The sequence below is a fragment of the Excalfactoria chinensis genome, chromosome 4 (genome assembly GCF_039878825.1).
Source record: "Excalfactoria chinensis isolate bCotChi1 chromosome 4, bCotChi1.hap2, whole genome shotgun sequence".
In the NCBI taxonomy this organism is placed as follows: domain Eukaryota; kingdom Metazoa; phylum Chordata; class Aves; order Galliformes; family Phasianidae; genus Excalfactoria; species Excalfactoria chinensis.
In genome coordinates this window covers 55,989,265-56,133,443 of record NC_092828.1, presented here as the reverse complement: position 1 = coordinate 56,133,443, position 144,179 = coordinate 55,989,265, and the positions used below count along the sequence as shown (strand labels likewise).

General features: G+C 36.1%; 1 protein-coding gene across 1 annotated transcript; it reads right to left on the bottom strand.

The window, feature by feature from the left end:
* Positions 1-29,953: 29,953 nt before the first annotated feature.
* Positions 29,954-140,652, bottom strand: IQCM (IQ motif containing M). Its single transcript, XM_072335807.1, has 13 exons — positions 140,631-140,652; positions 138,920-138,966; positions 132,248-132,310; positions 122,134-122,434; positions 116,448-116,541; positions 112,730-112,800; positions 100,504-100,595; positions 92,853-92,920; positions 87,156-87,339; positions 85,680-85,824; positions 82,587-82,721; positions 49,688-49,846; positions 29,954-30,060 (listed from the first exon to the last, which is right to left on the bottom strand). Exons 1-13 carry the CDS (start codon positions 140,650-140,652, stop codon positions 29,954-29,956), a joined length of 1,488 nt encoding a protein of 495 aa, XP_072191908.1.
* Between the last annotated feature and the right edge of the window lie 3,527 nt (positions 140,653-144,179).

Genomic DNA, 144,179 nt, shown 5'->3' with positions numbered 1-144,179 from the left:
TTGCATGTCAGATGCCATTTTGTTGAACTACCTCTCTGCTCCACCTCTCACATGGCAACAAAATGTAATGGAATGTTGATGGGAAGTTTCATACTCTACTCTCATACTGCCAGCATCTTCCTATGATATCACAGAATCAAAGAATCATAGAATGGCCTGGGTTGAAAAGGACAACGATAATCCAGTTTCAGCCACCCTGCTATGTGCACAGTCGCCAATCACCAGACCAGGCTGCCCAGAGCCACATCCAGCCTGACCTTGAATGCCTCTAGGGATGGGGCATCCACAACCTCTTTGGGTAACCTGTTCCAGTGCATCAGCACCCTCTTTGTGAAAAACTTCCTCCTAATCTCTAACCTAAACCTCCCATGTCTCAGTTTAAGACCATTCCTTGTTGTCCAATCACTATCCACCCTCATGGACTGACATAATAAAATAGGAGGCATTACTTTCAGAGCAGACACCATATCTTTATATTAGCTACATCCTCTAATGCCATCTTTTTCAGCACAGGTTGTACATCTATTTTGGAGGAACTGAGGTGAGGAGAACCTACAGTAAATTCTCCCCAGCCCATTATTTCACAGAAGCTGATCTAACCAAGATTTTTTTTTTTTTTTTTTTTTTTTTTTTTTTTTTTTTTTTCATCGCTACCACAGGTTTTTTATAAGGATTTCAGGTTACTCAAAAGGGGGCTACTATCACTTTCCTTTTTGAGACCAGAAGAGGAGTCTATTTTGCAGCCCAAAAAAGTATTTTTTGGGGGGAGGGGAAGGGAGTGGCTTCAGCTCTCACTCTCACAGCAGGACTTAGAAAAATACATCTTAAAGGCATATATTTTTTCTGCCTTACTTCTTTCATTTCCCTGACTGAGTAACCATTAGTAACCACTGAATCTCCAGGATACTGACCTCAGGTACATAACAGGACAAAATCTTGATTAAATGTGACTCATTTAGTGGGACTGCAGCCAAGAAAAGAGTTACCAGCAGTCCTTGTTATCACACCTTCTGTATCGGAGGCACATTTTTCCTTTAATATGCAAAGAAAATATTTATCTCATAGAAAATATATTCTAATTTTGAAGATAACTTTTTCAGATTGTCAAACAAGTAAAAGCAGAGGAGGACAAACCGAGGCTCACTAGGAAAATAGCCAACTGTAAGACAACACAGTTTGTTTTTCTTTTTTTCATTTAGCATGTATTAAATAAACATTATTATACATCAGTAAACTGAAGGGCAAGCAGGGATTTTTCAGCTTGCATATTTTTCCTTATCTTCTTTTTTTCATAAATGTGTATGTATGTATGTTTTTTTCTGTTAACAAAGGACAACAAATGTTCCATATACAACTGAAAATATACACCTCCAGAATATGCACTAGGGAAGCATAATGAATACACTAGTTCTGTTTCAGTTCAAGAAGAGTACGTGTGTGTAAAATTATTCTTATATATAAATTTCTCTAGAATCAGTCCACACTACTTTAGTTAAAAATCTTAAAATCAGAAAAGAAAAAGCTACTCAACCATAAACACTGGAGATATTTTATGAATCCAGAATTTTGTGTACTCAAAAGCACAAGATGGGATTTTGTTTTGTTTGTTTGTTTGGTTAGGTTATTTGTAGTATTTTCCTTTATTCTTTACTGTGTTCTCTAATGTTAGCCTTATTTCTGTCTATGTATTTTGGTGGAAGTATGTCAGCATGTGTCCAATGGAACCTGATGGAGAAAAAATATCAGACCTCTTGTTCATGAAAATCAAGTAATTATTGAAAAAGAAAAGGAAAAAAAAAAAAAAGAAGAATCAGAAAAACATTAATGAAAATGTTGGCTGATAAAAAGAAGGATAACATATTTGTAACTACTTTGTTTGCAATGAAACATCTACTGTTAATTTTACATATGAAATAACATATAGTGTGTATGTAATCCGTTCTGAACAATTAAAGCAAACTCAAAGATTACAAATTAAGTTCCATAAATCTCTTCATATAAAGCCTATATATAAAAGAACTATTATTCCACTCCAACAGATGGCAAAACTGAGTAATCAAGATAAAAATCTGAAACAAGGAAGGGACATGGGTATATTCCAAGAGCAACTGCAAATCAGGGTCCTGAACACACTTACTCAGCTGCTATCAAATGCTGTAAATCCCTAACCTGGATTTCTGGCTTAAATGTGGTCAAGGTTCCTCAAGCATCCTCTTTGAGCACGCTGCTGTTGCCACAGTTCTTTCCTCTGGTACAAGCCCCAGCAGAGACTCACAGTTAAACCTTTCTGCCTCCATGTTCTCTGAAAATTTTTCTGTGGTGGAAAAGAGCGTCCATGGTGGACCTACTACCAAAACAGTCAAAATTGCATGGCTTTTCTGCCTTTCTCTGACACACTGACCATTGATGCGTAGAGAGTTCACAGAAGGAGCTATGGATGTATTTCTCTCCATGGCCTGAAAAAGCCAGAACCCCAACATTATCTCCCTGCAAGAGCACCACAACTAATCTTAGGGAAGCTCATTTTGGTGGGACACTGCAACAAAGCCAGTCTGCTCAGTAGTGTGTATTTTAAGATTTGTTAAATTAAAGAAGAAGGAAGTGAGGAGCACAGTAGTGTCCAGCTTCCTTTGACTCCATGAAACATTCGTGTGTGGCCTACCATACTCAAACTGCTGGTTTGAACGATTTCCTGGGGAAGCAATGCATGCCTGCTGGCTGATGGCTCTTTGTCGATCCACTTCAGTCCTGGACTACAGGGCTATTACACATGAAGAGATGCTGTCTCTGATCGTATACTGTCTGTAATCTTCACATAAACACAAGAGTTTCCCTTCAGCTCTTGAGTGCATGCTGCCTGATTTCAGGTTTCAGGATATGAAATTGAATGGATGGAAAGTATCTCCACGAAGTACAGAATAAACCACTTATTTCCCCCCCCCAAAACATCGGTATTTTGGACTCTTTCTTCATATACCCTATTAGCATGCTCTAGGCAGGAACTTAGGTTTTCCTTGTCAGGGCCACATACTGCAGCCTTGTGTTCAGAGTCATATCACTTTTAGTTCAAATTGGTTGTACAAATCACAACATCTAACTCAATGTGTGTGTCATTCAGCTTTGTACTAGAGCACTGTACTAGTACTTTGTACTAATACTTTGTACTAGTACTGTACTAGAGTTTCTTTACTTGATGTGTAGATAATGCCCTTTATCTGTTTATATTCTATTTATATTTTTGTGGCTTATCCTAAGATCTTTTAATAGAATTTCTGGGAACAGTGGTTTATGTTTCACTGTGCAGCTTTGTAATAATAGCTGTCATATTTACTCCCAGGTCAACAGTCTTCATATTTTGGCAGAGTATTTGCTGCTGCTATGTGGAGTTCATGTAGGCTAGAGGCAGATTTGTCATCTTTGCTTGCACCAGTTGCACTCTAGGGACCTCTGCAATCAATTAAAAAATGGTGCAACTCACTACCTTTTGGGATCTGCCTTTCTTTTTATGGCTATCACTCTTTTAAGTGGTGGCTGTACAAAGTATGTAGGTTGCAGTGTTGTTCTTGGTGTGTTCCAAGCATAAGCTTTTCATCCCTCTGTACATTTAAGCAGCTGCTGATGCTTTTTGTTTGTAATATTTTTGTGTACTGAACGAGGCCTGCATCCACAAAAAAACCTGTAGATTTCACTCTGTAGGATATCCTGAGTGACTTCCTCCTGCACTAACATTCATAACCAGCACCTTCTAGCAGCTTTGTTCAGCTTCATTCTTTGTTTTCCAGTAGATCCTCTGAACTTTCCTTGCAGCTCCCATTAGAACCCAGTCCCTTGAAACTGCAAGACTCTGCTCACTCTGAGCCAATCTCACACATATGCTTCGTTTTCACATGGAATTAAGGGTTCCTCACATTTCTCTACTACCACTTCACAGTCAGCCTCCACTCTGCCTAACAAAAAGCTATTAACTGCAACAAGTTTTTTGTAACCAGCCACTACCAAAAATAAGGCTACCTTCTGAAGGTCTTACTTTCTATTGGCACTGTTTGCTTACAAACACAGAGCAAAGTGCCTGCTGAAATTCCTCCTGTTGTCTTCCACATTTCCATAGAGCTTTGGCTCAGGCAGAGATTTAAGTTCTCCATTCCTCCACTCAGGCTATTTTTGTTCTTGGTACCATGTGGTGCTCTGAAACCACTTGGAGACAAGGTGTTTAACAGAGCTCTACTCCATTAAGTGTCTCTATTGCAGCTGCCTCTGTATTACAGCAAATGAATCTTTTAAAGATATAACTGCTCACCTTTAACTGATTGCATACTATATTTGCATAGGTTTGTTCATTTTCTGATGGAGAGGTTTTTCAGAACAATCTTGTTTCAGGCTGCATTTGAGTGCAACTGTTCACCAAGACAATTTATTATTTTTGCTGTATGATTTAACATACTGCGGCATCTGTCCCATAGCTACTGCTTCTAAACTTGTAAATTTGTTTTTTTTGGGGGGTAAAAATATGAAAAAGAATAATCAGATTTGATAAGACAGTTTGCAACACCAGCATACTTCTTTGCAGACAAGCTCCTGTGAATATTACTAGAAAATGCAATTAAAGATGTTGGAACTGTAGCTGAAACAAATCAAAGTTATTCAAATGAATGGTTACAATCTACTCTTTTTGAAACATGTTTTTTGCAGCACACATTAGCTTGCAGCTCGTATGCTGCTATGGGCAAACTGGAATTAAAAATATGGACATTTTCAACTACTAAGATGAAAGAGCAATCCCAATGGACTATGAATCACACATACTTCAGGAACTATAAGAACAAATAGAAGGAGGTATCCTTAACTGGCATAATTGCTACAACTCCGTTGAATTTCCACAGTTTATTCAGAAAGTAGTGACCAAGGCAAGAGAAAATTACCAGCTATTTGAAAAGTCAAGGCAGTAACCAGTGTAATGTGAAATCAGTGATTCTACAAATCTGCCTGTAGTGATAAACACAGTTTTAATGCAACTTTACAACTCCTTCCAGCAGCTGAGCTACGCTACATGACTCACATGACCTGTTTACTAAGAACTAAATCTTCAGGTTATGAAATGCTGAGCAATTTGATGGGATGCATTCTTTTAAAAGTGATTGATGTAATTATATGTGTGTATAGCCAGTACACAAGTGAACATTACATTGCATCCTACCCAACAGTGGCTCTGAAACTGAATATATGTATGAAAATCACAGAAGTTGTCTGGAGGTTTTCTTAGCAGGTAAAGACTATGGTTGCTCGAACAGTAGCAAACAATTTTCCACACATGCATACTGCTAAGTAGGACTCTAACTTTGATGAGACAGCTACAGATGTACTTGAAAAGGTTTTGTGGGAATAGATAGAAAGGGAACTTTGCATGCACATATATTTACAAAGAGCAAAAGTTTGTTCTGCAAGCAGTTATAAATGTAGTCTGTGCCTCATAATTACTTAATAGGGTTCCTTTTTCATACATCTCCTCTTGCAATATTCCTTAATTCCCACTTTTTATAAACTAATTTATTATTACTAATTCGTGTTCTTGTTACATATACTGAGCCCAGCCCAGTTTCCCTGAACAGCAGAAGTCATATGCCGAAAAGAACCCTCACAATACATGTTACCCATGCTTGAAGGCACAAAATGTAAGGAATATGAGGGACTAAATTGACTTGAAGGGGAAAGTAAAAACTGCATACTGAAAATAAATATTGCATTTACCTTGGTCTGGGAACAAGCTGGAGGGAAGTGAATATCACAACAGATGTAAAAATCTGGAAAACTGGATGATAGTGCAGCCTACTACATCCTGAGCTGGAAATGGAGCTCTCAGTTTTGTCCTGAAAGTAAGCATATTTGACTGTTTACATTGATCAAACTGGAGAATTGACCTATAAAATGGAGAATTGGACCTACAAAATCTTTGGAGATTATTGTTTTTTTAGTAAGATGTATTTTCAGTGGAAAGGCCATTGATAAGTTAAATTCAGCCACCATGTGGTCTGAGAGGTATCAAAGAGCCTCCTCCCCCATATATGCTGATCTGCTGCTGTGGTGGACAAGATCACCTCCTCTCAAGGGGTCAAACTTAGAATTTTTCCTACAAATCAGCTTTTTTGGATGGTCAGAAGTCTTTCAAAGTCTCCTTCCTCACAGGTTTTATATGTGATTGATTTGGGATGAAACTTAGTGAATTTTTAATTCAGTTTTTGAGAAATTAAAAAATGATTAGGAAAATCAACATCCTCTATCACTACTAAATTACATGGTCACCTTTGGTCAAAGCTAATGTTCTTGTTTTGGTATCAGGTAGGCTGAAACTCGTTGAAAGAAATTGTGAATATAAATCAAATTAAAATTCTACACCAAAGACCTTCATTTTTCATGAAATAGAGATTAAAAAAACTCTGGGCAAATAGTGTCTGTCTATCAGCTTAAAGATGTCATCCAGAGTAAAAGATACATCCATTTGTCCCCCTGTAAGAATCTTATAAAGAATGATGATTTTATAACCAAAGGCACATTGCCCTAAACAGAAATGGGTCAGCTGCTCTGCTGCAAATTGGAGAGCTCCAACAGAGATCTCAGAATTTCCCCTGATAAATGTTAAAGCCAGCTCAAAAGAGTCTCTACCAAAGAGTTGGGAGATGTGCACATTGAGGGCTGGAAAATACAGAATAATTAGAAGTCATTTCCAAATACTGAGACCCAAGGTCACCTGTGTGTTAGTCTTCAATACCACAGCAAATGGCTTTGGGTTGTCTTAATGCTGGTACATTTAGTCCACTTGGCTTTCTGAACATACTGCTGTGGTGGTTGAGCAGAATACTAGACTTGTTAGAAAAAAATAAATAAAATTAAATGGATTCACCTCAAGTAACTAATTTTTCAAGGGTTACTGTAAATCCATTAGGATTATACTGATAATCGCTTGCAGGTGATGCAAATGGAAAATAAAGGCAGGCAGTTATAGAAAAGACTTGCATTAAAAGGACTGAGAATAAACATTGCATCAGACATCTTAGATGTGTTCTGGAAAAATCATGCAGAACAGTAGATTAATGACTTAAAATGAGCTTAATTAATTATTAGGCAGTAGGCTTCAGGAAAGCTCCTATCTCTGAATGGAATATAAATCATAAGAAAACTAGATGCAGGGTCAGCATCATACTGAGAAAGAAAACTAGAATTCATTTCTACACAGACAAAAATTGAAAAGGCATTGCTCAATATCACCATTTCCTTCACAGGAGAAAGCAACATAGAGTTAAAGGTGCACAAAAAAATGAAGCTTAGCAATAAAAATGGCAGTAACTTAAGGCTGAAATATTTGCAAAATCTCCTTAGCAGACTATGGTCTCTGTTTCCACAGCTCACATAACAACAGAGATGGAAACAAGCACGAATAGAAGAAATGAAAGCTGAGACAAGAATCAAGAAACAAGTTCTTCTTGGCTGATGCTAAGGCCAGACTATTGGGTCAGACAGCTTGCACTGAAACTGTCACTTTGTCATCGATCCTCAGCAGTGCCAGGCTTTGCTGCTAATTGTGTCTATGAGGACATACCTTGCATGGCTGGTTAAGCTGCATACTGTCAGGTGGTGTCTTTAGACTCCGCGGGTCACCTGTCTACCATGCAACTGGTGAGTCTGTCAGTGGTTTCAAAGTAATTTTTTTCAGGAAAAAAGTGTCAATAAACTAAAAGTGACTCTATTCAAAGCCTGTGAATCCAACCCAAGACTATCCATCTTGAGAAATAGCTACACACAACTATGAACAACTCAGGGAAGCAGAATTTCTTCTTTAAACAGTTTGACCAACACAGGAGAAATTAACTGTGAATGCACCATTAATATCCATCTTTCACCACTGACTTCCCATTCTTGAGCAAGATAACAGAGATAAATCCTTAATTTCATAGTAAGGTAAAACTAGGATGATGTGTATTCCCTTTCATTTCTCAAAGGCTTTGTCTGTGCTTAAAGTATTGGAGAGCATATGTGTGGGTATGTCTCCATGCTATTTTCTAGGCAGAAGTGAACTCCAGCTGCCTATGCTTCCCTTTGGACAGATGTGAGACAGCTCCAAAACAGAAGCCATGTTGCTGTGGTTGGTGCAGAGCCCAGGCTATTATACTCCAAAGCACATTTATTCCCAGTCTAACTGCAGCTATGTGCTTTCTTCTTTAGAGCAGGCTCGCATCATGTCGCTTGCAGGACAGACAGAAAGAAATCATGATTTCCTGTGAAAAAACAGTATTGGCTGTCTTCACAAAAATCAGAAAAAAATACATCCTTATAAAGACTAAAATCTTACTACAGACAGTCAACAGGGAAAGAAAGTCCTATCACTAATGTAGGTTATTCTGTTTCGTGTTTAAGTTTGCCTCCTGGCAGCATTACAGCATGCAAGCCTGGCTTCAGGGGACTTACCCTCAGGGATGGCTGTAGGCAAGCAAGATCAGCACAGCTGCAATAGGCCCCATGCTCAGTAGGACCCTGGGTTACACACCCTTTCATGTGAGCCCAAGATTTGGAGGGCTCTGAATTTAGCAAACACTGCAAGCCCAGCCCTGACACACATCCCCTTGTTAATTATGGTAAGCGCTCCTCACATGACGTACATGCACCGACAGATACCTATTATATCTGTTCAAATGTACTCTAAAAGGCAAATCATATTTATGTCTGTCTGCATGTCCCAGCTTAGGCAGAACAAAGTAAATAAATAATACATAGCATTCAGGGTTAGTGCACAGCTGCTGGGACTTCCCAGGTCTTGTCTGCTGGCTCTTCCTACAGAGCCAGCCAACCCAGCTGATTGTAGCGCGTGTACTGTGGACATGTTTTATGAATGATGTTTTGTTTGCTTCTCCATCATCAAACCTTGGCAGACTACAATTACCTGCCAGACACAAAGTCCTCTGACTACTGTGAAAGGCTCCAGGAAATAATGTTCAGTGCAATTCAAAGGCTTTCCACATTGGCCTCTTCTGCCCTTTCTTTAGGAGGCTGTTTACCTACCTATCTACCTACCACCCACCTACCTTTGTCTCTCTTTCCAGTGCAATCTTTCTTCACAATCAATCTCTGACAGTGGAAATAATGCCATGAAGCACATTTGTGTGTTCACACATATCAGTGTAATAATTTCAGTTTTGATGCTTGGCTTTTGGCCTTCATGAAACAAAATGCCAAAAGGGTGGCAGCTAAAGAGGCAAGGACCTAGATAGATATAATGGTCAGAATAACCGTTCTTGTCTCATGGGATGACTGAGACCATGCCTGCTTAAAAATGCAAATTTAAACATAGTGCAAAGTCCTTATTGCACACAGCAAGAAACCACAAAACATGGAGGAAACTGAGAGAGGTGCTGCTTCATTGCAGCACAAAGCATCCCATAGATTATTGGGGCACATAGGGTATGAGGCCGACAAGCTGTAAGCTGCACTCACTATCAGCACTGGGAATAATTTCCTGTTCAAAGTACTCCACAACCAACTTTAAGTACTCCATAACCAGACGTGTTTCTGCTTGCATGTAAAATAGAACTATTGTGGGGAGAATTGTGTTTGTCTGCATGCAAAACACAGCTAATAGAAGGTGGGGGTCATATTTCCCATTCACAAAGGAAAATAAAATGTTTTTTCATCAAAATCAAAATGCTCTGCAAGAATATTTTCCAGTGAACTATAACCTCTCTCATGTACAGAGCAGAATTTTTGCCAAAAGAAGGGAGTAAAGGACACCTATAGGAGATTCTCCATCCAGAGAAGCAAAAAATGACAGCACAGCCCATCCGGCCTGGGCTCCCTGAGACTGGGAAGATTCCCCAAGTACATACCTGCTAGACATGAACTGCCTTCTTCCTGAAAAATTTATGTTGGACTGAGAAAAGACAAAGAAGACAAAGCTTAAGTTTTGCAGGAAGGAAAAACTGTTTCCAAGCCAGCTCAAGTCCAGGCTAGCGCAATTCCAGCTCCCAGGAGTAAGTTCATCCATTTGCAGGGGCTGCTTGACCATAGCTCTAACTCTGGACAGATATTTGAAAGCAACAATATCGCACTGAGTTTTGTTACTTGCTCTTTCCCGCGAAATATTCAGGGATCCAGAGGAAAGATGAGACCTTCCATGACTAACCTAATCCTACCTTTGGCTTTATCTGTGCGTGTTGCCTCAATACAATAATTTTCCCTCCCTAATTGACTCAATAGGAGTATATATGTTTCCAGTGGTGGGGAAAGGTCTTGTCTCTGGCTATAAAGCCTGATCACAGAAACCACTGGGGGCTTGTCCTGAATATAAAAATGAAGACCCCAGACTTCAATTATGATTAACTCCAAACATAAGTTATTATTAACTCCAGCTTTTGGTTAAGGAGCATAAATAAATGTATCTTTGTATTCCTTTCATGATGCTGCCTGGTATGTAAAAGCAAAATAATTGCCATAAATAAATTTCTATTGGTTTAGTTCTACAGTATGGTAGTTTTGCCAACTGGATAGCTTAAATCTTGATCTTCATATAAGATATATTATGTCAAGCTTGCCATCTGCAAAGTTACAGTAAAATATTTTTAGTATAATAATGAGGGCAGGCTGGAGATCCTGGTCTAATCCATTTAGTCTCCAGTCTAATTCAGAGAATCAAAAAATGGTCATACACATCTTTGTGATTCCCTGATCTTTGCTCATTACACAGCAGGCTGGACCCAATTTTCGACTTAAAGGAATTTCAATACTTTTACTGTAGAGCTGACTGCTAAGAGACCATTCTGGCACCTCAGGAGGGAGTGTAGTAGAACAGCAACTCAGATACTGTCTCTTTTTTGTAGGTGCACACAAGGAATCCTGAAAGAGAAGGTTTAAAGCTGCTTCAAGGTTATTTTGGGGTCTTAAAGAGGGTTTAAAGCACCTGTCTTGCATGTAATTCCTGCTCTTAATATGCATGCTGCTGTTGTCTTTTTTCTGTGTGTGTGGTGATTTCCAAAGGACTAATAGTGATGAGATGTGTTTCTAGACAGCCCTTGGTTTTGTAGCTTCTATAGTCTGGAAACATCTTGACAAATACGGTCTTATCTCAGCCAGCCAGGCAGCCCCTGACCCTGCATCAGCAGAGCTGAGGTGCAGCAGCCACCATACATCCTGCGAATGCCACCAGCTGCCATGAGCCAACTTCATTCTTCACACAGCAGCACAGTAGAGATGGAATGTACAACCCAGGCCATAGACAGCCCCATGCTAGTTCTACTACCCACTGCAGGCAGGTGATATCCAGAAACAGTTACTATGCTTTAAGCACATGAATTGCTATTCCTGCTGGAGCTGGGGACTGAGGTATGCAAGGATGCTTTGAAAAAGATGAAGGAGTTGCTCATACTCAGCTTGATGAAGAACAACTTTCTCACTTCAAGTGGACAGCTAATTCCTGAATATGGGATAAGTGACTGAAAGCAGTCAAAAAAGATCCAACTAAGGGATCTTAGTTTTTCTGACTACCAAAAGCAATGCACAGTAGTCACTTTCTGAAATACAGTGACATTTGAAACAAAGCACAACAGAGTGATTGCACTGCGATTATCATTGACTGTGAGACTCAGTTGCCACACCAAGTATGTCCCTGGATGCAGTGCTACCGCTTTCCCTAAGTTTGAAATCCCTCTTTAAATGCAGGAGGGGAGCAGCAGGGGTCCTTCTATTTGCTTAGCAGGTGAGGGTGGGTGGTTCTTAAAAAAAAGGAAAAAAGGAAAAAAGGAAAAAGCCTCAAGTTAACAGTTCTCAGTAATTCAATGTTAGAGCGTGGGACAGTGTTTCATGCTGAGTGCCAGCAGCCCTCGCAGGCAAGGCAGGGAGGCCAGGCCCAGATCAATGCAGAGGGTGGGAAAAGATCAGGCCAGGCTGGGCAGATGATTGGCCAGTACTGCTTCTTCCCTTTGCTTTGCTTGGGCTTTCACTTAGACATCTCTAATATACTAACCAACCATGCACAAAAACCTCTTATCCAAGGTTAATTTAGTCCTTTCAGACGAAGTTAGTTGGCTTGTATACAGCTACAGGCGAGATTTCCCCTCTGACTGTGAACATTCGCTCTGCTGAGAGGAGTTAGGCTAAATCATGCAAGCGCTGACAGCCCTCCAACATTTTTCCATAGTCTCCTTAAGTGCCCCAAAAGTCATTTAACTTCTCCACAGTTCACTTAGGAGGGAGGAATCACAGCTTGTCTGCATGCGGGTCAAGGATCAGGGAGCTCTCTGACTATCACAGGATGGGTGCCCACAGATGACACCAAATGGCTATGCTAGAGCTGAAGGGTCACACCATAGCAAGCCTCACAAACAGCCCAAGCTTGATTCATGCAGACCTCTGTATCACTCATCTCCAGTGCTTGGTTTTGAGAGCTCTTCTCCCCTGGTCTATGCCTGGGGGACAAGAATTCATGTAAAGCCTGCTTTGGAAAAAGCTACTGCTCCACAGCAAGCTGCCCATAGGAGAGAGTACAACAGTACAATCAGGATGTGACATGCACAGTCCCCAAACCAAAAATCCTTATGTGTGATACATCCTCTCAGATATCTTAGGCAGCAGAGGATGTTTATCTGAGTTTCAAAGAAGCTGTTAATTCACTAGATCTTGTTAATTTTTGATGCACATCAAACTCTGTCCCTACACAGGAGTGCCTAGATTCCTTACGAGTTAAATCATTGAAACAGTGGCCACCCTTAACTGCCCTGGTTGTCCCTCACAACATTGACTTGTACTTGCAGGTGCTGCTTTTCAGCGCTTTGGTTGATACTGGTTTGGAGTCGCCTTTCCCTCCTAAGTACAGTGTGCAGTGTGTGTGGCTGTTCTCACCAATAATATCAGTGACCCTGATCTGCTCAGGCTTCAAAATATTTCCAGTCATTCTTGGCAGCTGCAATCATGTCTGAATTACTTCAAAGTGTGTTAACTTCCTTGCTTAACTTAAAGCAAACACTATGTAACCCCTTTGGAAATTGTAGGGAAATGTATGGAATGCTACAAAAACAGTGAATAGCACTATAATTAAGGAGAAAAGGCAACAATGTAAGGTTAACTATCATGGGTGAGAATGAAGATAATCTCAGTTTTCACAATCTATATCAAAACACCAATAATCTTCCCATCTTCATTCTCTGAACTAGAGTTACTTTCCAGGTTCCTTAGGGATTAGAGGAACTACCACAGCCAGGAAATTCTTCAGGACTTTACAGTAAATATCCCTGCCTATCTTCTAATCTCATATAACACACATAATGTGATGAAAAAGAACAAGCAAAATCCTGTCCATGAAACCTCAGTATAGTTGTGGACTTCTGGACACCATGGACCAGGCACAAGAAGTATTTGAGAGGGATGAAGCAGTAACGTAGGAAATCTCATTCTTCAGAGCAGCAATTTCTGTTGCCCACTGTTCTTACTGTAGTATCATAGAAGTTGTACTGAAACCAAATCTTTAGAGCTCTCATTTCAAATCACTGACCATAAGCTACCTCTTGTCAAAAGTGGTTCAGAGTTTTGCACACTCTTGATGCAACAAAACTCAGCTTTGCTAGCACACCCTAGAGGTCTTAGGCCACCCTAAGGATGTGATATCTACCAATGAGTAGAGTTATTCATGAGTGAGACACGGCCAAAGCAGGGGAAGTATTTGCCAATTTCCCTATATCCTGCGGGGCATTATCTTGAAAGTCATTTTTCTGCTGTGAAAACACCACAGATCACACTTCAGGCAGGAGAGTTAATCAGGCCGTGGTACTACATGGAAGTCACCGTGCTGGAAGCAGACTACCAACATGACTCAAAGATAATAATGAATTATTTTGACTACTATATTAAAGTAGTTGGCTAGGTACAGATCGGTTGAAATGCCAGAGAACAAGCACTCAGGCTGGTCACAAATGACACCCCACACTCTAGGCCTTCACACTCTGCCATCAGGATCACTTGTGCCAGATGGATGCAGAAGGCCAACACCCAGCTGTATTTTCTACTTGAAATTATCTTATACAGCTGCAAAAGGGAAACTACAGGTCAAGCTAAGCAAAGGCATTTCCTTTCCTTTTTGAGACCAGTGATGACTACGCAGTCAGAACATACACATTTAAAATTCTCTGTTAAATAGTCTTTTGCTCATCCAGCCAGAAGCCTCTCAATCTGACATCATAAGGCATGGCTGCAGGGCACGTTTTCCTGTCATAATGGGAAGATTAGAGATGAAAGAGGGCAATACAGAGAAAAATTTGATGTAATGAGGATGAATTTGCTCTGTAAGCTGAGTGATTAGGAGAGATATCTACAAGTGAGACATAGAGACTAGATTTTTTTTTTTTTTTTTGACCAACTGAGCAAATGAGATACAAAAAGTAGGAGACAGGCAGCGACAAAGCGAGACACACAAGCTTTACAAGAAAGAAGGCCCAGCTTTCCAACTCTTTGCTCACCTGGCACAGTGAAGAGCTGGCATCACCACCGATCTAAGCTCTGTTTGTGCTTCCACCCCTTCTACACAAATACTTGAAATAGAGCAGAAGAAAACGAGACCGAGCACTAACCTTTCAGACACTGATCAAACTTCATATTCCACAGCCTTGCCGCTGTGCCCTTTTGACTATGCCCTAGGGAATGCCTCTCCCTGTTCACTCTTCTGTTGTCATTTGAGTAGCCCTGCTGGACTCAGCTGGTTCATTTAAGTAAATCTTCCTTGCTAGAAAACACATTGCACCTTATTGTTATTCTTGAGATGCTCACATAAACATCGTGTCACTTCTACAATTACACACCTAAGTAGTTAAGAAGCCTAATTGAGCAGATTGTTTACTGCTATTCTTTTTATAAATCTTTTTATTTCAGTAGTTTTCTTTTTAGTAAGATGATAATATGTGATCATACTCTAATACAGTACAAGATGCATATTAGGAGAAGCAGATTATTGACTGTTGTTTTAATAAATATTTTTATTGAGTTGATTTCTATTAAAACAATCTCTTCTACCAGCTGAGAAAAAAAAAGAAAAAAAATGTTTCTAAAATGACTTGTCAGCTTCAACAGACATGATAATAGCCATCACATTCACAGCAGTGCCTTCAAGCAATTGCAAATGAAGATGATGTTTTACAAAACAGTACATATTACGAAACATGAAATTGCATCATGTTTAAGGTATTCTGCATACAGTATATGTTAGTGAAGTGAAAGGGCACATCTGTGCTGTACTTACTCAGATGACTGGGTGACTGTTTTATTCACTGGATGATGGCAATTTATTCATTGATTTCTGGACCCCAGATTTCCTAGAAGATATCAGATATCTGATTTGTGTTAAAACAGTTGGACTTTGTATTTGAATCTCATTGTTTGTAGCTGTTTAAAAACCATAACTGAATGGTAAGCAAATGAAAGAGAACAGCAAAATAGAAATAATATGTCAAATAGCATTCCCTTCTCTCTGATCTCTCAGAGGGAACAACATGCACATATTTACTCACAGGAGGTTTCCCACGTACTAAATTGAAGCTTGCTTGCTCTTTGCAGATATTTAAGTTGAGGTCTGGACATAAGGTGAAGATGTTACAAGGGAAGGCTGTAAATAGTAGTTGTCTGGCAGTGTGATAAGCAGGCTGGCAGAACTTGAAAGAAAGAGAGAAAGAGGGAAGGGAAGGGAAGGGAAGGGAAGGGAAGGGAAGGGAAGGGAAGGGAAGGGAAGGGAAGGGAAGGGAAGGGAAGGGAAGGGAGATAGAGGTGGCAGAGGGAAATCTATTCTTTCATTTCCATTTGTTACCTGAATCTCAGGGAAGTGGGGAGATCTCATGCCTTCCTTCCTAAGCTAAGAGCAAGGGAGTCAATTGGTACAATGTTTAGCAAATAGAAGTGCAATACACCACTCTCTAGCACTCTCTAGCGTGTCAGTAGCCAGTGTACCAATATCCTTTCCCTGTTTCACTCACAAACCTGTGGGCCTTGAGGTAGCTTTACTCACTATGCCAGGGTACTCCACACAGTCTGCTTGATTTCCATGTGTGGGTGTCACCGCCCTAGGGACCATACCCAACCATCTACCCTCGCAGTTTGAGAAGAAGTGCACACAATGAAAGTCTCACTTCTCAGGCTTCTTCATTCAGGGTAAAAAAACCCATAGAATACAAAACCCTGCCCAGAAACATGAGAAGATGCCACTTGCCCTCTGATATCCTCTGCTTAACAGATTGCATAGCCTTAATGACATTGAGCTCAGTGGGACAACGCAGAGGGATACATCAAAGCACCATTGGTGCTCTGTAAAATGAAATTAAGATAGGTTCCCTCTTGCTCTCATCACAACATGCAGCCTTTGTAAGCAATCTGGTAAAGCCCACATATCAGAATGTGTCTGGAAATTTTAAAAACAGGAATGAATACTCCCAGCTTTCCTTTCTGTACCTCAGTCTCCAAATATAACAAAGAGAGAAGTATATTGAACAGATATTTAGAGCCAAAAAAGAAAAGTTCACTTCTACTAGCATTCACATATTTTTCTATGCAAAATATTCATTTCATTGTCACAGAAAGCATCAATGCTTTCTCAAGTTATTTTACTATTCTCTCCCTTGGGAAAGGAACGTGTAGATATCACAGCTTTTCCACACCAGAATAGTTAGTGATGGAAATATTAACGGTAGAGGAAAAAATGTTTCTCTTGAAATATCTCACAATATTATATTTACCTTTGCCTGATGGACTCCACAGAAAATACTATTTATGTTCAAGTAAACTAAGCCAAAATAGAATTTTTCTGGCCTATGTGGTTAAGTCCATCTCAAAGCCATAGAGGATTGTTTCTATTAAGAGGATAGAAGAATGGTATCAATCAGATAATTGTTCTGGAAAACACAGCTTCTACCACAGTCTTCCTTCTACTGTGCCAAAACAACCCATCCAGCACCAGTGTATTTCCAAATATACTCACAGCTGAACAAACACAGAAGAAAACAAGGGGATGCAGAGTATTGCAAGTCATCCCACATCACTCCCATACAGGCCATCCACGGTGCGGGTGGGCTGCAGAGAGGAGCCCCTGGGACAGCAGTGGGCCCCTGTGGCCTCTCAGTAGGCACCTGTCTGTTAACCAGATACTTGTAAGACTTTCACCATAAGAAGTGGAGAAAAACATACAAGTCCTCCACCTCATTGTCGGTAGATCATCAAAAGTCACAGGATTAAGCAACCACTGACTGCTCTGTTGCCAGTGATGGCTATTGCTTTATTTCCTTCACAATATAGGAGTGAGTGTTTAAACTTCTGCTGACGGAAACACCTGTGGTGCTCTGCTCCCACCCCTGCTTGTAGGTGGATTGTTGGCAGCATGGCCCAGGTCACTGTTGGCAGCACTGAGTTTTGAAAACCACCAAGGACAGAGATTCCACAGTCTCTCTGGCTGCCAAACTCCAGTGTCACATATGCTCCTTGTGAGGACAGTCAATGCTTACTGATTTCTTCTTTACATTGAGCAGAAGAAGGGGTGACCACTGTGCTTGAAGCACCATGATTTGCCTCTTCCTGGCACTGCACATTCTCAGTGATCCCTGTTCAGACCTTCTAAAATGGGGAAGGCAGGATGGCATCCCCTCCTCTTCTCAATACGTCTGTGGGCAGTGCCAGCCCACACAGCAACAGCAATGGGTGCCCTGCAGCTGCACAGTTGTGATCTTGTGAATGCATTTGCAAGAGAGAGAGAGAGAGAAAGAAAAAAAAAAAAATTGGCATTAGAGAAGGAAGAGTGTGGTAAAAGCCATAATTTGGCTGGGATTAAAGAAACCACTGGAAGTTCCTTAGTTTTAAATGTTGCACAGATGTCAACTATACTTGTTCCTACTGTCTTTAATTTAATGTCTGGAATATTGTGGTAATGTAATTCAGATGACATATGACTGGGAAACAGCCAGACCAACAGATTTGTGAAATTTTCTTTTTATGTTTAGATTTAATAAAAAAAAGATTTCTCATGTGTGGCTTTTCTACACAGTGGTGTAAGAGAATGAATGCTCTCAAAATCTATGAAAATATCAGTGCAGTGCACTTGAAAATGCCTGCAGCCAGGCCAGGGGGGCAGGGATGCCTTGCAGCACTGGTGGCAGCTTCCATTTTGACAGGCTTTTCCAGCTCAGAGCTCCATAGCTCTCTCCCTTTCCACTAAGGAGAAGAGGCAAATGCAGATGTGATTCTCATTTTCTCCAGCCCATCAGCCCCTTTTTGTCAGGTGCAGAAGCCAGCACACCCACACTTAACTCAGGGAAACAAATAAGCACTCTGAGCAATTGTATTTAGGTTCTTGGTCAAATGACACAGGTCAGTTGACAAGTGGCCAGGGCCATGTATATCTCACTAGGTGGCATTCAGATCTGTCCATGAAGTATTACTATGAACAGGATCCAAAATCACCTTGATCTCATAGAGATCCAAGATTTTTGCTCGCTTAGCTTATTATTATACCAAAAGAGCTTCAGAAATTAACAAATAAAGATATATGATAAGGACCAAATGTTCCCATCTTGCTCGTTACGAAACTTCTGGGTCACCAGAGAGGAGAGCTCAGCATTGCCCCTCAGATCCCTTTGTGAGAAGCTGCAGGCTACCATGAGACTGGGGGAGTTTTGTTCAGGAATTAGTAGGATTCTGCAATAAATGATTTCCTTAAAATTTTCTCACTCTGCGTGCAAGTGAATCACTTTGGAATTTATTTGCATTTGTTGCATTATGCAACTGCAGTAATCCAGACTTCTCCTCAGAGAACACATTAGAGTCATGTTTAAGTGCAACAAAAGGGGTGAGAGTAGAATCCTGGTCTCCTGTCTCTTGGTGCCTTCACTAGCTTTACAAGTTAACTGCTTTTTCATGTATTTTAAATATGAGTTTACTGACTTATAGCCAAATTCTCAACTTTGACTTTAAAAAGAAAATTCCAGTAAGGAATATGGACCAAAATTTAGCTACCAAAGGAAAACTACAGCAATCTATATGCATCTTTCTGCTGATCGCTTTTAAATTAATACAACCAACACAACAGCCTCAGCTGCTTGGAGATCAAAACTGTTACTTCAAGAAATTTACCCTTTCACCATTTTACTGTAGGTCTACAAACACGTGTGTTTTTGTCACTCAAAATGCTGACTGTGGCTTAATTTTAAGCATACGAATGCCATTCTCTTTTTCCTCAGAGGCACGGATGCAACTGAAGAAAAACATTGAGTTTCTGGAGGGAGGCCAAGCTAGAGAGCAGCAGCGTAGGATATACACTACCACCATTGACATCAGATCTGGAAGCAGATCAGATGTGAATGGAAGACCCTCAGTGAGTCAGGTTTGCATGTAAACTTTCACCACGCTTGGATCAGCTCCAGAGGCTGATGTGGTATCAATGAAAGAGCCGCACTGCACACACACTCAGATACTCTTGCTGCAAAATCAGATCAGTTTTAGTTCGAGGATTAAAATTCAGCCAAACTGTTGTATTGTTTGTTGTTCGTGTGTTTTTGTTGTGTTTTTGTTTTTTTTTTTAAATGGACTCACTAAAACTTCATTAAAGGATTGTTACACAAAACAATCAGAACACAGAAATGCGTAGTTAAATGGCACACTGTGACTTTATTTATAGACACATCTCAAAAGAAGAGAGAGAGATTTTGGATTCTGCAGATTTTACCTTTTCACATTTGACAAACATTTACTTTCAACAGAGGCCTTCTGCTATTATCTTTCATTTCCTATTGGCAGTTTGGGGTGTTTTTATCCCTTGGTTGCTGATTGATGGATTTATAAGCTCATGGAGTCCTGGATGATTAGAACAATTAGATTAGATTAGAATGGTCTTGGGATTAGAACAATTTAGAGTGAACAAAACAGTAATTCTTTCAATTAAAAATTTGTAGGTTATCAAGCATTCCCCTCCTTTTTAGTGCACGTTCACCTTTGTTTTCTGAAATGCATATTTTACAGTTACATCCCTGTATCTCCCTTCCGATTCTCTCAACAGGTTTTTGAAAAAGAATAGAGAACAAATGGAGAACACAGAAAGAAGCAAAAGCAGACCAATTCCCATTAATAAAACACCAGCTTTTCTTTTTTGGATGTCATGTCTGCATGCCAAAACAAAGCATATACATAAGTCACTCCTAAAGTAATGCTTTCTATTTTTGTCCATGGAAATTACAACAGATAAAAGAATACAAAAACACTGTTTGATAGATTACATTATCAGCTACAGAACGCTATTTTTCAGCATAGTCACACCATGAGCTATGCATCTTCACCAGCCATGAACAAGAGCCTGCATCCTCAGCTCATAAACATCTGTACCAGAGGAGACCCACTGTTGCTGTCACCACTGCTGAAACACACCACCCACCACCACCTCACTGTGTTCACATCCACTGTTTCATCTCCCTAAATGTTTAGCAAGTGTTGATAAATGTCAGTGGGTGCAATGTTAGAATGAATAGAGGAATTCAGTGACACACCTTTGTTTTATACAGGCTTCCAAGTCAGACACCTTTCTGTCAGACTGTTCCTTTGCTGCCATCTGCCTCATGCCAACAAAACATAATGGAATACTGGTAGGAAATTTCAGCCTCTACAGGCATACCACCATCTGCCTCTGACATCATGGGCCAATACAGTAAAATGGGAGGCATAACTTTCAGAGCAGGCCCTGTAAATGTTGCCAGATTCTCACTTCTACTGAAAGGTTAGAGCTCTGACATGTTATAACCTCGTAATCTCAGGACTTTCTACTTACTGATTTCTTTCTGTTTTTGTTGAGCAGGAAGATAAGAAATATTAATCCATTCTCATTTTAGTGGGTAGGTCTAAAGGTGATCATATCATTTAGAAGTCAGTCCCTGCTGTGTAGCCCCATTCTAACCCACCGTGCTCATATCTTTCTGGGTCTCTAAAATATCATTTCTTCGAGCACCGCAAACTCAATATTTGCTTTTTTGTATGCTGTGCAGTCAGTTACATAACACCAAAGTATTGCAAGAATTTTTACATTCCATGGCATCAATTCAAAATTAAAATATTATTTTGCTACCTTCACAAGAACCTACTACAATTTGAATGTGTTTTATCTGAGGTACTCTTGCAGCTAGCAGGTTTGATGTGAACAGACAGGATAAACTCATTTGGCTGTATGCCAGGGCAGCAGTTAGTTGGTGAACACTAACAGCACCCCTGTAATTTTGGAAGAGCTCTCTCCATCATTGCTTAATGCCACAATATCAAAGCTCTTAGGCTTACAAATAATTAGCAGGTCAAGCATTGTGTTGTGTATACAAGACATTGGAAACTGCAGGAAGGTCAGAGAAACACAGGTCTTTCATTGTGGCCAGAAAGCTCATACATTACTCTTCTCCCTCTTCTCTCTTTCCAAGTACATATGATGGCTACATCATAGCCCGTCTGCACTTTTCTCTAGATCTCAGCTCTGGAGTTGTCTTTGAAGCTGTCTGATGCCTGTGCTGAAAGCAAAGTAGAAGCCCTGAGATGTAGGATTTATTGCATCTCTTTTTTTTCTTTTTGTGGTTGTTTTGTTTGTTTGTTTGTTTTTGCTGTGTACAAGAATGTATTAACAAATGGAGATGAATACTGTTCTCAGCAATAGATACTCAGTACCAAGTTTATCCTTTGTTCATTCTATGGCTATGAAACAGTACACTCCTGCAAATCAGAACGTTAGCTATAGTCACGTTCTTAGGATGATACATATGTAAACTGATTCCCCAGTTCTGTCGGAACCTCTCAGAAAACCCCTACTTCAAACAGGCTTTCCCTTCTGAGACCACAGTGGGGCCCTTTGCTTTTCCCAGCTTGTGAATATGCCAAGTTTCTTCTTCCCATCCATCTTTCCACTCCTGTCCTACTTTTATGCATGGACACTAGGAATCACTCCTGATGCACCAGATGCATCCAGTCTTCCCTTTCACTCCTTGCAAGCCAACCTTATATGCTTTTCTCACCTGGATTGTTGGGAAGTCTTTTAATGGTGCTTGGAGTTATAAATTAAGTGCATGTGCCCTGCTTTACCCTTACTGCCTTGGTGAAATTCATCTTGCTGGGTTTTTTTTGTTTTGGTTTGGGCTTTTTTTGCAATGCAGCAAAGATGGAATCTGACACTAGAGTATTTGCATGTGTGAACTTTTTAGGTAAATGCCAGCTTGACTCATTCTGTAATTAAAACTTGTCAGAGGGAGATCCCAGTTATATATCTGAGCAGCATTACTGTTTAAGGGACAAGAATAAGCAATTTATCTTAATTTGAGATGGCGAAGAAACGAGTGAGAAAGACTAATAGCACTTTGGTTTCCTCTGTGCAGTGCAAAAAGAAAATAGAAACTGAACCTCTGAGTTATTGTTTGTGTAAGCATATTAAAAATATATCAGACTTGAGTCAAGGTTTTATCTCAGCAGTACATTTTTGTGCATTAACCCCCTCATTTTATGCACTGCAGGCTATATGATGTCTCCTTTGTTGTGCAGGAGCACAGGGTAAGGGTAATCTCTTTTTCCTTCTTAATGTGCAGGAGACATAGTTCAAATCCAAGTACAGGAATAAACAACCACTGCTGCTTAACATATTAATGACACAGAGAGGAATTCTTGTTAATAAAAGTCAAGGACTTTTCTAGAGCACCAAAAGCTTTCTTGCACCCACACTCTGGAAATACCCAGCATTTCAAAGCAATAATGCCATGAGCTTTAGGTTACCAAGTGCTGTGTATGTCCCCTACATGCGAGAGGCTGGAAAGCATGTAAAAACTTTTTGGATTTGGCAGCTTTAGAGTAGGTGTAACTCTAAGAGATGGTACTGAAACACATATTTATTTTGGTGTAGCTACTTGCCTGCCTAAGAATATTGAACTGTTCTTTTGTCTCATGACCTATCGGCTGTAACAAGAGGAAAAAAAAAAAAAAAAAAAAAAAAAAAGAAGTACTGAAGGCAAACTTTTCTTTTTCTCTCCACAATTAGAGTTATAATATCTCCACTGAGACCCACAAGCTGTTCTTGATTAGAACTTACGTAAATAAAAAGATTTGACCCCTGGAATCAGACACAACAAACAGAGTTAATCTGCCAAAGATAAAAGGATAATCTTATTCCTTTGTATTACTTTTAAAGTCATATGAAACAGTTTAACAATTGTTATACAATCCCTTCCATTTGAGCTCTCATAGTTTCCAGTTTCACCCTCTGTGCTGATCGTATGCTTTGTGTACATCACCCTGATGGTATCCTCAGTTCTTTTATCCCACAAAATACCCATAAAGGTGTATGTAGTCTACTTTGTAGGTTTTTCTGAAGTCTATGCCCTTTTCAGAATACATCACAACCTTGCCGTCTCCAATTCAAATGCTCTGTCACATTTTTCCTGTCTCTCCAGAGACTCCTCTTCATCTCATTTTTCTTTCAGGGCAGCAGCTGTTGGACTCCTCTTTTGAGGCTCTCAGCAATGTTCAAAGGCCAAACAGAATGCACAGAATCCTCTGAACTAGATTTCCAGTTTTCTGTTGGACTCATGACCTATTGGTCTTCTCAGTCTTAAGGGTCAGTTACCACAAGGACTAGCTCCTACCTTGTGACTTGATATTGGCCCTACCATAGGCAAGCTACTCTTTGTCACTATTCTTGTCAAGCACACAAAACCTGATGACTTCATGCTTCTCCTCACCACATCACTAGCCCCCTTTTATCCCAAATACACAACTTTACCCACCTGCACTTGTGTCCAGCGCAGTGGGGTCTGACCATGGCAGGCTGAAACCTCAGGACTCACCATCGAGAGATGCCACACACTGACAGCTGTTGTATTAGTAAGTAAGGGTGGGGGGAAAGAAAGATTCAGCTTTGTCATATAAAGTTTTCATTTTAGACCTGACATCTAACCTAAGGCCCAATTTAATGAATGAGTAAATTTACTGAAGCATTTTGACATCAGGAAAACCACTTAGATACCACTTAAGTAAATACTCACCTTCATAGGTGCTTGTTCATGGGAGGATGGCATTACTCCTGGCTGCAGTGGATGTCCAAAATCCAGCTCATCACTACAAAGAATTTGATCAACAAGCAGCCAACAGTATTTCTCATAATTGAGTTGCTTGTACTTCATATAACACCATAGAAAAATACATCCAAATATTACCAAGTGCTGCAATTTAAGAAGTCATGAGAGAGTTGCATAAACAATTTAAATGCCAGTTTGCTCAGGCACTGTACTTAATCAACGACTCATCCAAGAACACGTGTGTAATTTAACAAATGGATTTTCACACGTGAAGTAGTATTAGCAAACTTGTAGACGATACTGATGATAGCATCGATGATGCCACTGATGATGGTAACATCCTTTGGATTTTCATATGTGAAAGTAACATAGAGTGGTTAAGCGATTACTTCTAAATGGGGGTTTGTGAACATCTACTAAGATGGTTGAGCTGCAATACCAATTGTTGATCTGAGGGATTTCTGGTGAATTCTTCCCCTCCCTTCCCTCCCCCCTCCTCACCCCCACCAAAAAAAAAAGAAAAAAAAAAAAAAAAAAAAAAAGGAAAAAAAAGAGAGAGAGGAGATGGATCCAGACAGCAGCCCTTATAAACACAGTTTAAACAATGTGATTTCACAGTTGCTTAAAAGTCACAGAGCAGCTGCGTTGAAATTGTAAAATCTGCAGTTTTATTATGCCAATGACTTTCTATTGGCCTCAGTCATAAAACAACATACTCGTCACTGAAGTTCTCTGCTAAACAAAAAACACATCCAGACTGACTGAAAATCAAACTCAGACAAGCAAAAAACAATTTGGCCTTCATCTAGCTGGGCTTGATTTGTCCAATAATAAACAATTTTATTTTTCCTCTTCACTGCTACTCCTACCGATAATAGTGATAATAATACTGAAACCTTATTCCCAGTGGAGAAAATAAAGCACTGAAAAGTAACTGTTGCTGAGAGGAATTCACAAATAGTACTTCATCCTCCTGCGGGAGGTAATGGCATGCTGAAATCTTCCTGACGTTTTTCTATTACAGCCTTTGTACAAATTTCAAATTTGCCAACTGCAGAAGAGGATCTGCTGAGGAGGTTTCTCTCCAGCAGAGAAGGAATGCATGTCCCAGTCATTCACTACTGCTTGGGAATTCAGGCAACGGCTTTCAAACAAATTATTGCTTCTAGAGTAATAACTATTTTTAGCCCCCATCTTCAGTGCTGCATCTGTACACTTAGAGGGTACATTAAGGTCTAGTGTACTGTATACTTCAGGCAGAATAAAAGAAGGTTCTAAATATAGCACTTACTTCAACACAAAATAGATGTTCCAGATAATACTTCCGGCACTGAAACTACTACAATACCATACTGCTCATAGGTATAATCTCAAAACATCAGGGGCAACAGCCCTTTTGACAATTTCTGCAATGGCAGGCAACATTTTAATCACATTCATCGAAACGGGGATATAGGTAGGAATATTGCCCTTTGCTCACTTAACGATAATGTTCAATATCTGATTTCTTCATGCCTTTTAAACTCAGTTTTCTAATACTGAATGTCATTTTCTCATGCTTTATACTCTCTCACAAAACAGAAGTACCAAATATTCAAAGAATGGCATGCCAGGATACATGGGGGTACAAAATCTTGAAAAGACTATAAACAATATCAAGTTTACCTCTATACCTATGTCTATTAATTTTGCATTTATAGTCATACTCAACAGTCACGTGACAGGATAAAAGATAACATGGTATGCCATGGCTAGGAGCAGGGTATCAAATAATGAATCAGCAAGAATCCTCAGAAGACATTCTGATTATCCAGATACATTTACTAGATTTAATTTAATCTTTCATTATGGTTACCTTTAGACTCAGAAAACAGTGAATATTAATCTTCTGAAAGTATAAACAAAATTTATCTCAGTGGACATTATCTGATGACTCATCTCCTGGACTATGTAGAAATTCAGTTACTATCAAATTTTATTTTTGTTACAGCTACAGCTAATGTAAAGTATATCATTTAACCTTAGGACTAGTATTAATTTCATTGAACTAAAAACATACACTGCAGTCATTTAGTATACTACCTACATACACAAGCATAAAACTGAATCCAGATTTCTCTGCACTCAAAAAATCCCCAGATGAGGCTGTTCAACTTTTAGAGTTAGTAGCCAGTTGAACTGGAAGGAGCCTTCCGTACCTCTCAGAGACAACATTTCAGAATGCTTGCAGATTCAGTCTGATCCTCTTGAAGTATTTCTCATTTTCTATTTGGATGGAATGGCTAATAGATAAATTCATTCAGGTCAACAGGAACTATTCAGCCTTCTATCTGCACACAGCCTTACTCTTCCACTGAAAAACTTGCACAACAGAGTGAGAACGTCATCCAAGTCCTTACCTTGGGACCCAAGAGGGCCAATGAGGAGTTATACACCCTCAAGGATCATAAAACTGAACTGTGGAAAAAACTGACAGATAAGAAAATTGACTTTTTAAATATCTGATGCAAGGTCTTTCAGAGTTCCCAAGCAGTTACTGCCTCCCGAAGTTGTTGTTTCATGTATGTGAAAACTCAGCTACGAACACACTGATTCTCTGAAAATTAGTGACTTAAGTATTTCTTAACAAAGCCAGAGATTCCAATACGAAAGATGGCATCTGGGGACAAATGGTGGCCAGGTGTACCACATGTGCCTTCATGCAATCTCTGTACAGCTGGAAAATGAAGTGTTTCAAGGAGTGCTGGATGATTCCTGGAAAGCTGGGATAAATCATCCTGAAGGTGATTCAGAGCTGTCCAATGTTGGAAATTGATGCTTCATTGCATTGAATTATGAACACTCCAATAGAAAATGAGAGTCCTAATTTAAATATCCAAGCTCTCACATCCTGTATTTACATTTGTTATGTACGCAAATTCTCTTGAACAAAAATACCAAGCCCAGGTTACACAGATTGTAATAAAAGTCATACGTTCACCCCATTGGTTTTGTAAACTGTAATCTTCCAAAAATTCTGGATGGTAAAATGTTGCCAATTATGACAACAATAAAAATAAGAACTAATTTTCAGAAAAACTGGATCTTCTGAAATTTCTACAACTTTATCAGAAATACTGCATAACTTCCCATCCTTAAAAGACAGACGTCTTTACCAAAACATGCTGTCAGATTCATTTTGATTGTTTCTTCCCTAAAATGTAACAATTCACAGAATTAATCTTTCTCCTGTATTTTATTTTCAGTAATCGAAGAAAGGAAACCATCACCCACAGCTGTACTGTAAAGCAGAATGTTGCAAAACACAATGCGTGATCTTTGTTTTCTTTAACTGATTCTAATCACAGCTACATTGCAAATCCCTCCTTGTCAGAGAGAATGTAAAATTTGGTCAGTTCTGGAGTTCTAGCAAACCTGAACACTGACCTTGCACATCCTTTCTTTCCCTTTTTGAAGCCTCATGAACTTAATTTGAGTGTGTTTCAAGGATCAGTCTGAAGCAGTGTTTTTGAACTCAGCTGGGTCATAGGAACTTTCTCAGCACTCTATTCTAATTTGCAGGTTTGCTATAATAAAAGCCCCAAATATATTGCTACTGTCTAGACATTTTATCTGAAACAAGTGTCCTTTGTAGTCTCAGAGGACTTTTCTATTTTATTTCCAGTAAATCAAAGTCTGTGAAGAGCTTTGGTTCTTATTAAGATGTACCCTTCACAGTCCAGCGGTTGCCAACGGAGGCAAGTCATTGACAGTTCATTTACATATAAGTGATGACTTCCATCAGGTAGTTGGCTCAAAAATGCAATGGACATTTAGAGCATATCCAATATTTCTTGTTCTTTGATGAGCATCAAGTGCCAATTTATATATAGAAACTGACTATTGGAAAGCGAGGCTTCTTTTCATTGACCTTACACTGTCTTTTGCAGACATACTGGAACAAGTTCATTCCCCTGAAAAGAAAGAAGTCTATACTAAGAAAAAGCAAAACAACTATGAGCTTAATAGGAAAATGTCCTCCCATATGTGTTGATCGTATGAGTTCCTGTGCTGCTAAGCAATCAGTGAGGCAAGATGTGAGGTCCCAGGGGGCATGAACCCCACAGTGTCACAGGGCAATGCAGAGGTATGGGGCTGCTGCTCCCTCAAGCAGCTGAAGAAACAGTTTCATTGTCAGGCTAATAGCCCCAGGGTGGAAGGAGCAGGAAGGTAGTGCATTCAAGCATAACCTGGATGTCACCCTTGTACCAAATGCTGATGTAATCGCAGCAGATATAAATACAGATTGACACTAGACAGGTGACTGGGCTACTGTGAGATGCAGCTGGCTAAGGCAAATGCAAAAGGGAGTTTAGTCATTGATACAACCTTATGTTTAGGTGATATGGGCTACTGAAAGAATGGAGGAACCATTGGTGACCAACATCCCTATGCTTAGCAGTGGTAACAGATCTTGGATGTGCACCCTCTGCCCAGAGAGAATGCACATTACCACTCAGGTAATAAAAGTTACTTTTTGTGCTCACTATTGGAAAGTTATCCACAAAGTCAAGAACAAAGCACAGGAATTTTTAGAAAATAATAGAAATATAATAAGAATAATAGAACAATCTATTTAATAATAGAAAATAAAAGTAGAAATAATAGAAAAGCAAATATATATATCTTTTCAAAGCCAGGAGCAGGCAAAGGTACCTTCCTTATAGAAGATGGATGGGGCCAGAGTGACGCAGTAGCATCTACTCAGAATATTAGCATATTTTACATTTATGTTTAAGACATAAAGAAGCAGAAAAGAGGAATCTTTCCAGTCACTCTACTATTTCCACTGAGAGAAAGCAGACAGAATCCATACAGCAGCATCAGCAAGTGCTGGAAATCCTCTTATCCAAGTTTTTCACAAAGCTATAGCAAGAGTTGTGCATATGCACCATGCCTATGCCTTCAGACTACATGAAGGGATGTAGGAGGGTGGTTACCTGATAACCTAGCTGGTCATTTCAATTTCAGAAATGATAATTGATTACTTTCCTTCTGCCGGATGTTTCAGCACCATGTTTGGGCTGAAGAGGCAGGAACAGTTGGTGATGGACAGCTGAACTTCTAAATGGAGTCAGTTGGCAGTGGTTAAACACTTCTCCTGGAGCAGCACATCTATTTTAGAGGTCTCCATTGCTTCTCACCTCTAGGCGGGCTGCATGCTGAACAAACTGCTGGTGTGTCTGTGAGGCAATGGAGAAAAAAAAACTTGTGAAAATAATGAGTTTCTTGCATCAATTGTTGGCTGTGCTTACAGGGAAAAAGAAACAAGCACTACCTTTCCTCCTTGATTCTTGTCTCCACATTACACAACAGATTTATGACAGTGTCAAGAACAAAAGTCCTACTGCATCCACTGAGAAAAATCAGACATGAAATTGGATTTTTAGGCCCCAGATTCTGAAATACTTCCTGACTTCTTAGCAAACAAGCTGCCTCTCCTGTTACTGAAAGATGGATAGTATGAAGCCCCATCCCTTATAAATTTGAAAGACAAATAGCCTATTAAAAATGCAACAATACATTTTTCTGTGAAGATTACCAGTTGGTACAATTTTACATTTTTCTTTCCAGTTGTCAAAGTCATGATGCTTTAATCTTTGAATTTGCTGTGTACGCTGCACACTAATTCACCCTATCAAGTGCAAACTGGTAAAAAATTATGCAACATGCTTGATTTTCACATTTATTATGTTTTAGTTGAGGACATCTTCAAATTGAAGGAGTTTTGTGTCCTGCTTATTCTCAGATGCAATATTCTTTCCCTATGAGAGAATGTGTCAACTCTGGAGCTTGATCTCTTAAAGACTTTGCCATCTTTTCATGCAGAAGTACCATCAATTCTGATCAGAGAGTTGTGTTTCTTTCTGCTCTCTTATTGAAGAAGTCACTAATGCAGCTGACACTTGAAAATCAGGCTTCTTTGACTTTCGATGAGAAAATACTGCAATTAAAAACAAAGAACAACAAAAAGCCCTTAGAAGTTTGATAACCAAGGCCAATATTTCAACTTCAAAACAACAAATACCAACACCAATAAAAACTTAGGATAATTTTTCATCTTGTTTCAGGGAGATCAAACTCACATTCTAAATAAACAAATCATTAACTAGATTGACTTGACTTCTCCCTATTCATAGATCCAGGCCGTATTCGTAAGACAAACTCAGTGTTCAAGTGTGTCCAAGAAAGACATGATTTTACTATATTTCTTTCCTGCTTTCATTTTTCACTTACTGGAACTCCTCTTTTCCATGTGATTAAAGGGAAATAACTGTTGTTTTAGATTACTCTCAGTTCTTTATAGGATCTTATTCAACTGACAAACATGCTATCATGTCCTTAATTTGGCCTTGCTGTAATTCACAATTTTTTAAACTACTTTCAAGAATTGCTAACACATTTTCTCGGTAAAATGTTGCATTTTTTGAACAATAAGACATTGTTTCAGATATTTAAAACACTAACCTCACAAAAAGGTAAAGAACATTGTTCAAAATCTTATGAAGCAAAATACTGGAAAGGACGATAATTACCACATGGTCCTGTAACTCCAGGAATCTTTCTCTTTTATATTTTTCTGCCCTGAAATGGGCCATATTTTGCTGTGAAGAAGAGGACTGTGAGAGCTAGTTTAAGACATCATAGCATCATTCGAAGAGACCTCAGTGACTATCCAGATCTAACTCCCCTGCCACATCAGGGATGTCAAACACTAAATCAGGCACCAGATCCGGTTGCTTAGTGCACCATCCAACCTATGCTCCTCCTAACCAGGTCAAGAAAGAAAAACATCACCAGCACACAGTAAAATTAGATTTCCTGGCACCCATCAAAAAAGAAAAATGGGACCAAAAATGCACCAGACAATGACCTACAGAAGGACCTTAACAGTTCACACAGAAATTCCTATGTACTGACACACTGATTCCACAAAGCAAGACACTCTATGGTCATTTTAATGTACTCTGGAGATACTCTTCTAAAATACAAGAACTTTAGGGAGCACTAGGGTATCAGGTATGATTGCATTAGCCAAAACAGGACATGCCAAGAATAGCAAAACATGTGTTTTTACAACTAAAAGGAAAGTGCATCATAAGGAGAGGGCAAATACAGCTATCTGTACTGCATTTGTATAACATCTCCTTACCAACTTGGCTTGTTGCAGAGAAATGCTTCACACAGTAAATACTCATTTGAAAATAGGACCAGCACCCTGAGAGCTGTGTTTTTGGTATGTGTTTTGGCTTGCTCTAAAGTAAAATGAAATAGCATATATTAGCTTTAAAATGGCACATATTTGGCACTGTTTCGATGAATAGGAGTTTACCATGTGGCTATTACTTTCTACATAAAATAGACTATTCAAAAGAAATAAAAAGAGCAGGATGCTTTCTAATATGTTCCAAAAGTAGAGAAAACAAACACAAACACACAGACAAACAAACAAACAAACAAAGGACTTTGTTCTGCAAATAGTTTCACATGTGAGAAAATGGCACTTTGCTGCCTCCATGTCCATTCTTATTTTTGTAGGGAGTAAGACTGATTCACAGAATCACAGAATCATAGGGGTTGGAAGGGACCTACAGAGATCACTGAGTCCAACCCCCACTTCTGACAAGACTAGGATTAATGCCATCTCAGTAACAGATAGGCAAATGACTTCCACAGAGATAAAACAACTTATTTTCTTTTAAAACTACATATTATTAATACCTCAGATGGTTGCAAAGATGCATACAGACAAGCATAGACACATACCCCACTTTTGTGCATTATCTAGCACCACGCTATTGTAAAACGTTATGTCAACAAGACAGTCCCACAAATCACACTTTTGCTGACAATGCTCTTGCAGGGTGTGATTACCAAGAGGAGGACATTGTGAAATAGGCTAGGGACTAGGTGGGAAAGGAAGATTCGTTTTAAAAAGGATTCTTTCCTGCATTGCTCCAGTCAAAACAGCCAACACTGTTTTGGCCAACGTGTTACTTGTGCTTTGCCTCCACCCCCAGCGCGTTCCTTATGAACCCTGTTAAAAGGTTATTTGTACCTTCAGCATTCAGATTGCACAATGCAACTCCTCAACTGGAAAATGCAATTGGAATTGCTGGAGAATAATTACAAAGAGTATAGAAAGCAACAATTGCCAAGAACATATTACAATTTCAAAGTCTAACCAAGCCTCTCCTCCATCAGTAGTGAAAACAAGGAGACAGGAGGAGAATAACAACAGAAGGGATAAAAAGGAGAAGCAGCTGGAAGAAATAAGCAGAAAGCTCCAGAATGGAAACTCTCTTGGCAGGATCTGTGGAAAATAGACCATATCCATAGAGTAATTATATAAAATCCATTACCAAATAAAGATTTATATAATACACATATTTAAGCTATAGCTTTTCTGCTCCAGTAAAGAAAAAAATGGATATTTGATTGTTCAGAGAACAGTCCAAATAGGAAGAGTCAATCTAAATTCATTTTAAAATTTTCTTCTTCTGCATGTGATACATTTGGTCTCTTGATCTTTTGCATATGAAGGAGACTGTCTCATCTAAACTCTCCTTGTTGGATAAAGTACATGTGGTTGCTTAAAGCCTCAGAACTGAGATAACAACACAAATGAGAATGAGTAGTGGAAGTACACAAAACAAATTTGGGAATATCCCATAAAATAAACAATCCAAAACCAGAGCGCTAAATTTGTTTACAACAAAACCTGACCATAGAAAGTATTCTCATAATTACTCCTCAAGACACTTGAAGATACCTATAAAGCAGAGAAGTAAAAATCTGCCATAAGCCAGATCTCCATAGTTATCTGGTGCTATCAAAAAATTAACTTGCTGTATAAGTAAATTGTAAAGCAGAAGAAGCCACTTTACAGCATCTTAATGACATGTTGTGATGAGGTACTGGCTCCTGTGGGTCAGCCTAAAACAGATCACTTAGCTGAAGAGCTTTTGATTTGCTCATCTCTGCAACTGTTCATGGCTTTTCATAAACATTTCAAACACACTTTGCAAATGTGTTAGTGAACTTACCTTGATTGTTTGAGTTAGCTCTTTTCATCTTGAAAGATAGAATAGTATGCAACAATTTTGCAACCATTAGTTATCTACTAATTTCTAAAAACTGCAGGAAAAAAGAATGCATATCTCTAAATATCAAAAGTACAGCAGCAAATATACATGTTACACCCATTAGCATCAGAGGCATGGCAGCCTAATTCCCACTAAATAAATATGCCTTGAACTGACTAAAGACAGAATTGCATGACTTTGTCACAAAGCTGGCAACAACCCTAAGAACTGCGAGATTTAGTCACAGAGGTAAGATGGAAAACTACAAATGATGCTGAAGAAAGAGCATTCTTAGGTAGTTATCACAAATACAGACAATCAGATTTTGCAAAGCCAGCCACTAAAACCTGCTAAAATCGAAGGTAAAATCAAGCATGACCTTGTGCACTGAAAAGTAAAGGGAAAAGGGCTAGTTTCCACCCTTCTATGAAAGTGAGGCTATAGGCTGAAATCTTGAGTGACTTCTCTCCTACGGGCCCTAGGTACCTAGTTCTAGTTTGAATGAACTATACCTAAGTTACTTTTCAGTTTTAGCGATGCAAAAGTCACCTTGTCTGTCCAGATGGATGCTACAGCATCAGTTTACTGTTGCTAGTTATTAGAAGTTATAGCAATTAAAAAAGACTGTTAAGATATGACATTTTATTTTTCAACCACTTGTGCCTCTCTAAGGACTTAAGACTATAACTATTTTGATTACAAAAAGAATAATTTTTGTTTTCTTCTTTTTTTACATCTTTCTATTTTCATTTTAGCTTTTTCCAGAAGTAATAGAGCTGTAAAAACAGTTTTATGCAGGCTGAAGTTAGCAGCAATCTTGTAAAGTAGATTTCTGTTGAGGAAAATTCATTAAAAGCAAAGACAACAGCTTGACTTTCAGATCACACACAGAGTTACAGGGCTGGCATGTAAAGAAAAGAGTCATATTGTTATTGGATATGGAATCCTCTAGGAGATAAGAAATATGGAAACCTGTAATGAAATTTTTGGTCAGTCTCCTGAGTGTAACTATTAATCAAATATTCTACTGCTTCAGACCCTGGTTTGCAACTTACAGTTACGCAGAGACAGATTTCCCAACTCAAATAAAAAGCAGGATGTACAGAGGGACCTCAACAACGTGAAAAAGCAAAGAACTCCAGCAGAGAGAGAGGTGAGCATTAGAAAACCTGGGACATTTTTTTCTACGTTTGGTGGCTATATTTGTGGTTTTATAGGGAGGGCTGGGAGGAGTGGGCTGTCTCTCGCTCACCAGGAATGCCATTCCTCTACAAAAGGTCAGAGAAAGGGATGCTGGCCCACAGTTAAGCTTCAGGGCAGCACCAATGACAAAATATTCAGGATTGTGACTGTCTCCAACAAAATAGGTTTATCTATCTAAGCACGTCTTTTTAAATTGGAAAATCCAATATAACAGCATTTGGAGAAAGGAAACTGGAGGTAACTGAGTCTCTGAAAGCTCCCAAGGGACAAACACACTCATTTTAAAGGAAATCTGTACTTAATACTATAAGCCCATTTCAAATTTACGAAGTGTGGCTTATACAGTGTATAATCACTGCTACGTGCAGTTTTTATATATGCACACGGCATAATGTGTAATGTAATGTCACAAGATCCTCTTAAAACACATGCAGTTGCATAGCAGCTCTCTTACTGTCTAATTCCCTGAATAGGCCCAGTGGCTCCTTTACAACGAGATTGCGTTATGATACAACATCATGGAACTACTAGTGTCTCAAATCATGTGTTATTATTTCAAATCTAGAAGGACATAAGCTTGGAGAATGTCATTTCTAAAGGAGTAGAAGTGACAAAAGAAACAAACAGTAAAAGACACAGATGTTTTTGAAACATAGCCAAGGTACAAACTTTTCTCTACATATAAAATAAGAAACTGCTTCATCATGTCTCCATTAGAGCTTCTCTGTCTCAGCTACCATATATTCATGCTGGTAAGGGATTGTGTTCTGTGCATTATGAATGGTTAAATATTTCTCAAAAGCTAATCCTCTTTGAAATTTATTAAGTAGTTAAACTAAAATTCTATTAACCTTAATGGGATTTACACAAGGGAATTCACACATAACATGGATGCAACAGCAATGCTTAAAACTGTTGCCAGGAAAAGAAGACAAGCTTAGTGCAGCTAAAGCCATCACATTTTCTATTTATGTAGTCCTTCACAAGGGTAATCCTCTGCATATTAAGGAGAGAAGAAAATGCAACAGACTGGTTAGTATTTAAGCTTCTCAGATGCCAAGAGAGAAAGCTTCACTTGCCAATAAAGGGTGGTCTTATTCCTGTGGGACTAATAAACACTGGTAGAAGGATGGGCAGGCATGATCTTTGGTTTTCTTATGAGTCCTGAAAGTGCTATTGCTCACATTTTCTACTGTATAATGCTGTATACGTATATGTATAATTACACATATACATTACTATTGGAATACATTCCCTGTAATATTATTATTATATATTATTATATGTAATTTAATGAATACAAATACATATTCTTCTTGTACAAGCTATTCCTCAAAAACAAGCTGAAGTAAAACTCCTCAGATTTTTCTTCAGAGATCATCCATCTCTATTGTTTCCAGCATAAAATTAGTTGTTCTGTTGCCTCTAAATCATCTAGTTAACATGTCAGAGACAGCTGACCTCATTTGGGAATGCTGAGTGAGCTCTGTGTATGTGTTTCTGAACTCAATAGTCCTTTTCTGAGAAGAAATTTATCCAATGTAAATCTCCAAAACATAAAACTGCTGAAGAGCTGAGATTTCAAGAGGAGGCAGCTAGGAGGTCCTGAGTTTCAAAGGGGACCACTTCAAGGTAGGAACATCAGAGTGTGGGATGCACAGAAAAGCACAGAGACCCTGACATTTGGGGCCCTGCCCTGTGCCAAGGAGGAGAGGCATTTGGAACAGATTCTACCACAGCTTCTCCCAGCTCGGAGAAGTGACAGAAGAATCTGGAGAGCATTTTGGCTCCCACAGTTACAACTGCAGAACTCTATCAGCTTTCAGGCTTCATGGAATCAAGCACAGCACCTGTAGCAAGCAGTTATATCTGCTGAGGATGGCGACCATTTAAAAGAAACCTCCACCTTTGTGGTGGCTTCATGGGTTCCAGCTGGCATCTTAGACACATTTGGGGGACCCAGGTCATGGAAAGGAATTACTCCTAATGTGGATATCCTGATACAAAAACAGCAGCCCGAAACAAAGGAACTGAAATTGTGCTGCAATACAAAGTAGCTCGTATTTTAAGAAAAAGCCATACCATAATGAGCTTGGATGTACTGACAACTTACAGCCTAAAATCATGAAAAAGAATGACTTTCTTATTTATTCTACCTTTCTTTTATTATGATTTAAATATTCAAAAATTAAAATCTTTCTCATGCTGTTAGCATTTTGCCCTTCTCTGACAATGCAATCCTGATACATTCACACTAGCATAAAGCCTTTCTAATTTGGATTTAAAGCTAAGAGCCTTGTTTGTTATTCCACTCATGTCATTCTGCCCAGAACTGTTTTGAAGAAAGCCATTTTAAAGCCAGTAAAGATGACTTCCTCTCCGAGAAGCATAATTTGCTGTGGCAACATTCTTCATTAGGTAAGATAAACTACGCAAAAATCTGAAAATGAAATTAGACACTGCAGAGATGAATTTAAGGGTAACTAACTTCTGAACATAGAGATAATTCAATTTTGGTCTTACAGTAAGCTTTCTCATGCATAGACTCAAAGCCAAGCTACATACTCTGAATCTAAGCCTGGATCCTTTCTTGCTAGGTGGGTAGAGTGCTCATTTGCAAGGGCATTTTGGTGCATTCTCCTTTCCATCACATAATTGTAACAACAGAAGTGGGACAGAAAGTGATTCATCTTTACATATGTGTGTCTGGAGTCTGGAAATGCTGATTAATTTTGGTCACAGCAACTGATCTCACCAGCAAAAGAACAGTAAGAAAATCCTGAGCTCATCTTGATAACGCGTCTGAGATTAGACTGAATAGATACCCAAACCTTCATTTGATTAATCCAGCATGAAATAGAGCAGGTATTTTTAATAAGCCCACCAAACGTAACAGAGCCTTTCCTCAATATTTAAAACTACAGCATCAGGCTCATAGCAGCTTGCCAGTGGGGACCTGGTGCCTGTCAGCACAGGAGCATGCCAACACGAACTGTAACAGAGATAGGATTGGGCACAAACCCACTAATGGTCTTGGTGCTGTCTCTCAGTGTAGACCATGGCAGCCTCTCAGCAGAGCACAATGCACTTGCTGATGTGTTAAACTGCATGGGCAGGGCAAATGCCTGTGCAGTGAATAAGTTTTCCATTTGTAGATGCTCTGATAATTTCCCAATATTCTAAATTCTTTACCATCCCCTATCAGATTTGATAAGAACACAGCCACTGCTCCAGCACCTCCTTGCTAATTTGTCATGCTACACCATGCTCCAGGACTAAGCTTCCCATCTTGTCCAGATAAGACATCAATCTGTATCAACACATGCCCAGTCAAAATTCTGTGCCATGAAAACCCTTCTTACAGGAAATGGAGGTGGGAACAAGTTTGTTCACGTAGGAATCCAGAAGTCCAAAAATATGGACAAGCACAAACTGTAGGCTGTCTGCCTAAGAACAGTTTATTTTCTGCTTTATTTTCTAATTCCTCAGTCATCTTCATATATATGTATATTTATATGTATTCATATTTTAATATGTATCTGTGCATGCAACATCTGCATATGCATACACACATATACATATATATATAAGCATATATATAATCTTTTCATGTTGTACCTACATTATCCTTAAATACACAATTAAATAATTATAAGCTTCACTTATTACCTAAAATATTAGTTATAAGTTTTGATAGATTTAATTACATCTCTTTTTAAATAAATTCATGAAAGTATTTTTATATATCATTGCTATTAATCTTAGCTGAATATTCAGCCTTAATTGAATTAATATTTAACAGACTTCTGCAATCTGTCCAAGTATTTTTTGCTGCAGAACAGTTTCTTTCTACTGCAGCAGCTGAAGCAGGCATTTCTTGAAGTTTGAGAAACTAACAAAATTACACAACAGAATATTAGATCACATCCTTATAAATCATACCTGAAAAATACGAACATACCCACATATCTGGGAAGATCTTAATGCTGATATCTCTATCCTGCAAATAATCCTTATTCAATATTCAGTCAATCTTCAGTAACTCAACAAAGCATATAATGTTCTCTAAAATCACAGAATCACAGAATCACCAAGGTTGGAAAAGACCCACAGGGTCACCCATCCACCAGTCCAACCATCCACCCATCACCAATAGCTCTCACTAAACCACGTCCCTCGACATTTCAACATTTTCCATCAGAATGAGTCAGGTGATGAAACAAAAGTGCTGAAATAAAGACACTTAGACAAGAATTTTAGAGATAATTCATACCATAATGCATTTTTTTTCTATTTTGCCAACACCTATTTTTCAATAATTCAATTCAATACATATTTATATCTAGAAGCAAAAAAATTCTCATTAGATAAAAGCCAGTATATTGCAGGCAACATAAACACCTTTTGTCCTGTAATGACATTATTTTACAAATGTGTAAAAAAAAACAGCACTACAGTTTTCTGTCAAAATGGGTTCCATCTGAACCCACACACTGCTTTATGTCCAGTTTGCTTAAGCAGTCTCTGACCTATTCCTGTTCCACCAAGTGTATGTCCCCACAATGGTGCCTTGTAGGCACTCCCTTGCTTACAGGCAAATTTGGGGTTCCCCTCATTCACACCACACTAAATGCCTGCAGAAGAGTGAAGCAGCACAGCTATGACTCTTAGCTGTTGCAGCCCTCTCTCTGCTTAAGCCCTGAGTCAACAGTCCCAACACTTCTAGTTCCAAAGACTTTGCCTCATCTAGGCCTCATCCAAAAGAGATGTCTTGCTGCCATATTTCAGAGCTCTATGCTATTCACAGTAATCACTGAATCTTTGAAATAAAACCTCCTAATGCCCATCTGTGGCAAGCATTTGCTGTTTACATAGCCATTAGCCAATCTTTCCAGAAGATTTCTTTCTAGTATGCCATTTTTTTACTTAGGTTACAAGTGCAAAAAACAGAGGCCTGCAGTAATATGTTTTAATAGGCAAAAACTCAAACATGAAGTCACAGACACAGTTTTTTTTCAGATGTGCTTTCACTATAGTCATAGGGCAACAGAAAAAGCAATCTTTTTCTGCTTTCGCAGTTAGACTTAGTTTAAATTTTTTTCTTCTCAGGCTGATTTCTACATTGAAAGATTTAATCAAGAATTACATAGTTAACACAGCTTTGCAGATCTTTGGTCGACTGATTCACACTTCCTTTAGTCATATGACAAATGAGTGGAATAAAGGATTGGACAGTGTCCCTGTCCAATCCCTCCATGCACTGCATGCAGTGTTCATACCAGCTTTAGCAAAACTGCTATTTAAGAACAGTTTGAAAAAAAAACAACAAAAAGAAAGAGGTCAGAGCCTATCGCAACCAAATGTATCAAAGAAATATGCAAATCTTTCCTTGTTCCATATTCTTCTCAGCCTCCCACTACAATTATTAAATTACAGGGTATTAACGGAAACTAAATAAAGCACTCTGAAAAGATTAATTCTGAAGATGCAAAATTCAAATGCCAGATAGAGAGCATGCAATTAGGTTCTTAAATAATTCTTACCACATTTCATGCTAATATTAGTTCTTCCAAAAAAACAATAGAAAACTGCAATATTCCCAGAGACATTCCATTGAGACAGCACAGTTAGGCACAGAGAATGAATCTTGAATTTTCATCTTCTGATGTTATGTACAAATAACATTTATCTCCAGCTACAATAGTAAAAATCATTTTGCTCTCTAGACAGAATTAATATTTATATGATGATACTGAGAAAAAAAAAAAAAAAAGTGGTTTTGTTTTCTGAACCAATGCAATAGCAAAGTTATTCTGCTCAGATTTTTCAGAGCTCAAATTAGTGCAAACTTTTACTTAATTGGGTTCATCAGGTAAGTATGCAGCAATGAGCATTAGTCTCTCCTCATTGCTTTTTAAAATCTTTTAGTCTATCCAGGTACCATAGCCTTACAGATCTTAATGGTCTTAATGAAGAAAAACAGCACTGTTATTCAATTTGAGTCAAGAAGATCTCCATTGAGAATGACAATGTCTCCATTCACAATGCTGTTGTTAGAGGTTGTACCATCCTTTTTATTTTAAACCTTGTTATCCTTATCCAGGAGTTTTTAACTTGCCAGTAATTTTTCTTCCTTGAATCTGAGGCACGTAAAGTTGATTGGCTGGATGGTCAGTCAGTCAGTCATTCTGTCTGTTATCTACATGTATAATCTACACTCCTGGCAACACACACTGCTGACTGGCATAATAATCCATTCAATGAGATACGCCAGAGTATCACTTTATACAGCTCAAAATGACTGCTTTTTTTAAAAAGTGGAGCTTGCCAAATAATTTATCTAGACAAATTCACTTTGTGTTCCTAGTGACAAAGTAACCTCATTGAATATTTGCAGGACTAAATATTTAAATATTGGCTGCTGATTGCTTGTGGCTTTTTGCATGTACTACATCTCCAGGACATAAATCTCACACAGAATAGGTAGATATAATGACACTGTCACAGTCTAAGAGGAATTTTGTTATTATTATTTTTAATTAATTTTTAATTGAAGATAAGTGAACAAGGGGCTAAATCTTCATGTTGAGATTGCTATGCTTGATCAAGGAAGTTAATTTTAAACTGGTCTCCTTGCTTTTGTTGAGTGAAAGCCATAGCATTCAGAACTCAAGTAATACCTCACACAGATCATCTTCCTTTAGAGGAAGCTCTTGCAGGCAGCCACAGGAAAGAAACTTTACTGTAGCAGGCCTGCGCACCCTCTCTGTAGTCATAAACATGCTATTCACCTCTTTTCATTTTAGAATTGCCCTGGTCTCAAAGACAGGGGATCCTCTGTGATTGCAGATGCCTGATTTCGTCCCTCAAAAGACATCAGCACATCTACAACACAGCTCAGCTTTCCACACTCCCACAGGATTTAGTTCAGCTAACCCAAACAGCCCATCTGCCATTCATGTGATTGGAACGCAAAGATTTTTTACTTTCTCAAATCTGATCTCTCTATTGTTGCTCCTACATACTAACGGTGCTAAAACAGCTGCCTTGGATTTAAATCTCTTCCATGCGCTCTAATAGTAAATATAAAAGTGATTTTCTACTTTCTAAGTGATGTGATCCAAACCAGGAGTTGAACATAACCTGAAGTCAGCATGACAAAAAATATTTGCTGTATGGTACAGAGTTTGCAATAACATACACAAAGAACTGTCTCAATCAGCAATAAAATTTGGGTGTTATCTGAGCATCCTTAGCCATGGAAGTTTCAGAGGAGACATCATTATATTGAGAGTAAAATTATTGCTTTTTAAAAGCTGGACCAACTGCTTGGAAAAACTGGAAGGTGAGAGGAACAGATGGTTCACTCTCAGATCAGATCAGGGAAGACTGAAGGGAGATAGCAGGACTGAGAGCAAGCAAAAAATTAATATCTGAACACTCCTTCCCTTTTCTTCTTTTCCTTCCCCTCCTCTTCTCTCCAAGGATCTAAGTGATGAAAGTTTGAAATAACTTATTTCACTGTAAAAGAAACTGATAGAGCATCATGAGCTGGAGAAAAAGCTCTTAGCCCTTGAAAAACTGCATTCATGGAGCCATGCGTGAGTGAGTGAGTGAAAATCAATCTCTGGAAGGAAACAATTACACATCAATTAAAGCTCGATCCCTGCTCTGGACCTAACATCAAAGGTCAAATTATATACAGATTTATGTATTCTCCATTTAAGATGCACATGTCATTGAGATTTAAATAATCTCTACCCTGAGAAGCATTCTAAATACCAGATAGCAAATACATCAGCTGCTTCATAACATAATGTTTCAGTACACAAAGCTGTGTGAAAACATCTATGAACACAGATGATTTAATTTTCTAATCGTAAACTTTTTAATGCCTTTTCTTAGTCTAAAAGGTGACCATTTTAAGAGCATTTGATCACCATTTGAGAACTGAGAGTTTCCTGTGTACTAGCTGGCAGTATAGTCAGAATGTACTTTGAGCTCTCTAGCTATGTCATCATCTGTCAGCTACTTACATGTTCTGTTAAGTTAGAAGATAGACCCAAACTGAGTTAGGCAAAACCATATCTGCTTCCAGATATCAAGCTGGTATTTCCTGGAAAGATAATGCCTTATCTGTTCATTGTAGTCCTTGGAGCTGCCAATAGGGCATACAGACACTATTTTCAGGACAACCAAAAGAAAACAGTCATGAATATTAAAACTTTGCCACTACATTACTAACTTTAGCATGTTAGTCAAGACAGTTAACATTTTTATTAAATATCATACTTGCTAGAGACTATTCCAGGGAACAAATGCAGTACAGGAATAAGTCCAGCAGCAATGACTCTAGGGAAAAAAAATTCCACAAATAATTGAAATCCCATCTTCTTAATATTTTGACTAGAAACTCACTAATGCTTAAGACATTCTTATATTATGGAAAGTGTCTTATTAATCTGTATGCCTACTAATCCCAGGGCCTGGTTTTATGTAATGTAGCAATGCAAATAACTGCAGGTATGCAGCTTCCTACGTTTCTATGGACAATTTGTCACATGCACCAGATATTACTGAGTTATCATCAGGAACTCAACCAATCGGATCACTAAGATCATTGGTTCAAATTTCATACTACAAATAAAATCCTCTGAAATATCCTTCCTGTTGATAAAGTAAGGAGTTTGCTAAGCAACAGCTTCAGCATTTCTTTTTGTGATTGAAAGCCTGATAAAAGCTACAAACAGTAGAAAATGGGATGTAGAAGATATTCAGAAAACTAATCCCCTTTATGCTCAAAATCTTCATTGGCATCAAGTAAAACAGACAAAGGTAATGTTTTGCCTACAGTATCTAAAAGCAAAGACAAGTAGATATTTCAGCAGGATTACAGCATGTAGCCTTCACTTATTTTAAACACAAGTTATTCACTAAATATTCTGTAAATTTTTAAACAATTTAATTATCAAACATTACAGGAAAACAACATAAACATTTATGAAAAGTGGTACACTAAGCAGTTAGAGCAGGCAAAAAGAATATAAATGTGTAATAGTAAACAGTAAACACGTTTCAAGAGCCAAGAAAGTCAGATTTAAAGAATTTCTAGTTTTATGAAACATAACTGACTTGTAGGATTTTAGAAATCCTGCCAATGGATTTCACATTCTAAAGACTGCAAGCATGAATCACAGATTTGACTACTGAATTTTTTTAACTTTACACATAAAGCTATATTTGTGTTCAGTTAATTAAAAGCCTGTTTTTAAAAACAAAAAGCACCTCAGGTACATCACACAAGGCTCACTTTATGTTAAAATTGCAGGAAAATAACAAGCTATCTGCTTACACATATATGGGAAGGGGAAACGGTAATTGTAATTAAAACAACAACAACAACAAAAATAATGTTATTCAGATTTACCATTCTGAATATTGTGGTCTTCATCTGTAACATTAAAATTTTTATTTCCAATGCATTTGATCTTAGGGTTGTTCAGACGTAATTCCCACAAGAAAAGCAGTTCTTGCTGTGGAATTCTAAAGCTTTTAAGTTACTAAAATTGTAAGTCTGTGTATATTTGCTATACATGTAATACAGAGCACTTATCTCTTTGAGGCAATTATGGTCCCCTGAAGTCAAGGTTTTATTGCAACCACTGAAGTCAAACCTAAGCGCCTTTTAGCATTTGCTGAGGATTTTCTTCTGCTCTCTACCTTGGACTGAGAAAAATGTTAGCAAACCAGTTGAATCACTGATTGTATACCTATGCCATTAACCACCAAAATTTTGACTTGAAATTTCATTTTGCATGTATTCTTTTAGCACAGAGACTAAAGTATAAGAAGATCTTCCTATTCTACTCATTCTTCATGAAGAACTGCATACATTCTATTATTTTATATGAATTATGAAATCCACATTCAAGTGGACTCTCAAAGTGCAGGTAAGATATATGATAAAATATACTTATTTTTCAAGTATTTCTAATGCATGGGGCAAGTCCTTCCTGTTCTGGAAATGAACTTACTGCTGTATTTCTGAAACTGCAAACTACCTATCCTCATCTATTTTCAAGCAAAAATTATTTTCACTTATTTTTTATAGCACAAATTTCTGCATCTAAATGTTGAGACAAAAAATATCTCCAGAGCACTCGCAAAGCTGGACAAATATTTATTGTTCTGCCATGAATTCATCAGCAAATTTTCCCAGAAATTTAAATTCCTAGTTTAAGAGCAGAATTCCAGTTAGGTTCATACTAGAATTATTTACGATCTCTTTGTAAGATCATAGCAGCCATTTAATACACCTTTGGATTTATAAACTCTCTAACAAAGGGTATCTTGATTCTGTATTGCAATTAAGACTCATGTTCTTAGCCTACTAGGACACATGAGTAAGACAAACTCCATCTAATACTGTAACTGCAAAGAAATATCTCTTTACGATACTATCTCATTTTAACTCCTTAGAAAGGATTATATCTTGTTTCATGATAAGCAGCTAATGACAATCCAGTAATAAATAGTATTTAAGATAAAACCAAATGTTTTTGGCTGCTGTCTTTGATATTTCCAAAAAGTGTGTTGGTTCACAATGAAAGTGACAGGTTGATTCTTTTTTTTTTCTCTTCTATTTTGAAAGGTTTGAAATTTGTATTTCAAATACATTGAAGGAAATTTGAGACTAACAAGTATCACTGAAAAACAGTGACATCTTTCACTCAGAAGCTGCAGAAAGAAAGGATGATGACTACTTCAAAAAATAAAAACATTTCCCAAATCCATTTCTGCTCTTTGCCTATTATTCAGTGCAATATAATAAATATTAATAGTTATGTATCTACAATGATATATGCCTATACGTGTACATATTCAATTATATTTCTCATAATAAAATTACTTGTAAAACTTTTTAACACACTATATTGTGTTTGTTTTCAAAACCTGAAAGAGAAATCCTGTACTAAAATTAGTCCTTGCAATCTACAGTGAATTATGCCTTACATTTGTGATATATCAGTTTAATTCAGTAGACGCGGAACAGTTTAGAAATTATCCTGTATCTGCATTTTGTGGATTCTGGATTATCCTTGCATGCTTCAAAATGGTTCAAGCTTGACTTTGTGGATACATCACCAGAATAATTTGAATACTCCCCGTCATTTTTCTGTAATTCTATCTCAGGCTTCTCTCTGTATCTTTTAAGCGGACTTTCAGATGACCATAATGCAAAGCCTATTTGAAAGTCAATGTGTAGTTATCATGCGCTGTTGTTTGTGTTCCAGGGGGTCTACTTGATCTAGTCAGGAGACAGAAATAGAACCTTGAGATTTAATTGACTGGTCACAAACATACGTACAGGTCAAACAGATTTTAAACTCTGACTCTGAAATGCAATAGATGAAATTTCTTAAAGCTGAAACCACTCCTATAACCTCTTAAATACAAAATTACACCAGAGTTAGCTTTTTTAAAGTTACTAAATGCATTTCATTATTAAATGATCAACAGCTACAGACACTTATGTTGATGAGTAGCTTTCCTGCCCTATTGCATACCCTGTAAGTATTTGCAAAACAAAGGCCTTGCAGAGTAGTGCTTGATCTTTCATTTGTGAGGCCGAGGGCTGAATTCCCACATGGTTTTTACAGACAGCTTTACAATTCCCCAAACTATAGCAACACATACTGCCAGACTAAGGCAGTGGAAGAAAAAGCTTTGCAGAAATGCAAAGAAAAAAGATATAAACATATAGTGGATGTTGCTAGCCTAGCCCACTGGGCATATATTGTTGGTCACAGCATGGATCTAACACTGTGGGGTATGTTTACAGAATGGAATATGGGGAACTACCCTCACAAACAATCGTGAGAACAGTGTATTCATTCTTATGTGAAATGTATTGAAAATTGACCCTGTTGAGATGTAAATGAGGAACTGGATTGTTGTGGAAATTCTAGTCGTTCATGTGCTTTTTAGATGTTGAGTTTTCTTTTAAAGCGATCAAAAGTGTCTTTGAGTCATAACAGTCAAAGATGGCAAAGACCACATATTGCTCTAATTCTGTTCCTCATGACATCTTGCAGAGATTAATGCTAGAAAGATATTAATAGAACTTTTTGTTCCTTTACCCCAAACTGACACCATATGAAAAGCTTGCCATGATAGCTTTTCAGTATCATCTCTTTATTTGCAAAGCTATACCGTGTAAATTAAACTGGGAAAATCACATCAAAGCTAAAAGAAAGAGCTAATATGCACTACATACAGACATTTAAACACCTGTCATATTCCCCCTTTCTCAGGTAGTAGAATAATCATTCTACTCTCTGAAGGATTAGTGCTTCAGCCTTCCATTTTGCCTTCCTTCCTCACTGTTTCTGTCTCATGGAACTGCTGAGTCCACATTTGCAAAACTTCTTAAGTACAGGATAAGACTGAACATAATATTACAGTGCTCCTAATTGGTAAGATATGGTCCTTTCAGGGCCTTCTTATCACAATTTTGTCTAGCAGTGAAAGGAGTTCAAAAATCTGAAAATTGCCAGGATAGCATCCCTAGCAGAGACTCCTTACACTCATAATAATACTAGCAATGATTAAACAGGCTGCTCTGGTCATACATTAGAATGTTGTATGGAAGGGACTGATCTGAATTACCACTGAAGGGTCCTACTGACTCCTTGAGGTTGTGTAGGTAAACACTAGGTTTCTAAATTGGTTTTTCAAGGACAAGACTTTCTTCAAAAACCTTTTACAATCTTACTGAGCCATTCACATTAGCCGCACTAAGCCCACTGGTATGCTATCAATATTGAAATTTTGAAGTTATATTCAAGAAAGCACAGTACTGTTAATTCTTGTGGTATTGTTTCCTTACTGCAATAAAACATTGAAAAAAAAAAATTTTACTTTACTAAAAATGAACAGCCAAGCAAACAAACAAACCAAAACAATACAACAACAACTAAAACCCACCACAGTGTCTTTGTTTCATAGAGGAATAAGACTTTTGTAGCAGATAAAGTAAAAAAGAACTGTCCTTCTTTTAAAGGAAATATTTTACTAAAGGCCACAAATAGAAAAGCTGATGTCATGTCACCATTAACAGTATTACATTGCTTAGTATTTAATTCAAATTGTTCACAAAGCAAAATGAAAGTAATGCTCAATCATCCATACCATTATTTAAATAAGGAGCTTCTTTCCACCTAAAAGCAATTCAGAAAAGTGAGTTTGAAATATTATCCTATTCTCACATATTGAAATTGGGATATATGGAAAGCTGAAATGCTTGAAAAACTTACTGCAGTGACAAAATTGAATTTGAATTAAACCTTGATGCTGTGACTTTTTAATCAGTGAAGCAATCTGAATACAAAAGCTGGCAAATAAATTGAGTGGGAAGATGCATTTTTATATAGTTATTTTTCCAAGGGGAAATGAGTATTATCTTCCATTTTCCAGTTAAAAAATACAGTAAAGATTACTCATCCCTAAAAGAGATGTTAGCACACTACTTACTGGAAATGTAGGAGCAGTAGTAGTTGATATAAGTGCAGAAGTGTTATGAAAACATGCTTTGTATATCAGTGATGCGAACAAAACTATTGCATTTCAAAAAGGGTTTAAAAGCTTAATTTCTGCTTATTTATTTAAGCATATGTAGAATTTTTATACTTAGATTAGAAATTCACAGCACACAGCGCTGGAATCTGTAATTTACATACGTAGCGTAAATATATGCCTATGGGAACTTCCATATTTGAATTTAATACAATCACAGTTCAGGGATTATTTCTCTCAGATTAGATTTTTTCCAGCGAGCAAAAGCCCTGCGTACAGATGAGTTGGGAACTGGGTGAAGTGGGTATTCACTGCACCTCAGTAACCTGCCAAGAGATTGACGTATCTCAGAAGACACAGAAACAGACCCAGTAAGCAAAAAGGAGTAGATGATTCTTACAGTGTTTATGAGCATTAATGGTAAAACAATAAATTTGCAGTGCTATCCAGAACTAAAACACTTATTGGTAGAGGAGTCTCTGAGCTGCAGAAAGTCTTCCTTCAATAGACTAATCTCAAGGCAACTACTGCATCTCTCTTGTCAACCACTTTAATAACTGCTGTAACTCAAGAAGATGTAATACGCTAGTCATAAAGCAAAAAAGTCCTCCAGAGGTAGATCTTACCATATAGATCATAATCTCACTGAAAGATCTATTTCTGTCTCTTCTACTATTCTTGACTGCATTATAATCAAAATCTGAAAGAACAATATGCTACCAAGGAACTGAATGAGCACTTCAAAAGAGAAGCCGTTATCTAGAACATTGACTAACCTGAGAACATTTAAATACTTCAGGTCATGACAGACTATTAATCTCACACAAACAACGTCTGTCTCCAAGTCTAAACCAGCTTTTCTGTATAAAAATCAATGGTTTTAACCATTCATAGCAGACAGGGATGGGGCTCAAAGAAAGTATAATTTAGCATTTTTCAATGCTAGTTCAAGGGTTACTAAAACAACGGAAATGGGAAAAGCTTTTGTAAGTTTGCCTTAAAAATATTTGTAAAGGTTAAAAAAAAAATCTCAATCAAAGCTTTACAGCTATTACAGTCATGAATTATTAAGAAAATAGAGTCATAGAAAATCAGTTAGTTTGAGAACAGATCCTGCTTGAGATTTGAGAGACTAAAATTTTTTCTAATTATAATTTTGGGGATTTTTTTGTTGTTTTGAATAATTTTTTTTTTCTTTGGCTGTTCTCTTGTTCACAAAATTCCTGATTGCGATCATTGGCCCTTTCTTACTTACCTCTCAGTGGCATAATGCTCTGAGGCACTCTAAGATTATCTGCTTGGACTTTACAGTGCAGTACAGCCTTAACACTAGCATAGCCCAGAGAGCTTCTCTCTAACATTTCTATCTCCCACCTTCTACATGAGCATCATGGATTCTTTCTGCACATCTAGGTTCATTTACTCGTAAATGTCTGCCTGCCTTCTTTGCCTTCAGAGGCAAAAACAGCAGAAAATCAGCTTTGTCCTGAATTCAGACCTTCAAAAAGATGACAACCGAACATGCTTTTTATAACACTGATACACAGAAAAAAATTTGCAAATTAAGGGTGATGCTGGGTTGCTGAATTAGCAGATTTTGTGCTGGAAACTCCTGAAAATCAGGGATTTTACTTGGTGATCCATAAGATACAACATTGTTATGCCTTTCACTATGTTCACAACCTTCTGAGAGGCTGAAATTTTTACCTGATTTCCTGGATCCGCCTCTTCCATCCATGAGAGGGTGCAGCCATGGTAGCGGCACTGTAATTACATTCTTCACTTTTGCACCAAGAGGAGGAAACAATGTGAAAGCCATTTCAACTGCTTGATGCTTTTTGATGTTTTTAACAGAAGTAGCAGAAGCTACAGAAGAAAAAAAGGATAACAATCAACATATTTTCTCTGATACTTATATGCAATTGACACCCACATTAGTAACTCCTATAGCTAGATTTCTTTTTATTACTTTGAACATATCAGCATAAAACTATGGACTTGTGCAAGACAAAATGTTAAGACGTATGCAGATTTACTGGCTGTGCAGCTACTGGATATGATTCAAAGCCAGGAGAAAGATGCCAGTTGGGAAAGATACAATTAACTACTGTCTAATACCTCAGCTAGTTCAATACACAGATATATTCTGACGCTCACTAAATAATATGGCTTAATCTTTTCTGAGCCCAGAGATAAGCACAACAAAAATTCTCACAGGCATGCAAATCCTAATGGAAGATGGTTACTGATCACAAACTGTAGCACACCTTAAGTTAGACCAGAACAGACATGGCAAAAAGCAATACCTACTAACAGTACCCTAGTAAAAAAACAGAAAGAGATAATATTTCAGAGATTCCTATCTCTGTTTTGACATTGATCCTCAACAACAGCTACATATGAAAAAGTGGAACAGTTCTGACTTGAAAAGGTCCTACACGTGTGTCTTGTCCATGTACTTGACAATGCATGCAAGAGGTGTGAGTCCTCATGAGATAAAGGAGTTCATGTATGGAGGGCTCACTTTCTTGGAAACTGTAGCCTCATTCCTGCTTGCAGGAACAGCTAAAACAATGCAGATTTCTGAATATTGTATTTTGTGTAGCAACAATTTGTATACCTCTCTAGAAGCCTGTTTGAGTATGGAGGAGGAGTTAGTTTTCCTTCTGGTTAACACCAAATGCAACTTATTTCCAGGATGCAGATACTGATACTCACAGTTAGAACACCTTTCATACCTTTCAGAAAAGTGCAATGAGCCAAATGTCTCATAGTATGGTATTGTTAACAGTCCTTGTTATTAACCATTTCAGCCATATCTGAAGCTCCATCTGTACATGAAGGGATCTACATTACAATAAATTTCAGGGCCAACTCAGCAATGAACTTTCCGTGTTTTTCTGTTACAGTTCAATAAAATCACTTTGTGTTATATTCGTTTCCATATAAAATAAAGTGAATGTCACATTTTTTTTGTCATACCATTTTTATTTAACACCTTTTTTCTATATCCATTAGTTTAAAAAGTTATAACAAGGCAAATCATCTATCAAAATGAAAAATGCTGTACTCCTTGAGCAAGGAAAGGGGAGTCTAAATAGAATGTCCCTGCTCTTAAATTAATGGGACTATTTTACATTTAATATTTTCTTTTAAGGAGTTATGTATGCACTCCAAGATCATTAATGAAGAAGTACAGAATCACAGTTTACAGTTGAAGGGCAAAACTGCTAAAAAAGCATTTCAGAGTCATGTCATTGAGAGACACAATGGAGAAAAATAAATGCAAGGATCATTGATCTCTGATATCATAATTAAACATCCAGAACTCATGACAGAAAGAAAGGATAATAAAGTCCATTAAAACTTGACTTGAACATAAGCTGCAAGACTAATCAAGCAGATATACTAGGGAAGGCTCAGGTTTATAAAAAAATAAACCTTTCCTTTTAATTAACAGCATCTTAAAACTAGATTTTCTGTTACAATTTTGGCTTTAAACAAGACTGTTTGTTTTTTCTCTATAAAGATAATTCACCCATGTCAGATGAACCAGTCAATTCACCTGTTGGTTTTGTGACATTTTACATTTCTGTCCCCTAGAACCACTACAGCAGTTCAGCTATCCATCATAAATCTGGTTCTCACTTGCCATCCAGACAACAATACACACATTCTTGGCTTTCTATCTAAAATATCTGATAGAATAGATTTACCATGGCTTTCTTAAGCAATACAGTTACTGACTTTTTAATGAGTTATACTGTCACTGCAACAAAAGAAAATTCACAGAAATCAGAGATAATTCATCCTAGCGAGCTAATGGACCTTGCAGAAATAGTGTTGGTTTCACTGGTGGTTATTCTGTAGAAGTAACGGAGAACAGCCAAGGTTCCAGAGCTGGGAAATGACAAACCATACTACCTACCTTTAAGGGATGAAAAATACCACCAGCCTCATAGGGAATTACTGAACAGAGAATTCAAATTCAAGTTGCCTAGTTAGCTAGTGAATTGGTTAAATTCCAGACTATTGCAAAAGTATACTGAAAAGTGAGTAATAGTATAATTAGCAACTAGAAAAGATGCATCCCTGTGATATAAATATTGTTGAACGCAGGCATCCTGCTTAGTTCTATGCTACCATTCAACCCAACATACAACCAGTCTGACATAAACACTTCCATTTGTGCCAACAGTTACAATGGACAAATTTCATCAGACTTCAATATGAAGAATCCTGCAACCTCTAATTGTTTCCCAGTACTTGGGCAGAAAAACTTTATTTTGGCAATGTCCCTTCAGACCATTCATTTTTCAACATTGGACTGAATTTGACAAATAGTAAGCTATAAATTACAGGCGGACCGTACTAAAAAGGACTTGCCACATACAACAAGATGGAACATAGGTCTAACACACTCTTATAAGAATATTCTGATGTAGAGATTGAGTCTACAAATTCATCAGTTACAAAAAAAATGTTAAAGAAACAACTGCTAGGTTTTAATTTATAGAGTTTTAGGAAGGCCGTTTCCCTGCCAGTTACTAAAAGTTTCTCATAAAATCACATGATAATAACGGTTTCCTCTTTTTTTCCCAAAGGACGTGTAAACTAGAAACCAGCAAACACAGAAACTCTTAGAACAGGCAGGATTATTGAGAAAGACACACACAGAATGTTTCCGTTTTCAATGTAGCCCTAAAGTACTGTGATAAATAGTGAGTTATTCTTTTCTGGAACACATCATTAGGTTCCAGGACAAAAAAAATAAATAAATAAAAATAAAAAAAAAATAAAAATCATTTTCTACAGGATGGGAAATGCATATAGCATATAATTTTGCAAACTGCTGCAGGAAACAACATTTCTGTGCAACTGAGGCATGAGAAAGGTCACAAACAAGAAGGATCACAGATACAGCTAAGTTACTGATGGGCGCAAATTCAATTAGACAGCCTTATGCTGATGCTAACTAGACATCTTATACTCCATACTATAAACAGAGAGTGAGCATTATCTTCACAAGAACTAAAGCATTCACTCTGTAATTCTATGCAATAAAAATACTGCTCACTGCTGGAATCAGGTCTGTATCATCTGCCTATGAAAGTCACACCAGCATGTTTTACTTATATTTTTCCTTACTGCTATTCAGAAATCTGTACGTTGATAGGATTCATCTTGAAAACATCACTTCTTAGGTCTTGGGTACTCAAAGAAAATAGCTGAAAAGTGCAAAGGTCATCCATTCTCATGAGTTATTTTTAATATTAGAGAATAACAGTAATAATAATAATTCTTTTTAACATAGAAGAAAATAAAAATCTAGATTTTGGTCATTCTTTAAACAAATTCAGTAAAGAAAGGAACATATGCTTGGTTTGTCCACCATTACGACTGCTTCCTTTTGAAAAATGCAATGAAGTATTTGTAAAAATGTACCTATTGTTCCTTGCTTCTTTTAGTTTCATAGTTTTCTCATTTTAGTTTTGTTTAAAACATTATATCTTTGATATTAGAAAATACAGTCTTTCTTTCTTTTGAACTATGACTGCAATTCAATATAGGGTATTGCTATTTTTCACTAATTGCTGCAGTTATTCTACATGAAATTGGTTTCAGAGGTGACAAAGTAATCCATGTCTGACACTTCACACAGCACATCACATTCTAGCTACCATTTTGTTAGACTGGCCCTCTACTGGTATCTGTCTAACATCAACAAAACAGCATGGTTCAGCCTCTACTGCCATACCACCAACTCTGACATCATTGGACAACATAATAAAATTGAATGCACTATATTTTTGGAGCAGCCCAGTCATTTAGAATATAGTCACAGGATGAAGGGCCCAAACCTGACAATTTCCTGTTAGGATTTAAACAGAAATCCAAGAAAATATTAAACAATGATTGAGCTTCCATTCAATGCTAAATGCCATGCGTAACTCTAAAATATATTTTCTTGTTCCATACAATGAGATAGTTACAACAGATATACCAAATGACTCTAGATGGATTGTGCTTTTGAAGCTGTGTTAGAACAAACTCTACATTTATCTTCATCAACACTGCAGACTTGTCTCATTATCCAGATTCATATTTGTTTGCCAGAGGATTTCAATTGTAAGAATTTGGTAGCTAATTCTCAAAATAGAAGAAATGCACTCATTACTCATTTAATATAGATATATGACAGCCTTAGGTGCAATAAAGCTTGCAGTGACTACAGTTTAGGATTGCTGTATTAATAATAGATAGCAGACTTATAAGTTTGATATATGTATTTTCTCAGATATCTCTCAAACAAAATTTTTCGTATATATAAAATATATACAAAATTATAAACAAAGTTATATATATGTATGTAACAACTGCATTCAGATGTGATTGCAAAAGGTTGCAAAGTCAAGTAGTTAAGCATTACAGTCCCTTTTGCATGTGCTCCATGATATGGTTCTTAATTTCATGATCCACATGAGCCCTGTTGATTTCACTGCATCAGGATCACAGTGTTCACCTTTTGAGATATCTTGTTTTCTCCATTTTCAGTGCATTATTCCAGCACTTGATTACCCCGTAGTACTCAGATTCTGAACCAAAGATGGAATTAGTGATTTCATTATGAGCTTTTTGACAGGACTCATCATAAGAGTTATCAATTGTACCTAGATGCTAACAGATTTACTTTTGCAAGGAACCAAGGGAGGAACAGGTTTTATTTATGATCTTTTCAGTACTTAGGAGGTAAGGCACATAGGATCAGACTTTTCACAACTAAGTAGGTACCCAAAAATGCATGAAAGAGCCTAATCGTTTTCCCTAATGTGCTAAAACACTGCATTTCCAACAGGGAGGTTCTTCTGAAATTTCTTCTAGAAGACTATCCACATCACTAGCCATGCAAATACATTTTAAAATCTGATCAAAACACAATATAGAGTATCCATAAATTGCAGGCTTCCAATCTTAGACATGTCGTACCTCATTTTCAGAGCATTTTGCATTCTATTTGCTTTAAACACAAGCTTTAAGCTGCAGCAGAAATCTAAGTTCTCAGTCCTCAGCATTTTTGCAAATCAGTCATCAAGATCCTAAGTCAGGCATCCAAAAATACCAAATACCTCTGCAAACACTTTTACATAAATGAATCATCAGCAAAATGAAACTCTTGTGAAGCTGCTGTGGGCAAAATTCAAATGCCTTAAACTAGGTATCCGCATACCTTTTAGCTTGTGCACAAAAAATGGAGGAGTCTTAACAGCAGTCTTCTTCACCATTGAACTGGGTGGCAATTTCATGCAAGTATGTACATGATCGCGCAATGGAAATCCATGATGTCTACATGTAGAGGCCAATTTGCAAATGCAGTGCAACTGATATGCATGTTACAAATCACTTGACTTTGCAAATCCAACAGGGTTATTCTAATGTTTTGAGGAGTTATTTTTATGTTTTTGTTTTGTTTTGTTTTTCCTAGTAGATGTATAACATTTAAGACATTAGAGAGCACAAGCAGAAGAGAGGGAAAAAAACCACAATAAAACAACAAGAATGTGCAGCTGGCCATTATAATGGTTGCTACAAGAAGGTGGAATTCATGGCCTTGCCTTTTTGTCAGACATAATCAAATCAATTTTAAGGCTCCCACAGTCTTATGAATAAAACTGCCCATAAGCACTAACAAAATTCTATTCTCTATCTAAACAGATAGTGCTTTCTGAAGATGATCAAAAAATATCTTTTTTTTTCTTCTCCTGCTTTCTGCTCTTCAGCATGTACAAGTTATTCTGAAATGAAGTCATATTTGTAGTAGTGATATAAAGTCAATAGAGTTATATCCATACATGGAACCTAATCTAACATACAATATTTACACTGAGTCTGTTGTCTATTTTTGTCTACTCCTGAACAGATCACCTCACCTATCATATAAATTCTTATACTGGCTTTCTACAATTATATAAATGGCAATAATTAAGTGCGTTTCTTCTAGCACTTGTAATTATTACAATAAATCATCAATTGTCATATAGTAGGGCTATACAAAACTTGAAGGACATCAGAGGACATTTCTCTTCCTATAAAAGTATTTACTTATCACATCCACTGCAGATATAAATGAACAGGGGAAAAAAAATAAATGAAAAGTCATTGTCAAAAGTAATACAGACTCTTGAATGCTCTAATAAATTTCCAGTGTACTGGAAGGACACTTCAGTTGTTGGCTAACACAGAAACAGAGCATAATGATAAGTATATCTTCACCAACACTGAAATATGTGTAAGGACAATAAAACTATATATATTCTTTTGTTCAACATCTTTGACAGTGAACTATCATTTAGAAATAATACATAATAGCTCTATAATGTGTAACGTATAATTATGTAAATAATTAGTATAATCTTGAGATGAGATGAGGGCTATTAGTGGTAGTGGATACTCTGAACCTTGAACATTTAGTCAAAAAGACCAGTGACATCCAATCAAACTTCTTTAAAATGAATTGCAACAAACAATGGCAGCACAGCTGCTATTAGAATTATAATTGAGTTTAGGAGGGAAACAGCAGCTGAATGCAATGTAGATAATTAAGGAGCAAGCTTTTGTTAACACTATCAGTAGGGTCATGATTCTGCAGATTGTGAACTTATTATGTCTGAAGAAACTAATCTATTTTTATAACAGAGGTATATTTCTGCTTTTTATACCAATAAAGTATATTCTGGCTACAAGATAGCTGATCACTTATTTATTTCAAGTACCCATTTAGAGAAATGGTAAGCATTTACAAAATCTAAGATTACCATGGAAACCTTATTCTTTAATGCTGAGGATTATGGGAACAATTGATTGTACAATTGGGATGAGTAAATAACAAACCTCTGTGTATGACAAAGACCATAGCTAGTAAATTATATTAAATAATTACTCTCTTCTAGGCTACCAGACATTTTACTTCATCACAGTATTGAAAGGGAAGAAATATACATCATGTGAGTGAATAATGAAAACATTCAGAAAATACAACACTTAGGCAGGCATAAATTGCATAAATACATGTTCTTGTGGACTTAGAATAGATGTAGCCCTGGGACTGGGAATTACAAGTATGATCTAAAATTTCTATTTCCTGTTGTGTGTTGACTAATCTTGAAACAAAAATTGCCCATGTAAACAAGACAAACAAACAAGAAACACCAAAGTCACACCAAGCTTGCAGCTTGGCAGTAGTCAGGCAATGCAAGATGCTTGACCACTGATAACCATGAGTCAGGGTTCCAATAATGGAAAAGAGATCATTAAAATGCCAACAACATTACATCCTCTTAGCAATATTGCTGTTATAATCTCATGTTACTATAATAACTGGTACCTTTTAAACAAACTAAAGAGCACAGGTCCGCCAAGTATATTATTATCACCATTCCATACTAGTAACCCCTTTAACTCATGTAGCACTCACTCAAGAACTTTGGCTTAAGACAATCCTGCTCATAACATAGGTCATTTCATTGGCAAATCTAAATTTGTTAGGTACAAATGAGTAATCCTGCTTTGGAATCTCATTGACCTCAATGTGTAAATAAAGCAAGGAAAATGTGTCTGACTGGCAGCAAGCCACGACTGTGCTGTGTGCAGTAAAAACACTAATATGTCAAAAGTGATTTTAAAAATATGCTTTGATATTCTGACCTACTGAAAGTTCTAATTTTGACCTACAATCTACTATAACAGTCTAATAAAAATATTTGTAAAATATTTTAACATTATTAATCATTTGCTGGCGGTTAAGCTATTTGCATTTTTTCTATTCCTAATTCTGAATATTCTGAAGTCTTATGTCACTCGAATTTGTAAAAAGTAAACAAAAGCTTGTCCTAATTTCCACCTGTTTTAACTCTGTTTCTTTGGGAATTCCAAGATAGAAAAAGCTTAATTTGGTCATTGTTACAACAGAATTAAAGTATGCTTCAGTTAAGATTCAATAATGGTATTACTTCAGTTCCTTTTAAGGGAATCTGTTAAAGAAAAGGTATCAACCAAAAATAAAAATTAAAAAAAAAAAAAAAATTCCTTCTGCTCATATGCACAGCATCTTCTCATGTCTTTACCTGTAATTCTGGAAAACTTCTTTGAAATAGACAGTTTTTTTCTAAATTATTTTCAAAAGCATTTTGTGTATTAAAGGTAAAGTGCAGCCAAATGAAGAAACCACCAACACACAATCTTAGGAATCCTGTACTTTGTAAATATAAGGAAGTGTGAAAATAATGAATGGACTAGTAGTTCCTTTCTGAACATTTCAGAGAATCAGTGTGATTCAGAAACGAATGAGACAGCAGCATATCAAACATGAAACTAGTAATTCCCCAGTAGTCAATAATAAATATATATATATATTACATATTTTTATGGAATACTTGAAGGCTTTCCCTGACATGACCAGATTTCTTTAAGAAAACAGCACTGGAAACCACTGTGCATTGTCCCTAAAAGGCAAGATGTGTTATTCTAATCAGCCTCTATAGCATCATGGCACAATTTGCACACTAGCTTCAGGGATTTGTAGACAATATATTCATTTAGCAAGAAAATGCTTCAACTAATTTAAAGACTATTTCTGTGACTGTGTATGTTGCTATGATCAACATTAAAGATGATGATGCAAAGCAGCAATCAACCTAGACTTGCACTTCTTTCACAGTCTTTACATACTGTTCTAATGCAATTCTGATACACTTGAACATTTGAGCACGAGACCTGCTTTGAGATAAATTTACTGCTTACTGATTAACTAAATCAGCTCACTGCGATCATCTTTACAAATCTTTTCTTCTCCAATCTGTTATGTCTTTAAAATAGCATTTTTTATACTTCTTCAATAATGAAAACAATTTCAAATACCTTGCATGAGTTTTACAATTAGAGTATCTACCAAAGACAATAAACTGCTATACCCAAACCCTCTTCACTCCAATCAAAATCTTCTAGTATCTTCTCCACTGTACCATTATGAAAGGGGTATTGAAACTGACATCTCTCAAAAATCCTCTTATTAAAATGTCTTCTACTTTTATATGGTAGTCTGATTTAAAGTGCAAACATTTTCTTTTTCTTTTAAGTACAGTTATGAAAAAATGAACATAGTCCACAAAAAGATTCAAAATAATTCAAGTTCAGCAAAATTCTGGAGTTTTAGTTTTCCTTATGCTTCATTTTTGGAAAACTCTGAGTGGCCATGAATGAAAAGGCAATAATCATGTCAATTTTTATATGGAAGGAACCTTTTTTTTTTCTTGCATAATTGTAATGGATGCCCTGAGACACGCCATTACATACTGTTATCCCAACAGTAGATGGCCAAGGCTCAGGCAGCATTTCACTTGAATAGGTATTAGTAAAGAATCTGGTCTTCAGGATTTTCCATAAAACGAGAATGTGATTTCTAATAATGCAGGATAAAAGATAAGTCTCATTTCCTTTGTAGTTTTGGAAATAAAAAATAGATTTCTTCCTAAAATGAAGATATTTACTGCAAAACAACTGACACATTGTTAAATACAGAAGCTTTCTTAATTCAGTTTGACAAGATGACTTTTCAGCTGAAATATACTTTCTCCTCCATTCCCCCTGAACAGCAGTTAATACTCATCTTGATTGATCAACAGGTCACATATGCACTTCCTTTTTCTCTCTAAAAGCTTTCTTTCCATAGGGATGTTTTTGCTACTCCATAAAGCAAATGATTAAGAATAAAACCTGGAAGCTGAACCTTCCTAATTGTTGTGCCGCTCTGCCACTGAGCCCATGAGGTAAAGCACGTTTGTATGAATGCAATTTGAAAAATGACTTTGTGTGAAAGCCTTACAGTACACAACTGAAATTCATTATGTAATGATGTCTAGTATAGTACAATAATATTTGGCACTTCTTTATCACTATTATTTTTAAGCACTTCATGAATATTTATTCTGCAACTAAAATGTCTCCCCAGAAGTAGAACAATGTCTACTGTAAATAATAGTATGTTGCTTTGTTATGCAGTCTATAACTAAATAGATATTTTATAATTTAATAGGAATTACTAATGACCTTGAATTTCATCTGAACTCTTATCCTAACTTCAGCTGCAAGGAGCTTAAGCCTGGAAACTCAAACACAAGCAACTCCCATGAGATGAGGCAGAAAAGATTTGAAAATCTGAACTGAAATGATTTCATGAAATGTATTAAAAAACAGGAATGTCGCTGTGACTCCCATTCCTCTTTCACTCTTTCTTTTTCTCCAATGGAAAAATTATGTGACAATTTAAAAGTTATGTTTCATTTATTTATGTCTGCTGTGCTTCACATGTTTGATATTGAGACAAGGTTAATGACAGGCAGCTTGCATTTGGAATTGAAAGTGGAGATGCTTAAGGTGGTTCCTAGATCCTGTGGGTATACAGTAGATAGTGCCAGAATATACAGTAGATTAAGTGATGCTTATCAGAAGTAAATGTTTGCTAATTTTACCTGTCTGTGCAAAGAGAATGGGTTCAAAACACAGGGAATGCAATATCTGAATTTCACATGTACCAGCTGCTCAAATTCAAGGTCAAATCCCATACTACTTATAAAGACTCCCACGTAGTTGATTAATGTTTTGACTGTGGTACTATGTTAGATTTCACATTATGCAATGATTATATATGAGCCATCACTGAAGGCTTATATAGGATCAGAGATGTTTGGCTGATTTATTTATTGCCTTTACAATGCTTCCATGTTAAAATATTTCTAAAAACCTTAGCTGTAATTAAAGACAGAACCAATGGTTGCCTACTAATAGAGAATCACCACAAGATTTGGTTTATATCCTCTATTTAGTAAGGGATTCCTAAACTGAACTTATGCTAGAAAGAAAAATAAGAAAGAAAACCTGTGAACACAAGTAAAATGTCTTATTAAGCCACAAAAGAACCATACTCAGAGTTTGTTGCTATTAATGACTTCTTGTATTAATGTTCGTAAAATCACCTTCACCAGATTCTCCATGCTTCCATGTTCTAGTAGTTGAATAGGCATAAACATATGGATAATTCAATAGTGTGAGACTTAACAATTACTATGTAGAGGTGGGCCAATAAGAACTTCCTCAATATTTTTTCCCTCTCATGATGGAGAACTAGGCTATCAACTCCAGGCAATTTATTTATGTCTGAAAGCTCACAGAAGGCTTGATTCACTATGTGAGCATGGCCAAGTGCAACGCATATATCCGTTAGGAAGCATATCGTCCTAGGAACCCATTGCAGTTGAAAGAATTAACTGCTCTGTTGTAAAGCTTCATAAACTTGTTTGTTATTACTTCTGCTGCACAGAGCCCCAAATGTCCAGCACAATTTCTTTCTGACTGTATTGTCTACTAGCAAGTAGAAATTTCTGTTACTGAATGGGTCTTATTTTTTTCCTCTATATAATAATCTTCTTAAAACAATATGCTGGGAGCTGTTAGGCATTTATTTACCATGGTGGGTTAATCTCATCTAGGGAGGTATAGAAACTCAATCATGAGTGCTACAGTATATAAGCTAATTGCCAGGATAAAACCAAATGAATAATTACTTAACTTCAGAATGAGGCCTGGGGGAATTTTTCTTTAATAAAGGTTTAATTCACCAGTGATAATGAATGCAATCTCACATACTACTGAACAACACCATTAGCATAATGGCTAAGATACAAAAAGCATAATTAGACCTAAACAGAAATGTTAATTACAGCCATGAAGCTACCAAACAAAAAGGGAGTCTTCCTTTACTTGTGAAATGTGTAGCTAAAGTAATCCCTGTGAATGGGTTATCAATTCTGCTCCAGTGACTGACAGGCAGAAATTAAAAACTGAAGCTTCCTTTGCCATTTGATTCCAGAGAGAACTGTGATTCACACAAGAGAATTAGAGTACAGGTGAGGGTGGTAAAATTCTGTACCTCTACTCATAAAGCCTAAAATTTACACTCCCATGCATCTGAACACTACACTACAATTCCATTTTACAAAAAGGCAGGCTCATCAGATCTGGTCAGGAATATCAGATCTCTTCCAAGCATATTTGCTACTCCCAGACGTGCCTACTGTGCACAGCACTGTGTAGCTGTACAAGGAAGTGTGGCAGCCTGCTGGCTAGGCAGCTGCTGAGAAGTTTACTGATAACAAGCAGCTTCATTTCCGGCACTAAAAACAACAATAACAAAAGCTCTTTGTACACAAAAATTTGCACAAACTCTTATATCTTGCTTAAATGAAATCTGTGAGATGTCCTCATGGAAGAGCACTCTTTTGTGCCGTTTCTGCTGTGCATTTCTTTCATCTCATGCTGCACAAATATTAAATTCACAGATTCAAAGAACTCAAAAGTTATAAAATATGAGAACTAATGTTGTATTTTTTTCCCCTCACAAGATCTTATTCAGTATACGAAATGGACACTGACTGAATGGGGAGCTATTCAGATTTTCTTTTATCTTCATCCTTCTGTGTTTGATTCCAGGCCTTATTTAGCACACATCATCAAAACCCTGCACTGCATACAAAATTACTTATTTCTTCATGGGCTTTTTGGTGGTTTTCTCAGCTTTTTTTTGTGGAGCTCTCAGCTCTCACTATAATTAATCTATCCTCACAACACCTCTAAGAAATCATATAATTGAAGCAGAGGGAGATGAAGGCCACACCGCTAAATATTCACTAACTTGTGTGCCTGCTTTGATTTGATTTTTCTATTCAAGGTGGGGGGAAGCCATTGTTTGTGCTTCTGTTTATATGTTTCAAACACAGAATCTGTTTACAGGTACTTTACATATGAGCTTATTTCTTGTTTATGGACATATTAATCTTTCTTTTTAAAATCTGTGAAAACTCTAACTGAAGAGATCTGTTGATGATCCCAGTAGAAAATGGTGCTGAAACTACAAGAAAAACTTATTGAGTTTTCTAATTTCATTATAAATTGGAGAACCTGGGGTCAGATGTTGGAAAAACAATTCTACTGTACATATAATACCACTGCCATTGAATCTAATGAAGGCTGTCATTTGTTGAAACCTAGCCCAAGTTCAGAAGCATAGCAGGGAACAATCATGCCCTACAGTGGAATGAACCAGTGAGTGTCCTGAGAATGTGGACTGACAGGCATCTACAGAAAGAGCTGAACACTGAGTGGTGAATATGGCCGCTTTCCCTTAAGATGTCCTGAAGAGAGATTAGTAAAAGCGATTTCTGTTCTATAACAAGTAAGTGATGAAGACATTGATGCTAAAGCACTGGCTAAGCCACTCTAAGGGGAGGAGGTTTAAGGTTCATCTGCTTAAATAGATCTCTCACCACCTGGCCATGATATGATACTACTTTTCCTGTTTGATCTGGGCAACTTTAATAAACAACATTCAAGCTACAAGATATAACTGTGGAAAAAGAAACAAAACAAACAAAGAAAAAAGCAAAACAAGAAACAAAAACAAACAAACAAACAAAAAAACCCAAACAAATTCCCGATCCATTATATGACTTTCTTAAGCAGTAAATAGGATATCCTTCTTGGTGATAAGAAACCTGGGCTCTGATTCTGTTTATGTACATTACCCCATGACTATTTCACATGAAATAAATAGAAACAATTATTAGGGTATGGATCAGAAACCAAGTGCTTCTTCTTCCCAGGGCCTGACTCTTAGCTCAAGATAGGACTTCTGCACACCCTGGATCTCTTTCTTTAGTCTAGTGACTTGTAGAGCCCTTTCTGACCATCAGAACAATTAAAACAGTCCAGTCCAACCCACTCAGCCAGCACACATCGCAGTGACTAAGAGATTAATGTGAGAGGCTGGAAACATACATTTGAATCTTTTCAGGCTAGATAAAGTGCTAGAACTTTAAATATTCAGGCAAAAACAAACAAACAAACAAAAAAGAAGCATATTGACTTGATAAAAAGAAAAAAAGTCATTCACCACAAGGACAGTCAAAGAGAAGAACAACCTGCCCAAAAAGGTTGTGTAGTTTCCATTCTTTCTGATTTTCATGATTATATTCCATTAATCTTAAGCAACCAATTCTGATTTCACAGTTAAGCCTTCTTTCAGCATAAGGTGGAATCAGAGATCTCCTGAGGTTCATTCCAAATTGAATTATTCTATGCAACCACAGGTAAAGTGGGTAGTAGCCTTCTTCATCAGCTACTCTGGAAAATTCAGCAGTTGAAGCCATGCCCTGTGAGGACCCCATCTTGCAATAGACTGCGAATTCTTATCAGACAGAGTCTTTACATCTCACCTATCTGTCTGATTACAGGTGATGTCCATGTATAGTTGTAACAGATTATTATTCTATTATTTTATTTCTGCAATTCTGGTATTAAAGATACATTAGCCTTACTAGAGAGTAAGCATATTTAAAAGGTTTGGGTTTGTGTTTTGTTGTTTTTTTTTAACCATTTAGAAAAGATTACTTTTTAATCTTGCACAGAAATGACCTATTTGTCTGAACTGCCCACTCCATCAGAATGCTATGTAACTTAAACAGATTTCAATCATTCTGCTCAAATTATGATGCACAAAGCTAAACAATTTTTTCATATGAATTTGTCATTCATGCAAAGTAAGGTTTTCTGGAAAAGAAAAAAAAAAAAGCCATAAAACTAACAAAAAAGAACAAAGGAACAGCTGTAAGTCAAGAGTTCTTATGCCAAAACACTGTTCAGCTGGGTTCCACATTCATTTCTATCCTCCACATCATACTGATTATAAACTTAGATGCAGATCTAATGTTTTCATTTAATCCATTTTTTTCCATATTTTAAATTCATTGTATTTAGTGAACATTCAGTTTGAAACATTCAATATCAAAAGAAACCCCCACAGATGCAGGGAATTTGAATAATCAGGTCCTCATAATCCCCAAACTTCAATCTAGTGAAGTCTCCGTGGGATCATTTTAAACGTGCAAAGGAAACAAATGACCAAATTACTCTAAACAATTGTGAGATAACAGATGAAATAAGCCATATGATTAAAATATTGGTACTTACATTACAGTGGTACCTTCAGTCCCCCATGGAAATATCAGCCTTATTGTGCCAGGCATTGTATAATCACACAACGGACTACTGTCCAGGAGAATCAAAATCAGGTCAGAGATAGTCAAGTTAGAGTGCTGGGAAGTCCATTTTTTCTCTGGCTACTGCTGTGTGTCAGAATTACTCACATTAGTGAATACTGTACGTTGCTACTCAATTTTAGGGGAGAATTTTTTTTATACAGTATGGACATTCACAAATTTGTAGGTTGGGCTGATGTCCTCTAAGACAGATCTGTGCTCCACAGATTCAGAACAAATGAAAAATGAAAAATGTGGTATACACTCACAAAATTCATCTTTATGCTGAGAATGCAATGTTCATTTCATGTATTCTTGAAATATAGCAACTGACTAAATAAAAGGAGTCCAAAGAGCTAAGAAAAGATTTCTCCTGAGAACCAATGTAGTCTAAAAAACAGAGGCATAAAGTAAAAGTTGCCATCTAAGGTTTCAATTTCATCCTTTGATATAATGGATGACATACATGCTTATGCACTATTGAAGATACAGCACTGGAAAATCAGTAGCTAAATGTCTGCAAACATCCATACCAATGCTATGAGCTTAAGTGACATCTTGAAAGTGGCATACTTAATTGTCTTCTTTTGACTGTTTTATCCATGGGCTTTAAGGTGTTCACAGTGCTACATCTGTTATAACTGTAGAATCAAATCTGAATATTTTGTGCAACAGCAATTCTTAGTTTATCAATGTACCTTTTTCAAAAAGAAAATTTTTCACAGTGAACTGGGTGGAAAAGAAAGGCTTTGCTACATGACAACGGATATCATCCTGACTATTCCAAGGTATTAAATCTAACTACGGAAAGACTGTTTTATTGAAATGCAGCAATATTTTGTATCCTAGCCTTTCGCTATCAGCTTTACAAGTTAGAATAGCAACTGTAGGTTCATTCAAACCAGATTTGAACAAAAAGTTATCTGCATAGTGCACATGTCCTTGTCTGCATCCATTTCACAGACAAAAAATACCAAAGTTTTCAGAACAATTCCTGATAATAAACCATGCTCCTTACTTATCATCATTTCTTTATGCATTATTTATTTTAATTTGATGTTGAGTCACATCCAATGACTGATTACAGGGCATGGTCAGTTCTTTTGCAATGCAACTTGTAACTCTCATTTTGGCTGAGTAAGAAACCGAACAGCTCATTTCTTTACTTTCTACATGTAAACCTGGATTTATCTATTGTTCTTTAATCAAGTCAGGTCATTTCCATTATTTTCCCTCAACATACCAAACATTTCCGTTCATACCATATATTTAGTTATTACTTAGCATTTATCAACACTTTTTTGAGGTGTGATTTAGAAGGGAGAGTTGGATGGTAAGCATTTTTGGCTCTGAATTATTTATTAACAACCAGGAAAGTATTTTTCATCTCTGTATTTATACTGTTACACAAATCACTCTCCTTGACAAGGTATAAAGCACATCTGAAAATCAGGCAGATTCCTAAATATCAATTTATTAGACTAAACTTAGGCTCTTGAATCTAAATTGCATTTACCTGCAGGTTCTCAACCTCAAATTCACCCTTTGTATCAGGGAGCACAGTTTCTCTGGCATCCCTTTTATCACCAGTGAATAAGTTTATTCAGTCTTGAGAATGCACTTTACCACCTGTCAACACCATTTTTTGGCTGTGATTTGTTTATAATGAAGCTTTACCAACTTCCACTAATTTGCATGAAAGGCCAACCTTTTCTTAAAACAACCAAAGGCTTTACAATTAGCCGCTGCTAGTTTGTTTCTTTTCAGCAATGCATCTTGCCTCTATGCTGATTGCTGGGCTTTGGAAATAGACTGAACATGTATTTATTGACTAATCAAAAATACAGTAAAAGTAGAAAGACACAGCAATATTTAAAATCTAGCTGATTACCCTTTGGTGGCAGATGACTAACAGCTTACCTCAGCAAAGCAAAAATTGCTGCCAAAGGTTTCTTCATAGAAATAATCCTTATTTATTATCCAAGTTCACAGCTGTATACACTGCAGGCAGTAACTAAAATCACTTAAAAAGCACGATGCTAAAAAACTAAACCCCAAGCTTACGTGACTGTGATGCTTATTAAAGGTCCAAACCTTCCTCATTAAAGCCAACAGGAGGTGTTCTGCCAATGATTTCAGTAGTAAAGGAAATTATCTCAGGGAAAATATTCAAACAAATTCATGAAGTTGCATTCTGCTCATTAGCAGTAAATGTGTGATTCTCTCTGGCACGAACAAGAAAAGTGCTAAACAACTCCTAAGAATTCTTAGGTTACTCAATAGTCTCCTCTCTTGAAATAACAGGACAACAATAAAAGACCCCTCATACACACACACACACACACACACCCCAGCTGAACTCTAGTACTTCTTTCAGGAAAAAAAAAAAAAAAAAAGAAAAAAGAAAAAAATAAAATAAAAATAGTGCTTTTATGCAGCTGTTGTAATAGCTTAATGGACAAAATCAACAATATATACATTGAACATTATTTATATAAGACCTATTAAAATCTCACTTATTAAAAATAATCAGTATTCAGTTTGTTGAATTGTATGGAATAAGACCAGAAGGAAAGAGTAATATTCACTAAGCAATTCAGCCATTTAACACTGTTTGCCTGGAGGGAAGAACACAGAGAAATAGCCTACTATATACCACACCTTCTCCCCACGCAGTTTTTATTTGTCCTTCCTGTGCAGCAGTCTGCAATATTTTCATATATACTGCTGGAGTCAGATATGAATCCATACAAGGTTAGGTGACAAAATATCAGCCAGTGATTTGAACTGGACTGAAATAAGGTAGGATCAAAGAGATTCTACTACCCATCCCCTCTCACGTCAATACCACAGAAAATAACTATTTTAGACAAAAAAATACTATTATTATTTTAATTAAAAATTTAAAAAATCTGATCCCACTTTTATTGATACTGGGTTTGGAAAGGACACTTCAAAGGATATCGCTGGAAGGCCCTTGATGAGCAGTTGCCCCTCTGCTCTGCTCACTGTCCCAGCCCTCGCTTCATGACATGTAAGCCAAAGCATGAAAGCTGGGAACCCTGATGAGTAGCATCCCTGCAGTGGGCCTGTACTCCTGTCAGGACTGGAAAGGTGATTGTTCCATTGTAGTTCCATCCATTGGGGCCAGTGAGAAGAAAGAAAAGCTGAAGTGCCTTGATGAACAAGCAAGACTCTGACATGAACTGAAGGACATAAAGGTTAACAGGCTAAGTATGGAAACAAACTTTAGAATAAATAGACAGACAAAGGTGTCTAATATGGCATCCTGAGGTTAAGCCTAGTGAGAAAACAAGTGCCTCAGTGCCTTAAGATCACAAAGCAGGAGCAGGTTGGGCTATAGTTAGTGAGCCAATCCACTCAGTGGTCCCCACAAATGAGCTTGCTGACAAAGTACCAGGCAGCAATTCCAGCTCTGCTCCCAGAAGCATGGTGAGAGCTGTATTATATCTGGACTAATTAGTCACATCTCTCAGCAAGGCTAATTAGGATCTGCACATGTGCTGACATGGTGATACTGTCTTGGATCAAGAGCTAGTACAGGCAATGCTATGAACCATACCTCATTACAAGGCAGAAGCAGCACCTGAAGTAACACAAGGACCAGCCATTTAAAATCTTACAGGTTCCAGTTAACACTACAAACTGTCCTCAAAAAATTACAGAAAAGTGCAGGTTGTGAATGAGAGGTGCTAGATAATTCACAAGGGAAACGTGCCATGCAAGGATTACCACCACAGGAAACCAGTTTATGATGCTTTTGTTTCTAAGTGCAGCAGTATTGCCAGCCTGGAAAGCATTCATTCAACAAGAATTAGACAGAGGAGTAATGCATTGGTATAACTTTTTGTATCCTATGCTTACCTATGCCATATCAGCCCAATAATTCAGACATAAAGAGCAAGCCCCCAGCAGGAACCCTTCGATGTTATACCAAAGAAATGATTGGGAACCTTGAGGCAGTTGAAGGCTCACACTTTTAAGCGTTATTTCTTTCTATTTTTCCAAGTTACAAAAGTTTCTATCTTTACTTTCTTCTACTGATCTCCCTTTTCTTCTCTGTCACTCCAGTTCTCCTTCCTACAAGTTATCCAGTACAGGTTTTCGTTTAGCCTAGTTTTTCTGCTCTCTTCAATACACAATACACCCACATTTGTAATGGTCTCAGTGTCACAGACATACAACCCCAAATGTTCCAGTAGCAGCTGCTAAATGCTGTTCAGAGATTCATAGACAGTTTTCAGACCTTCTGGTCATGCCTCTGATGAATCACAAACCTCTTTAGTTTCTTGCACAGGAAACCACTGACAAACCCAGCAAGCCACTGTACTTGCCTACACAAAAGGAGTATACTTCCCGAACAGTAGAAAGGCTAGGAATTTTTAACCTTTTCAGTTCCACTTGATCATTTTGGTTGTACTTTTGGCAGTTGTACACCCCTAAGGCAGGGATTCCTGGAGTATAAATAATCCCTTGTGTAGCATACTCTCTTAATTTGTGTACTCAGTCTTACTGTCACTGAATATACAACAGCTAGCTCAGTTAGAGAATACTTTCTATCCTACAGTAAGCATACAGAAAAAAACTATGCCACAAATTCCTGAGGGGGAAACCATAATTTTTGAAATCATTCTGAGATGAAAATATGAGAGATTTTCAGTAAATTCTACAGAAGAAAACATCTACATAGTAGCTCTTGTGCTAAACAAGCATATGCATTTCAAGTACATATGCTTTCTTAAAACATGCTTATAAACAAAAGGACGCTAGGAGAGCAAATTCATATTTGCTTATTATGTTATTCTAAATGATGTGATCTTTCCAAATAGAAGCAATGGAATAATTAAACTAATTTTCCAGAATTATTCTAGTATATTCAATTACAGATTTTAATTATTTTGGAGAAATAGTTCAGTGTTAATGAAAGACAGGGTAGTTAGAATCATGGCAGAGTATGGGTTTCATGTTTCTGCATTCCATAAACCTTATTAGAAAATGTAAATCAAATATTTGATGAATACTAAGAGCCTATTGGGACATTAGAATGAATATTACCATTGTGACTCTGAGAGTCAGGTTGAAGTATAACAGAAGTCAGTTAAGGTAAGTGGATTTCAGTGCCAAAGGGAACATTAGCTATTTTAAAGAGGCCTCAGGAGTATTATTCAGTATTAAATATGGAGAAGAAAAAAAAAAATGAAAAAGGTGTTTAAATAACACTCAGTCTGTGACACAAACCAACAAAAGATTGCAGAATTTCAAAGTTTCAGCTGTTACCTCATATAAGTTTGCCTATTCTCACATGTTGATAAAAATTCACTGAGGACATCTTAACAGTGCAGAACACAGAAGACATATGGATGTTAATAATTTAATTTGGCCATTAATGATATCTTTGCCAGTGCTTCTGGTTGTGTCTCGTATTTTAAAATGATTTTGTATTTCACATTCTGTAAAAGCATCCAAATCTACTGTGCTCTAAAAAAGGCATTTTGATAGCCTAAAAGATTATACAGGTTACAGTAATTAAGTAAATTCCACATATTTCATACAGTATACGCCGTTTTTTAAATTGTGCAAGCTAAAATTTATTCTTTCTAGGACATGGCATGCATTAGGAAGGGTTAAATGGAAAACACAGATGAGATACATTTCCTAAGGCAACAAAGAGAAATACATGTTAAACAAGTTATTCCATCTCAGGTTGTCACCAAAACACCATTACACATTACTTCTTGTGAACACTTAAGGTAAGATCCACCTCAACAGTATATTCATCAGAAGTTATGGAAAATTTACACCAGCTAAAAAAAGTAAAGCCACTGTGTGCTTCAATACCTCCTAGTTGGGGTATACATATAAATACTATCTGTAGACTTGGGTTGACCAAATAATTATATGCTTTCAAATGTGTTTAGGTCATGGATGAAGTCTGAAGATGAGTTAGGAAGCTGTCTGCGTTTGGCAGGTGCTAGATTACAAATGGTGATTCTCCAAAGCTTAATGAAATATCTATCTGTAAAGATGGCAGATGATACGCTACTATGCAAAGTTTTCACTACTCACGTGAAATGTCATTTGGGTGGTATTTCTTGAGAAATTTCAATTATGTACTAGCTTAACTCAGAAGAATAATTTCTTGTTGTTCCAAATTGAATTTTGTACTTTTCTGTACCAAAAAGTTGATTTACTTACTATATTCATATTCAGGCAGGTATCTCCATTTTCTACATCTTCCTCTTCCCTTGTTATTTCTATAATTATATCTGTGGCCATTATATATTATAAACTGTTATAGTAAGATATCAATGACAATGTATTTAATAACAGAAAATGTGTGATTACATTTCCTCTGCATGAAAAACTACTTGAACTATTCCATATTCAAGTGAAAGAAAGACATAGTGTAGTAAGCACTTTTGTTCCTAGTAGTTTCACAAAAGGCAGAGCCCCAGTTGACCCAGAGTCTACAGTATTGAGGAGTATCACAACAAAATCTAAACACAGATCTATGAGCTTTTGAAAATCCCAGTCCTTCTGTGTACAGATGTTCCACTTGGACATGGAGATCTAAATTTAGATGACACAGTTTCAAATGTTTAGATGTCTTAACAGAAAAGACACAATTAAGCCTGTTAAATTCATACAATGACAGCAGAGTTGTTGTCACTGTTTCCCCTACAATAGGATTTTTCTTTCTTATTCCTCACTAGAAAGAAATTTTTCGAAGAAAGCTGTTCTGAAACTGCCAATAAAATGACTGTCAAAGTACCTTTTCACAAAATATTGAACCTTTTTTTCTTGACTTAGAAATAATAAAGAAATTGAAAAATCTGTTCAAAATATCAGCATTTTCCAGAGACTTCACTGCATTTTTCTACAGAATTTAAATAGAATTTACCCTAAGCAAAACTACATAATAAGAAGCTCTTTTTTTTGTTGGTGGTGGTGGGGTTTTTTTGTTGTTGTTTTTAAACACACCGAAGACACAAATAATAATCTTAAAACCTTTTTTTTTTTTCCTAAACTTGGACCATTTTTGTTTTATTCAGTACATATAAAACAACAAAAGCTCTTTTGACAACTGTATCTATTATACTAGTGCAAGCTTAAGTATTACTGTGATCTATCATGATTCATATCATGAACTGTTCTTAAAAACTGACTTAAGTTTTTCTTAACTACTCACACCTAAATATTTAACTCGCTGTGACAGTACTATGCCAATGCTTGAATGAGAAATATCCATATTTCTCTGAACCTAAAGCCAAACCAAATTATTCGGTGATAAGCTTAATTTGAATTAGTACTTCTGTTGATGTCATTGACCTCCAGATTAAATCCTGCAAGTAAGTGCCTGTTTGTATATTTAAAAGAAAATACAATTTGAAATGTCTAGAAAGAGTTACAGATATTTCATCCACTACTATATTAAATTAGCATATCATGCTAATTGCATGTTCTTGGATAAGAAACTAGAAAACGTAGAGAAACTACTTATTTTTATGTTTCAATTAAAGTATATATTAAAGGAGAAATGCAGAAATCCACTTTTTTATCTTACACTTCACTTCTTTCTCTAGAGAAGTCTGTTAATGGGTATCATAAAGGATCTGGTCATATGCCACAGATTTAGTAGATGCTGTCTCAAATTACAGTAGAGAGACATCTTGGATCTTATCATCCACATATGGTCCAGAGATTTTCTGTTTCATGTTTGATGGTTACCAAAATAATGTACAAGAGCTGCCCTGAAAGTAATGCCCCCTGTTTTATTATATTGGCTTACAACGTCAGAGGCAGATATTGGTGGAATGCCAACAGACGTTTGAACCTTCCCACCAATATTCCATTACATTTTGTTGCTGTGTGACAAATGTCAACAGAGGAGCAGTCTAGCAAAATGGCCTCTGGCATATAAGTGTGTGTGAAGCAAGGATGTGCCTTTGAATTCCTCCAGGAAGAAAAAATTGCACCCACTGAAATTTACTGGTGCTTGCTGAATGTTTATAGAGACCAAACAGTGGACACTGATGGTATGGTCTATATCATAGCAGTGACAGTGGGCCACCTCCACTAGTGCAGATTTTTATGAACATGGCATGCAGGTTCTTCTTCATCACTGGTGAAAATGCGTAACTGTTGGTAGTTACTTTGTTGAAAAATAGGGTTTTGTAGCTGAGAATTATCACTGTCATTCAGTTTTCATTGTATGTGTTATAGTTTTCATGAAACTAAATAGGAGACATTACTTTCAGAGCAAACTATGCATTAAGATGTTCAGAAATGTGGTTTCAAACACTGGATTTAAAAAAAAAAAAAAATTACAATTTTAAAGCTTTTTTTGCAATGACGGTGGATGCAATGACAGATGTCTCCAATGCAGACACAGAACTCTTTGCTGGAAGACAATATCAGGAAGACTAAACTAAAACTAATTCAGATAGAATAATAGAAATGTCATCAAAATGGAATCACAGAAAGCCAAATGAGTCCTCAAAGTTGCTTATTACTAAAACTGACAACCAAATCTGTTTTCTTTAGGAGAAACACAAACATCAATAGCCAAATCACATGCTGGTAGAAGATTGGTAACTCTCAGTTAAAGAGAATATGTTGTGTCAGTTTTGGAGAGGCAGCTATAACAGATGATAATCAGACTAGCATTTAATTCTTCCACTGAACGGAATGTAGAAGATAATTTAGAGCAAAGGAACTAAGAACTTTCTAGGCTGAAAAATACTACATCATACACTGTTATTACAATAGAATGCTGAAAAACTTTAAACTGATAGGAAATATGGCAAAGGTCTTGGTAACTGTTGAAACACAGAATGCCCAAGCAACAGGATTTATCTAAATATAAAACTTGCTACTTAGAATTTTTGTTGATGTGTGATTTTAAAACTAGATTTGAAAAGGGTAGAATCTTAGCAACTTAGAACTTCCAGGTATTTCTCTGGACGTGGACTTTATGGAAATGGCTCATATCAACATAAATTATTGATCTCAAAGTTGTTTGATTTGATGATATTACACAAAATCATTTTGCTTTAGAATTCTTTTTTGCCTTTGGTTTGAAGAGTGAGTGAGTGGTTTTCTAGAGGGTTATTCTTAAAAAACAAACAAACAAACAAAATAAAACATATCCATATCAATCACATGATTTCAGTATTATGCCACCTATCCTGAGTTGGCTGCAAACACAAAAAAATGGTTTACAGGACTATGCAATGGGGCATTTTAAGTAAGAAAACATTTTTACTCAAATAACCTACATTGTGGCAGAAACAAAAGGCTAGTTTTGGAGACAAAGAAAAACTGAGGAAAATACTGCAAATTAAGTTGCAAGCAGATGACAGCATTGAATAATCATCCTGAGGTCATTATTTTTACGTATGTGTCTGGAGGTAAGATCTAAGTGCCAGGGTGCATGAGTTTCCATTTGAAAGAATAATATTAGACGCTCCTTTGAAAACACAACAATTTGACAACTATAGAAGCAAGGAGCTGTTCTCCGACAATTTTAAGCAATTCAGGTCAAATTTACATCACACTTCCAATATAAGAAACAATATAAACTCTTCTATTTCTCCAAGAAATGAGACTAATATACACTTACCTATAATAAAGTAGCATTGGAAAAATTGTTATGCTTTGAAAATATAGATTAAAATAACAACAACAACAAAAACAAAAACAACACTTATATACTCATATTCTATATATTAATTCTTAAATGGATATAAGAATTATTCTTCTTTTGTAATTATTAAATGAGATGTTTGATTACATTCATTTCCTTGTCAAAAGATAAGATACTGCAGAATGAATGCAGCAATTATTCAGATTTATTCCAAAAGTTATTCCTGTTCACTGTATATAACTCTTCTACTCTTTTTCAAGATATACTACAGAAATCTATTTTTGCATATTCTGCATACCATAATACATATCCACGTACATTTATAGATGCATTCTACTATGCATATAGTAGAATGCAGAATGTTCAGAGAACATCTGAAATCTAATATATATTTCAAGGATAGTGCTATGATCAATCTTCCCACATTTTAGGGGGGAACTAACTTTCTTAAACCAAGTAAAAGACATAATTTTTCATTAGAATTTTTGAACCTCCTAATAGTTCCCTAATCTTTAGGGTTATATTTTCTAGTAATATATATATATATATATATATATATATATATTAATTTTTTATTATTTTTTGTTGTTGTTGTTAATTAAAGATCAAAATATCCTACTCAAAGTGTTGTTTAATTGTTACCTGTCAAAACTGAGATTAATTATAGTGAAATCTCAGAGAGGCCTGTTCTGAGTTTGGTTCTGTTCAGGATTTCAGTATTTTCATTAACAACTACTAAGGATAATAGAATAGATACTAATAATGCTTATAGATGACACCACACTAGAAGCAGTAACAAGCACTTTACAGGAGAGCACTGAAACTCAAAATGATCTTGATAAATTGGAGAAAAGAGCAGAATCAATAAGATAAAATTCAATACAGACAAGTGCAAAGCACTGAACTTGGAAAGAATAATTAAGTGCTCAAAAATGGGGAAACTCTCCAGGCAACAGTAAATGCTGTTAAGGAAGATGACAACGGGAATAGCAATTAACAAAGCAATTGCAAAGAGAGAAAATGTCATCCAATCTTATTTTATCAGGTACACTGCCATTCAGTCACATGAGGTGATGAAACTGCTCCATCAGAACTGATACTATTGCATGAAATATATTAACAAACTAAGTCTTTAATTTTTATGTAAAAATGCAAATTTCCTGTAGTGATATCAATGAAAACTTCCAGGTGAAAAAATATATTGTTTGATAAGACTGTCTTTCTGGGCTTGAAACAGGCCAAAGTGCTATGATAGCACACGGGCAACTCAATCAAGTCACTCTATTGCAGTGCAGAGCAAGAAAAAAAAAAACATCCTAAACTTCAGTTTAGAGGTTAAGCCCAATAAGTTTGTGATTAAGCACTTACTATGGAAAATGCTGGCCCAGAGGAAGTCCTTCTTCCTTCATTCATCTCCAGTTTGTTTGTCCCAGGAACAGTCAGACCAGCATGAGCACTGCTCTGTGTTTGATAACTGGCTAGAAGGTGATGAATAACTGCTGCAATTGCATTATACTTTTCACGCATAACCTACCACTGAATTCACAGCGAAAGGTATCAGTGCATATCATGTCTAGGGGTGGAGGCTGGCACAGAAAACAAGTAAAATGTGAGTTCATTGTTTATATCAGCATAGTGAATTTTATCATTCAAATTTTAAAATTTCCCAACTTTTGTTAAAACAAGTTTGGAAATGCATCATTATTCATACCATTTATTTGCATTAGGGTAGTTCTCTGGAGCCCTAGTCACAGAATACAGTCGATCTGAAGTATCAGATTTTAATACAGATGGAACAAAAAGGTAGTCCAAGATTCTATAACTTGGATATATAAGAGACGGACATGAGGATATAAGACAGTATTAGCTTGGATACCAGGCAGCAGTGTCAGCATACTACTGGTTCAACTGTTGTCAAATGTTCTGCAGAAATTACAGGAGAAAAAACTTTAAGAAGAAAATTTGTTTCTCTGGTAGTTGCATTGTTGTTCCAAAGTAGGCTTTTTAGAATAATTCTAAATTCAATGCAAAAAGTGAACAGATATGAAAAAAACACTTTACAGTAGCTAAATAGATCATTAGTTTTATTTAGGTCTTAACTTCATTATCAGGACATCTAAATAAATCCATAATGATGGACTATTGTTACTGTAAGAAATAAATAACATTTGAATCATGTTAAAACAAGTCTGGTGGCTGGCCTAGGGTACTCTGGGCTGTGAGGGTAACCCAAATTGAATATTCTGTTCCAATCTCCCAGTACAGGAGGAGCATAATGATGATATGCTAACAGAAGAAAACTCAAGAAAATTAAGTTCTTAAGCACAAAATTTGTCACCTTCTGAAGTAAAAAAGAAAAAGAAAAAAAACGAGAGAGGGAAGAAAAAGAAACACAAATTGATGTTTGTATACATATGGGAGGTCAGAAAGGATGCACGTGGACAAACATTGATCAGATAGCTGTTGGATCCAGCCACTATGGCCCTTACACACTCATTGACAAATGCTCCAGTTGTTGTGGGATATCTTTAATTTTTTAAAACCATAATAATCTGTAATTCTTTTGAGAGGGAATCTGAAGTCAGTGAGAGGGGTATACAGATTTTATTTCCTTTGGCCACAGCTGATGATGAGGAAACCACAGCCTTCAAGGTCTAAAGGGACCATTAGGTGCAATTATTGTTTAGCCTTGATCCTGCAACCACTGCATAAAATATCTGAAGTTTTACAATAGCACTTTATAATGTATTTTATTAATGCATCTGTTCATTATCACTAACTTACTCAAAGCATTCTTCCACTGTGGAATTTCAATTTCTTGATGCTATGTTTGACTTAAATAGCCATAATAATAGCATATGTCTGTCTCAGGGCTCATTACCAGAGAACTGTGGTAAACATTATTGAAAAAAAATAAAATGAAAGAAACGCCAGTGTATTGTTCTGCCAGATCCATAAGGGCTGTTACGACTCTGCTCCTATCACAGTATTCATGAGTTTTTATTGCTTGTCCTGTAAGATTTTGTTTAATGAGAAATAAACAGGTTTAGGAGGCTATTTCCCATCAGTGATTCAGGAAGCATATTTTTCTTCAGAATGTGTACAATACTTGACACGCAAGGGTCCCATTCTATCAATAACGCCTTTCTGGCATCATTGCAAAATAAATTGCTATTAGGTGCTGTTTATTTTTAACAATTTATTCATAAGATGTCACAAATATGAATCACAGTGGGAAACAGTTGAGAGGGAAAATAGCCGCAGAGTACATTCGGCAAAGCTTCAGTGTCACATAGCGCCATTTCTGAGCTGAACCTCCAAACACAAGAGATTTCCAGAAGCTCTGTTAACAGGCAGTAGTTATCATGGATTGGCCAAGTGGGACCAAAAAATGACAAAGGCTCAGCATGAGTCAAGCTCTAAACCAAAGGTTGTGATGAGGGAGGTCTGAGATTGCTCTGCTATCCTGTAGCAACCTCATGCAAGGAAGCATTCCCCAAAGACCTCTTCTCTGTCTGCAGATTGAAAGGGAATGGGCATTGACTTTAATGAAGACATATTACTTTGATGCATCTGTTAAAGCTCATTGTTTTGCACTATCATTAGTTCTTTCAAATCCAGTCAGATACAATCTGCAATCTAATAGCGTCTGTAAAAAAGTTTACCTTCTACTATGTGTAAGTTCAAACAGTATTTGCCAATTAACCATAGAATTATAGAATAGTTTGGGTTGGAAGAGACCTTTAAGATCATTTAGTTCCAACCCCTCTACTATAGGAAGGGACACTTCCCTTTAGAGCAGGTTACTCACAGCCCCATCCAGCATGGCTTTTAATGGTTCCAGTGAAGGGGGCATCCACAACTTCACTGGGCAACCTATTCCAGTGTCTCACCATCCTCACAGTAAAGAATGACTTCCTAATATCTAGTTTAAATCTACACTCTTCCAGCTTAAAACTATTTGTCCTCATCCTGTCACTACCTGCCTTTATTAAAAGCTTCCTTGTAGACCCCCTTCAGGTACTGGAAGGCCACTATAATGCCTCCTGTGAGCCTTCTCCTCTCCAGACTGAAGAGCTCCAGCCATCCCAGCTTGACAGTTTCAGTACTCTAGTAACGTACATATATAAACTTATATACACATTCTTAAATTCAGAGCTGGTTTACTTTGTTTCTGCAAACACAGAACTATCAGCCACAAGACAAAGCTGATATGAACTGAGGTGGCTTGCAGGCAATGATTCAAATTCAAGAAGAATATGTGGTATTTCATATCCTTAGCCTAAACACTGAATATTTTGTATAAACACATGACTAGTTATCAAGATCACAAATACGAAGTGTAAAAATATGGGTTTTTGTACAGGCTGCTTAGAAGGGCCAATTGTAGAGAAAATCCTTACTGTGTTTGTATTTTATTTGAAAGCACACCAATGATCAGGATACTGCAACTGTGAACAGTTTGATTCTAACGAAAGGTAGCAGGATCAGCTTTCAAGCATGTACCTGACAGACATACTAGTTGAGTATTAATAGCAGTAACACTAGTAACCACAGAATGCATTAAAAAGGAAGCTACTGATGTAGGACTCCTCAGCAAATCTATAGGCAGAATGACTAGAAGACTCAGTATGCAATCTAAATGCATGCAATGCTTTACTGAATTCCATGTAAAAATTTACCTGAACAGAACATATAGCATTTCAGTCAATCAGTGGAAAAAAAAAGTAAGCTTTCTACTACATGAAAAATGTGTGTAAATATATATCAGAAATATTCAGTATGATTTCAATGGATACTTCAAATGTAAGCCCAAAAATAGACTAGTTAATTAATTTGTTCAAACAAAGCACAGTGGGGTGGGGGTGAGGTTTTCTCTCATCAGAATGAAGCAGCAGAACAAACTGGTTTTAAATATTACAAAATATCATCACTATCTATATATGAAATCTAAAAAGCACTGCATTATGATGTTAGTTTTAAATGGCCTTTTCTCGAAACTGGGAACTAAACCTCACCACTGACCTAAAACCATTCAATTAATAATCCAGGAGGTCAGTTTCTCAGTGAGCAATAACCAAGCCACTCACTTTTCCTCCCACTGCAGGAAGGAAGATATATACAGAAACATCTAGAGAACCATCTTCAATGAAATTAATTTGACCTAAAGGAAACTCAGTTTTTCCTCCAGAAGTTGAAAAGCAAATAGTAAATCACAAACATGTTTTTCTGTACAAGTCTGTATTCAGCACTCAGGTACCAGTGCCTTCTTCAGTTCCTTAAAGTGTCATCATTATTGTCATTATGAGCAAATTGTACTAGTTTTTCTTACATAAATAGTTATTGAAAACAGTATGTCTAATGGCCATACATACATTATTTCATTTTTTTCTCTATTCCACCTGATATTTTTAATTCACACTGCAGGTATTTTATGATGGATAGTCATCTTTCCTATTTTTATGTTGTTAAATATTAATGACGATTAGTATTTCCCTACAAATAATCTTGCTTTATTCCAATAATTTTTACTATCTTCAGTGTCTAACTTTTACAAAAAATAAACTGTTTCAAATAGGCAGATCCATACTAAATCAGATTTGTAGTTATGTGGGAGTGATGTAATTAAAACTATCATGAGAACACGTAAAATAAAAAGTCTCAAGCTTTTACTGCCTAAATTACTGTTAGCCAAAGATAGTACTCATCTTTTCATTACTGGAAATGGAAAGGTGACAGGACATTTAACAGTGAGATATATATGGAGAAAAATAAAAAAAAAAAAAAAGAGGAAAGGGAGGGGAGGGAGGAAGGAGAAAATTAAAAAAAAAAAAAATTTTAAAGAGAAAATTTGAATTCTTTTATATTTCATGTGTTCACCTTTTCCTCTTTTATAACTTTCACTGCATCTGCAGCATGGCCATATAAGACACAATCATCACCCCAAAAGCTCCGAACAGTTATTACTAGTAGTTCTCTCCAACACCCTGCCCACACACATACACACCTTATCTTTCCATTCCTAAATAGGCAGTTTGATGGTATTAGATGCTCCCTGTACAGGCACAGGAGACAGTTGCATCAAATCCATATTAAGAAATTCAAAACACTCAGCCAATTGCAGTCTCTTTCCTAAGGCAATTTAGCAAGGTTATACTCTGTTAATAACTTATCTTCAGAAATAATGACATTTGTATTATAAAATTGAAAAAGAGAGGGCACTTTATAGATAAGTGCCATTTATTCAAAATGCATTCATGTTAGAAACCATTTTATGGGTGCCCTTTAGACACTAGCACATCTCTACATTTCAGCAATTATTCATCATTTACACATCCATAATTTTGGAGGGTTTTAAACTTGAATAAGAAGCTCACACCCTGCTTCAAATGGGTGAACCAGTCTTGATAACACCTCATATCTAAGAGATTCTAAATAAATTAAATAATGAGTGGGGAAGCATGAACCTTTCCTGGTCTGACTGTTAACACAGCGTAGAGTAGCAATAGTCTCCCAAATCTAGGATATAAGACAGAAATCTGTCTTACAGACACAAAATCTCCTGTTACCATAGTGATGCGGACTGAACAAATGACTAAAAATACCTGGTCTTATTCACACTGTCTTAGGAATGTGACCTAAATGACATGTAATACATGATTTTCCATCATAAATTAATTGCATTTACTAGGAGCCAACACTGAGAAGCAGCATAATGTGCAAGTACATGTGGTCAGACACTCAAAGAGATCACCTTCAACTCAAAGATGCAGCCTGAACTTTGAGATAGCTAGAAGACAGCAATATATATAATATATACGTACATCATAAGAAGAAATCCCATGTAGGTCATTAACAAAGCAAAGGCACCAATTAAACATGGATTTCTCTCACTAAAGGAGAGAAAGTATTTCAAAAGCGTTCTTTCAAAAAGCTGATATATGGAATTAATTGTAATCATCCAAAGATCATCATCTGCAAGAACCTCCCAGTTGAGGTGGATGTCAAACTTAAGACACAGAAGTAATATAAACCTATGTTTAGGTCATTTGGGTTCACAGCACCTACATAAGTCATTATAAAACAAAAGCATGCTGCCATAGAAGAGAAATGGGTAATGGCATCTCTCATCTCAATCTGTGAGGTTCTCAAAGAGGCTGCCTCCATATGTCTTACCCAGGAGCTGCTAATCTGCAGTAAAGAGCAGAGTATTGCAGGTTCCCCAACTGAGTGCCCCAGGAAGGAGAAAAAACAGAAGGAAGATGAAACTCTAACTTTATTTGAAGGGCTTGATTAATTACTTCTCTTTTATTTTCTATTTTTAAAGGGCAACATTCTCCCTTCTGTTTACAGTACATTATACCTTGACTCACGGCATATTATGCTATTTACATTAATCTATTCATTTGTGAACATTTTTAAAATTTAATTGGTCTGTGTTGCTTAAGAGTGATGGAAAGCTAGTACCACTGACATTACAAAACAGGGAATAAGGCAAGTCTTTTTCCTGGAGGCACCTGCAATGCAGACCTGTTACAAAATTTCTCTACATTCTCTTACTACATTTCAAGATAGTGTGGAACTGTAGTCCAGTGTTCTTAGACACAATGCAATTCAACAAAATGTACTATATTTCAAGTATAAGGATAAAATGATTCCTTTCCAAAAAGAACATCAACTATGCTTTTAAGAACAGTAGCTTCATTACGTAATGAAAAAAAAAAAATGACCCAAAGTCTACACTTGCATTTTAACTTTTTGTACCATTGCAAAGCATTTTTAAATAACTACTTGCCTGGAAAGACCAGCTGAAAGATCTGCTGTATTCCGCTGGCAGGTATAAAATATCCACAGTCTCTAAAAAATTCAGGTAGATGATCTCTGTCCAGTTTTTGGCCAAACTCTCTCTTGGAAAACATTGCTTCATAAACTAAGAAGAGAAGATTCCATTAGATACATATTTACGATATGCTATTAGGCACCAATTTTTCTAGAAAATTTTCTTTAGGATCAAGGTAATCCATTTGATAAACTAAGCATGGAAACATAGGCCTATGTGGAGATCTGAGGATTGGGTAGCTTGCTGCTGGCTGAATTTTTCAGTAAAGCAAAACTCACATTATCCTTACCAAACACCAAGGGGAACAGATAGGTTAAAAGAATTCTCTCCCCATGTAAGAATCTCTCAGCAGGGAAAACTGATTAGTTAGTCCCTGCAAAACTTGGCTCATAAAAAGAGGCTGAGGCAAGTAGAAAATCAGAGTGGTTCATACTGTTTTGTTTTTTTTTTAATTATTATTATTATTATTTTATTTGGCAAACATGCTCAACTTATCTAAAATACTACATTAAACAGTTGCCCATAAAATTAAATGCAGGTGAAAAAACTCCCATTGTAAGACGTTGTCCCTAGTAATGTCATAACAGAGATGCCTGAAGATGCCTTGCCAAGGACAATAAGAAAAAACAGAGACATTTACATTATTTTTTTTTCTTTTTTTTTTTTTTTTTTAACAAATGTAATATATTTAAAAATATAGCTTAGATATGTACATAAATTCGGAGATAGGTACTGTGTGGTTAGTTTGCACTGCTCAGGGAGGATAAAGTATGAATTAGAAATGGAAATCTCCTTAGTCATCTATAGTTTGAGGTCCACAGCTGATCTACCTAGCCCACAGATTTTTTTCAGAATTGGTGCAAAAAACCTTCCTCCCTGAGAGAAAAAGGATATCTCTCTAGCTAATTTACTATCTATCAGTGGAACCAATAATTTTCCTGTAAGGGTTAACAGTAATAGATCAAATTACGTTCTATGCTACATGTGAGCATCTATAATGTCTGTTTCTGTCTTCATCAAAGAAGAGCAAATTAATGTCAATTTAGCATTCCAGAAAAACAGGATCTGCCTTTTAAGTCAGACTTTGCACTCTAATTTTTGAAGACCATAATGACAAAATGACAACAAAAGAAAATATACTGAGCTGCAGTATCCTGTCATATCTACAAAGATGCTTTGAAGGTATAATGTTAAAACTTCCTGTTAAAGCACCAGTGACAACCATTGAAGAGCATTTCATCACAATATGAAAAGCAGTACAAATTTTTCAGTCAGCCAGCATCACCCAGTGTGTTATGAACTATAAAACCTGGAAAAAAGATACACGTTTCAGGAGGATATAGACTACATTCTAGGAATTAGCTCTGTTTATTCTTTCATAACATATGAGGGGCAAAAACTCATTCATGTATACAGTATGTAAAGTATACACATATATATTTCATATGTGGTGATAGGAATACAAGACCTAGTTATGGAATTTTGAAATAAACACTGAGACTATGTCATCAACCTCCAGAAGCTATTTTTTCCAAAATTACATTAATTACACGATTTGCATCAGGACTGCATTCAGAGGGAACTCAAAACCTACCCACAGAATATGTTCAAATTAAGTATTTAAATCCTCCTTCTCTATGCTCAAACATAAAACTTTATGGATGTAGACTCACAGGAGTGAGTAAAAATTAGAATCAAAATTTAAGCAATTAATACACTTCATCCTCAAATGGTGTAGGAATCAATCAGAATCAACTTTCAGTTTTTAATGGGTAATATATTTTTATTTCTCTGTAATGTTTACTTATAGTAGAAAAAACTAAAGCATCACATCTAAGTCCAATGTGGAGTGTTGCTTTGACAAATAGTTGAAAATTCAAACTAATTTTTGTTTTCTCAGCTTCTTCCTACCAGGAAAGCTATTCTGCTTTACTGCTATACTGTATGCTCTCATCTAATCTTAAATCTCCCCTGTAATGCAGCAGCCACATCTTCTTCTGGAAGAGAAATTTGAAGGGCAACAGATTACTTTAAAAGGAAATTTAGATTTTATTTTGCAATCTAAACAGTTTTTTCTTTGCTTTAATATCTTCCCATATCCTTTGGGTAATAAGAATGACATAAATATTAATATTCAAAAGAATGCAGAAGGCAGTGAGCAGAGTATCAGGAAACAGGCAGCTTTGCTATTAGTCAAGTATTTCTTTTTCTTTCAACAGCATTTTGCTTACTTATCATCAGAACAATCAAAAAAAAAAAAAAAAAAAAAAAAAAGTAGCCTTCAAGCTAGTGACACCTATGCTCCTCCCAGTCAATGCAGTTTACCTGTTGGGTCTGTCTATGAGTTTTGTAACATACAGCTGAACTATAACATGTATCCTTCCCTATTACACTTGCTTGACTGTACAGGAAGGTCATCAGACAGGAGAAACAAAAACAAGTGTAAAATTAGTTTCATGAATAAAATTTTCTATATAGAGATTGCTCAAAAAAATCTGCAAAGGTACCTTCTTTTCAAGTCTCCCTAAACATACAGGTTCTTTGTTTCTTTGTAGGAGATAATATGAGTGCTATTCATTTTTCACATGATCCTTAAAAAAATAACATCAACAATACTAGGGAAGGCATAATGGTCAGAATGAATGAAAAGGGTTAAGCATTAAGACAAGTAAGATGGTACTCAGTTTTGCACTTTCTCATATACTATGCCATCAGAAATCCTCCTTCTTGACATTACATGATATTGCCCATCACTTAACAGTTAGTAGTCTGATACCCACATCATGTTGACACAACCATAATAATTATTAATTTCTTTATGAAGTGACTGGGAGAGTCCCTTTATTCAAACTAAATCCTACAATTCTGAAGTACTGGAATGACGTCTTAGAAGTGCAGCTGTCCATTAGGGGAAATGAAATCTGCCTTGTACCAAAAACTATTTAAATATTACTATTTTATTTGATTGTGATGTGGAATATCACTTAAGAAGTGCCAGACTACTGGAATTACGATAAAGGTAATTTTATGTTAAATGCAATTACTTACATTTTTTCTTGTCCATCCACTCCTCTAATTCAAAATAATGAAGTGACGTAGACAGATCCAAAACACCAGCTCGACTTTTAATGCGTGCCATCATGTTACGGTAGCACTTTACTGCTGCTAGTAAGGATGGCCCATGACTTGCTGACTGTAATTAGAGATATATTTCACCTTCATTACTGTAAGAAACAAGGGAAAAATGACTAAAAAAAAACAGATGAGGAGATGGAACCGAGAGGTGTGCAGCATATAAGAAAATCTTAAAAGAAAACAAGAATAAATTCCACTGCTGTAAACATGTGGACAGATATGTAAAAACAATTACTCCACGGTGCTGATACAAAATAGTCAATTCCAGAGTTGATTAGATAAAACTATTGGATAAAACTATTTTTGGATAAACACATTTTATTCCAAATTACAGAAGTAGGTCAGGAACTGTGTGAAATAGAAAATACTATCTGCAGAGTCTGGATGGAAGAACAAGGTTCTGTATCTCAGCAGAGAAAAAGTGGAACGGTGAACTTGGCAAGGTGAGAGACTTTGTGTTTGACATTTGTTTTTTGATTAAAAGTATGTCATAGGAGGAAAATATTTGCCTCCTGCAGCCCAGACGTAGATATCAAGACATGTAGTTATACCTCATTGTTAATTATATCAGCAGAAAAACCCACTTCTCCTCCTGTATATAAAGTGAAGGAATATTTTTAAAGGTTGATGATTACCAAATAATATGACCTGATTTTTACCACCTATTTTAGGATTCTGGAAAACTAATAAAATAGATAGTTAATGAATGACTCGGTTCCTACTTGACCCACTTACTTCAATGAGATACAAGTTTTCTTATGGCATGCTTCTCAGACAAGGGGCTTAGACATCACTAGAAAAATGATATCTTAACTGAAGTTGCTCAGCCTCCACAAGCACCCAACCTGCAATATGCATAAGCTCTTCTATCTTGATATGAACTCTGAGATTGAAATTTGAAGTGTGTATTATGGCATTGGCGATATATCATTTCTCAGGAAATGACATTTCATTTAACAATACTTGTTGAAAAACAAGAACAGTAACTACACTGTAGAATCCAGGTTTTTTGTTCAGTAGTTCAAGCATAAATTGGAGCTGGAGGAAGAAGAGTGCAATAACAATTTGCTATCCATAGCTTGTTTACCTTAAAAACTGCAAGCGCTTCAATTAACAATACAATACACATGTATAACAAGAGTATTTAAAGGCAAAAGGATCATAGGTCACACAAGCTATTCTCTTCTAAAAATAATAGAGAGAATTCTTACAGTCAAGTGATAGAAACAGTTTCCAGTAGAGAACTATCACTGAATTAGCTCTGACCTTGAATGTGCAGAACAGCAATGGCAGACAAACTAGCTAAGCAAGGTTATTTTTTCTCCATTGCCAAATAGTAATAATTCTTACACTACTAGGATTTAAGCAGTACATGGATTAAATAATTACCTTGATCTTTATTCTTTTATATGCCTTACGTACAAGCCACCCTCTCACGTATCTTTGAATGCAAATGACTGCTTTAAGCTCTTCTCTATTGCTAGGATGCTTTCCATCACAAACAGCTTCAAATATTTCTGGGTGAGTTACATTCTTTAGCTTCTTCGAGGCTTGAAGGGAAAGGCATTTATCACTGGAAATTAAAATAGAGAAAATGTATTCTTCAGTTTGTTAGAAAAATGTTTGAACTATGAATCAAAATTCCAGTACACAAATTTCAGTTTGCACTTAAAATAGTTACAAAATCACACACAAACTGTTCATTTACATGAATAGCTTGAAGACACTGAAAAGAAACCAATGGTGATTTACCATTTACAATTACAGAATAACCATCCAAATATACTTGTTAAATGTTTTGTTACAGATGTATAGATCTGCTGAATTCCCATGCTTTTGTAAACAATGATTAAGTTACTATTTTATGCATCTTTAATATTTTCCATTCCCATTCAATCACACAGCATTTTCCATTCATCCCAGAAGTATGCAAACAATCATACCTAATGTGAAAAACAATTTTCTGAAGTAATAATTTTGATTTTTTTAGATATATGTATGTATATGTATTTCTTCCAACAGACATATTATCTCTAGTAGATAGACATTCTGAAACCATTAAATATCTTAAGTATCCCTTCTATCTGACTGCTAACTTTCATAGCTTTTATTAATGTGTCGGGAAATTAGTCAGGAAATTTTTCATTAAATTAAAAAACAAAAAACAAAACAAAACAAAAAAACAACAAAACAAAAATCAAAACATTTTACAAGTACATAGAAATGTATTGAAATCAATCCTTTTCATTAGAACATACAAAGAAAGGCTGTATTGGAGTTCTTCCTTTCAAAATAAGATAGCAGAAACACCAGACTCAACAAGATATTCAATAACCTGAACTGTATATGTTTCTGTTATGGAAAAACTAATTAAAAAAAAATCATTTTAAAACCCAGAAATATATAAATTTTGTATTTTTTTAAAAATGTTTTTAATTAATACAACATAAAATGCACTCTCTGAAGTGGTTAATCAAAGCACTAAATTTTGCATTTGAAGCTGTTTAACTGACAGAAATACAAACTGAAATATAGCTGAGGATTTTTTTATTTTATTTTTTCATCTAACACATTTAGAGTTTTCTTTTTCTCTCAAGGAAATAGTCATTTTTATAGTTAAGGTCATGAGTGAGTAACTGTACGTTGTAAAGTCAGTTGCAGCTTTACTTGCTACATCCAGATTATGCCAAGACTAAACCAATCTGCTTGAAATATACTTCGATGGGAAAATGTTTTTTGATGCCTTGTCTTAATTAAGCAAGGTGTTAATCAGATAAAAACACTTGAGATTTGGAGATCTGAGCACTACTCAAAATCTTGTGATTTTACTTGCTTGACTGAATTTTTATTTTGTTGTTATAATCATTTTTTGAAGATGAAATAATTTAGATTATTAATTCCAAACCAGGTATTTTCTGGTGTTCTGCAGGACTTTCTCCTTCTAGCCAAGAGCCTGCAAGACTTTTAATCAGGCCATCTTTTTATAATTAAAAAGTATCATTTGTACTTATTCATCATTTCAGTTTGTGCCACAAAGAAAAATCTGTCCCATAAATCTTGATCTCACCACTGGCTAAAAAATCTTCCAGGTATTTCATATAACTTTCCAGTACAGGACCACAGTCTCACCACTCACAACCTGATATACCTCTTTATCTTCTCACAGTGAACAAAAAATTCATCTATCAGCTTAACTCATCTCTATACCAACAGTATTGATTATTTTTCTCAGAAATTATAACAGAGAACAACATTTCAACTTGCTTGCAGGGTTTTAAAGAAATTGCAATTTCCTGAGTTGCACAGGGGATGCCATGAGTGGACTCATCTCCATGGTCAATTCTAGACATGTCTAGCCAGTTTGCAGGTAATGCTTATTTACTGTGTCAAGCATTATGATATCCAAGCACTACACTTCAGAACCAATCAGATCCACTGTCTTCAAAGGCCAGGGGCATCATTATGTCAGACGCACATGAAGGGAAGTACCTGATTTATTAGATACATGCACATAAAGAATGCACACAATGTTTCTATTGGTTTTTTTGTTTGTTTGTTTGTTTTTTCAAATTTTAAGAATTTTCAGAATTTTTTTTATCAGAGATGATTATCTACATGAGAGAGAAGCTCCCTTCTGTCTGTTGACTTACAGGAAGAAAAATTTGAGAACTTTTCATGGCACTGTCATCAGACTTGTATTTCAGATACAGTTTGATTTTTAAGAAAGCCCTCAAATCACTATGTAAGTTGGTATGGATAGGTAGGTTATCTGTAGAAGACAAGGCACTCAAATGTAAGAAAAGAACATCTTTCTACCACCAACAAATATAAATCGATGTTTTTTTTATGAAAACATGTTTCAGAACAATTCTGAGCCTGCGACTACTTAGTCCTTTTAAAACCACAATAACAAAAAAATATGGAAGATATGGACAAGTGCATACAGTCAAGTCTCCACTTAGGTACAGCAGCTGCCTGCACTACAAATGTCTTTGTAAAATCAAATTCATTCTGCAGAACTGATGGCAATGCACTGACTGGATCTTCCTACTGAATTATGCATGTGGCAATTTTTCTATCATCTCACAATTTAATTTCATGCAATTTACATATGCTGATTAATAGTGCAGTGTAAAGATGTATTTAATATAATCTGGCACTGGTGTATAAATAATGTCTTGTATTGGTACTTTGTACTTTTCTTAAAGCTTACCTTCAGTTAATGCTGTATACATGTTACACCGTCCATTCACTTATACATATAACAAAAAATGCATACTAAATTACCACATGCTTAATACCATTTCTATCAGTTACACTACCTCTAAATGAGTTCTTTTATGACCAAATTTGTTGTTTTATTGGAAGAAAATAGCTAGAAGGGGTCGAAAAAAACAAACGTGTGTTTTATTTAAAGAGGGTTGAGAACATTCTAGGTCAGAACAAATACCAGGCATGATGTTTGAAGAGAAATTTCTATCAAACCATCAGTTTCTCTACATTAATATATATTTCCATCACTTATAAATTGCAGTTCAGATATTTCTACTAATTAGTTTTGGCTGATACTGGAGTATTTTGTATGCCCCATTTATAAAAGCTGTTTGCCCATCTGTTAATAGGTTGGAAGTGATTAAAGGACACTTATTTTGACTGTTGCAAAGGCCAAATCATTTTAAAGCTGCAAATATGTGACAAAATCTGCTAAAGGTTTGCCAAGTTCAGGACCTGATTTTCCTAAAGATTTGTGGTGTCTGCTTCATCTCCCTCCTGCCTGAATTATCTTTGAGTCTTCAGTATACAAATATGAATTTTCAGCCTAGTAATGATAGGCCACACCTGTTAACTGTCTGAGTACCTATGCCTTCTCTTCTTGCCTATTGTTTCATCAGTGCGAATAAAATAGCAGGCAAATGAGATATAGTGATTTCGAGTAATATCAGAGGAAAGAAAAGACAAAAAAAAAAAAAAAAAAAAAAAAAAAAACAAAAAAAAAACAAGTAAAGAATTGTATAAAAACTATAGTCATGTCTCCGCAAACAACAATCTCTAATAACAAGAAAATTGTGTGCATCATTTTTATGAGACAACTGAAGCCTTCAGTATCACCTTTGGAAGAGTATTTCAGTCACATATTTAACTTAAACAATTATATGAATAAGACTAATGCAAAGAGCTGGAATAACTCTTGCATACAATTTACATTCTATGGCCTAACTGAAGGTAAATCTCACATACTAAACTACATCCTGCTCTTTCTTCACATAATAACTTGATGCTTTAAAGTATCAGGGTAGAACTCATGCTGACCCTTATTCCAGGAGAAAAGTAACAATGGAGATATGAAAAGAGTTTTCAAACAAATATTCTAACACTGGTTGGTTTGATATTCCCTGAATAACTTATTCTTTAACTGGCTTTCAAATGTAATATCAAAGGGAAAAGACCAGTTACTAACTCTAGACTTACTTGCTTCATCTGCAAAATTAATTTCATAAATGAGCAACATGAAGTGCTACCCATGTACATTAAAGACACACCACCTTCATTGTATTTCTCTAATGGAAAATCTGTCAAGCACTTTCTTTAATGATTATATGTCTTAAAAATTCAACAAATGAAAGGATTATCACTGAAATCATATTAATCAGCAGAGGATTAACAGCCTACTGTTGAAAGACTTCATGAACTGCAATAGGAGATGATCTGAAATAAATGCAAAGAGCTCTACACACTAATAGTGCAGAAGGACTGTAGAGGTTGAAGCAGAAAAAGTGAAAAAGGATTGAAACAAAGACTGCTGATGTGAATAAAATCTTTCAGTATCACAAATAAAACAAAACTGTAAGAAACATGCTATACACTGTAACATTCTCACACCACCTGTGTACATTTTACTCATTTCCACTCTAAGTTTCTGTAGCCAATTGTCCTCTCAATCTCACTTGGAATTTCAATCACATTTAGATACATTATCTGAAATGTTTTTCAAGAATGAAACACATTGTTATTGACCATTCTGGATCTAATGAAAGATGGAGAATGAAGCCTTGATTTCCTCCTGGTACAGCTTTATGTAATGGTTAGAAAGAATTTACAAAAACCGTTAACTGTACACAGCACAGCATTAAAATTTGGGCTCACAGATACACTGTTCCACTTCTCCTGTCTGTAGAACTATAATGAAATTGTGGACAGGCATTTCCAGTTACTCAATGGCCAGACTTAATCTCATCAAACCTAATATAGCAGCTATCTACATTCATGAAAACACTTAAGAATGTATTTTATTTTAGCTTTAGTGCAATTTTAGGATATGCCTGAAGTCAGACACATACTTAAAATGCCATGCTGAACTGGTATGGAAGCAACTGAATGCTTACCTGAGCTAAAGTTAAAATTAAGCATATGTTTAAGTGTTTTGCTGAATACAGATGGAGTGCTGAATGGGAGCCCGGTGATTACTCACAAGTGTCGGTATGTTCTTAATCCAGAAATTATCACTATACAAATAAAATCTAAAGATATGCATATACATAATCAATGTACGGCTGAGTAGAATTTTGATGACCAACTAATTACGATTCTTGCAGACATAAATAGGCAAGATGATGAAACACTGGTTAAATTCAAAGACATATCCCAAATTATTCACTCAGGATGTTCACAGAAAACAAAATAAGACAGTAAAACAAAATGAATACATAAGGAGAAGCTGTAATGACAGACACAACAACTTTAACTTTCAACTGAAGACAGTTTTCAACATTAGTAAGCTCAATTTAGTTGATCTTATTGCTTAGTAATAGAATTTGCCCAGTATTCTGAGGACATAGTGATATTAAAAAAAAAGACCTGGTTCATCAGACCATGTGAACCAGACCCAGAGCTGTCATACTGAGGTTTTGCAACTTAATGACCTTGAAAATCTATAGATTCTATTGGAAATAATGTAAAAGTATGACTACAGCTTCATGCTTCCTATTCCTTTGTCAGTTTCAACATTAACTTCAGTAAGAAAAAACACTGGAAAGTACATTTGAAAACAAATCAGTTTTAACAAAAGATTAATAGGAAAAAAAGCACCTCAATTTTTTCCTTTCTACTTTACCACCCAATGCAGCACATTTCTTTTTCTTGGTTCGGAAGCCTATCTGGAAAGACAGAAGAGAAGAAAGATCTGGTGAATTAGATGATACGTACTATTTATCTACCTTTGGTTCTAATTCTATCTTTGTCTCATTTAAACAGTATGAAAACACAAAATACAGAATGTTTTTCCTCATAGAATCACTTGTGTTTGGTAAGTATTTGTTGGCTACCTTTTAAAAAGGATACATCCCCTGGTAAAAGAAAAAAACAGCATATAATGGAATAACGTTACTATAACCCATCTCAGTTGTCCTTCTCTCACATGAAATATGGCTTTTCTCATATACATTTTCATGCTGTATTTACTGATGATGAATATCATATACTGTTTTTACAGCCCATTGATTCATTATCATGAGATCTAACTAAAAGATAACTGAGCAGCAGTAAAATCTTGAAAGCAGGGAAAAGGATGATAAAAACTAACGATGTCTGCCAATCTCACACTTTACCTTTCAGACACCTCTTCTTTTTAGGACAGTCTGATTGGCATACAATATTAGGATATGCATGCACTAGGGATATAGTAAGAACTATGTCCTGATCAGCAGCCAGCTACATGTATGTTTTCATGTTCTTAGTAAATTCCAACTACATTATCAGTATTACAGATGATACCAGGATTCTCCCTGTCAGTCAAGGACAGGTGATTCACACGTATCCAGCTCACAAACAAGTCCTATTGATTCCATGCTACCATCCCACACATTATTGGCTACATCACGGTCCCTAGTCTCATTTACTGAAACTAGAATATCACATGTAACTGTATACTAGCCTTGCCTATCTGTCACCTTAAGTTCTATGTTGCTCCGCTCTTGTTATCTCAGACCAGCTCACAGTCACGCTATTCTCCCAACTCATGGGATAACACTTCCTCTGATTCTTCCTCTGGCCTGATCTGCTTGTCTTCTGTCATTAATTGTCACTAACTTCTAACTGTAGCCTCTCTCTCCACTCTTCTATCTGTCTCAAGGCACACTGACATGCAGATGTTTTCTGTTCACCCCTAAGCTGTTTTTTCTTCCTGTATACAACCTTCTACTATATTTGAGAGCCCATTTAGTGAAGAGTTAATTTGAGAAAACTATCAAGAATAATTCTAAATTCTGAACTGTGTGAAAATGCCAGATTTAGAGCAAATCCAGGTATATGCTTTTAGAGTAACACTAAACATTTTCATTAATTTTGCAGTCACCAGAATGTTTTGATAAGCAAATAACAAAATATGATTTAGTATGAAAAATCTTATTAGTACATGCTAAATTAATGGTGGCAATGCATTAAGTATATCTTAACCATTCTTTCAAGAATGACATTTAGCAAATCTACACACAGAGCCTAAATGTGAGGCACTTATTACCATTTTTTAATCAAAGACTGACAGTTTTAAGTTTGCAAGTCAGTGCACAGACTTGTACTGCAGATTTCAACCACTGAGGTATGGGTTACCCAAATGTCAGAGAGAAACCACTTTAAAAAAAAAAAAAAAAAAAAAAGCTACTCCACTTCAAGTAAATGATATTGTAGAAAGAGAGCCTGGCTCAGTACAGCCTTTTATTTTGTTGGGATATCATTCATCAGTTAAATGTTACTTCCAGGGAGAGTTAAAATGAATGCATGTTATCAGGAATAGTCTTATTTAATTTCTGAGTTTAGTAATTACGTGGTTCTTTGGTTGTTTATTTATGAAATTGTCTGTTATTACTGAGCAGCCTTGGTCAGTTTGATTGGTTTTCATACTATTTTACCATATTTTGGTCTTCACATCTGTTTTTTTACCTAAGAATCTCAGTCCTAAAATGATTCCTTCCAGATCTAGAGTGGTTAATATCCATCGTTTTATCAGCCTCATTTACTTGTTTAAAAACCCTGCATACACAAATGAAGTGTATGATGGCAGGTAGTCTACCTTTTAGTTGCTGATGTGTAATATCAAGACAACATCTAATAAAGCCACCATCAATGATTTAATATGAAGATGAAGCTAAACATTGTGCAATTGAGATGTGAACTGACAATTTTATATAGTCTGAGTGTTAACACCAGCTGTTTAGGAGAAAATAGAAGAAAAAAGTGGACACAGAAGTGAGATACACATATTATCTGCATACGACCTTCAGGAGCCATTCTCCAAAAATGAATTTCTGGGTAAAGGTCCAACAATTAAGTGATTTTGCACATTTCTGGGTATAAATATATTAATTCAGAGCAAAATATATACTTGATGACTTTCTAAGTTGCTTCAAATATATCTTAGTAATTAACATTATATTTACCTAATGCTACAAGACATCACCTGAGATATTCCTGCATTCTCCAGCTGTGTATATTGATAGGTAATGCTGAAAAAGGAAATTTATATACTACTGAACACATGAGAAGGATTTGCCAGGAGCAGATCTCTATAAATATATCTGATTTAAAAAAAAAAATCAAATATCAAACATATGTAAACACTGATTAATACAAAAGTGGACAGTTTAAAAGATAACCTTTGATCTGCAGTCTGCTACCTACAAAACCTAATGAAGCAGGGAGAAAGCTATTTATCACCTTACTTTCTTAAGTATTCTTTTTAAAGTATGATATATCTTATATTACTTTCTTAAAGTAAGTTGGCCACTTAGTTTGAAGTATGTACCCTTTTAACAGTAAGGAAAATCATGTCATCAAGTAGAAGATGAAAATATACACAGATTTGCAATCTGCAGTTGCCATGATATTTGATACACTGCTATAACAAAGGAATCAAAAGGCTTTATCTTCTCAAAATCTTCCACAAAAGACAGCACAGTGAAGCATGTGTTTGAATCAAAGTGAGCTCTTCTCACTTCACATTTTGATGAGCCACTTGCCAATTAGTTCAGCCTCCTGTCTCCCAATTACAGAAGGAATTTAATTGGCTATTGCAGCAGTCTGTACACTGATAAGGTTGCTGAGTGGAGAGAAAACGAAAGCTGGTTTCACTAGAAGACCACAAATAGTGTTTTCCTTCCACAATCCTCTGTTGGTGCTGGTCCACCTTCTCAGTGTGCAAACATCCTTCAAACAACCATTACTCCCTCTAGATTTCCCATTTTTTCCTGGGGCCATCCAAAATTTCACAGTTCCTTTCCTTTCCTCCCCAGACTATCTCCAGTCTCCAGTATGTGACTGTTGCAAGAGGCTGAGCACCACAAAATCATGTACTCCCCATTCTTCCCAGTGGGAGAGAGAAGGGAATTAAAATTTAAAAAATTAAAATAATAGTAATAATAAAAATAGAACTTGTGTGGTGAGATAAACTATTTAAAAAGATAGAGAAAAGGTATAACTGTTATGAATATATGTATATTTATACAAATGTATAAAAACAAAGAATGTACAAGCAATTTCTCACCACGCACCAACTGATGTCCAGCTAGCCCCCCAGTGAGCAAAGAGAGCAAGATGAACTCCTTCTGCATGACATCATATGGTATGGAATACACCTTGGGCCAGTTTTAATTATCTGTCCTGATCCTGTGCCCTCCCAGCTCCTTGGGCCCTTCACTGAGAATGGCCTTAGCTATATACAGCACTTCATAGCAGCAACTATAAACATCAGTTTGTTATCAATCATTTTTCTCCTAACAAACCAAAACTTAACATCATACCAGACATTCTGAAGAAAAAATTCCATCCCAGCTGAAACTAAAACAGTGGCCCAGCAGCTTTTGCATACTTTCATCTGAGGCTGCCTCCCTTCCTTGAATTCAAAGTTTTATTCTGCCTTAGACAAGTGTGGCCTGCAATAAAGACCTTGCTTCCACTTCACAAGCCACCTGTTATCTTCTTCACCAACCTGCCAACTTCTCTGTTGCTTCCCAGTCCTGCTGCTCCCCAGCCCACTGTGCCATCTGCACAGCAGGAATTCGGAGATAAACTTACCAAGTGTTAGAAGTCTCAGCTTTGTCTCAGAGCTGATGCTGTTTTGTGAACAGAATAATTATTCTGGAATAAAAGTAACTTTTATTTAAGAACAACGTATGCATGGAAACCTACTCCAGAGCTGGAGTAGCAAACTAATTTATTTGACTGTAGCTCTGCTTGTCTTCTTCATCTTTTATATGAAGACCATGAACTATTTCTAAATATTTACAGTTTTCTTAGTAGAACGGGATAGATATGGACATAATAATTTAATTAAATACAGCGTAATCATTAGCCCAGATAGTTACCAATTGCAGTAATAATCAAGAGGCAATTGAGAAATACAGACATGTGATGTAACATGAGAAAATAATGAATTGATTTTGATTGGCATGATACAGAATTGTCACAGTTCAAGAAGAATTTAATTGTTGTAACTATTGAACAGACAGTACGCTTAAGAATAATCTCAAGAATGAAGAGAAAGTGCATTAAAGAGGTTGTTTTGGACTATCTACAAAGAGTTTCTGCTAAGTCTACCAGGTAGCACAGGAAAAACACCAACAGTAGCATGCTGGAACATTAAATCATTCATCAATACAAACAGAAATAATTCATCAATAGAAATAATAGAAGCTGATCACTCTATTTTAAATCAGAGATCATAGAGCAGAAAAGGATGTTTCACATTTTATTCAGTTCAGATTACTATGATATCCTGTCTAAACTGGTGAAATTGAACTATGGAACCACTCTGCATGATAAGCAGTAGAACTTTTTATCAGTCTTGAATCGTAATTCAGGAACAGCTAATTCACAGCTAGCTTTGAAAGAGCTTCAGATTTAAATAAGTGTCTCTTACTTTAGGTCGAGTGCAATACTGTAGTAAAGTGAAAATCACAAGCAATCCAAGCTATCTCAGTACTTAAAACATCACTGTTATATTACAGAATCACAGAATTGTAGGGGTTGGAAGAGACCTCTAGAGATCATCGAGTCCAACCCCCCTGCCAAAGCAGGTTCCCTACACCAGGTCACACAGGTAGGCATCCAGGAAGGTTTTGAATATCTCCAGAGAAGGAGACTCCACCACCTCCCTGGGCAGCCTGTTCCAGTGCTCCGTCACCCTCACTGTAAAGAGGTCCTGAATGAAGCAGCACAGTGATTTTCAACTTCGGCCTACCTAAATAAACCCTTTGCAAGTTTGGTTTCAAGAGTGAGTAAGCATTTCTGCTTTTCTCATTGTCTCCACACAGCAGATATTCTAGGTCTTGAGAAATTCTTCTTGACAAAAATGCCACTGAAACTTATTCTGGAGGAAAACACTCCAGCTGGAGAGTTTCAGGATTTGCCTGAAGGCAGGGTATATTTATCAGTTGCTTTCTCCTGTAGAAGAATTGTTGGCTTACTCTTGCTGGAATAAGAATTTTTTCAGTAAGTGCTACAATAAGTCAGCCTTGTTTCTTCCTAATGCAATTGTTTTCAGCATAGCTAGAATGACCTTAACATAAATTTAAGTCACTGTAATTGCTGGAACTCTCATTCTTAGCCTCTTAAGCCTGAACTACAATGTTGATAACCACATAGAATTGGCAAACTTTCATTTAGCTTTTAGTGGCCATCAATCTAAGCTTTTACCTGAGACTAAATATGACATCCTTGAGCATGCCATTAATATTGACAACAGACTTCAGAACACAGCATTTTCATTGAATTACCCCTAGAGACATGCTGCCACTGTCCCTGTCCCTGGAATCTTGTATCACTCTGACTGTTAAGTGCTGCTTAACAAAATATCTAATGAAATATTAACAAAATAGTCCTCCCAAAGCATATTATCTTCAACAATTTTATTCAATATTGCAAACTAAATTCTAGATTCTGTGCCTTTATGGATCAATGTCACCCAAGATATCTTTAGATTACCATACTTCCCAGTAAAGATTTCAAACCAGAAGTAGCAGTATCAGGCACTATTTTGCAGCTCAACTCAAAGAGAACAAGGAATCCCCAAAATACAAACATGATATGTTTAATATGCTTAGAAATCCATGCTATCATGTGTGGTGTTATACTGTCCATCAGTATGGCCACTCAGCATTCCAGCACTGACTGCATATTGTGCGGAGAAATGGCTGTTAGGATAATCAGTGCAATGAAGAGTGTCTCAGATGAGAGGAAACAGGAAGTATTATGACCTTTTTCAGCCCAGAGAGATAAAGTCTGACAGTGTGCACAATTGATTCAGGCAGGAGTGGGCATGACAAGTCAAGAAGAGAGATGAACTGTAACACCAAATGACAGTGTTGGCATGTTACAAAGTCAGTACAAACTAGCCATGCCTAAATTTAGGGTGAAAACTGATTAAGGTTTCTAACCACCAAAAGAGACTAGAGCTGTTTTCCCACAGAAGCACTAAGACTTTAAAGAAAAAATAATAATAACTAGGGAAAAAACAGTGCTTAATATCTTGTATATCTAAATGGTACAGTTGCCTTCAGCAGGAAAGTCCAAGGATTATCAGATAAAAATGGATCTGTTCACTCTCTTTTCATGAATTAACTGTGTCTAAGGACAGTTTACAAGTAGAACTGAATTACAGTAAAGAAATAAAAGTGCATGTTTATACAAAGTCTATGTTCACAGTGCTTTCCAAAGAATACAGTGAACTATTATCCAACTGTATTTATCTGAGGATGAATCATTTAAAAGCAGCTATAATTATATGATGCTTTTAGGGATAACATCTTCCAGATCAAGAGGTGATAGAATTTCAACTGCCACTATCCAGAATCCTGTCTGACTCAATTTAAGTCATCAAACCTCCTCTCATCTTTTATATTCTCTTTATTCACAGATAGAGGTTCCTTTTTATGAACAAAAGAAACATTTAAAGAAAAAGGAAACCTTCCACTCTTGTTTCTTCCCAGCCTTTCAGACTTTACAAAGGTTTTCCAGCAGCCTAAAATATATTCCCAACCCAAGCCATTCTATGATTATATGACCTATTGACTTCTAAGGTCAAAGAGAAAATTTTATGTATGGAATATATATCCAACAGCTGCATGTTACCTTAAATTATATTTAACATTTAATTTTTGCAACTCAAAACCATACAAAGACTGCATGTCACCATACATAAAGAATTAACAAAACTTAAATACACATTTATTTATTTATGGACATAACCTCATTTGTAATTATAAAAAACTGAGAATCAGTCATCTTTAAAGTGTTAAAATATTTTTAAGAAATACTTGTTAAAATCACTACAAAAGTATGGTAATCTTAGCTACACAGGTACCACACTACATTTCATGAGGTTAGGTCAAATAATTTCAGCTCTAATAGCCATTGGGAGAAATCTTACACTTTTGGATAGTGCACTGTATCAAATCTGCAAAATAATGAGAGCCATGCAATTCTGGAAATCTGTGAAGAACTAGTTTATCCATGGTAATTGGTTGACCATAGTTCTCATAATATTTGAAGGATACCTACTAAGCTAATAATGTTTTGGACCCAAAAACTTGGTTACTACTCCAACTATGAGCTTTGTTACCATGCTTTCATAACACCATCTAGACTATAAATTCTCATGTACAAAGTAAAGTTTATTACTGAAATATTTCTAATCTGTAATGTACATGGAGTTGATGTATCCTTACCAACACTCAGTCACTTTACATACCTTCTTCAGACTCACATGTTTTTGACTCAACTGATCATCCTCCTTCACAGGAATTGATGCAACCATGCCTCTCCAGTCCCAGTATGCTTTACCTGTTGAGCAGATTAATGTGCTTTTGAAAAACGTATCATTTATCTAAATTACTTCACATTATCTATGTGCATTCAAGCTACTGGATTTCTAGTTTCAAATTGTGGAAGTGGAATTGATATCTAACTACTATGGGGTGAGTCAAGAGTTTCCAAAAAGCACTTCAGATATTCTCATGCTCATTTTGTGGATCAATGAGCAAAATCTTAAAGTCAGCATCTCATTGCATAGCTATGAATGTAGTTCTTTCAGTATTTTCAAAGGAAAAACTGAGTCTCATTTTATCAGGATAGCCTACTTAGAAAGGCATAAAAGAAGTTATGCATTCTTCCATTCACCTTATCACAGAAAGAATTAGCATGGCTTTCTGTTCCTCTCTTAAAGCTGTTGGCTGCAATACCTCTTGTTCTACTGTCTCCTGAAAACTAACTTGTATACTTCTTTCAGATTAAAGCTGAAAACAGGAGCAGAGCTGCTTTTTAAAGAGCCAGTCTGATTTTGTCTAACTGCAACTCCACCATAGTCAATGTAATGCACATATCTTGTGCCAAGTCACAACATAGTTCTCACTCCAATATGATAATATCTTTAAAATGTTCCTAATGGCAAATTACACATACATTAAATAAAAACTATCCCTATCAGCTTCAACTACGCCGAATTCTTTCCTCCAAAAATGCATGCATTACTTAAGATCATGAGTTGTCAGATTACATTGTAAAATAAATTACTTAGCTATAAAGTTCTCAAAAATAAATAATCTTACATTTTTTGTTATGAATGTACAACTATAAGCAGTTCTTCCATCACATGGTAGTGACTGTTATGTTCTGTACAAAATAACACAAATTTGAAATGGGAGAAAGCTTAACCTATATCACAGTAATTTTAATACTGGCAGAGTGAAAGAATTTTCTGCTTTTTAGAACAAAATACAATCTTGATTTCAGTGAGTGTGCTACAGTATCAGGAATCAGTGATACCTCAGAAGATCAGACCATTTCAGGAAAACCAAATAAAATTTGGCTAGTGAAAAGTAATAGGCAAGTTTTGCCTATCATTCAAATCAAAACATACCAGACATACTGAAAAAGAACAGCATTCTTTTTGTCCTGGTCTCATTCTCCATAAGTAGTACACTTTAATAAGTTATGAGAAAATTTTAAATATAAATAGGTACAGAGATATCTGCAGTCTCCTCCTCCTCTCTAGGTTGGCTGAACTCTTCAAATATGAAGTTTAATGTAACTTGCACTTTCTAGTGTTATAATCAGTACTCTGGCTACTGGTTTACATTTTGGTATCAATAATTTAACTGGAAAAACAATCTCAAAAAGTAATTACAATTTTGTGAAAAGTATAGATTTTTACGTTATTGTTCAAAATTCCCTTTTGTTTTCCTCCATCTCTATCCCTTGTTACTGTGAGTTATTTTTCAAATATGTTTTCACAATGCACTGAAGGGAGCACACAAAGATGGAATTTCTTGATCAATTTTTTCCTTACTACTTAACATGCCTGAAACATTCACACCTGCTTAACCATCCCCTTTCTGTAGTATAGTCATCTTTTCTGAAACTGTTTCCTGATAAATTTTGTCCAGGCTTTGGACTGTAGGACCATTTTTCTTCTGCCGCATGTTTGTTTGCTGTGACCAGAACTGCACAACTGTTTATATTCACCATTAATAAAACAATATGCTTCCTTTTATTCTACAGGTCGCAATGTTTACATTTACTGGCACAAAATCTTATCCCTCTCTCCAAAACCAACAAAAATGCTGTAATTTCATTATGGATTCACTGATGGTAAAAGATCAAAGCACTAGGGAATGAAAACTAAAAAAGCTGTGCTACAAGAGGTTAAGACTCAGGTCATGCTTATCCATTTTCCTGCTCTATGAGATACTTCCTGTAACTTCTGCCAACCTACAAGCTGCCATCTAGACCCATCATTCTCTCTAACATTACTGGTATTCCTGCAGGGAAAAGAAATAGTCTCAGAGAGACGAGTTTCCTAAATACTAAATTACTTAAGATTGAGTGACCTGGTAGACTACAAAAGAAAAAACAGCAAATTTGGTGGTCTGCATTTGATTGAGCAGGCACAATGTACCCTTAGAAAACATGCTGCTAAACAATATTTATCACTTACTTGCAACAGGGAACAGGATTTAAAGACACAGCTCTTCCTTTTATACCTTTTATATATTTGGTTAAGCACATTTTTTTTTAGTGGGTTGGATTTTACCATAAATTTTACCATGGATTTAGCATAAATAAGTTGTGGCTCATCAGTGCAACAAATGAGATTCCATTCCCTGTCTAGATTGCAATTTAATTCTAAATAAATTTCCATAGCAAAATAAACAAATATTTTCTCTAGTTCTCTGATGACTAACGTTTATGAAATTTTGTAATTTATCTGTCGGAAACTACTTTTGTTTTCAAAAATTAATCTGAAAATGTTTCCTGGTTAGCTTTTTTCCTTGACACATAATTTCTTTGAGGCCAACTTTAAAAGCAAACAAAAAACCAATTGTCTACTTGGGTTCTGTGCACTCTAAGAACTTAACTTCCATGCAGATCAATAGAACAATTATAACCTGATGGGACTTCCTAAAATGTCCAGGACTCAGACTGCATTTTTATTTGTCACAGCATTAGTGAAGTCTGACTATCTGGTTTTGTTCTATTTTGAGAATACATTTCCTTACCTATTTTGACACAGACAGTGCCACTTCACAAAATGAGAGCCACCTCTACTCACAATTACATACTGGAGCTATCATAATTCAAAAATTATTGTTTCTATTCTCAAGTTCTTTCATCCTTTGTCACTTAGCATTTTAATGTTCAGCCTGTGCTAGTTCGTTTGACTTACTGCATTTTTACCATGTATTTACCAACGTAAACTAGATTTAACTAACACCCCACTATTTCAGTCATCTTTATTTTTCACTTGCAGACATATATTTAAGTTACTTCAGAGCTTGTTAAGGTTTTTCAAATGCAAGAATTCTGTTTTTGTAGTCCAGCAATTATAGAAGTTCTTAGTTCATTTCTTACACTCCTACTGATTCACAGAATTACAGAATTATCAAGGTTGGAAAAGACCTAAAAGATCATCCGGTCCAACCATCACCAATTCATAACTTTCTTTTTTACTGATTGGCTTGCCAATGCAGACAAAACACTTGTAACACTGAAAATTATTTTCTTTCAGCTAACCTCTTTTCCTCAACAAAAGCAGGATTGTTACTCTTCCTAATATCACAGCTACTGTTGGAAATATAATTCCAGTGCCAAATGGACAACATAAGATATAATTCTTCATAGTACAAAAATAACTATTGAATTTGCAATAATTGTACCTTTGCTGTCAGGTATATCAGCAAGGGTAAGTAGAATCATAGAACCTGGAAGGGATCTTAAAGATCATCTTGTTCCAACCTGTCTGCTGTGGGGGCTACAGCCCTCTGATCATCTTTGTGGCCCTCTTCTGAACTCACTCCAACAGCTTCACATCTTTCTTGACTTGAAGGCCACAGGTCTGGATGCAGTATTCCTGATGAGGCCTCATATAGGCAGAATAAAAGGGGACAATTTTCTCCCTCTCCCTACAGGCTACCTCTCTTTTGATGCAGACCATGATGCAGTTGGTTTTCCAGCCTGTAAATGCACGCTGTTGATTTGTGTCAAGCTTTTCATAGAACAGGAGTCCCAAGTCCTTCTCTGTAGGGCTGCTTTCAATGAGTTCTTCCCCTAGTCTGACTATTGGACTGACCTGACCCAATGTAACACCTTGTAGGTAGAAGAAAATCAATCCTCTCTTCTCCACAGGAGTGGTATTGGTCCCTGCCAGACAAAGGTTATTTGCCAGAATTCATCTGTCATGTAATACAGCCAGGTGTCTTAAAAATGGTTATTTAAAATAAGAATATATTCTTCATTTCATTTCATTAAAGTATCAGGAAACAATCTTCTACAGTCTAAACACAGGTATGCATTTCACAAATAGTTTACTGTCTTAGCAAAAAATATTAATTTGCTTACCAGAAATGTACCAGACAGACTGTAAATCAAAAGGAAAAGCTTCTGCAAGTGCAGAAAGCCTGCTTTTCAGAGCTGGTATTACAAATAATTAGCTTGGCATTTAATAAATGACATTTCTAAGAACTGCCAAAGCTGATTTAACAAGTGAAAAGAACAACCCTGTTTTGTTTAGAAAAGGTAGTTGCATTGTTGCACACTTTATGCAAAATATTTTCACCAATGCAGGTTGAAAACATCTTCATGCATTAAACACTTGAAATAAACATCCACTCTGTACTTTCTATAATTATGCTCTCTGCTTAGCAAAATCTAATAAAATGTGGTAAAGCTGATATATACCTCAACTGAGTGGGTTCATGCTAAAGTTATAAAAAATTCGCTCTTACTTAAAGATGTGGTTTTTTCCAAAGTATATTTCAATTCATAACCAATCCAGATTGTCTTTTATATTTTGGTCAAAAAAGAAAAAAAAAAAAAAAAAGAGAGAGAGAGAAAAGATAAAAGAAAAAAGAAAAAGGAAGGTATTATACATCCTTTCTAAACTTCAGAAACTTCAAAATCAAGCCTGATAGTTGCCATCAACACTAAATGTTTTGAAGAATCAAAATTGCATGTGCTTGTCTGTTTATCCTGTCCACAGCACATTAACTGTTTATACTAAAAGATAAAAGTCTCGCCAGCTTTATTTCTATGCATTAGAAATATTAAAACTTCTTTCAAGTACTTGTGATATCAGATTATCATACACCCAGTTCAGCTGCTTAGTTAGCATACCCACATCTCTCCAGGGGCAAGAATGATGTCTTCAATCTGAATGGCACTTATAAACAGGGTTCCCACAGAAGATTTGAAAATGGAAAGAGGGAGATTGGTTTTGCATGCATGCACATACATGTGTGTATGAGATAAATTTTATTTCACTACTTAAGTGCAAGATGATGAAGATCTACAAAGCAATCCAGTTGCTAGGCACTGGACCTGTCTCCAGATGCCTCAGAATGTTTTAGCATGTCACAGAAATATCTAGAAAAGGTTGAGAACTATTGTAGATTACAGTAGATATACAATTTCACAGTGAATAAAATTTAAGTTATACCAGCAGTACATATCTGAGTATCTTAGGGGCGCCTCATTAACATTGCACTGGCTTAGGAACATTGATGGAAAACGTCTCTAAAACTTTGAGTTGAGACATGATATTGTGTTGCTATTACCAACTCATAAGATCTCCTTTTGCACCTTGGAAATCTTCTGTTGAACCCCATCATCCTAAACCTACAAATTAATCATCCTCTTTCATTTCTTTCTACAACGGCTCATTTCCAAATACTGTGATACTTTATTTCATAGCCATTCTTTCCACTGAAGAATTCAGCTTCTGCCTTCAAAGAACTTTCTTGGGCCTAATTTATTGAAGTGAAAATGCAACAGGAAACAGAATCAAGTATAAACATGAATGGATTATGTTCCCTTTAAAAAAAAAAAAAAACACAACAACTTTGAACTACAGTTTCCTTCCCTCCTTCTCCATCTCATCCCCATGGGTTATTTTTCAAATGGACTTTCACAGCAGCTCTTCACTGAAGTGAATGCTCCTACTTTGAGACCTAGGTATTAGTTCAATAATTACAATTGTTCAGCCCTGTATTTAATAGGCATGTGAGAAGACTGCTAAAAATATAGCCTATATTGACTATAAAACCTTTAGAAATACATACAAAGCTGCAATCCCCAAACCGAATCCTGTTCCAATCAGTAAAGCTTTTCTACTAAGCTGTAATGAAAAAATGAAAAAAAAAAAAAAAAAAGAAGTAAAAGGAAATAATACTAGGGCAGAAGAAACAGAGGAAAGAATAAAGACTGTAATTCAAACAACCACAGCTGTGGTCAGGAGAGCAGAAGTTATTTCATCATTGCTGCAAACTGATCTGATTTTTTCAAATGCTTCAAAATTCTGCTACTTCTAATTTGCTCTTAAAAGCCTTTGATTGTATCAACAAAACATCAAAGTGCCTAAGCAATATATTGTGTGAGTATCTTTCGTAAAGGTCATGTGAAATCTCTTCACCTTTTTTATTTTAAGATTCAATCTCCATTTGAGAATTCACTGCTAATTTTCAGCGCTGTAGGTGTTTTTCTCCTTTCCTTCCTTCAAACCTTATTTCCAGCTAACACTCTCCCTTATGAAATGAAACAGTTTTTCACTAGCTTTCCCATGAAAAAAAAGCACCATCAGATTTTTGTATCTTTGTTATTAAACAAATATGTTGTGTTTTGTTGTTTTCTTGTTGTTGTTTTTCCTGATTTGACCATAAACTCTGTTGAATCAAGAAAAAAAATAACTAGTTCAGTTTCCCATGGTAAGATGGAAGTAAGACGCAATAAAACCTAATACTCACAATAGGTGCCTCATATCTTAAAATTATACCTCATGTTAATTACCAATAATTCCATCATTTTAGGAGCAAGTAACAGAAAAGACAGTTGCAATGGAATCTAAAAATGATCTCAACTTCATCAGACACCATTTTTTTTTCCTTTTTTGACAGAAAAAAATTGTCAGTTTTCCTACGCAGCAGTAATTTGATTGTTTCTTAAAAACCCACTTATATCGAGGACTGAAATTCCATCCCAGGCTCAGAAAAATGTATTTTTCTTTCCATTCCACCTTGGTGTGACTGACTACGTAATTACCTAAACCTGTGACACACAAAAGGATGCTGGAGCTAGACATGCTCCTACTGAAGCACAAAAAGTTAGCCAGTATCCCTTTAAAGGGATAAAGGAGAGTGCAGATGTTTTCACTCTGAGCAAAGTTTGGTGTGATTATGCATCAGATCCTGTTTAGAACTGAGCCCAAGTCACATACTAAGGCCTCCAGCTTTTGGCAGTCCTTCAGCTCTAAAGATCAGATTTTCAGAACTGTTCAGCTGTCACAGATAATGCAGTACCAATCCAACACTTGGCCTTTCAGCTTCTGGCCTTTACTGCATCAAGTCTTTTATTCAGAAAACAGATTTCTTATTAGTGTCATCTGTTAAACAAAAAGAGAAAAAATGACTGTTGTTGTAAAAGTTATTTTTCAGCAATGCATTCAGAAATGCTAATATTAATACATTTTTTCTTTTAGGACCTGTCTGTGGAAAGCAGGTTTGGCAAATACTTAAACATATATGGCTTCCAAGTTCCTGCTTTCTATCCACTACCAAATCAGTCAAACCCTAACTATGAAGCCGTATACATTAACAGTGAATGGGAAAATGCACACTATTTGAATGCAGTAAAAAAATAATAATAATTAAAAAAAAAAATGGGTGAGTGGAAAGAGCCTGAATCAGGCTGTGAACCATTGTGGAGGCTGCAGCATTACCTTATTAAGTAAGTCCAAGCACAAAAACTAGGTGGTCTTACAGATATTCTGATCACAGTACTACATTTTTTAAGGATAATTCAAGTGCTTTACTTGGAACACATCACTCATAGAATCACAGAATCATAGAATAACTCAGGTTGGAAAAGACCTTAAAGATCATCAAATCCATCTGCAACCTAACCACACTACCCTAACTCTAACAACCCATCATCAAGAATAATGCTAAAATGGGCAAGATCAGCATTGTTACCAGTCCTTCCCAACAAATAGGTCATGTTTCTGTTACTATGACCTGTTTACAGCTACTTAAAGAAACTTCAACTGCCTAAGCTGAATGCCTCTTTTCTGAGCATATTCGTCTTTTTAAAAATGTATATATACAGACAAAAGCTGAATTCCAACTTGCCTCCTTGTACTCTGCTAGAAAATCATTATTCCTTATGACAGAAATAGAGGTGGGCAACAGAATGAAAAAGCTGAACTAAGTTCAAGCCAATGCTTGACTGTGACTCATCTTTGTTCATGAATAAGGATGAACCAAGTCAGTACAAAGTTTCTGGCACTATTTCCTTATCATCAAATATGTTTGATTTTTCACATATTTGTCATCAGTTCCTTTGGCTTGGATTGTTTTTGGCTGATGGAGATAAGCTAGACCCTTGATTTAACTCAGCCTTTAACTATCTAGGTCATTGAAAGAGAAATATTTAGCATTCAATCATCTTTATATGAGGAACAACTTATAGCAGAAAATAAATAGAACCAAGAGCCTCAGAGTTTTGTGCAAAAGATTTCAGACTTCTGCTGAGAGAAGGAAAGATGAAAAACTCCATACCAATCCTCAAGCCCCTGAGCTGCTTACAAGTCGCCATGGATGTGCAGAAGAAAAGAAAGATGCCACTCTACAATCTACACTGATTCAATCCAATCTACTGCCCCTCTAACTTATCACTCATATGAGCTTCATCTAATGAAGGCTGGTAGAGGACAGTGAAAAAAGCACTTGTATTCCTGTATTCCTCTCCTTTCAATTTCTCCTCACTTACACACTGCGGCACTTGTGGTTTGCCTCTCCAGGGTCCTGAGCAAGAAATGCTGACAAAAATGTGTCACCTCTCTGTCATGCAAGGTGGCAATATGAACTCTAAGAGAGTTATGGAAACAGTGTAAGGAGCTTTATCTGTAAGTTCGGAGAATATCAGTGACCATCACTCTACTTATTATTTGAAAAATAAATAAATAAAAATGGCTGATACTTATCTGGCATTAATAAATGCCAAATAATAAATGGATCATATCAGTTATGTACCATGACCATAGCAGTATCTGTAATCAAAGTGGATCAGTTAATCTCAGTCCAGGCATATTTTCATGCCTGCTGATACACATGCAAACATGTTAACGTACAAGAATCAATGCCTGGCTATACTCTTAAGTCCTTGCCTCGATAGCTTTAATTGAATTAACTAGCTACCTTTCTTAACAGTGCATCAGCCTCTCCTGCAAGAGGAATGATGGTCACAATTTAATATGCAGTTTAGGCTCAGAGGAATACAACCAAACCTGTACAAACATTTACAGAATTAGTCAGTTTTTGTTCCCAGAAGATATGGAAAAAGCTCTGGTCCTTTTACTTTGCAAGACAGCTGGACTAATGTGATTTGCTAAAAACATTCTGGAATTCATCTTGACATTTCTCATCAAATAATTTACTGTTTTTACTGAAGACTTAGGTATTCCGCTAGTTTGACAGCTGCTTGAATATGGTTTGAAGAATTTTGGCACTAATCACTAAATAACTTATTAGAAAATATATATTCTTTTTATATGCCTAGGCGTTTCCATCACTACCAGTTCCTTGTTCCTCACGCCAAAATCCACTAACCTTAAGAAGCACTTTTAGAGGGGGGTAAAACTGCAGTTTGCATTCTTTCAGCAAACAGAAACAAAACAAACAAACAAATGAACAAGCCTTGAAAACATTAAACAGCAGCATTTTAAAAATCTTTTCTTTGAAATCAACATTTTTTGCAGATATTATGAGGGCATAATTAAGGGTTCTATTATAAAGATGTGCAATAAACACCATTTTATAGCTGAGCTAATGCTTAGCCTCAACTTTCAGTACTGATAGAAAAAAAGAGTAGTACTAGTAAAATAACAGCCTATTTTGTTTTAAAATATGCTGCTAGATTACATTTATCTTCCTTTTTATTCATGACTCCTGCACTACAATATAACTCCAGCCAACATTCACATAGGGAAATCAATGATTTTGCACACACCCAGGGCTTACTTACATGTGTCAGTTCAAGTAAGCAAATATGAAACTATCAGAAATTAAAAACAACTATGTCCTTTAAAATCCAAAGTCAGAAACTTTTGCAAGATTGTCTCACATTCTTCTGTTCCACAGAATAGCATTTCAGTTCTCTCACAGACACCACAGAGGTTTTTCCTCATCACTGTATCCCGTGGTTTGCACAGCATGAATGGTGGGAGCTAGTTTTACTAGCCAGCAGATCTGGGCCAGCTAGGAAGGAAAAGTAATCCTGCGCTGAAAAAAAAAAAAAAAAAAAACAGTGACAGATTGCTTCCTCCTTGTAATGGAGGGAGGAGCAAAGCACAAACAGTAACTGAGAGCTACTCCCTGCCTGGTCTGATCCAGGAGGACAACTACAGACTGCCACTGAGTTTGGGAGAAATGATCATGCTGCAATTTAGTTCTAAAGAACAATTAAGTAAAGCTTCTCAGAGCCTCTTTGCCATTCTTAACAGTATTGGCAGAAACACTTTGTGGATACATTCTAAACTTTCCCATTCTTTAAGACAGCAGTTTCTTGTTGATGGTACCTTAAATCAGCCTTTTCTTGACTGCCTGCGTGGAAATTTAGATTTTGAAGTGGGTGACAGTCATAAACAGAAGTCATGAAAAGACAGAAGGGATGTTAACTCTTTCTTAGTACCTGTTTCAGAATCTATTGTTTTTGAAATCCTTGGCTTATAGCAAGACTCTACAATGCAGAGAAAGAGGGAAGATCAGAGCAGACAGATCATTTTACTGCTAGCAACAGATTGCCTAGGGACTTTTAAGTGCAGCAGATTAGTGTTGATGTTTAGTGACTAATATGATCCAATGTTCAGTTAAGTCTGTGAAAGCCTTAAGAGGCATTTATGAAAAATACATTTTTGTTACTGTTTCTGTTTATCAGGGAAAATTCAGGTCATGTGTCTTCACAAGTCAGATCTTTCTACCTGATTCTCAGTGCCCTTGGACTGAAAGAGACCAAAGATCCTCATGTCACAGAATCACAGAATAATCTGGGTTGGAAAGGACCTCGAGGATCATGAAGCTTCAACCCCCCTGACTGGTAGGGCCACCAAACTTCCACATTTACTGGATCAGGTTGCCCAGAGCCCCATCCAACCTGGTCTTGAACATCTCCAGGGACAGGGCATCCACAACCTCCCTGGGCAGCCTGTTCCAGGAACTCACCACTCTCCTAGTAAAGAACTTCCCCCTAACATCCAAACTAAATCTTCCCTCTTTCAACTTAAATCCCTTGTCCTGTCCTTTCAAAGAGTTTACTCCCCTCCTTGTACCTGGTTCCCTTCAGGTACTGAAAGGCTGCAATTAGGCTACCCCGCAGCCTCCTTTTCTCCAGGCTGAACAAGCCCAGCTCCCTCAGCCTGTCTTCATAGGAGAGGTGCTCCAGCTCCCTGATCATCTTCATGGCCCTCCTCTGGACTCTTTCCAACAGCTCTCAAAAGTCACCAATTTTGCATCAGGAACATTTACTGCAGATTTCTTGCCATCACATTATTTTAGTAAGTTTGCACGGAGGAACAGTTTAGACTGTCAGCTGGCCCTTTGAATACAGCAGTTCATTGCACTGACAAGCTAATAGAAGCTAAAGTCAGAATTTGAGAGTCTGTGATGGCAAATGCAAGACTGGTCTGACATACCACAGATTCATCCTGCAAAATGGAGCATCAAACAAAGAAGGTTTAAGCAGAATTAGAATGGCTATGACAACAAGCAGGATAGAGGGGTAAAGATTCAAAATTCAGGATCAAGAACCAAGGATAAAGGAGAAGCATATTAGGTCTCAGGATCATTGTCCAGAGCTACAGCCATACACCGTACACTGGAAAAAAATATCAGTCAAGCTTTTGGGCCAATATCTACATACCCCAGGGGCAGACTGTTATTTGGATTAACAGTGCTTAGATATCTGAATATCCAAGTGAGGTCTGGAGGAGATTTGATGCATGCCACAATTGCTCAAGAATCAGACTTGATAGTCAGACAAATTCTTATTACTTTCTCATTTGTACAAGAAAATATGTCTAATGGTGCACAGCAAAACACCAGAAGACACATTTCCTTTTGAGTCTGAAGGCTAGAGCATAAATGTTTCATGTAAGCTAGTAAAGCTAGTAAAGACTGAGGAGTTAGGGGATAAATACTGTGCATTGTCACCAAGATAAACAAATTTATAAAAAATAAATTAAAAAAAAAAAAAAGAGAGAGAGAATAAAAAAGGCACATTTGTCTTGCATCAATGTTTTAAACATTTTCAGGTTTGAAGAACACTAGAAAAGAATATACTCCACAACTATCCCTCAAAAAAAACTCCAGTTATCTTTTCTAGTACTCTGCATAGACTAATCAGGTTATACCAGAACAGAACTTACTCCTCTTTACCTTTGTGTGTGATCTGAAACCCAGGGATATCACCTGGCCCAGGAGAAGAAGGAGGTAAATCCAGGGATTTGCTTTAGGGGAAAAAAAACAAAAAAAAAAAAAAAACAACAACAAAAAAAAAAAAAAAAACAGAAAAGAAAACAGCAACAAAGCAAAACTTAATCATCTGTATTTCTACAAGACTTTATTGTAAGTTAAACTCTCATATTGTGGAATATATTACTTTGAAATATGTTTTCAAACACTTAAAATAAAAGACTAAGTTAATGAACATTTGAATGAACAGTAGCTTTTGGGTTGGCTACCTGCTATTTGGAGAGACTAATTTCTAAATTAGCTATTCATTTCAGATGTGCTTTTAAGCCATTGCAATCTAAAAACTGCTTTATAATAGTAGAAAATAAATTGACAGTTTTATTCTAGTTCTTCACAGAATGAATTCTGTCACTGTGACTTTAATTAACTGGCACTCATTGGGATTGCAAATATGGAAGTCAAAGAATGAAAGTAAACAAATACTTCCTACAGTGGCACTGGAAAATACAAAATTTGTCTATATTGGTAAAATGTGGGCAAGTAGCATTGCCTACAGATATGCTGTGGCTGATACATTAATAGTAGGCATCAGTGAAACAAGGAAAACTACTTCTGTGAAGCTCCATTCACTTTTGGATGAGTGGGAGCTGACTTCCCTGGACCTTGTTGCTTCGTAACCATGCCAATCTGTCTGCTCAGCTGTTCACAGACTGCTCTACAGAATAATTACAGCAGTTCCAGATGTTTCATTCATTCTACCATCAAAACAATGTGGTATGTAGTTGGGGTGAATAATTTCCAAGATACTAAGTACGTTCTATCAAAAAAATCAGTTACTGAAAACTGATACGTGTTCATAAGAACTACTTCATGTTCATGAGTGCCATTCACCAAATTGCTAAATTTTTGTTTAGTCAGGGAGATTGGGCTTTTGGGCTCCATTAAATATAGAAATGTTATATTAATGTAAATATGGTTATCTAATTTTTTTTTAACCTAGCTGCTTAACTATGATTAGTTTTGCATAATACTGGGCACAGAAAGCATACTCAGACCAGTGAGTAAGTTTGTTCCCATTGTTAGTTTCTAGAACTGTTGTGAAATAACAAGCAGCCCAGGAGCTTCCATGGGAGAAACACATCTCAGTTTCAGCTCTGGCTTGCAGATGAAGTTATCAAGAACTGTCATAGTCAACAGTAACATCAAATGCTTTTAAAACTTCAGTATAGCTTTTCCACACCTGTTGTGCAACCACAGATCCAGATAGTAGTGAATGAGGAATAGAAAACTCATGGAAAGGAAATCATTATCATAACACATGTATGCAGATGGGTTTGGCAATTTAAGTATGCTATCATATAAACTTCCTTTTTTAAAATGTATAGCCAAAGTCACACACACTATGCCTTGATATTACGAACAATACACAGAAAAATCTACTTCTCAAGGTTCAAAGGTTTCACCGGTTTTAAAGGTGTTCAGCTTTTTTTCAATCCCATTCCCTTTTGACAGCCACCAAGAACTATCTATCCAGCTAACAACCAGTAGCATAGTGCCTAATTTTGCTTTATCACTGAGATAATGTTATGCTTTCAAAAAATAAAGACCACATCATATGCATCATGCAGCGCACATTTTCTATTATAACGCACTCCAGGAATTATCAGGAGGCTGATCAAATAACCACAAATGTGGTTACCTGAGATAATCAGGCTGAAAAGATAGTGTGCTGAAAGCAATACCAGATGAAATCAGAAGTACAGATATAAGCTAATTTTCTTGGGAGTGTAACCACTGGAACTATACATAAATTCAGAAGAACTCTGGGAGACTCATTGAGCTGTCCTACTATACTGAAGAAACTTAAGAGCCTCACATAAGAGGAGGCAAAAGACAAATTCCGAGTAGAATTATCCATTGATTTTCAGTTAAGAGTTCACATACTACTGATGATGATGGGGTGATACTGATTTTATTTTCAGTCAGTTCTCTACACTTCAATAAATACAACTGCCATGTGTGCCTTAAAAGTAGCTAGTTAATGTTATCATCATCACTTATAAAATACATTAGAAGATGTAAATGCAGCCACAATTATGGAACAAGGTAGCAGGCATACACAAGAATTTGCAGTAAAGTGACATTGTCTGACATATGTTTTCACAGTATAGAGCTATATATGAAGTAGTCAAAAAGGGAAGTCCAAAAATTCAGGATTCAACCTCAATGTGATATCCATTTGCTCATGACAATCCTTCCACTTCTTTTTCTGCTTTTAGTGGTCATTTTTATTTATTATTGCCAGTCTCCTCCACACACTGTGACATTACTTCTTTCTATCTAGGTGCACGCAAGAAGTGATTGGGAGTAAAGGAATAGCACTGTGGAAACCCTGCAAAATCATCAGATAAACATTTCAGTAACAATATGAGGCTTGTTCTTTTATGATGGAAGTGGTAGCAAATGAAGTCTTTCAAAAGCTGTAATTCTTTCTCCCTTTGAGCACTGGGGAAAGAAGCAGTCAAAGACTACTGATACAGCTGAAGCATTTTCTGCGGGCAGCTATTTCCACTGTGTTCATTCCAAGGCAAACATAATTGCACTGCTAAACAGACAAAATGCTAAGTTTCTAAGACTACCACCAATATTTCAGTCTCAAATTGAAACTGAAAATGTTGCACTAAGAACACTCCTTAAAGTGCTAGAATTCAGATGATAAAAGGAATTGTCAACAATTTTGAGGCATTATTATAAGAAAGGTGTTTGAAATGATAAAAAAGAAGTTTGAGAAATCTTTAAAATTATCAAAAGCATAAAGCAACTTTTGAGAAGTTTCAGCTTAAGAAGTATCCATCACAAGTGCAAATAAATACCCATAATGGGTAAGAGCATGCTCCATTATGCACGTTAGTGAGTGGGTACGTGCTCATACACATCAGAGCACAGGGGCTGCAGCTGTGAGGAGTAAATACCTATCAATGCAGTTACTACCCATGCAGCCCACGTCTATGCATGTTCACGAGAGGTGGTGCTGCCACAAGGGAGAAATGTACTATGGAATGATTATGCTGTGCCAATTGATTAGAACAGAATGAAGAAAAAACTTCATTTCTGAGAGCAGAACAGAGCCAGTTCTTCAGCTGTTGCAAATGTTCACCATTCCACTTAACTGACATTTTAAAAAGGAAAAGGCAAAGTCGGTATGCTAAAAATGAAGTGTAAATAAAGTTTAAATATATTTTAGTACAGTTTTGTTATGTGGCCTCACCCTGGACTGTAAGATTTAAATATGAGTTTGAGTACTAGAATCCATAAGAAATAAAAAAATAATAATAATAATAATAATAATCATTTTAACAAGTATATTTAAAAATATAAAATCTCTTACTCTAGCAATTGGAGTTTTAGAAGTGTATCAATGGAAAAAGCTTATCCTGCATTTTCTGTGAGATCTTGGAATTGATTATATATTCATAGGGCACCGTAGAGCTCCATAAAAATAAACAAAGCAATCAAACTACAGAACATTTTTCCTAGGTCTTATTGAACTCTACATTGTTTCAAAGAATTTATGGTATGAAATTTACAGTAAGTGTAACATATAATCTGTAAAAAGACAAGGTAAACTTTATTTGTATTTCAGAATGAAGACAATAGTTCAGTCAGTTCTACCAGATCTTACCTGAGATAGGAAAATTTCTCCTTTTTTTCCTCATTCTTCTGAGATCTACACAGCAAGTCAATCCCAGACAACAACTCAGCTACACTTATTTTCTCTGTGAAAAAGGTAAGCAATATATTAACAATTTTTAATATATGCATTCACATAAGTACGAGCATAGAAAGCCCTAGAGAAAAATAACAAATCATTCTGTTTTTTGTTTTGTTTTACAAGAAAGAGTATGAGAAACTTCTCAGGGAAACTACAAACATATGCACATCCTACAAACAGACATTCTCTCCAGTGTCACTCTGCAATTAATTTTGGAGTCCAAACCATTATGGAAGTGGACCACACACTCCACGCAGCTCTGTTTTATATTCACAAGCATGGTGAAAACTAAAACACTTTTAAGCATAAAAACCACTTTAGAAAAGATCTAGTTAGAAATGTATACATACAGCAATTGTTTTAAAAGAGCCAAATACGGCAAAAACATTCAATAGACTTCAAATATGTACATTATACAAGTATTGTTTCTTTCTCCCTCAGTTGTATTCTCCCTCCAGAAATCTTCCTTTAAAAAAAAATAAAAAATAAAAATACTTTCCCTAGGCATTTCCTTCCTCAGATTAACATCTTCTCTTTTTCAGTATTGTGGACTTTTGTACTGTGTTCACTCAAAAACAGATACATTTGGAAAGTTTCTTTGAGCACCCACCTAAACACACCACAGTGCATTATGGGCAAGATAGAACTGAGGATGCTCACTGCACTATGTCCCGATGTACCAGCTCAACACCAGCAAATGAAACTTTTAAGTCTTTCTCTTGCAAACATCCATACTTTTCAGAGAAATAAAATGCACAACTAAATAATAAATAATACAGTGGGATTCAAAAGACAGCCTACACCAACAGATCCTGTGAGCCCTTCTCACCTCACTACAGAATATAAAATGCAGCACATGCAGCTTTCACACACTAACAACTCCTGCAATTAGCCCAGCGATGTTCCCCTCCAGACTTCCCATACTAAAATATGAGAGAAAAATTTACAATCAAATCATGGATCTCCAGTAGGTGGAGTGCCAAATTCAGAGGAATAGCACTTAGTTCTTGAGATGCACCTACTCAGAGGTACAAGTTTCCACCAATCTTTTTGTACTTTATAATGTATCACTTTGATTTCCAAGATCATTCCTTTTCTGCATTTTAAATGTGTGTGTTGATTTAAGAGAGCTATAATGGATCTTTCTGTTTCAGCACTGTAAATTCACATACTCCATGAGGGGATTTCAGCTGGCTCTGTATTTTCGGCCTTCTCTGTATTTTTGGTATTTTCCTAGTTTTGAGTTCAATACAATTATGCATTTTTACAAACTATGTAATGTTTGCCTTAGAATCACCCTGAATTCCTTCTCCTCTGAGTTGTACAGCTTTCAGTCTTTTTGTTCTTCTGACTATTAATATATCATTAGTTCCTGTGTAAACAGAGATAGTTCCACAGAAAATATTAATTTCAAATATAGAACCCAAGCAGAAAAATTATCTGCTTGGTATAAAACTTTGAAGATTTCAATATATGTAAAGTACACAAAAAGGCATTATAGTACATCTTTCAACTTCCCCAGCATGCAGAACTACTGTTCTGAATGCCAGGTACATATCTTCTATGAGAAGACAATATTAGTGCTTTTTCAACTGATATCGTCTTTCCTCCTTGCATGCAGGTTTGCAACATCTTTCTGACACTATGGCACTTTCATTTCATACTTTTATCATTGCTTTGAGCTTTGAAATATAGCTCATTTATTTCCTATACCTAGATGCCACAAAGCTTTGAATATACTAAATAAAGATGTAGAGGAAGATGTTGATGGAGTTCCAGCAACAGATAATTACCTTGATAGGATTCCAGAAACTGATCTGGTATAATTGCTGTTTGTCTAGAATACAAAAACAGTCTTGCCAGACTGCAAATTCATGAAATTTCTGAAAAGTTGCTCATTGTATTGTTTGTCCAAAGATCAACCATGCTGACAGCAGTGCAAAGGATACAGTGTCAAGTGATGACAGAAGTTCTATCAAGACTATGTTTAATAGTTATTTCGGATATTTCTCCTATCTAGCCCCTATACAAAACATGTTCACTTTAACAAAAGCAGAATGGCTGAATCCACTGTACTTTTCTCACTGAATGACTTCAAACCAAACTTTTCTTTACTTCCCTGCCTTCTCCATCTCTGCATCTCTTTTCCCCTCAGCCAGCCATTCTGCTAGATAGCAGGCTAAAATAAATGGGTCTGCAATAACATACAAGGTGTTCAAAGCCAGAGTCATTAATGTCTCTCAATTAGGGAAGAAAGTAAAAGGAAGGGGCTTGTTGGTGACTTAAGGAAAAGAAAATCCATACCAGTTACCTCAGAATACATTTTCTAAAAACAAAAGCATAGCTCTGATAAAACCAGATCTGGTTTTGCATCATTGCTGTTGTTCTGCTCAATGAAATATTCAATAACGATAATTCTCTTACAACGCACGGGGACTTTCTAAAAGTACAACATTTAACACTCGGAAACATTGGCTAAGATTAACTCTAAAGCAGTGCATGAAGTCATAAACAAGCACAGATGTTACTATTTGAAAACATTAAAGAGATACTGAAGTTCCTAAGCACCTCCCAAGTTGTGTTGATTTCAGCAGTTATGAGTCATAAGGGAAGAAGATAGTACTGAAATTACATGCCTGGGACACTTTTCTTTACCACTTACATTTAGGAAAAAAACAACAGTGTATTCAAAAATACTTAATGGGGAGAAGAGCACTCTGAAAGACTGCAAATACCAGGGACCAAAATGAATAAATCTGCTTACCTCTATTTATGTAGTTAAAAAAAGTACAGTGCAAATGTGTTACTTGTTTCTGATGATACCATGGGAGGCTCAGGAGATCTAATTTCACAAAAATAAAAAATAAAAATAAAAAGGTGACTGCAGGAGGCTCTGAAAGTTACGGGACTGGTGTTTTCAGGGAAAAGTTTGTATAAAAAAAAATTGGGGCAGTTTTATAAACATAGCAAAGAATATGAGACTACTGATACATGCTGTACCAGTCCTTCTCTGATTAATAATTGCAGTGTCACATAGGAGAGCAAATGCACTCAAAAGATCCTATTTATTAGAAGACCAGCCTTTTCCTGAGATCATTTTAGTGTCAGCTCAAGACTACAACACAAGCAAACATGGATTTCATGCTGAGAATGGAAGTTTACTACAGTGTGCTACTAGAGTTAAGCTCATGCTACCCTATCTTTGTATCCCAGACGAAATAGCTCTCAAATGAAGAAAATATTGAAAGAGATACAACCTCACTTTTTGCTCACTTTGGCAACTAATCTAAAGTTTCACAAGGCACTCTTTGGAGGTGGAACTGAAAAGTCTGTGAGCTGGATAGCCCACTGACTTTTAGTGAACCAGAATTAAACTAAGGCAGAGGAGAGCTAGTGCTGTCCATGTTACACTTTTACCAGTACAAAAAAAGACACACAGTAGAGGAGATAATTGAAGGAACGTCTGTATTAATAAGTCAAGGAACAGAGTACCAAAATGAAGAAAATAAGTGTTTCTCTGTGAAAGAAATCTAATTTTTGCTTGTGCCTAGAGATAACTAGTTAACAGCACACACTTCAGTATGTTGCTGGGCACCTGCTAGCGTATCTTTGCTGGGCTTCCACTTAAGCTAATGAAATGAATCAGTGCAAGTACCATGTCACTTTTTTTTTTTTACTAAGTGTTCTCTTACATATTCATCTATATATCCCAGTATCAGTTTCAAACAACTTTTCCTATTAATTGTAGTTTGATCCCAAATGTTTAAACATATAAATAATTTTATTTATCTAAATATCTAGGAGGACATTTATTGAGAAGCTGCTTAATTCAGAGCACTTGAAATGAGGTGAAATCTACCCAAATTACTATTTTAATAGGAATTTTATAAAAGTAAACAACAAATCTGAATGTAGAAACCAATTTTTAGGGTATCAGAACTGCCAAGTAGACTTTCTCAACTTTCTTATCAAAATGCAAAGGAGATTTTTTCTTCCCCCTCAGAATTTACCAGATTGCATGATATTGCAAGACTTGGGTAGCCTGCACAGAACACAGATACAAGTCCAAAGGTTAAGGGTGTCAGGAAGCTGGATTTGGTTTATAACTTGCAGTGCTTAGTGGTTTCATCCTATTATCTCTAAATAAACACTAGACAAGGCCAAAGGAGTAGAGCCTGAAACTATTTTTGCCAAAAGCAGTTTACCCAATGTTGAGCAGCTCAAACATAAAAGGAAAAAATCAGATGTACAGATATTTTCCTTCAGAACAGCTCTTTATAGATCTGCATGAGATTTATGGTACCTCAAGTAGAACCAGTGACAGTTGCTAAACTTATCAGCTGGTTAGGTCTTAAAAAGCTGGAAATGTTTCTACACATGCCCATTACAATGTTCTTCTCAACACACAAAGCTTCAACCTTCAAAGTAAAAATGAACGCAAAAGTGTGTGGGAAATAACATACCCTTCTGACAGAGAGGTTAGGGTTTTACACACACACACACACACACACACACACACACACGAAAAAAAACAAAAAAAAAAAACAACATCAAACTTCACAGGACAGACACAATTCACTTCACATCTTCCTCATTTTCCTTCCACTTTGTGACTTAAAAAATCAGTGTGAAGAATGAGTTGAGGTTTATATTCAATATAAAAAAATGCTGGCTGAAAATATACATTATTTTGATGAAAACTGTGGCTTTAAACAAAGGCTGTTCTGAAAGTAAAGCCTCCTATTTTATTATGTTGGCTCACATCAGAGGCAGATTTTTGTGGTATTGCTGAAGAGATTGAACCTTCCTACAAACATCCTGTGACATGTTGCTGCTGTGTGATAGAGGGTAGCAGAGGGGCAGTCTAAAAAATGATGTCTGACATGGAAGTGCATGTGAAGCAAAGGTGAGTAACTGAATTCCAACATGCAGAAAAATGGCACCCACTGACATTCCTTTAATCTTGCTGAATGTTTAAGGAGACCAAACAGTGGATGCGAGCATGGTGAGGTGGTGCATGGTGTATTTCAGCAGTTGCAACAGTGATACGAAAGACAAGCCACGTTCCAAATAGCCATGTACAACTGTTACGCCATGAAGAGCTTCTCAGTCGGCTCATGCTCAGCTAATGGTGCTGACTACACTGAAAAATAGTGTTTCATAGGTGACAGTTTGGTCTATTGATGTTATCATTCCCTTTGAATGTATTTTAGTTTCCATGGAAATAAATAGGAGGTGTTACTTTTATTGTGCCCTATGCATAATTAATATTTTTTACTCAGTTCATCTGCTTTCTACAGAAATCTGTGGGTTTTTGTGAGAAATAGAAAACAAACTCTCCAATGTTTCTTTCCATGGTATTCTACTAGAGTATGTAATTTCCAAACCAGTACATATACACTGTGCTCAAATTCTGAAAAGGTACTAAAGAAGCTTATCAGTCACACAGAGATATTAACTAACACAGAAAAATATAAATGTTAGACTTGTTTAAACAAAACAAAACAAAAAAAAAAAGAGTGGGCAATGGACAAGCAGTGAATTGTTGAACTTCCTCCTGTTTTAAAAATGACATGTGAAAGAAAAGACTTCTTACCTTCTTCTTCCACAGTGTACCATGGAGATAGGTAGACATAAGCCTTGTAAGTTTTAACAGCCTCCCGAGAAAGCATAGGGTTGGATATTCCATAATGTGGTGTTTTAGGTAACTTATAGTACTGTTCTTCTAACCATGAATCTTGCTGAAAAATTTTTGGTCTTGCCATTCCAAAGGTTTTGGTGTTACAAGGGTTGGAATTATTTTCCAGAATTGAGTCAGCACTTAGAGGAGTCTGAGTTGAGCCCCAGCGGCAATAAGGTACAATAAGTTTCTGGGAAGATATGAATCCTTCGCATTTCTGTTGATAAAGCAGATATATGTTATTAAGGTGATGATAGTCCTGAACTATTTCTTTTGCACTGAATTATCTCCAATATCCAATATAAAATAACAATGAAATAAAAAGTTGTCTCAGAAATGCCACACATGAGACAATATTTCCCTTATGAAGCAAAGCGATATCATTTCACTTTTTACATTTTATTTGCATTTAAGAGAAACCATTATTATTTTTTAGTGAACATCACTACCTTTTTCTTAAATATAAAAAAGACAAAAATGAATAAATTGAGCTGCAGTTTTCAGATCTCCAAACATCTCTGATTCCAAAATCTCTGCATATAGGTTAAGCGCTGTAATATGAAAACCTTTGGCAAGAGCCCATCCCATCCCTGAACCAGAACTTTGAGATTAGATTTCACACCTACTTGGCAGCTGGTCATGTACCATTGGCCCATTTCATGCAAATAGGCTTTCATTTACATAACAGTCATTTCCATTTATTGTCATCAGAGTAATTTAATTCCTTAAGGACAGCTTAATAATACAGCTGCTACATTATGCCATTTATGAATGTAGTCAAATACTTGTAATTATATTTTTCACGTTACTGCTGCTTACTATTCTATCCCATTTAAAAGCATGGTTGGTAGTTCACAGATATGAAATAGAACAATCCCTGTCTAATCTAGAAAAACAAAACAAAACAACAAAAAAAACATTCAAGTCTCTGTTCAAACAAGGATCACTAAATTAGTCTGTTTTTTAATGCTCACATAGATATAAATTGATGAAGAACTGACATGAACTTTAGATACATTTGCTAGTTCAGCAAAAGTTGATTACAGTAGTAATTACACAGTATTTTAGAAAGTTCCCCCTTCCATCTAGACTCTTGAGTCAGGTTTTACCACAAACTGTAATACTGTGTTAATGAAGAAGGGGTGCCATTCATGTTCATTCACGTGGTCTAGCACTAGGTGAAAATATGCTTCTGCAACCAAGCCAGTTCCTATTGGAATAGTAGAAAAGGGAGTAGAAAGCAGAGGACCAGACTGGATAAGGGCAGTAGCTCTCATTTTAGTCTAACAAAAGCCACATCTGTGATGCTCTATATGGTGGTGCAAACTTCCGCAAGCAAATATACCACAACTTTTCACAGCACAAACACAGTAGGTTAATATGTTCAAGCTAGGCCTGGACTGCCCCTCTCTGCCTAACACTGAAAGTTATTTAATAGACACAAGCAATGGAAAACTAAGCAGTAAATTTTAATGAGTTCTATTGACATTTTGTTATTTGAGACATTCTCCATGAGATTTAACCTTGTTCTGAATTTGTTATAGGTTCCTCCAAGCATATGATTTCCTTTCCAACCAACACTGTGTCCCAGATGCTACAAGAGAGACTTTCTGTTCTCCTGTTGACTTCATCCTTTGGAAGCCTTCTGAAGGGCCACATCATTTCTTTTGTCCTTTCTTAGTTACCAGATGAAAAAATTTTGAATCATCAAAATCAGCATTGTCTTCTGGTTGGTCACTTAGAAGTGATGGGTGATAATTACCCTTTTAAGACTTTGTTGGCTTAACTAGATTCTAAATTGGGGCAATCACGCAAGTTTTCAAATATTTTAATAAAAATCACCATAACTGTTTGGAGAAGGTAGCCAACAGCTTTTTGTCTGTATGTGCTAAGCACAACAAGCAGTAATCTTTAACGTTTTTTGCAACTGTGATCCATTTTTCATCACGCAAAAGAATCCTTTCTAAAAATTATCTGCATCCTGGGCTAGCCATTTTCCTAACTTTTATGCAGATGTGAGATCCCGAATTCAAAACAATTAGAATCCAAGACAAGCAACATTAAACGAGTGGGGAATAAAATGCAGCTATCCTCAACTGCCTCTTCCATGAGCATTATGAATTAATTATTTTCATGAAAGATTTAGTTTTACACCAGCTTTGGAAGGGACATGTAAAAAGGAGCGGTTTCCTGTACAGTTGTCTCAACAGGGATATGATCTTGTCAGCTACTGGAAAAGCAAAAAAAAAAAAAAAATCCCACAAAACTGTGCTCACTAGTTTTCATTAAGGAGACTTAGAAAGTATTGAAGATGTTGTTAAAGCAAAAGTATGTAAAACAAAAGTAAAGTTGTGGAATAAGCTCAAATATAGAGAACAGAAAGAAAAGACAATGAACAGGAATAGTGCAATTTACTAAGAGAAACATTAAAATGATTGAGAGGTTATAATCAGCAACTGATAGGAAAGGCATTCAGAGATAGCAAATCTGAACTATGAAAAGGGGTGATGAAAATCAAGACCTATAGTTGCAGGGGATGGGTCAAAAATAAGTCATCAGTATAAAAACAGCGATGGATAGAATGCAGAGAGAAAGATCCTCATGGACAGACAGAAAGTCCCCAGCCATCTTTCAGCATGAAAGACATAGTGCTGAAAGATGTTGAGGAATTAAGTGGGGAAGTGGGCATAAAATTAGAAGAAAGTTTCAGCAAATGCTGCAAAATACAATTTTCAAAGGAAAAACTGAATTGAAAGTACCAAGGATAAAGAAAACAAAGGAGAAAAGAGTGTGGAACACATTCTTAGGAATTCCCAAATTTGGCAATCTGAGAAAAGTTTCAGGAAAGAATTGAGATGGGAAATGCAGTGGAGGCAACTCCAGGTGCACAAGTAGAAAAGTAGTAACTACTTTTGATTGCAGATCCTTTGAACATAGTTTTCTAAAGAGATGAATCACTGTAAATTACCAGTGAGACATTTGTCTGCCCATTAGGGGTTGAGATATTGTGTATAGGTAGACAATTCTGTGGCCTACAGCATGAAAAACTGCTTAATCAGATTAGAATTATTTTTACATTATATTTACGGAAAACAATGTTTGTTATATAATTTCAAAACATTTCCCTGCAGAAAAATAAATAAATAAAAATTCCATGAATGCCCATCACTTAATGTTGTAAATGCCCAAATGATATATCACACCTGATAATATTTTTGTTGTATTTTTATTCAAGTAGCACAGTTTTGTTAATTAGAATTAAAACAGAATTAATAAGACTGCTCCTTTAAGTGCAGTTTGATAAAGATATTCCTGCTGCTAATACATTTGAACTATTTTGTAAGTAAAACAATACACATTCAGAAAAGGTAATCTGAGCGAGTATCCCAAACACTAGTTCTAATAAGAAAGTATAATTCTCTCTACATATTGTAAAAGACCTTCTCCAATTTTTCAGGTACTAAAACACTAAAAATATAAAGTAGAAAGAAGCGATTTTTGTACATACTAATACGACAGTCCCCTCTAGTACTATGTCTACGTAACACAGGCTTTAAGGAAGAAAAAAAAACTGATGTTAATAATAATATATAATATATATCCTCCTATTAAGAAAAAGGATTGTGAAATGTGATTTTCTCATCTTTCCCAAAAGTCTAATTGTTTTTATGGAAATGGGGGATCGTATCTTAAGCATTCTGCCCACAAGCTTTAGAGTTTTTCATAAGAACAAAATTGGTTAATATACAGTATTTTAAAAAATGTAAAACATTTGGCTTGTTTCCACATGTCAAATTTTTGCTTATTTTTGGGGGTGAGGGATGGATAGTATTAAATACAATAACATACACAAGTTATTAGAATTTCTTTTAAAATAATTAATTAGTTACAACTTTTAAAAACATATTCTACACTCCTACTACAAATGAGGATTGCCTATCAAACCATGATATTTGTAATATAGGTTAGATAGAATCTACCTCCTTACTCATCAGTATCATTTTCAATGATCTGGAAGAAAATACAAAGCAATTGCTGACAAAACTTGCAGACCATGCAAAAATTGGTGGACTGAGGCAAGTGTTCTACAGAATAATCTGTTTCAAATGGCTTCATCTGAACAACACAAATTTTAATAAAGAAAAAGGAAAAGTCATAAATCCATTCAAAGCAAATGCAGGCCACATTTACAGGATAGGGAACTGGAAAAAAAGTGATTCTGAAGGTGGGTAGGAAACTGTCAGCACTGTGCAAAGCTATTGCTAAATTAATTAATTGGATCCTTACAAAAGTAAAGGACTGTTAAAAAGAAGTTGATGTTTTGCACTATTTCCATGTTCATAATGATGCCACAAGTGCTGGAATACTTGGTTTACTCTGGAATGTACATAAAAAAAAAAGTTATGTATTAAAAAATGCAAGATTCAGAAGTGAATTAAAATACTATCTGATACCAGAAAAAAATCTAATTTAAGAGAAGGTTAAAATATTTACTTTCATCAAAAGAGCACCAGAAAATTATTTACTCACAATGAGAGAACCTAAAGTAAATCAGCTGAGAATGTGGAAGCCAGTGTGAAAGTCTCAGCTGCTTAAAGGAATACAAATATGCTACGTATAAAGAGGTCATATGCATAGATGTTACGTAAACACTGCTGATTGTAAAATATATCATTGCTGTTGACTGAAAAGGATTGGTAATGATGATTTCCAGGAAAATGGGGAAACTGATATTAGCAGAGTCAAGAAAAAGCTGTTACATTATCACCAGTCACGTTAGGAATAGGTAGAAAAATGTATTTAGTCACCAGCTGAAAACACTGAAGAATCCATTTTTTCTCATCACTTCATTGTTTGTCTATTTGTTTAAAACAAATATACCATTAGAAATAAAGGAAAATCCAACAAAAATTGGAAGGACAAGAAACATGCTCAGCAAATGCAGACAATATTTCTGAAGAAATCAGTAGAAATTTAATTACTTGCTTGTAAACCAAGAACACTTACTGTTATTCTCTCTATTAAAAAAAAAAAAAAAAAAAAAAAAAGTTCAAACAGTAAACCCTACTGTCCACTTTCAACTTTTCATTTTCCTATTTACCACAAGAAGGAAAATATTCTGTAATAACAGAAGGTCTGTGCAACAAAACACAGTCTGAATGTACCTATGTGGTAAGATTTTCAAATACGGACTGAGGGAGATGTTTATTTTTATTTTTTGCACATTGTCTAATCATCTAGAAATACTTCTAATCTCTACAGCCTTCAGCATCTTCCTAAGGTATTGAGTTTTGAATGTTGTTTATTATAAGCCTGAAGTATTCTATGTGATGTTTCCAAATAATATATTCTTTAAATGATTCTCTGAAATAGCAAGCAATATGAAATACTAAGCCACAGGAACATATTTGGGATTATACTGAATTCATTTTGCAAAATATTTTTTGTTTATTGCAATAAATAATAATAATATTAATAATAATTTCTGCTGGAAAGAAAAAAATACATGAAGATGGGATCTACAATTATGTAAATATAAATATATATTATATTTATATATGTAATTCCTTGGCAGTAGGTTCCATGATAGATATCTTGTAGGAAGCAAACAGGAGAGAAACAACAGAGTAAAGAGTATTTTATCAAGGTATTTAGATGTATGACATGAGCATTTTCCTTCTAAATATGAGTTACTGTAGTATTTGAAGATAAGGTTTTCATCAATATTCTTGTTCCTGAATTTATAGCTTTATGGGTTTTTCCACTTAAAAATAATCTTAGAATTATAGCACAGGTGAAAACAATTTTTCTAAATGTGATAGAGAATGCAGAAATAGTTCACCTTCAACCTATCACACCGGCAATTCCAATGAAAACACTACTTTATGTGATTGTAGATCCTGCAGGGCTTTTACTCTCTCAAAAGATGTCCAGAAATATAACCTGTTCTCTTATCCTCATATCTGAGCAAAAAAGTAATCCCATTTTCTTAAGACATCAATTTTTACCTCTTTTGTGACGATTTATAAGGTTGCAGTTTTCCTTTTATTCTATCAGACAGACTTCTGTATTCTCAGTGCAATGCAGCTGACTTCTGAATGCACCACAGGAAGCAGAAAAGTTTGATACTGTCACTGCAGGGTAATTTCTTGGTAGTGAAACTTCTTGTTATTGAAATCTCTTAATTCCAGTCACTGAAAATGCTTCTTCAAAATGACCCTGGAGTTCCCAATATGATTATTGCAAAAGTCAATGTTGAAGTAGCTGTATTCAGCCAAAGGAGTATTTTAAGGTGAGCAGATGCAATAAGCAAGGCCTCCTTCTTCTAGGATGCCTCTGACAAATGGATCTGCAATTCCTTCAAATTCACTGCACGCTCTTTAACTCCAAAATGTTATTGCTAACCTAAACTCACTCTGTCTTTGCTCCCTAGTGCATTCATTAAACATTGCTGGAGTTTTGGTAAGCATATGCAAGAGCAGCATAGCTACAGCTGATCCTGCCTCTGGGCTGACAGTTAGAATTATGTAGTTATTCAACTAACAAGTGGATGATGGATTTAAAAAAAAAACAAAAAACGTTGTATTTGATTTAGCTGGCACATTCAGGAAAAATTATTCAAACTATTTAGCTTTTATCTTAATTTATGACACTTATTCTTAAAATACTAATTACTGTAATATTATGATCCTTTTTCAGTTCTTTAATGAAGATACCTGAGGTTGTGCTTCAGTGGTTCATGCACACAAAGTTTTCAGATTTGAAAGGCATTCTCTAGATCACCTTAAGAAGCTTTATGAACTACCACAAGTGAATTGATTGGAAGTTGAATAATACCACTCCAAAATACAATCCTAAGGGTCTTCTCTTGGCTTTATTTTAAATAAATAATAAAATAATTCCTTATTATCACTCCTTGCTAGTGCTGTATTACAGACAATCAAGGCTGAGAAGTTCAGTCCTAGGTACTAGGCACTTTTTTTGAGTGCTTAACATACACTTTAGAGCCAGAGGAACGTCTATAAAGATCTCTGTGCTTACAAACAAGTAAACAGTGGTCCAAGATCAAGCTCCATCTTTAAGGATGAGCAGTGCTAATTTATCTGGAAGAATGCTGCTTGGAGTAGTACAAACCACTGCAAGAATTTGGTGCTTGAGTTGGACTGTCCCTCCTAATTTGACATTGGATCAATACAGGCTCAGAGGAAACTGAAGCCAAGTGCCCAGGCAGGTGGGCATGGTACGATGGTGGTGTTTGACTTCAAGGACAGAGAACAAGTCCCTGTCTTTATTTTATTGGGTAGTAGAGAAGAAGTAATGATTAAAAGAGAATACACCCTTACAGGACAGGTGCTTTTCTCACAGAGATAAAAGACATATCTGGACAAAAACAGCTCCTACAAGATCAGCATGAGTTAATGGTAGTAGGTGGATTAAGTGTCTTGCAAACTGAATCTACTTCCTTTTAAAAGTTCCTTGGCTAACTGGCTGAGGTGGAGCTCGTTGGCAAAGAGCCTACGCTTTGACTAAATCTGAAAAGAGGATCAGAGTAGGGCAGACAAATAGAGCTCTTTATTCTTAAAGCTCAAGAGTTGAGCTTGATTTCATCATCTTATGTGTATATGAGTGGGGATAAGAACAACAGAGCTGTCACAAAACATTCTATAGATCTTCTAATGTTATCAGTACTCCTGAACTTCACTCATAGCACACCTGACTTGGATCTGCACTGTTGTTTTGGGTTTTTTTTTCAAGCTGTTCTGAATATACAAAATGAACTTACTACAGTTTATATGGAATGCTTTGCTAACCTAGTATTTAAGTATAAATATATATTAAATAAAGATGTTTACCAAAGTTATTTTTCCAAATGATTTGTATTTGGCTTTTTTTTTTTTTTTTTTTTTTTTTTCCTGGGGTGCACCACAAAGGAGAGTATTCTGAGCCCATTACTATAAAAATAAAGCATCAATGACATCATGGCAATGCTACACTCTGCAAAGCTGCAGATCAATCCCAAAATGGTATTACTCTATCAGACTCCTGGGAAATAAAAATATCAGGTTGACTCATGACTGCAAATGTTTAAAGCTAAGAAGAAAGAGAAAACTATTGGGTCAGCTTCAAGTATCTGGGCTTTCTGGAGAGAAAAGCAGCATAAAAATACTGCATGTCGAAAATAAAAATTGTTGGTGAACATGAAATACCATTCAAGTCAGCTGGATTAAGCGGTTCCTTTCCAAAAATAAAAATTAATGGGTATCAAATGTTTCATTGCCAAAAGCCTGTTTTCATTTATGGGATATGTCTAGTAACAAGAAAATAAATAAATTTACATTAGAAAGAGTACTATAAGTTCCAAAGGAATAACTGAAACTCCCTTGTTATGACAGTATCATTGATAACATAGATAGTAGAACAGAGTTAGTTGAATGCATACCCCATGGGATGCTATCCTTTTTCTGATAATTTTTTTTTAGAGGAGCCCCAGGCCTTCAGAATCCCTTGTCACTTATTCCTTGTTCATGAGGATTCAGGAACCTCTACATCCCTCCTGTTATCTCTATATTCCAATGGATCTACTTTACTTTTCTGTTTCACTTTAAAGTTCTGTGGCACATATACCTACAGCCATCAGTCCCCAAGTAATCTCAGAATAAATAACTGTTCAAAACAAGTACCAGGAGGCAAATCCTGTTTTGAGAGTTTGGATACATGGTACCCATGTACAACAGGTACATGTATCTGTTGAAAGGAAAACAAAACCATGTAGTAAGATAAAATGCAGTACTGCAGGAAAACATCACAACTGAGCAGGTTCCACAGCCACCATGGATACAGCCGTGATAGAAACCTGTTAGTAACAAGACACGTTACCAGAAAAAGATCAGCATGGGAAGAGTGTATATCAAATATAAATAGAGATATGGCTGAGAAAGGGGGGGGAAAAAGGCAAAGCAAAGGTACTCTGAAGTAAAAATAAAGCTGTGAGAGATTCTAGTAGGAGCTCTGAGTACATGCAGTTTCCCTTTTCAAAGTAGAACTTCCAAAACCCTAAGGGTGGGTTGTGATAATGAAATCTACCACTATTCAAAGATGTGTAGTTTCCCTTCTAAAGCACATGCAAGGTTTATATTCATACTATAAAGTTATGCAAATTAGTTCTCTATAAAGAAGCATTATGTTCAAAATATAACATAGGGGACCTAATTTCATGGGGGTTTTTTTTGGAAACAACAATCATACTCAGAACTTTGCAACACTGGAATTTTCAATACTCAGACGTGCAAAATTATCTTTGCACCAAAACCCCAATGTTTAGATACAGTATTGCATAATTATTTTAATTACTCTGTTCATCTAAACTCTGCAGCAAATGAAACTTTCAATAAGCAAAAACTTGAGATTTACAGATAATTCCAAGAAATATTTAAATCCATACTGCTTTCACCATGACATGGATGATCTAGAAGACAGAAAATCTTAAGGAAGATAAATCCCCCACAGTCTAGCTACTTTACACTTCCACACAAGGAAACCAGTAAATATTTTGTTATTGGCTGTACAAATTATTAACTACAATTTTCTTGCTCTTATTAGCCAGGTGCACATGGATAACTTATAATCTAAATAATCTAAATAAAAGGAAACTGTGCCAATGCAACTTTTTTTGGTCAAGATTGACTTCAGTAAACATTCCAGCATCTACTGCAGAATCTGTCCTACTGCACAAAGTAAAACACTTAGGATCAATCCTCTAGAAACCAAGATGTCTCTATGAAATCACAATACACAACAACTTATTCTAATCAACTTATATCACTTGCTGAATTTTTCCTCTAGCCCAACACCATTTAAAGATATCATTGCTCTGATGGGTGTGCTCAAGTACAAAACTGAGTAAAGTCTATAAATTTCTCTATATGCAAGTTTAGCTCGATTCTTTACTTTTCTCCATCGTTTATAGCAAAAAACCACTTTTATCAAAACAGTAAATTCTACGAGATGTTCAAAAAATCAGAAAAGTTACCTTTCTTGAGTTCATTTTTGTAAAAGTAGAGCACTGAAGCAGCACAAAAACCTCTTTGTAGTTCTGGAAAGAATATAGAAAGGATTAAAAATATTTATTTTTTTTCTTTCCCCTCCCCACCTCCCCCCCTTCAGTTTTAATCATTGCAAATTTTTCACTTAGAATTATTCCACAACAATTTCACTTAACGTATTTTCTCTCAACATCTCAAACCAAACAAAGATTAAAGCCTGAAAAATTAAGAACTAGTAGAAATACTTCAAAGATTTATTTCCTTTAGAGGATCTATACTACATCTGAGGGCTGAAGTCAATGGACTTTCACCACTGGAATTTTGTCCTTGATCTAAATCATCACTGAAGTACTACTTTGGCAGCAAAAAGTTTAGAAAGCACAATAGCTAATGTATATTAGTCAAAATCATTTATGTTTCATATAGCCTTATAAAACAGTGACATGGCCTTATACAGAAAAATAGAAATTTTTTAGCAGTGGCATTTTACATACAGAAATTTTACATCTGCAATATAGAAGAACAGTTTTTAGCCTGAGGTCTCAGTAAAATAAAATAAAAAATAGCAATAGTAATAATAAAAAGATACCTCTAAATTAGTACTCCATTTTACCCATCTTTTTAAGCTTCCTCTCTCTACATCTCACTCACTGGGCCACTTACCAGGTTGTTACTCAGAGGGTACGCATGAGAAGAGAGGAAGCGCAGATTGTCAAAATTTTTAACCAAAAAAAAAAAAAAAAAAAAAAAAAGAAAGAAAAAAAGCACAAGAAAGATCAAAGTAACGAGAACATCTGACATCAATCAATGTACAACTTCTGCCTCCTGAAAGACTGTGTACCTCCAGAGGGGAACACAATCAAAAAAGATGGACCTACAAAGAGGTAGAATGCAGGTCCAAGGTAGTATGGGATTTGGGACACAGAAAATATGGGCTTGATCTGTTTCAAATATTCTTGCATATTTTTGGCTAACATCTATAAACATGCAAGCTTCCTGTTAGTTTTTAATCCTCTTGCCACCATTATTCTGCACAACATAAAGAAATATATCATTTACTTACTGCATAAGATCTGAGTAAATGGTTATATATGTGCACACACACACACACACATATGGATTTTGTGTGAGAGTCTACTAGTGAGTTTGAGATTTTTTAGTATATTAAAAGTTTAATGAATAAAATCCTTGAGAGACTGCATCACTGCACTTCAGCAGATATATTAACTGAATCACTGGAGGGGAGATAAGAATTGTCAGATGCAACTGAACATTTGTGGAATGAGTAAGCTAACAATTGTAACTGCAAGTTGAAGCAATAGTCAGTTGCATTTAATGAGTATTTTAAATGTCCTGTATAGTATATTGCAGTATACTTCAACCTGATAGCTTACCAATAAAGGAAGATAAAAATCAAAACCATGGATTTGAAATCTGAAAAATCAGGGAGAAAATTCAAATCCAAGGACATCTTCACTATATAGGTGTTGCTGTATCATGCCAAAATCCAGACCTCCTTGAAGTGGGTGTCCCTTTTATCTTCTTGCCTGCAGCAGGAAATATTGCAATCTTGCATGTAAAAAGGAGGCAGTGACTTAGCATCCATAAGTATCAGCAACAGAACCTTGGCACACAGAGCAGCCTAAGATCTGGCTTCCGAGGTAGCTTTTATGATGTCATGGGGGACTGCACTGTATCTTTGAAGTGCTGTACTACATTTCTAAAATAAAGGGCTGTCTAAATTCTGTTTTTACATCAGCAGTTGGCAAGACAGCACAAAAACAGAACATTTCAAAAATGTTAACCTTCCTACAGAAATGTATACTGAAATATACTAACACATCATGCTAACCTGTTACTTCATCTTGGTGCTGTGTCTTGAGCAACGTATGGCAATAGTTGCTTATGATATCAAGCACATCACTGAAATCAGAACCTCCTGGAATAGGTCCTGGAAGATTTAAGTTAGAGGAAGTCAAGAAGTAACAGCTTCTTAATCAGTGGTTTTTCTTCTAACAAGCTAGTTAGATTAATAAAAGAACAATTACTTTCACTCTCCATCTCCTACTAGATTGCTGTAATCTTGGATAAATAGAATTTAATGAGATCACCTTATACTAAATTGATTTTTCAATTCTACAGAGCAAAGTGCTTTTCAGTTCAGAACTCAGCAGTACATGCAGTGAAGTTATCATGGTCAAAATAATACATTCAGTATTTGGAATGTGAAGACACGCACAATATATTGATTTGCTGTGGAATTCTTATATAAATGTGGGTAATTTCTATATTCAGGTTCCTGAAATGAATGTTTCATCCCCTGCAATAAATTATTTTCTTCCCTTTTCAGTGGAGTATTTTTCAGCAACAGATACATTCTTTTCAGAAATCACATATATCCTCATAAGACAGATAAAGTCATCCTATGCTGAGCTGAAGTCAGGACCTACCAAATCTAATACATCCTTTGAATCAAATTTATGATCTACTAAATCATATCAGTATTATGTATATTGAAAGCTAAACTGATGAATCACCAGCTAAATCAGATTGCAAATACATGACAATACAGTATTTATTAAAATGGCTCAGTGATTTGTTTTAGTTGTCAGAACTTAATATGTCAACTTTTGAAAAACTCTTCAGGGAAAAAAACAAAAACAAAAAAAAAACGGCAGGGATTCTTCAGACAGAAAAAAGATACCAGGTAAAAACGAGCTAGGAAAAGTCAATCTCTGCATGCATTTGCAGAACAAGGTGTCGTGTGCTGTTGTTTTGTGGAAGCGCTTAAGCAGGGCCTTCAAAGAAGTGCATACACTCTGCTGACAGTCACCAGTTGTGAGGGATTTTACATTTTAAGGTAGTATGGTTTGACCCAGCAGCAGCTCAGCACTACACAGCCATACAATCACACTCCTCTATACATCTAGATACACCTATACATCTTATCAGTGCAGTTACTCACCACACACCAACTGACACCCTGCTACCAACCGTCCCACCACCTGCCACCTGAGGCCCAGCCAATCCCAGCACAGCAGCCAGCCTACTGCTTTACAGCCTTCCTCATTGTGCCACATGGATGGATGCAGCCCTGTGCCATCATCACACTTAACCCTCCTGTGTCACACAGGTGATTTGTACTTGCATCTGCTCATCTTGCTTCTAAGAGCGAACTGACTGCAAGTAGCTGGACCTGTTTCATTTTCAGCCCTGCTGCTTGCAGGAGGGACTGCAGCACATCAAGTTTGACTCTCTCGACCCTCAGAGTCTTTATAGCATTGTCCCACAACACCTTCAGTGCCTGCATGGAGTGCTACAACTCACTGAGGAAAGCAGAGTACCTGAAGAGCACAAGGTTAACTAGGGGCAGCCAGGCCCTTGGCCCCCATGGCCAAGACCAGCCCACTTGCAGCTGCAGCCAGGGCGGCTTCTCCCCAAGGGCAGCTGGCAGAAATACCTGTGTTTGAGAGCCTTGCTACACCAAATGCTTAACATTTTTCTCTGTTCTTTTATGTCTGTGCAAAGATATCTACTATTAAAATTTGTAAGCAGAATCTACTGTGGATTATAGCATTATAAATAGGTGATGGAGTAGAACAAGGACTAAATCAATGGTTTCAACATCTCCAAAATCTGGTGCAAAATTAATTTCAAACTAAAGCACCAATACAGTGAAAGAACATTGAAAGATAGGAGATAATACGCCAGTACTCCATGTAGCTGCCAATGTGCCATATGCATTTGTGGCTCCCATTCATTTTTGAAGTTGTCTCCCTAATTTTTCACAACTTCTGCATTCCCTCTTAGAATGAAGCCATTTCTACTATAAGACACTAATTCCCAAGCTGTTAGATTCTCATTAGTTTCCCCTGTATACAAGAACTTTTTGCATTTGAGATGTCATAAGAAATTTGTGCTGCAGATGTTGAAGTCTAGTACAGGATTTAAGAATCTAATACATATCATAAAAGGTAGTTATTACTAATGACTCTCACTGTATTTTGTACCTTTTTCCACAGGTTTATTGGTCAAACTATCTCAGAAAATAATAGCAAGATGATAATTTCTGATTGGGTGGGTGCCACAATAGCAAAATGAGAACATGGGAACTCAGGCCAGCATAATTCTAGGTAGCCATCAATATGTCTTTAAAAAATTACTGTTTGAATAATCATTCATATAGGGTCAGCATTGCTGGCATCTTAATTGTGATACATTCCACAGTTTTCTTAATGGCTCTTGCCTACTTGCCAGGTTTCGTCACTTTTACAGAAGTAAAGTAGCACTGTTGGCATGGGACAGTCTGCAATCAGAGTTTGCCACCTTGTTTGAAAAGAAGGTTGACAAAGCGAACACAACAGACTGCAGTGGCAGTGTGCATGATGCAGTACCAAAAGTCAATGCAGGCCTTAAGGGCAGTATTTTTAAAACTTCTGAAAATTAGAGAATAGAGAAGGAGCTTATAGGAAAATATACAAAGCTGAAGATGTTTCAATTTATTTACCTATAAAATTTAAAAAATAAAAATAAATTTGGAAAGGCCTGCAGCATTGATGATACAAGTAATTTTTTTTTTTTTATCCTCTTTTTTCTGTGGTTACACTTGAGTATATACTTAGGCACTGCATATATTTTTGTGAATATACTTATGTATTAAAATGTCTGCAAATCCTTCTTTCCCTCCCAGTAGTAATTTTCTTAGAATCATAGAATTGTTAAGATTGGAAAAGACCACTAGTCCACTCATGTTCAGCAGCAATGTGCTTAGATATTTGCCTAATGTAATGCTTTACTAAACAGTTGTGTGTCTTTTAAAAATTCCATTTTATGCCTTGTAGCTCCTTTTTCCTTCTTTTATAATTTGCTGATATCCACCATTTTGCATGTCCTGTTGATTTTGTTTGGAGGGTTTGTTTTGCTTTTCAGTTTTTGTTTTGTTAATCTGAGATGCAATTTGCTTTCTGATAACTGAGGGAAAATTCACATTTACATTGTAAAGAAACTGAATCCCTCTGTCAAAAATGTAGCATGGAACATATTTCATCAAACTACTCAGTCACGGAGTGTATCAATCTATTATTCTGAAGACCTTGTATTTTTCAGTTTTATCTGTGTTCAAAATTTTTTAACACACGGTAGGAGTCTGTGTCACATTTTCAGAAGTCAGTTAGGTGTTCCATCAGCTGTCAATATCGTTTGGTCTTATTCATCACATTCAAAATTAGAGCATACCTCACATATGGAGTAAAATTTTCTTAATTATCCATTCTTATTACATTTACTGCCTAATACTTAAGTGGACTGGAATATCTTCTACAATAGCACTATTCATTTGATATTCTTAACTATTTCTGAATTAACATACACATCCTCAAAAGGAGCATATCCTTGATAAAAACAAACAGGATGCAGGAGAGACAGCAAAGTGATACTACAGTTGCTGTTATTGCATGGTATGATATTCAGTGTATTCAGTGTGCAGTGTAGTGATGAATTCATAAAAGTGACAAAAAGACAGTAGTTAGTGTATTTTTTCATTGCTCATTTTTTCTCTGCTTGTTTTGTTTTTCTGTTATTTTCTTTTATACCAGATTAGAGCTTTTTTAAGGTGAAACTGTAAGAAAAAATTGCATAGGAAATAGCAACTCCAGCTCAAAAGAACTCTAATATAAATCATAATTTGTTATTAGATTACCCTCAGCATAACTCATCAAAGCACCTTTATATGGTGCTGCTTGAGAATTCTATAACATAGCTAAATTAAAACACATTTAGCTGAGATGCAAGCCTGTGTTTGCAAAGGAGTCCTTCTGCGACCTTGCCAAGTTTACAGAGTGTGCCAATAACAGCTCGGATTAGAAAACTGACTGATTAAAATTTTGCTCACTAGGATAAAACACTTGAAATGAATCATCTCATTTTCCAGCATGTCCTCGGGTTGCTGCAGGCACAATAAATTACAGTCATATAATAGCAAACAACTATAAAAAATTAGAGTTAATACATTTCACATATACTGTAACACCTGTCTTTGAAACTCTGAATTGTCCTTAATTTTTATGTTCATAGATAATGAAATATGATCAGTACTTTTCAAAGTGCAATTGCAGAACCATCGGTTTGTTTGATGTCCAAAATACGTAGAACTAAACTGAAACCTTTCTACTGACTTTGTCGGCTCCAGAACTACCACTATCTGCGCATTTCTAATTAACATCAAATGCTATCCCTAATATCTCCACAAATAATGCTCTTGCAGAACGTGCTGGGTATAACCTTGTGCTCCAGTGAAATGAGCAGAATATAAATAGAAAACAGTAACACGCCATTGCAGTGGAAAATAATCAGCAAAAGTAGTAATGGAACTAATGGCTGCCAAAGCCTTGCACATCATGGCAAGAATGCAATCCATCATGCAGCTGTTTGTCATTATTGCAAGGGGTTCCAAACAGCACAGGTTCACCTGAGGCAAATCTCCTAGGTGACCCCTCTAGCAAATGCAGAGATGTAGCCTGCTGTGGTTCTAATCACTTTCAAAATTTATGTCAGGCTTTTGAACTGGATTTCAAAGCAAATAGGCACTCTTAAAAGGAGTATCATCATTCATCATTGTTTTAACTCTTAAAAGGCAGCTTGCATTGTTCAGGATATCCTACCTTTCCCCTACTCTGAGATCCAGGTACCGTTAAGGTGACTGAGGCAGCTGCACATCATGAAGTACTCCATCACCATTCCCAGAAATGACTGTGAAGGAGAGAATTAGATTACACAAGTGATCATGCTGAAAACTAACAAGATACATTCTGAAATAAAAATAGGACAAATTCAAGACAACTTGAAATTCCAAACCTCCATTTAATGTGTAGATGTAAACTGCAGTCACGTCTCAATTGTTTTGTTTGTTTTCTAAGAGAGGTGCAAACTAGAATTCTTTACTTAAACACAAACTGAGATTCACTGGACTGCAATTTCTGCAGTCCAGTTCCAACCATTGCGTTTGTTTTCAAGATCACAATATTATTATTTCATAATATGTTTTATTATATCTGAATTTCTTAAAAGGTACACTACCATTTTTAGGAGAAAACTGAGACTAAAGAACTTCTTTTCCCCTTCTTCTCCTTTTTATTTTATTATTATTATTATTTAATGAGAGAAACTATTTTACTGGTCCAAGCAATTTACAATCTCAAGAGCACTTTCTGTAAAGTAAATGTTCATATATATATATATATATAAAAAAAACATTTTAAGAATTATTACAGAGAGACTCCAAGAATGCAACTCTGTTTTCTTAACTGAAACAGATTCAGAAGATATTTATCAGATTATTCTTATATTAACAATACAATATTAATAAAATGTCAATGCATGGCCAATTGTTTTAGGATCACGACCACTAAATATTAGGAGGTTAAAGCTGGCTACTGAAAACATCTCATTTTTCACCCCACAAATATTGTCCTTCATTTTAAAAACTGTCTGCCACTGCTAACTGCAGACAAATATGAAATTAATCTGTAACAACCATTTATGTGACTACTAATAGAGTAAAAACTTACTGCCTTTAAAAGGATACATTTTCTTTTTCTGAGTTAGCTCTACATTAGCTTTAACTTTTTGTGTATGACTGTACAGGTGACAAACAAAAGATTTCCTCAGAAAACAACAAAAGACAGACAACACTTCTGAAACAGATCTTATTCATTCATAGAAATTAATGAATTTATTGATCAGTGATGAGATGACAGTTCACTTTAAAGAATATTTCTCTATTCCTTTGATATTACTGCAGCCCTCAAGTAGAGGTTTACTCTAAGAATATGATATGCTTTAACTATAAAAAAACTACAGAGTTCAGCCCCTGTGAACCAGTACTGCTTTCTACATCTACTAAAAAGATAAATATATTAACAAAAGCTGAGATGTCAGAAAGTATCTGAAGAATTATATGGAAAAAGATATTTGCTGTGCACATTGAGTGCATTCGCTTTAACTTCTTATTCAGGAAGCGTCCTTATTCAGGAAAAATATTTAAGCACTTGCTTGACTTTAAACACATGCTTTGGGCCCAGTGAAGCAAATGAGATTTAATCACATTCCAAATAATGATGGATATAAAGCCAAAAGATATTAACATGAATGGTTTTTGGATCCAGGCTTTACATTTTTCAAGTCTCAAATATACACATACAGACATGTACATACACATATACATACACCCCCACACAGACACATGCACAGAAAGATCTGTCTCTAAACTAAGCCAAAACATGGGAAACTAGAATTGAAAAGATTATGTGTTAGGAAACCAAAATTAAATTGAAAATGCAGATCAGTGGCTGCTTCATCTTGCTGGATCCTTACCACTCAAGTTTATTTCCTCCATGGTAAACAATTGCCTTAGCATTTCCTGTCTAGAATCTTCCCTTCTACACTCCTACCTCAAGTTTCGATCTCACGGAAAAGAAGTGATTTGATTCTAACAAAAATCCAGTTTACAAAGATTTTTGTCATGTTCTGATGCCTACCCCTCTTTGGAAGAGATTAGTCTCCTGATAAGAAGTAGATGTTGGCACAAGCACCGACTTCGCATCAAAGCTCACTTCATGGGGTTTTTTGTTGTTGTTATTTTGTTTGTTTGTTTTTTTAACACGAGACACAGAAATACCTATTTCTGGTTTAAAACAGTATGACAAAGCTTTACAACTAGCTTAATCATAAATTGCTCACTTATCATTTATTAGGGTAATCACAAATCATTGTTTTTCTGATATGGAAAATGGGGATTCCTCCTCATTTTATACCTCAAATAAAGATGATTTTGAGAATCAGTTGCTCAAAAGGATGAACCTTCACTGAAGCTGTGTAGTACAATAATCCTTCTTTAGGAGTTCAATTGTATTTAATTTCTTTATAAAACTTAATAATACCTGAAGCTGCAAGACTTTCCTCCTAAAACACAGTACTCTGGGATGCCAGGCTAATGCTGACTAAGCATTCATAGGTGCCAGAAGTACAAACAGATTTTTATTCTTATCTGTGGCAGAAGATCCCATCTCCAATAAGTAGGATGTTTGGGATTCTTCTTTAAAAGTCTTTCTGTATTTTGTTTATGGTTGGTTTTGAGCTGGAATTACCATATCAGTCATGTTATAAGAACAGTACAAGGATGAAATGCATTGAAAGTCATGAGGTCAAGTCTGATATCCTTTCTGTGCTTCCATCAAACAAAAGATGATCTTGTCTCACTGATTACTTCTAATTGGAGCACAGATGAAAAGCTGATCCTGCAATCTATTCTAATTTCAGTAAGCTCTGCAACCCACGAGATCTACAGTGTTTTTTTCAGTTCTCTCCCCCATCCCACTGGGAAGGCAGGGAGCGAGCAAAGAAATGTGTTGTACTTAGCCACCTACTGGGTTAAACCACAACATTTACATTTTCATCATCATACAAACCCAAGTAAATCATTACTGTCTTATTTGCAAAGCTTCTAAGTTCTGAGAACAGTAAAGCCTTTAAAGTTAGGCACTGAGTATGCAATGAAAACATAGCTGAAAGCTGTCTAAAGGGCATCCTACACAAAACACGGAGAAGATGCAAAGATGTCTCTGCTGCTAAATTCATATATTACATGCAACAATATTTTTTTTATCTTGGATTCAGAAGCTGTGCAATTCTCTCTCAGTGCTTGAAAGCAGCAATGCTACTCTATGGACTGAGATGGCTTTTGGGGATATAAAAGACTTTCTTGTTTTTACTAGCTATGATAACTCCTAATAGGAGAGATGAATCAAACTTTCACTTGTCAAGGATATTCTGTTAAGATCAATGTTACAAAAATCTTTTGGAAAGAAAAAAAGGATTATACTTGAGAGAAGAGCAAAAAAATAAGAGGAAAGTCAGCACTTCATACAGAAATTAAAAATATGGTTTCTGACCACAGTTATTTGAACATTCATATCAATGACTGATACACTTTGCAATTTAAAACCAAATAGTGTTGGAAATTTAGGAATTCGTATTTGAAGAGCCAATAATTGTCCAAGTCCAGGACATACTAGAAAAAAAATGTATTAAAAAAAATAATAAAAAAAATAAAGTGCAACATCAATGTTTTTTATACTTGATGACAACCAGATAAAGGAGGACTGTGCTTTCCATGCAGATCTATTGAAACTTGATGCTAATTAGCCATGACTGATGACCTCGACCAAAATATTATTAGTATTTCCTGCCCTGTCTCTCTCTCCAGTTTTGAAGCAGCTGATGGTAAAATACTTTTCAACTCTTTTTGCTGTATTTATGTACAGTGTACATACATGGAATATTTGAGCTCAGAGAGGATAAGAACTTGAACACATTGTGAATGCCTAGAAAACTGGGCACCCTGTGCCTACCAGTTGAGCAGTTATAAGGATAATCAGAAAACCTGAACTCACAATCTCTTAATTACTTTGCTCATTCCACTGTTTGCTAGGAGCCAGATTCCTGTGAGAGAAAGAAAGAGAAAGTGCTCAGACTTATAGGAAAGAAAATAATTCAGCAACAGCATTTTACTTAAGTCAACGTCCCCAAGGTGTTTTAAATGAGGATAGTCATTAAGGTCTTATAATTAAAGCCTTGCACAATTATAAAATAATTAGGGCCTGATCTTGTAATGTCTTTTCTCTGGAGTACACACACATCAGATTCCCTTGGAATACACATACACTAGGCATGACCACAAGTAGCACTGATATATCCAAGTCAGCGTTACACAAACTGGCTTCAGTACTGAGTAGCTGTAAGAGAGCAAAGCTCAGGGAAGACTGCTATATTTACCAGTCTCCCTGAGCACGTTTTTGCCATCCACACTGCATTCTGCTGCTGCTTCTACCCAGCTAGCAGAAGCCAGCCTAGATTATTTAAAACTGCAGTGGAGTTCTATATCACTTTGAGTATAGGCTGTAGTAATAAATCAAAATCCCTAATTTTCCAGGTTGCCTAAGGATGCCAGATTTAGGCTCCCATAGTATTAACAAACAAAAACATTTTAATAAGAAGAACTATATCCAACTAATCCTTAGGGCTTTACATACAAAATCCAAATCATGTCTAATCAAGTCTAACTCTATCATCTTTGGTAACCATTTTTCTTAGCTACAGCGAATGTTAAGACAGGGAAGAAATGTTTATTTTCTTCCATGTCTCTTCTAACAGATTATCTTTGTAAAATAAAGAATAAAAATCAATGCCTATCTATAGCTATGCTGTTGTATGTCAGGTATCATTTGAAAAGCTTCACTGGGCATCCAGTGCATAATCCTTATTCTACACCATAAAAACATCTGCGTGAAAACATGGTAACAACCTGTGAAATAAAATGCATGGCCCCCTGAAACAATATTAAGGATCATTTATTTAATGTTATTAATAACATGACTTTGAAGATACAAAATATTGTTCCTAACTAACTACTGTTTTGAACCAACCTTTCTGCAATGCTCTCCCCTCTCAAAAGAGAATAACTACCAAAGATTCAAGCAATTCAAAATGTATGCCAAGCAAAACTACATTTCACTGCCAAAAGTTTTCCCCAAGAGGTGAATAACATTTTCCATAAGTCTGTGGAAATGATTGAATTAAGTTTGGTAATGGAATACTCACAGCTACTTTCTATGTATGATTCAACATTTCATTTCTCTACTGAATTATATGGATTGCATTAATTACATAAAAGGGAAGCTCATATTTATTATTCAATGAAAAGATTAACAACCTAAAATACAGTATTTTAATACACTAAGGAATATTTATCTCAATATTTAAAGCATGAAATTTGGTTATCTTAACCTACTTTTCATCCTGGACGATTATTTATATTGTTACAGTTTAATTTCACAGAATTTCAATTACATATAAAATATATCG

Coding starts and splice junctions, on each gene's coding strand:
- IQCM (XM_072335807.1), bottom strand. CDS start 140,652: ATGGAGGAAATAAACTTGAGTG. Junction 112,801..116,447: donor GAGAAATTTTCCTATCTCAG/GTAAGATCTGGT, acceptor TTTCCCCTAAAG/CAAATCCCTGGATTTACCTC. Junction 82,722..85,679: donor GTGGATGGACAAGAAAAAAT/GTAAGTAATTGC, acceptor TTCTCTTCTTAG/TTTATGAAGCAATGTTTTCC.